The sequence below is a fragment of the Eleutherodactylus coqui genome, chromosome 6, assembly GCF_035609145.1.
Source record: "Eleutherodactylus coqui strain aEleCoq1 chromosome 6, aEleCoq1.hap1, whole genome shotgun sequence".
Taxonomy (NCBI): Eukaryota; Metazoa; Chordata; class Amphibia; order Anura; family Eleutherodactylidae; genus Eleutherodactylus; species Eleutherodactylus coqui.
The window spans coordinates 188,046,317-188,190,495 of record NC_089842.1 but is presented as its reverse complement, the minus strand read 5'-3'; the positions used below and the strand labels follow the sequence as shown (position 1 = coordinate 188,190,495).

Genomic DNA, 144,179 nt, shown 5'->3' with positions numbered 1-144,179 from the left:
AGATTGCAAGCCTTGATGGGGAATTACATGACAATCTCAGGAAGAGGTCCATTACTTGTGAAGTCTTAATAATCAAGATCTTGCGGCTTCCAGTAATCTCATATGTGGTAATAAAGAAGGGTGTCTACATAGAAACTAATACATTAGTCATTTCTTCTTTCCCAAAGCTGAAACAATGAAGTGAAGTGTAAATGATACATTCGTAATCCAAGATATTATGTTTATTTTACTTACAGGGACTTTCTTTTGTGTGACAATAACGGCACAATCCTTGCCCCGGACTGCCACCGATGTGAGGCCTCCTTGGTTGATGGCTTTAAATGCATATTCTAGGAGAAAAGAAAAGTGTCAAAAGTACTGTGGTCATGAGTGAGCTGGGCCAAAGTATAGGAGGGTCTCAACCCCCTTTCCCGGACGGTCCCCCAGGAACGGTTTCAGGCCATTTTAACTTATGTCTGAGAGTTGCACAGATGTGTGCCTTTGACCTTGCTTTGCCACTCTGTCCTGGCCGCTTGCACTGGTAACTGAACGCTACAGGAGCGGCAAAAGCAGGGCAAGCACAGTCTAGAAAGCGTCTTCCTAGAAGCTAACCGTGTTGGACAAATGGAATGGGGCTATAAGTCATTCCTACACACATGCACCCGCCCCTAGACATACTTGTCCTGCTTTTGATGCTCTTGCAGCGTTCACAGTTACCACTGCAAGCGGCTGTCCGGGACTTGAGAGCTGCTGGACAGAGCGACTGTGCTACATGCACTTAGGCAGATGAGACAGCACTGTGTGACCCGGCATACACCAGGATACAGAGGGCGAATGCGTTGCAAACTCTGCATCAAGACCCATAACATCGGTGACTGTTCCGTCGTGGGAGTAGCAAAAAGGAGAGAAAACCTTTCAGTTTTCCTGCCCATAGAAATTGAAGACCTTTAGTTTCAATCAGTTTCTCAGTTTTCTGTCTCCATTCTGCTTTTTACACTGGAACAAAAGAACAAACTGCCGCACTCGTTTCCAGTTGAAAAATTATTTTTTTCTTTTCTTTTTTTTAAAATGTTTACAGTGTAGTCAATGGGAGACTGAAAAAATCCCCAGAAAGGTTTCACTTTCGCTTTGTACAGTTTTAAAAAAAAATATAAAACAGGATCAGCTGAAAAATCACCGTTTTACACGTTAAACCCTAAGGGTCCTTCTACACGGGTCATTTGTCGGCGCTTAAGCGCCCAACAGTCCAGCGATGCTAGCCCCTGTGAATGGAGGTGGAGTGGTCGGGAGATAGGAGGCCGGTGACAAAAGCTTTCACAGTAAACCGGCACTCATTCACAGATGAACAACAGGCCGATCTTCGCCTGATTTTTATGCGTGCTAAAACTGACCGACGAATGAATTATTCATTTGCTGCCAGTATTTACACTGAACGGTTATCGTTCAGCTTCCTGCAATCCGGCAGGAATCTGAAAGAATTGTTCCATGTAAAGGGGCCCTAATTAGACCTCCACACAGCATATATTTTTGCTCTGGAAAAAAATTTGCCCTAGGGTGACTACCCACTACAGTTTTTTTTCACAGCGAAATTCGCAGCGTTTTTTTTTCTGCAGGGGTCTATGGGACTAAGCGCAAAATTGTGATTTTGTGTGATCGTGATTTTAACATTACAAGTCCCATAGACCCCTGCAGAACAAAAAACTCTGCGAATTTCGCAGTGAAAAAAAACTGTAGTGGGTAGTCACCCATAGAGTGGTTTTCCAGGCAGTGCCAGTTATACCTCAGTTGGAGTGGAAGTCGTTGTTCCGTCCCCTGTGTAGTGGCTGGTGCATGTAATTGCAGGCGCAGCTCTGATTGAAATCAATGGGATCCGTGCCTGCAATCACAAGCGCAGTTCCCATTGATTTCCATAAGATCTGTGCCTGCAATTACTAGCATTGGCCACTACACAGGAGGCGCAGCAGCATTTTCTGCTCTGACCCGATACCGCCTGGAGAACCCCTTTAAATCCACATATATTAGTTGGACATTTTGCTGTCGAGGTCATCCCACTCATTGAAAGAGTGAAATCTGCAGTGATAATCAGAGCTGTGAGTGAGTGGAAGAAGCTGCAATAAGACATCACACTGTTAGTTATTATCTAGTGAGGTGCCAACCACCACACATGAATGCCCCTCTTGCATGGGCCGAGTAGGTCACAATTCTTGTTTGCCTGAGTGAATGGACCAGTGACGTCATCACCAGCTCATCCGCGCTCAGGCTGCCTGTTTAGACGGGACGATCCTCTGTGAAAACGTCAAATGGCAATCATCCCGTGTACAAGGGGATGTGTGTTATTAGATCAGGTAGATTGCGTCTGTCTATAATTGTGGCTTCCATAACAATCAGATCCCATTTCATTAGTGATCGGCGCAGAAGTTCAGGGAATTTCAAAGCATTCAATTTTTTAAGCTTTTGGCAATCATGGCCGGCCTTGTATGTTCTAAGGCACACAGGTCAAACCAAAGGCCCGCCGCCTCCTTTTATATGGCCCGCTGGCCGTGCAGAAAAAAATAACAGGACCCAGCCTGCAGACACCGGTGGAGAGAGGTCAGCAGACAGAGTTAAGGCCCATTTACACCAGCCGACAATCGCCTTTTAAAAAAAAAAAATAAAAAAAAAACTAAACGGCGATCGTTTTAGCAATCATCGTTGGGTCTAAACGCGCGCCCATCGTCCACTTTTCAGGCACTGCTAGCGGATCGTTAAATTCAGTCCAACCTAAAAATCGTCCTTCAGCCTTATCAGCAGCTCTCCATGGGGAGTGCTGATAGCATTGTTTCATTGTGGAGAGCAAAGGATCTGAGTGCAGATAAGCTCAAATAACTGCTTTCAGCTAAGGCTTCATTTGCACATCTAATTGTTACTTATGTAGCTGAGTAGCTACTTAATAGTTTATGCAAAATGATCGCTTAAAATTGTCATTTAAGTGATCTTCGGCTGGTGTAAATGGGCCTTTAGCAGTGGCTTCCGCCGCCGCCGCTGGGCCTGAGCTGCAGTCGGGATGAATGTAAAGCCTATAGGCATGATCCCCGGCCAGAGGCCAATAGTAGAGGTTCTATTGGCCTCTGGCCGGGCAGCATCCCTTGGTCTACTATGGGGGGGGTCAGTGTCTCTACTGGGCCAGTACAGGAGTCACTGTCACTTCTGGGGCCATTCCATCACAACGGCGTAAGCGAATTTTGGTCATTTATATTTGAACGACCAAAATTTGCTTACATCTGTGTTTTTTTGGCCGCAACACTGTGTATTTGCACACACACAAAGGAACGCAGACAGGCTCACTGAAATGGTGCTCAAATACACGGTGAATACACCCATTCACTTCAATGGCCTATTGTGCTGCAGAATACGCACCAAAATAGGTCATGGCGTATATACTTTTTCATGAGATTGTACATCACGTGAAAAAATATGCTCATGTGAACAAACCCACTGAGACCGATGGGTTCTATTCACTGGGTATTACGCTGCGCAAATACGCTCATATAAACAAGCCCTTACTACTCAGATATCATTAGAATCCGCCCTTTTAAGGCAGCCATAAGGCGGATGCGGTCCTCGATGAAAACAAGTTTGACACCCCTGGTCTAAGGATACAAGATTTGGATGCGCTCAGTAGATTTTTGCCCCATCTTTACATTTTTTTCTCCCCAAGAGAAATGCCACTATGTAAATAAGTTTGAAAGTGTAAATCAAGACTATCTTAAACGCCTTAACACCAAAAGGCGCACATTTACATCCTGGGTGTGCAGGGTCTATATGTAGCGGGGTCATCAGCTGATCCTGGTCCATACTAGGCTGTCTGTGACAGCTTACACCAGCCAGCATCAGCCGCGGTAAGCACTAACGCCGATCATGGCTATTGACTATCTAAGTGCCCAGAGCGGCTCCCCACGATGCGATCATATTGTGCTGTTTGGTTTCCATAGCGGCCGGGGGCCTGTGGTATGCCTTCATATACTGCCGTGGTATCACATTATACTGTATGAGTGATCACACATTGCTGGTTCAAGTCCCCTATAGGACTACATTATGTGGTACATTAAATGGTACTATTGTAAAGTACAACTAGTCCCCCCAAAAAAATAATCCATCATGCAGCTATGGAAACTGAAAAATATAAAAAGTTAATGATTTTTTTAAAAGTGAGGAGGAAAAAAATGAAAATGAAAGAGGTGAAAAATATATAAAAATAAGCCTTGCAAAAGTCATGAAAAATGAAAGTGAAGGCTGAGAAGAGTTAATCGAGACACTTTGCCAACGTTATTTCTCAACAGATGCAAATGGGAAAGTAGTAAGAGGAGGAAGTAAGAAACAGCATAGTTTTAGAGATATTTTCCAAGTCTCTTCCCTATACAGTTATGACATGCCCTAACTATATAGGATGGGCATATACTGCTACCAGGATCATCTCCTCAGAGAATGCTCTGGCGGACTTGGGCACATGCAGAGAGACATCCTCTAATTCTGGGGGCATGCAGGGTCAGCTTTGACAATGGGGGGAACGCCAAGGAGGCCAGATACAATACTCAGATCCCCAGATTCAGTGCTTCCGTCTTTGCATTCCATAGGTTTGGTTTATGGGGCTCACAGGAGCTGGCAGATGCTTGATGCCAAGCATGTTAGTCTAGGTAATAGTGGACCTTTGTGCGTAAAACTCCTTCATTAGACCCCTTAGCTAGCTACAAGGGAACATGCTTAAAGGGAATCTGTTGCCATTTTTTTGCAGCCCTCTGAAAACAGCATAACACAGTGATACATCTGCGGTGTGTATCTGTGCAGTAGTTTGGGAGAAACATGTATTTTATAAGAAGCAGCCCAACACAAAGGGCTACAGGAAGTAGTCCTTGATATGCATGAGCTGCAGTTAATCAGTGGTTAGAGGGTGCAATGAGTGAAGCTAGTTGCAGCTCATGTATATCAAAGACTACTTCCTGTAGTCCTCGATGTATCTGCTGCTGCTAAAAAAAAAACGCAGGCCTCTCCCAAACTACTGCACAGATCCACACAGCAGACACATCACTGTAATCAGTGTGACTGTCACTACCTTGTGCTGCCCTCAGGGAGGGCTGTGGATAGATGGTGACAGATTCTCTTTTAAGGGAACCCATAACAATGCATATATAAATGTCCCCCAATATTTTTCCGTCAGTGTTCAGCAGTCTTACTAATCTCCGTGTCAGTACATACTGATGGTCAAGGTTTTATTTATGTTTTTTTCTTTAATTGTAACTCTTTTGTAACATGAAGTTCCAGGAAAAACCGCCTGGACAAGTGACAGCAGCTGCTCTCGGGGCAAGGGCACTTCCCCAGGCACCTGCTAGGCGATGACACGGGCACCGCGGCCCACATGCAATGTTAACTGCATATGGGCTGCAGGTTGTACGGCCTCTATTGACTTCTATGGAGGACGTTCATGCGGAGTCCACAGCAAAATAGAGCATGTTGCGATTTTTCCTCAGTTCGCAGAATACGCCATTTGTTTCTGCGAGTATGAAGGAAAAAGTGAAAGTACGTACCTTTCAATGTGTGCGATTTGCTGCGGATCTTCCATGCGGACGCCGATCGCGAGTTCCACAATAGGAATCCAGTCGCGTGAAGCCGGCCTACTTGTGGGTTATCAGTCACCAAATTTTTTATTACATTTCACAAAAGTTTCACCAATACATACGCGTAAAAAAAACCCATTTATTTCCTAAACTCTTTATTTCTCCAAAACATGCCGGCACTCTTGACAGCGGGTTCCTACAGCATAGCACGCATCAGCCAATCAGCACCTGTGGGCACATCACCAGGCCCTCCCCAGTATCTCAACCCACCTAACCCATGTCTTCACCCATACATCTGGTGGAGACAAGATGCACCAGTACCCTAAAATTGATGGCAGTGCAGAGAGCGAAAAAATAATAATCCCTCCCTGCTTGCCACACTACTCCACCCGCAGCCAATAGGCTAAAGGCCCATTTAGACACAACAATTATCGCTCAAAAGCCATCTTTTGAGAGATAATCGTTGTGTCTAAATGGGTTGCCATCATGTACTGTTCATGCACTATTTGTTCATCGGTGAGCTAGAAATCCCCGATGATTGTTATCAGCGCCGCATGCTGATTTTCTCAGCGTCTGGCGCTGATAGCATTCTTTCAGCTGGTATCCCGCTGGCAGTTCTCAGCAGGGCACCAGCTGACAGCTCCGAGAACCAAGCAGATGTTTGCATATACAAAGCAGCTGCTGTTTTCGGAGTTGTCAGCAGTGTCCCGCTCCACCTGCATTTAACTCTTTAAGTAGCTAATTAGTTACTTAAGAGTTATGCAAAGATGATCACTCAGAACGGTCACTCAAACTGCCGTTTAAGCGATCATTTTACAGTCTAAATGCACCCTAATAGTTATGTCCCCTAAATCTGCGGGGAGCTTCTACATTAGTAGCCCACGTGACAGGTTTAATGTACGTCACCTGTAAGGTGCCCTGCTGCCGAACTGGCGGTCTGATGCAACGTTGATTATATTGTTTTGTGCGGGGAGGGGGCCCAAAACTATATATTTTTAAAAAATGGAATTGTGTTTAATTTAAGCCCAATATTGTTAATCAAAAAGGCGTTTCCGGGGGTCCAAAATATTTTTATGGCCATGGAATGTTGACAAAATGAGGCTGCTTTCACATTTGTACAGGGTTCCGCTTTTCTGCTCCATTTGGGGAACAGAGCAGAAAAACCTCCGTCTTTAGATCTAAACCATGCAGGACGGCCCCCATTGACTATAATGGGGTCTGTTCGGGGTCTGCTCAGCTGTCTGGCCTTTTACTGGAAGAAATAGCGCTGCACGCAACATTATTTCTTCCGGTATTTTGTACCAGATCTGAGATGGAACCTCCGACCGAAGGGAAGTGCAAATGTGAGCCCATCCTAAGGAAAACTCCATCTCCATGCTTGTCTTCTTCAGTGCTTCCCGTCCAGCAGGTGGGGCCAGTCCCGGCCATACGGAGCCCAGAAGAAGCTGGCTGCGGTTACATACCGTTTACTATACACGTGGCCGCAGCGTGCTTCTTCTGGGTTTGGCGCGGTAGGATTGTGGCTCCAGTGCTGGTAGGAGGAACCGCTGAAGGCAAGTATGGCGAGTTGGTTTTTTTTCACATTCCCAGTGCTGAAAAACTTTTTAGGCGCCCCTGAAAACTTCTTTAACAGAAATTAAAAAAAATAAAAAATAAAAATAAGGCAAATATATAAAAAGAAAAAATAAATAAATATAACAAAAGACCTGCGGCTTTACTATGGGGGCCGGAGATGTGGGCTCCCCAGCTTGCTGTGCTGCGGCTCACATATATAATCCCTGGACAGGGACTGCTGGTTGGAGCCGTGGATTACGGTCTACTAATAGCCAGACTATATATACACACACATATATACCAGCTCCAGGCGGCTGCACATCCAGACATGGTCCATAGGCCCAGCGTGACACAGCAGGATGCCGGAGCATTAATGGCAGGAGGGAAGCAGCAGCCGCCGGTTACTCACCGACTTGATAGAGTCTCCCTTCAGGAGAGAAGATGGTGATGTGCCGGTCAAACCCCGCGCTCGACCCCCGAGACATGACTAGACAAAGATGCGGCTACTTCCCAATCCCTCAATGGAACGTGCGGCGCTGCCAATTCAGAGTATACCAAACGATATAATTCTGCGCCGAATATTCACCAATCACAAGCTAGAGCCTCAAGCACGTGACCTAAGAAATGTCATGCCGCCGCCATTTTTGAGTAGGGAATAAGTGCCCGACATATTCAAATCGAAAGTGATTATGTTATACTATAAGAACATACAGGGAGATTTATGAAAAGTGTCTAGAAGAAAAACATAACATAACAACCAATCGGAGCACATTTTGTCCTATTCTGCCCTTAAAAAAATGTCAGCTGAGCATTGACTGGTTGCTTTACTTATAGACAGTTTTCTGGCCCATTATATTTAAAGTTATATAATTAATAGCCATGTGAAATACTTGTAGGAAGAACATGGTTCATAGTACTTATGGGGTAACTATATGTGGTATTTGTAGTGACCTTGTAGGTAAATGATGATGGTTGGCACTTATGAAGCCTGTGGATGAATAGGCTGGCACCTATATAGCTGGGGCACTGTGGCTGATGTAATTTGGACAGTTCACTTTATTCAGGACATAGTGGTTGGTTTTATTATGGGAATCTTGTAAGCACCCTTTTGTGGGGACACTTTTAAAGAGGCACAACAACAGGTGAAGTGTGAGGGAGGTAAATACTGTGTTCCCCCGAAAATAAGATCCTGTCTTATATTAATTTTTGCCCCAGGAAGCGAGGGCTCTGATTGGTTCAGCGAGCGCTGCTCTCAGACAATCAATGCAGCACTTACTGAACCAATGCAACAGCTGTGATTGGTGTCCTTGTCTTGTTGGAAGATCCCAACTCCCCCAGGGAAGCGAAACACCAATATGGGTGTATGTGATCTATAAGGATGGATTCATAACCAAATGGGGTCAGAGTGCCTTCCACATGGATGTGTGAGCCCAGAGAATGCCACAAAGAATCTCCCTAGACCATAACACTACTGCCACCAGCTTTTTTTCTTCCAGCAATGGTTGCAGGGTGTTTGTTCTCCCATTTTCTTTCCTGATACGCCAACCGTTCGATGAAGCAGAAAGCGTGACTCATCAGAGAAGGCAAATGTTTGCCAATCAACAGTGGTCAAATTTCGACACTACTATGCAAACTGAAGCCCTTTCTTTCCATGTACCTTTGTTAGCATAGATGTAGTGACAATCCGTCTGCTTCGGAGCCCCATACGCAGTAGGAGTCATTGAACTGCTGTTTAACCCCTTGAGTGGCGGGTTTCCTACCACCCTGTCGTGCCCACCAGGGCAGGTTTTTTAAATGGTTTAATCATTGAATTTCAACTAATTTTGCAGTTGCGTTCCAAGAGCCATAACTTTTTCATTTTTCCATTGACCAGGCCATATGAGGGCTTGTTTTTTGCAGGACAAGTTGTACTTTTTGATGGCATTTTTGGGTATATATAATGTATTGCATAACTTTTGTAAAAACATTTGTAGGGAGATTAGGGGGGAAAAAAGAAATTCTGCCATTTGTTTTTTGGATTTCATTTTTACGGCATTCAACATGCAGAATAAATAATGTGATAACATTTGGCCTCCTTCCCACGAGCGTGACGGGCTCCGCCGCGTAATATTCCGCAGTGAAGCCCGTCACGGCGCCCCCCAGAGACCCCATACTTACCAGCGGAAGATAGTGTGAAGACGCTTCCCCGCCCACCGCCGTCGCGTCATGTGACACGCCCACCGCGTCACATGACGCGGCCGGCCGTGTCACGTGACGCGCCGGCCGCGTCATATGACGCGCGGCGGTAGGCGGGGAAGCGTTTTTTCACGCTATCTTCCGCTGGTTACAGCGGGAGATAGCGTGAACGGACGGCTTCCATTGACTGCAATGGAAGCCGTCAGCGCGTACACCCGCGGCAAATAGAACATGCTGCGGGTGAGAACGGGAGATTTCACGGTGCGAAATTCCGCGGTGGAATTACGCATCGTGAGCATTGTGCTATTAGGTTCAATAGAACCTAATAGCAGGGGGCAACGCAGCGGATTTTTGCCACGGATTTACGCGGCGTAAATCCGTTCGTGGGAAGGAGGCCTTATTCTCTGAGTCACACGATTCCGGCGATACCAAGTTTATAGAGTTTTTATGTTTCGGGGAGGAAAAAAAAAATGGGGAAAAAACGAAAAAAGGGGCCATGTCATTAAGGGGTTAAATAATGTACCAACTTCCTTCTCTGGGTCATTACGACGCACGGATACCACATGTGTGATTTTATTTTACATTTTTTACAAAGTAAAGGGAGACAAGTGTTTTTATTTTTATTTTTTTAATAATTTTTTAACTTTTGTTTTGTTTTTTTACTTTTTTTAAATTTTTGTCCCTTTAGGGGACTTCCACAGGGACCCATCAGGACCCCCTGATCACTTTCTGGGGGTCTGATGGTGACAGCCCTTTACATGCTGCAGTCACATAGACTGCAGCATGTAAAGGGTTAACACAGCAGAGATCAGAGGTTTTCTCTGATCTCTGCTGTAAGAGCTGGTGCTCGGCTGTCCTCTGTCAGCCAAGCACCAGCTCTCCCTGCCACAGAGACCGTGGGCTTGCTTCTGACAAGCCGATGGTCTCTATGGCAACCTATAAACAAAGCAGGAGACTTAGAAGCAGGAGATTGCCGGCAGATCGGCAATATCTTCTGCTTCTGTTGTTCAAAGCCCTTGCTTTGTTCTCTGTGGGTCTGTGCAGGCAGAGCACAATGCCACAGCTTGTGGCATTGTGCCCTGCAGCTCCCATAGTGATACATAGCCCGGAAATCTTCCGGGCTATATCACTATCGGCAGTGGAGCTCGTCCCGGAAAATTTCCGGGCATGCCACTCAAGGGGTTAAGACACGCATCTGATAGCCCCCTGGTTCATTTCCATGGCGAGCTATTCATCTTTAATGTATAGGTTGGCGCCCTTGCACCTTCGCACCTGAAGTTCACTTCTCCCATCAATGGCATGTGGTGCTCCACAGTTTCCACATCAGTTATTGCCAATGGTGTGATTTATCCACTCACAATACACTTTCACCACAGCAGCAGATGAACAATTCACAAACTGTGCTGTTTAAGGAATACCCCCAACCTTGACCCAAAAGCCCATAATCATTCCTTGTAACTCTGATAAATCGCCTCTTTTACCCAAGGCGAGTGAAACGTGAGTAGACAGCCTATCACATACCTTATATACCCATCAAGCAAAAGCCTATCGCACACTTTATATACCCACCAAGCAACAGCCTATCGCACACCCTATATACCCACCAAGCCAGCCCACAACAAGTTACTTCCTTTATGGGCTACGCGCTGCCAACATAAAAAGTAGAAGGTAATTATAATAATGCAACTCGTCTGTGTAGGTCTACAGCCAAGCCAAGAGTGGCAAGGCAGAGGATGTGTGCCAAGAGTGACCCCTGCAATATACATTAGATAAAGGTCGGCTGATGGGGGCAGCCAATGTCAGATGTTGGGTAGGACGTAAAATCAGGCATGTTTAACTTCAAAATACCCAATCCTTTTGAGATAAGCACTACCAAAAGTATCTTGCAGTGATTATGCCTATTGCTACATGGCCATATGCAACATCACATTCAATGATTGTCAAGGATATTTGCTTTGTGATCTAACACAAATGCAACATAGCAGCCACAGAAAAATCCAACTCAATTGGATTTTGGTTGCAGCTCGCATGCAACTTTTTCCATCAAAGACATTAATGTACAGCACATGCAACTGCGACTTTCTTGTGATTCAGCTGCTTTTTAAGGGACAAATCACAGCTCTGAAACACTCATGCAACTTTCATGTGTCACATGTTCCCATTTAGCCCTAGCCTTATTCCTCTCTCCCCACTGAAATAAATATTCACATCTGGTTGATTCAAGTATGCATAGGGAAGTGAAGGCAGCTATGACTATGTCCGGCCTCGCTCACTGACAGCGGGCCAGGTGAGCAGCTCATTGATGGGGATCCCGAGTGGCAGGTCCCGGTACTTAACTATCTTGAGGATAGGTCATCAATGTTTTTTGCCCGGAAAATCCCCTTTCAGATCAGTGACAGATGAGTGTATTTCAGCCATATTTATGCATTCGGAATACAAACAAGTATCCTGACCTGAACTATGAGCATCATAGATTCCGATGATGCTCATAGTTTGGATGAGGATACCCACATAGTCAAGCCGGGAAACCCGTTCTACACTCGTCTGTCACCGGGCTAAAGGGAACTAGTCAGTAGGGTCATGCTGCTCCAACCGAGCAGCATGATTTAATGACAGGTTTCCCTATTAAACTATTATTACACAAGTTTAACTGTGGCTTGAAGCCAGTGTTATGTGTTGGCTGGACTCATTAGGATTGACAGGTCTCCCCCCATTTGTGTATTGGGAGAGATATGTCAATCACATTGAGCTTGTTGGCGGAAAGCTACAGAAGAACCTGCCCAGCAGACAATTCTCACCAAGCCCGGCACCTAACAAGGCCAACAGCCAGCGCTTTACTGTAAAACATGGTTAATAGGAAAAGGGCACCTGGCACTAAATCAAGCTACTTATGGTTATGACAACATGACCTTAGTGACAGGTGCCCTTTAATGGATGTTTATTATGGGACTTTATTTTGCTTGTTTCATAACAACTAGAGCAGGCGTTGTTTTTCTGTTTGATTTGTGCTGATCAAGTTCACTTTGTGCCTTTGAATAATAAACCTGAATATTATTCTATTACCCTCTATTTCCCTTTTATAAAAATTGGCAGGAATGTCTGAGGATCACAATGTTCTTTAGCTCACAGGATGAATGGGAAGGCCAAGTACCATTTACAGGAAAAAACGAAATATTAGCAATGACTACGGTGTGGTATGGTAAGTGATAAGTTATTCCCTCACTAGTTGGGCAAGATTATTTTATATTTTAGAGTGATTTTATTCATTTACTTTAAACACAACTAAAGACAGAAGCCTAATAAGAAGAGAGCTAAAATGTAATCAACGCATTGGAGAATGGTAGGTTTTCTCTTTGATACAGTACAAAGGAAATGATGGTCAATAATACCTATGTATAAACCAGAAGGTGTTGCATAAAAAACAAACAAAAAAACCCCTACAAGACATCTTCCCTCCTTTTTAGGCAATAATATTTTAAGAAAATGTAGGAATATGAGAAAATCAGCACTTGCTATGGTGTTACTCCAAGAATTACCATGCAGTATTAGTAGCTCTATCATAGAAACGGAGGATTTGTTTGCACGCATGTGCGTAATATAGGGTGGGCTACTGAAAGGTATCCAGCTGCTGCGACAGGAAGATCAGCCACATGGATTGTTTATTCCAAAGCGTTATTGATTTAGCCATATTACAATAGATGCTGGAAGTAGTCCCCGTTCACATTCATGTGCCACTGGGCATGTTGCAACGTGCTGGCTGATACTGCCTGCAGCTCTTCAACGGTGATACTGTGGATCGTGTTTGCGATGTTTCCCTTGAGATCATCCATTGGCATAGATAAAAATGGCATGTGGAGAAGTCTGGGCAACGTGGTGGCCATAACCCCTTGCTGACAGTTTACTCTTCTAAAAACAGTCATGAATCTGTGCCAGTGATCTAGTTTAAAAAAGGAGTACGTTATTTCTTCTGGTGTTAGTTGGTCATAATACTGTTCAAACGTGCGGTATTCACAGTTCTTTTGAAGAAAATTTGTCCCACTCTTTGTGTTCTGACAGTGCTTAAAACAACAATTTTCTGGTCATAGAGTGGTGTTTTGTGAGTCAGGTGGGGATTTCTGTGAATTCACTTGACCTGATAAATGAAACCATGCTTCGTCCATCGTAAAATTCAGCAATGGGTCCATAGGTTCTCTAGCAATCGTAGTTAGCAACCATGTACAGTAATTTACGCGTTTGGCTTTGTCAAGCTCTTTTGGTTCTTGCATATGGTATTTGGTATGGTTTCAGGTTCAGAGATTTCAGCACTTGCCGACATGTCATTTGTGATTCACCAACCTGCTAGGACAGTCTCTGTGTTGATCTTTGACGGCTATTTGCAATCCGCTGCTGAATGTAATGGTCGACTTCGGCCGTCTGGACTGATGGGAGCCATGGTTACTTCAGGTATGTGATGGACCCGAATTGGTACCATTTCTGTCTCTAAATATAATATTTAGCAGGTGGTTTTGCACCTGGATACTTGTCAGCGAAGGCCTGACCCCCTTCAAAAAAAAAAAAAAAAAAGGACAATATTTCTTTGTGGGATACCTCAGCATTGAAAAATATGTATACTATTGTCCCCCACAGCCGGTATGACATATCATAGCGACATGTTAGAAGTTCTGATTAGTAGGGTCTGGGTAAGAAGACGCCTGATTGTTCCAGCAGAGTTCTTTAACGCCATACCGCCACTGATCAAAACCTTTGACACCTCATTGATATCACCACAACACACAAGTCCAGTGTGTCAAACACTGCGGCAAAATGACGATCCACTGCATAAATGAAATCACAACATTCTGCAAAACACCACGTACAACTTCAAAGGAAGACTCAATGAAACTGTTGGCTACATGCATACACAGTGGAAAATCTGCACCACAGTCCGCATCACGATCTGCATGTAACACGCAGGTTTGGAGCAGATTTTGATGCAGTTTTCACCACCCTCATTTGAAGAAAAGAAATCTGCAGTAAAACTCCACAGCACAAATTGACATTCAGTGGATTGAAAATCTGCATTACATTTCAATTTTGCTTGGATGTTTTCGGACCATGTGAATGATATTTTAAGAAATCTCATTCAAATGGCTTGTGCTGCAAATTCTTTGGACCTTCCAATGAGAAATCCAATCCTGTGCCACCTCCATCTGGAGCTGCACACGTGGGCATAGCAATGGGGAACCTATGTGCCACACACTATTCATTCTGTTAAGGTGTCTGCATGCCCCAGTCAGACCGCGTTTTTTTATAAATAGTCACAGGCAGGTACAACTCCGCAATGGGAATTCCGTGTGCACCCACAGCATGGGTGGCTCCCTGGAACCCACCGGCTGTACATAAATGTATCCCATTGCAGTGCCCTGGACAGCAGAGCTAACGTCAGATTAAATGCAGGTGGGCTTCGGCCCACACTGCATGCCCCAGTCAGACTGGGGTTCTTTAGAAGTGGACACATGTAGTTACAACTCCCTGTGGACCCACAGCATGAGTGGCTCCCTGGAACCCACCGGCGGTACATAAATATATCCCATTGCATTGCCCATCACAGCTGAGGTAATAATGTCATGTTTAATGCAGGTGGGCTTCGGCCCACACTGCATGCCCCAGTCAGACTGGGGTTCTTTAGAAGTGGACACATGTAGTTACAACTCCGTGTGGACCGACAGCATGGGTGGCTCCCTGGAACCCACCGGCGGTACATAAATATATCCCATTGCAGTGCCCAACACAGCTGATGTAATGTCGTGCATAATGCAGGTGGGCTTCGGCCCACACTGCATGCCCCAGTCAGACCGGGGTTCTTTAGAAGTGGACAGATGCAGTTACAACTCCCTGTGGACCCACAGCATGGGTGGCTCCCTGGAACCCACCGGCGGTACATAAATATATCCCATTGCATTGCCCATCACAGCTGAGGTAATAATGTCATGTTTAATGCAGGTGGGCTTCGGCCCACACTGCATGCCGCAGTCAGACCGGGGTTCTTTAGAAGTGGACAGATGCATTTACAACTCCCTGTGGACCCACAGCATGGGTGGGTGCCAGGAAGCCACCGGCGGTACATTAATATATCCCATTGCATTGCCCATCACAGCTGAGGTAATAATGTCATGTTTAATGCAAGTGGGCTTCGGCCCACACTGCATGCCCCAGTCAGACTGGGGTTCTTTAGAAGTGGACAGATGCATTTACAACTCCCTGTGGACCCACAGCATGGGTGGCTCCCTGGAACCCACCGGCGGTACATAAATATATCCCATTGCAGTGCCCAACACAGCTGATGTTACGTCAGCTGTAATGCAGGTGGGCAAAAAATTAATTGGATTACACTGTAGGCGAGGGCCCAAAAAATTGGTGTACCAACAGTACTAATGTACCTGAGAAAAATTGCCCATGCCCAACCAAGAGGGCAGCTGAAACCCATTAATCGCTTTGGTTAATGTGGCTTAATTGGTAACTAGGCCTGGAGGCAGCCCAGTAAAAATAAAAATTGGTTGAGGTGAAAGTTTCAACGCTTTAATAAGCATAGAAACGTATAAAAATTGTTTAGAAAAATTATATGACTGAGCCTTGTGGGCCTAAGAAAAATTGCCCGTTCGGCGTGATTATGTGAGGTTTCAGGAGGAGGAGCAAGAGGAGGAATATTGTACACAGATTGATGAAGCAAAAAGGTCCCCGTTTTGGATGGTGATAGAGAACGATGCTTCCATCCACGGGTGCAGCCTACGTATTGTTTAGGTATCGCTGCTGTCCGCTGGTGGAGAAGAGAAGTCTGGGGAAATCCAGGCTTTGTTCATCTTGATGAGTGTAAGCCTGTCGGCACTGTCGGTTGACAGGTGGGTACGCTTATCCGTGATGATTCCCCCAGCCACACTAAACACACTCTCTGACAAGACGCTAGCCGCAGGACAAGCAAGCACCTCCAGGGCATACAGCGCGAGTTCAGGCCACGTGTCCAGCTTCGACACCCAGTAGTTGTAGGGGGCAGAGGCGTCACCGAGGACGGTCGTGCGATCGGCTACGTACTCCCTCACCATCCTTTTACAGTGCTCCCGCCAACTCAGCCTTGACTGGGGACCGGTGACACAGTCTTGCTGGGGAGCCATAAAGCTGGCAAAGGCCTTGGATAATGTTCCCCTGCCTGCGCTGTACATGCTGCCTGATCTCTGCGCCTCCCCTGCTACCTGGGCAGCGGAGATGCGCCTTCGGCCACTAGCGCTGTCGGATGTGAAGTTTACCATCAGTTTGTCCACCAGCGCCCTGTGGTATAGCATCATTCTCGAACCCCTTTCCTCTTTGGGAATGAGAGTGGAAAGGCTCTCCTTATACCGTGGGTCGAGCAGTGTGTACACCCAGTAATCCGTAGTGGCCAGAATGCGTGTAACGCGAGGGTCACGAGAAAGGCATCCTAACATGAAGTCAGCCATGTGTGCCAGGGTACCTGTACGCAACACATGGCTGTCCTCACTCGGAAGATCACTTTCAGGATCCTCCTCCTCCTCCTCTGGCCATACACGCTGAAAGGATGACAGGCAAGCAGCATCTGTCCCCTCAGCAGTGGGCGAAGCTGTCTCTTCCCCCTCCTCCTCATGCTCCTCCCCCTCCTCCTCAACGCGCTGAGATATAGACATGAGGTTGCTCTGACTATCCAGCGACATACTGTCTTCCCCCGCCTCCGTTTCCGATTCCAAAGCGTCTGCCTTTATGCTTTGCAGGGAACTTCTCAAGAGGCATAGCAGAGGAATGGTGACGCTAATGATTGCAGCATCCCCGCTCAGCATCTGGGTAGACTCCTCAAAGTTTCCAAGGACCTGGCAGATGGCTGCCAACCAAGCCCACTCTTCTGTAAATAATTGAGGAGGCTGACTCCCACTACACCGCCCATGTTGGAGTTGGTATTCCACAATAGCTCTACGCTGCTCATAGAGCCTGGCCAACATGTGGAGCGTAGAGTTCCACTGTGTGGGCACGTCGCACAGCAATCGGTGCACTGGCAGATTAAACCAATGTTGCAGGGTCCGCAGGGTGGCAGCGTGCGTGTGGGACTTGCGGAAATGTGCGCAGAGCTGGCGCACCTTTCCGAGCAGGTATGACAAGTGTGGGTAGCTTTTCAGAAAGCGCTGAACCACCAAATTAAAGACATGGGCCAGGCATGGCACGTGCGTGAGGCTGTCGAGCTGCAGAGCCGCCACCAGGTTACGGCCGTTGTCACACAAGACCATGCCCGGTTGGAGGCTCAGCGGCGCAAGCCAGCGGTCGGTCTGCTCTGTCAGACGCTGCAGCAGTTCATGGGCCGTGTGCCTCTTCTCTCCTAAGCTGAGTAGTTTCAGCACGGCCTGCTGATGCTTGCCCACCGCTGTGCTGCCATGCCGCGTGACATCGACTGCTGGCGACGTGCTGCTGCTGACACATCTTGATTGCGAGACAGAGGTTGCGGAGGAGGAGGGTGATTTAGTGGAGGAAGCATACACCCGCCGCAGATACCACCACCGAGCTGGGGCACGCAATTCGGGGGGTGGGTAGGACGTGAGCGGTCCCAGGCTCTGACTCTGTCCCAGCCTCCACTAAATTCACCCAATGTGCCGTCAGGGAGATATAATGGCCCTGCCCGCCTGTGCTTGTCCACGTGTCTGTTGTTAAGTGGACCTTGGCAGTAACCGCGTTGGTGAGGGCGCGTACAATGTTGCGGGAGACGTGGTCGTGCAGGCCTGGGACGGCACATCGGGAAAAGTAGTGCCGACTGGGAACCGAGTAGCGTGGGGCCGCCGCCGTCATCATGCTTTTGAAAGCCTCAGTTTCCACAAGCCTATACGGCAGCATCTCCAGGCAGATCAATTTGGCAATGTGCACGTTTAACGCTTGAGCGCGCGGGTGCGTGGCGGCGTACTTGCGCTCGCGCTCAAACAGTGGCGCTAGCGATGTCTGGACGCTGCGCTGAGAGACATTGCTGGATGGGGCCGAGGACAGCGGAGGTGAGGGTGTGGGTGCAGGCCAGGAGACGGTAGTGCCTGTGTCCTCAGAGGGGGGTTGGATCTCAGTGGCAGGTTGGGGCACAGGGGGAGAGGCAGTGGTGCAAACCGGAGGCGGTGAACGGGCATCGTCCCACCTTGTGGGGTGCTTGGCCATCATATGCCTGCGCATGCTGGTGGTGGTGCCTCCCCAGCTGATCTTGGCGCGAGAAAGGTTGCACACCACTGTTCGTCGGTCGTCAGGCGTCTCTGTGAAAAACTGCCACACCGTAGAGCACCTTGACCTCTGCAGGGTGGCATGGCGCGAGGGGGCGCTTTGGGAAACAGTTGGTGGATTATTCGGTCTGGCCCTGCCTCTACCCCTGGCCAATGCACTGGCTCGGCCTGTGCCCACACCCTGACTTGGGCCTCGGCGTCCTCTAGGCCTACCCCTACCCCTCAGCATGCTGTATTACCAGTAGTGCAGAAACAGAACGCTGTAATTAAATGTGCCGCTTATTGGCCTGTGGTTGGAGGCTGACTTCGTTTACGGAACGCCAGGAAATAATTTGGCGCAAGCCTGCTGTAACACTTAGCTGGCTGCGTATGATTTTGTAGAACTACTACACCCAGCAGAGACCCAGAACACTGAGCACAGTGACAGGCAGGCCAAATAGATTTTTTGCCCAATATTTTTTAGAAAAGGCACACTGCCTATATTCAATCAATAATATGTCTTCTGTCCCTGCCTCCACACTTCTGTCCCTAGGGTATGTCACAGAACTGCAGAGTATTGCACTGTCAACTGCAACACTGCGGTGATTTCAGAGCCCAGACAGAGCCAGGAAATAATTTGGCGCAAGCCTGCTGTAACACTTAGCTGGCTGCGTATGATTTTGTAGAACTACTACACCCAGCACACACAGACCCAGAACACTGAGCACAGTGACAGGCAGGCCAAATAGATTTTTTGCCCAAATTTTTTTAGCAAAGGCCCACTGCCTATATTCAATTAATAATATTAATATGTCTTCTGTCCCTGCCTAACCACCACTTCTGTCCCTGGAGTATTACTGCAGGGCGCAATGCTCTGCACGGCCAATATACCAAAAAAAAAAAATGTGCAACACTGCAAAAAGCAGCCTCCACAGTACTGCACACGGTTAGATGTGGCCCTAAGAAGGACCGTTGGGGTTCTTGAAGCCTAAAATACTTCTAACGCTCTCCCTGCCTAAGCACTTCTGTCCCTGGAGTATTACTGCAGGGCGCAATGCTCTGCACGGCCGATATACCAAAAAAAAAAAAAAATGTGCACCACTGCAAAAAGCAGCCTCCACAGTACTGCACACGGTTAGATGTGGCCCTAAGAAGGACCGTTGGGGTTCTTGAAGCCTAAAATACTCCTAACACTCTCCCTATAGCAGCTCCAACACGATAGCACTTTCCCTCAGCTATGTCAGAACGCATCTGTGGCGAGCCGCGGGAGGGGCCGATTTTTATACTCGGGTGACATCTGATCTCGCCAGCCACTCACTGCAGGGGGGTGGTATAGGGCTTGAACGTCGCAGGGGGAAGTTGTAATGCCTTCCCTGTCTTTCAATTGGCCAGAAAAGCGCGCTAACGTCTCAGAGATGAAAGTGAAAGTAACCCGAACATCGCGTGGTACTCGTTACGAGTAACGAGCATCTCGAACACGCTAATACTCGAACGAGTATCAAGCTCGGACGAGTACGTTCGCTCATCTCTAGTCCCTGCCAATCAGTCAAATCCCAGTGCTGCTGTCGCTATGTCAGTGTAGCAAGTAGGAAGTGCTGACTTTTTAGCTTCATTTGCATATAAATGAGCCTCCATTAGCTGTATGCAGATAACAGCAGGTGGTCTGTTATCTGCATTCAGCTCCTTTGTTCTCCCAAGGGACTGCAGCTGAATACAGTGTTATCAGTGCTCCAGTGGAAAATTGCAGCGTGTGGTCCCTGCTATCAGCTCTCTGGCTAAGCAATGGATTTTAAGCTCAATTAAAAATCATCGTTCGGCCGAAAAGCAAACGATGGTAGCATTTACACACAACGATTATCGCTCAAAAGACATCGTTTGAGCGAATTTTCAGCGATAAGGATTGCGTGTTAAGTATCTCAAAAAGGTCAGGACAGTGTGTTGATCATTACTTTATGAGAGTGCAGCATAAAAGTGGTCACAGATTTCCTTCAAGTTGGGCCTTAACTCTGCAACAGCAATGTGTGGCTGAAACCATGGCCATATGCAGAGGCGGATGGGCACACAATTTTGTGGGTAAAAAGGCAGTATTTACTGGCAAAATTGTGAAGCCATTGTTCACCACTTGTGGTTTTTATGGTTTCAGCCACATGCGTTTGCCACAGCATGGAAATGTGGTTGTAAGAATGCTACGGGCACAAAGGATGGAAGATGGTGGATTTCAATGTATATCTTCTATCAAGGGTCGGTTTTGAGTCCCTTGTAAATAGATTTTATTTTCTCTAATGTGTAATTCCTGCTTCTTGCCCATTATTTTAGCAAAATTAACCCATTAAGGACCAAGCACAGTAAATTTATGGCGCTTGGTCCTGGGCTTTAATCCCAGCTGAAAGTAAAAATACGGTGGGGGATTAAAGACTCTGCTTCTGAAATCAATCAGAAGCAGGACGGGTTGTCAGCTGTTAGTCGAAGCTGATAACCCGGAGAAGGAGGGAGAAGTGGCTTTTAACCCCTTCTACCTTCTCCTTCCCCTAGTACACAGCGCTCAATGAGTGCTATGTATTAAGAGTGAAAGTTGAAGTGTTTCTTCCACTACACGATTCAGCGGTCATGTGACCACTGGGATTCCCTGACACAGCAGAGCTACAGGATCCAACCAGACCCTGATCAGCAATGCCACTAACTATTGTCACTACAGAAATGTTTTCCCTGTAACTTGGGCTCCTAATGATGCCCCAGCTACAGTGGAAAAATGTAAAAAAAAACAAAAAACCATGTGATTGTCCCCCAGAGGTCTTATATGATGTCACGGGGGACATAGATAGTAAAAAACAGAATTACATCAATAGGGAAAACAAAATTACAGAATAAAACAATAATATATACATAAGAAAGACAATAACCCAAAGCGACACCAACCAAAACTGTCGCCGTATGCGCCCTGTAATCCAAAACCATACATATATTACTGCAGGGCGCAGTAATATATGCTGCGGAATAAGTTGGCGCTATACAAATAAAGATTATTATTATTATATATATCAAAATGTCCGAAACAAAATGAGGAACCCATTCCCATAATTTATTTTAATGTACATGTACTAATTAAAAAAAAAGTTTTTTTAAAGCTGAAAACCCCAAATAAAACTGAAAAAAGAAGTCAGTAAAAAAAGTATTAAAGTATTAAAAAATAGCCATATATGCTACGGAAAAAAAACTCAGCAAAAATAATTTTGGTAGCTGAAGGAAAAAAAATAGGGCAGTTAAACCACCACATGGGTAAAATCCCTAAAAAGTGTCTGGTCCTTAAGGTAAAACAGCCTAGTCCTTAAGGGGTTAAATCATAAAGAATCTTGCGAAAATAGGGCCTGACTAGATCCTGTCCAGCATGCTTGAACAGAATAACAATCATGAAGAATATTCCAAATATTTCAATTTGATTTGTTACCATTATTGTTTTTGGTAGGCTTTTACGAATCAAAAAAGCCTAAGATCTCGGCATTGTTACCCATAATGTGTTTTACGCACATTTTTTTTTTTTACAAATCTAAGATTAGGATCCTAAAGTGGGGAGATGTTGAAAGAATAAACACCTGATACAAGGAGTAGTACAGGTCCAAATTTCAGTTTCAACATGACCCTTTTACTTCTCTGAACTGTTCCACAGCTACTACGCAGAGAAGTGGAAGCACCTCTTCCAGTAAATAGGTGCCACTATATAAGTGAAACTGTACAGAATATGGGGTTAGCTCTTTCAACTTGAGTCACATTAGATAAATTTTATGATCCTTTGTGTCACCAGAAGATAAGGGATGACAAAATATGACAGAGCCTTATTTCGCTAACCCTATTGAAAAAACATGTATCTTCTGCTAATTCAGGTAGTCAGGTAACATAGCTCTTTAAATATTTCGCTAACATTTGCTGTTGGGCTTCCCCACAGATTCCAGCTGATCCCTGAGGTTGTTAACAAAAAGACGCTATGATCAGCTTATTGTCGAGCACTCTTCCACAAATAGACATTGTCCAAAGACAAGGTAATAAGAAAAGATTCAATAAGTTTTATTTCATCCATACAAAGAGGGTGGAAACATGGAACAGTCAGGACATCTTCTTGAGACACAGCCAAGTATTGGGCACCTCATAGGTGGTTCTCTTTACCCCCATTTCATCATATGGAATGTGCCAGGATGCTTCTGTATTCTGCACGATGGTATCATATGATAGGATTGGCTGTAGGAACAAGAAAAAGATTTACTGTGGCTGTGCAGACGGTACAACTGAACACTATAGCACTTCATTCCATACTCTACAAGAGGTAAACTTACATCATGTTATAGGAGTCAGTAATCTCTACCGCAGTTACAGTACTTTGGCCTGCAAACTACCTGGCTACGAAACTACATGCAAAAATAGTTTACCCTCTCACCAATGACTGCACCCCTGGAGAGGACCTCCAGTCGCTGGATAAGAAAGTGGTGAAGATAAAAGTGGAACATCCCTGTCCCTATCCCAGTTCAGGCTTCATGTCCAGCACCATAGGGCTGGTCATGGATGACAAGAAACATAACTCCGACTGCAGGGCTCTTCTTGCGAGGCATATTCTTGGGGTACCTGGGAGGCATAAGTCTTCTTTAAGAAACTGTCTCTAAGCCTGTTGTCTGGGATTCAGGTGTGTCATGGGGTCTCCCTTACTGGTAGGAGCTCCTAGCCAAGCTAGGACTTCTTTGAGGTGCGCAACCAGCCCTTCCCTACTCATGTCTGCATAGCCGTTGAGCAGGACGTCTACCCCGCCCTTCCCTTCTCATGTCTGCATAGCCGCTTGATTGTCAAAAAGGCCTTCTACCTCCAGTATGCTGGAAGGAGGTTAAGGATCTAGACGCAAAGATAAAAATTGATCCAGATCTACCAGTCCGGTGTAAATCAGTGGTTTGGGTGATAAATCACTTTGGGAAATTATTATACTGTCTATGTCCCCATTTATTTATTGCCCTAGGGTCCCCCTTACTGGTAGGAGCTCCTAACCAAGCTTTATAGACATCAGCCTTTTCTGGCTCTAACTTTACAAAAAGTTCAAAGTGCCAACTGAAGGGCTACTCCCTCCAGCCTAACCACATAAAATGAGTCGAGCTATGAATCTCTTACACACAAAGCAAGTAATTAGCATTCACAGGCTTGGATCTATGTCTCCAGGGCAGAGAGAGAGGGCACATTTCCTATGCCCTTTTACATCCACCCACCCACTGGACCAACTCACTAATTATCTAGCAGGTGAGCTTGTTACTTGCTACCTGACAGAATGATAGACGTCTGGAAGAAATATACCTCCCATCTACTACCATATTATCCTACATAGTAACATAGTCTGTTAGGCTGAATGAAGACAATGTCCATCTAGCTCAGCCTGTTTCAATGCCCTTGTTGATCCAAAGGAAGGCAAAAAAAAACAAGAGGCAGAAGCCAATTAGCCCATTTGGAGGAAAAATTCCTTCCCAACTTCATAATGGCAATCAGAATAATCCCTGGATCAACCTTTGATAGTTCCTACCAAAATGTAAGACCCGGAACAACAACCCGCTGGTCACCTAATGTCTTTGTCCTGTAATACTCTTGCGCTCTAGAAAGACGTCTAGTCCCCTCTTAAACGCCTGTCACATATAAAAAGGGCATCTAGTGCCAAAATGTTAACTCTGTGCGGTTCCCTGTTTAGGTGAACACTTGTTTGGTCCTCATTTAGATGAGATTCTAGATAAATGTAAAGGACTTCTTTTATCAAAGGCTCTAAGTTCCTTTAGGCAAAAATAAAATGCAATGTGTTTCGACACACTAACGTGTCCTTATCCAGCATAAAACACAAATAAAAACACTTACATAAATATACTTATTTTCTCTTATTTAACTTCTTTTCTATTGGAAATGCGTTCAGGTAACTATCTTTATTTATGTAAGTGTTTTCATTAGGGCAGCTTAAAAGATACCAAAATAAAAACTCTGAGTTTACAGGAATTGGAAAGGTTGTCAAAATGCAAAAATGGATAGCAAGCAAGGAAAACTGAATATTAGGACATTTCATGATTGTCAACCAGTTGTCTTTACCTGCAAATGAACATTCCTTGGGGAGTAGAAAGGAAGCACTAACTGGTGACCCCGCTGCCACTTGAAGAAGAGCCGTTGGGTTTCTGCATTGGGCAAACACGCTTTGTGGTCCCTTAGAAGATCACGGGTAATAAAGCAACAGTGATTACCAGAGCTTAGACAGGCATAAAGTAGGAAAGGGTCATCTAGTGATCTGCATGAAGAGAACATACACCACGATTAAAGAATATGTGAAAACAAGTCAAAACCTAATCTTTTTCTTAGATAAATAAAATAATAACATTAATGTCAAAGTAACAATCATATGTCATGTTATAATCAGCAAATTACACGCTGCTGTTTATGGCACCCTGTAGCTCATCCCTGGACTGTCAAAGCACAAGCTGTCTTGATTTGAGACTTATTGCCGACCTTTATGTGTAGCATTAGAATATCGTCAGACCAAAAGGTCAGTAGTAGCTCTAATAACAATTACTAGGGAATGTCCCTTTAAAGGCTTTTTGGCCAAAAAAAAGAGTTTGCTTATTGTCTATTATCATAGAGACACACAAGCCTGCAAAGCAAAGGAGCTGCAGGAACTAAGTGATATGATAATTGCTCTTTAAAGGGACCCTCCAGTCATGGACAAGCGAAGATAGCTGCATGGCTTCCCTGACTTCCTGATGCACACTGATTTAGTCATTTAATGAATGGAGGTGGAATAGGCCGGAGATACCTCAGCCAATTTAAATCCCCGCCTGCTGAAAGAGTTTCAGAGCAATGCAGGGAGAACAAGAGGCTAGATGCGCCTGAGCCCCGGCAGCAGCGGACAGGTGAGTGTATATTTTTTTTATTTTTTACTACAGCTAGGGATGATTTTCAGGGAAGGGCTTATATTTAAAGCCTTCCCCCGAAAATCACTGCAGCGGTTGCCGGCAGACCATTGCTTTCAATAGGGGCACCAGCAGCAGCGGAGGCCACATTGAGAGCAATGCTGCATGGAGCTTCATTCACGCGTGTTTTGGCACGTGTGTAGACGTGTGGATTTGTGTGCACCTACGCACATGCAAATGCACGTCTGTATGAAGGCATAATAATGCTAAAAAGTGATCTTTACAAAACAGGAAGTATTAGACTGCTATTATTAGGCTTAGTGGTCAGTGTGGAAACTGCAAGATTTCAGGATTATTTTTGTAAATATGCATAGTCACACGAAAACTATAAAAAAGTCAGCAAAATTAAAAAAAAAAAAAAAATAAAGTAACGAAAAAACATGACTTAAGCAATAGGTCTTTTTCTGATGACACATTCACGTTAATGCGGCTAGTGTGCACATTATCACTTCCTCAACTGGCTGTTGAGGTATAATATACAAAACTGTACTCACATGTTGTCAAGGAAAAAACAGTCTACACATTCCTGCAAGCGACGAATGTCCTGTTTTGCCCATTTACTGGAGTTGAAAAGCATGTGCTTCCTACCGAGTACCAGGATCCTCTTGCCCCTTGCTGCCAGGTAAGACACTACAGACAAGAGCTAGAAGATATATCAAAATAAAGAAAAGAATAAACAGACAATTAAAGAGGCTATGTTAACATTCTGTACAGGTCTAATTCAGTAAATTCATGTATTTTCCCAAAGATAATGATTTTGGAACACCTTTTGTTAGAACTCTTTGTTGGACCCCATACCTCTGTTATTCCTCCTGGACATGTATGAATAAATTGACAACTGGATGCTGTTTTGCCCTTCGTTAAGAGGTTGTGTCCCTACATATTCTAACACTTTAGGCCAGTTTCAGATGAGCACAGTATGGGCGCATTTATGCTCTGAATTAGGGTTAGTAGACCTGTGGTTAGGCTGGGACATTCCTCCGCCCTACAACGCAACGGTTCTCATAGATTTGGGAAAATTACTGAGGTTTGCCATGGGTCTTCAGAGTCATGCAATGATTAGACTACAGAGTTGTCTGAAAAGAGACAACCTCTTTAATAGAATGACAGAGTTGGAAGGGACCTCCAGGGTCATCGTGTCCAACCCCCTACTCAGTGCAGGATTTACTAAATCATCCCTGATAGATATTTGTCCAGCCTTTGTTTGAACACTTCCATTGAAGGAGAACTCACCACCTCCCATCCATGGCAACCTGTTCCACTCATTGATCATCCTCACTGTCAGAAAGTTTTTTTCTCTTTAAACAAAGATTATACAACCAAGCTAACCCTCATAGTATTATGCACAGAAGCTGTAAAATATTCCATCAGGTGACTGCCCTAACTTGAGTGCAGAGATCTACAAGGGAACATGGGGCTGTATGCTTCCAGAAAAGAGCTATAAGCCATTTAACTGCTATCATGATGTGGAGGAGCAGCCTGTACTTGCTTTGCAGAAATCTTTAGGCTTGACATTTAAGATACAAGAAAGGAGGTCAAGAGGGACATATGTAGTGAAGATTCTCGATAGGAAAGACCATAATGATTAGCATAAAGGTTTGAATAAGGTGGAAATCCCAGAACAAATGTGGCAGAGTGCCCCTGTGAGATAGTGCAAACAGCAATTAGGAATTGAGGGGTTACATTTGTGTAGAAGATAGGGAGTCTGGTACCACTCCATAAGAATCTTATATTGGCTTTCCTTATAGAAGGTGCAGAATTTTTGGCTGTTGCAGACCAGATCCTCGCTCAAAGTCCAAATCTCACATTTGAGCACGAGTGCTTATCCTATTTTTGTCTTTCACCGTTTGAGTCTAAGAAAGGGAACTTCCACAGGATTTCCTCTGCTAAGAAATGTCAGTGGTCTCATTGCATAGTAATGAGTACACTAGACGGAATGATGGTTGGCCGCAACCTTACTTATCTTGGTTTTTGTTTTAAAGAGTATTTCCTAAAATTATATTGAATACATTCCGGAAACTCTGAAATAGGTGTAGAAATTCACAACATTTTGCAAACTCCTTACTTGGAAAGGATTTCCACTCCAAATGCGAAAATTAAATTAGAAGTTAAAGGAGATGTCCCGAGGCAGCAAGTGGGTCTATACACTTCTGCATGGCCATAATAATGCACTTTGTAATGTACATTGTGCATTAATTATGAGCCATACAGAAGTTATAAAAAGTTTTATACTTACCTGCTCCGTTGCTGGCGTCCTCGTCTCCATGGTGCCGACTAATTTTCGCCCTCCGATGGCCAAATTAGCCGCGCTTGCGCAGTCCGGGTCTTCTCCTCTTCTCTATGGGGCTCCGTGTAGCTCCGTGTAGCTCCGCCCCGTCACGTGCCGATTCCAGCCAATCAGGAGGCTGGAATCGGCAATGGACCGCACAGAAGCCCTGCGGTCCATGAAGACAGAGGATCCCGGCGGCCATCTTCAGCAGGTGAGTATGAAGACGCCGGACCGCCGGGATTCAGGTAAGCGCTGTGCGGGTGGTTTTTTTAACCCCTGCATCGGGGTTGTCTCGCGCCGAACGGGGGGGGGGGTTTAAAAAAAAAAAAACCCGTTTCGGCGCGGGACATCTCCTTTAAAGCAAAGTTTGGGAACATGTAGCTGCAGATATACAGAGGATGCACCTTATGCTATACATATAGGAGTTTGCACATTGTTTAGAGGAGGGGTGGCACTACCTGCAGCCCAGAGACAACATGTGGTCTATAATGCCATTCTGTGCAGCCCCCAACCAACTGGTCACAAACCTTCTTATCGGTCTCTGGTGGCTCTTTATGTATTCTCCATATTAAAAAAGGATTAGCGGGGGGAACAAGAACAAGTATTAATGGTACACTGTATGGTCATTTATGGGACCAACATACAGTTAGGGCCAGAAATATTTGGACAGTGACACAAGTTTTGTTATTTTAGCTGTTTACAAAAACATGTTCAGAAATACAATTATATATATAATATGGGCTGAAAGTGCACACTCCCAGCTGCAATATGAGAGTTTCCACATCCAAATCGGAGAAAGGGTTTAGGAATCATAGCTCTGTAATGCATAGCCTCCTCTTTTTCAAGGGACCAAAAGTAATTGGACAATGGACTCTAAGGGCTGCAATTAACTCAGAAGGCGTCTCCCTCGTTAACCTGTAATCAATTAAGTTGTTAAAAGATCTGGGGTTGATTCCAGGTGTGTGGTTTTGGATTTGGAAGCTGTTGCTGTGACCAGACAACATGCGGTCAAAGGAACTCTCAATTGAGGTGAAGCAGAACATCCTGAGGCTGAAAAAAAAGAAAAAATCCATCAGAGAGATAGCAGACATGCTTGGAGTAGCAAAATCAACAGTCGGGTACATTCTGAGAAAAAAGGAATTCACTGGTGAGCTTGGGAACTCAAAAAGGCCTGGGCGTCCACGGAAGACAACGGTGGTGGATGATCGCCGCATACTTTCTTTGGTGAAGAAGAACCCGTTCACAACATCAACTGAAATCCAGAACACTCTCAGGGAAGTAGGTGTATCTGTCTCTAAGTCAACAGTAAAGAGAAGACTCCTTGAAAGTAAATACAAAGGGTTCACATCTAGATGCAAACCATTCATCAATTGCAAAAATAGACAGGCCAGAGTTAAATTTGCCGAAAAACACCTCAAAAAGCCAGCCCAGTTCTGGAAAAGTATTCTATGGACAGATGAGACAAAGATCAACCTGTACCAGAATGATGGGAAGAAAAAAGTTTGGAGAAGAAAGGGAACGGCACATGATCCAAGGCACACCACATCCTCTGTAAAACATGGTGGAGGCAACGTGATGGCATGGGCATGCATGGCTTTCAATGGCACTGGGTCACTTGTGTTTATTGATGACATAACAGCAGACAAGAGTAGCCGGATGAATTCTGAAGTGTACCGGGATATACTTTCAGCCCAGATTCAGCCAAATGCTGCAAAGTTGATCGGACGGCGCTTCACAGTACAGATGGACAATGACCCCAAGCATACAGCCAAAGCTACCCAGGAGTTCATGAGTGCAAAAAAGTGGAACATTCTGCAATGGCCAAGTCAATCACCAGATCTTAACCCAATTGAGCATGCATTTCACTTGCTCAAATCCAGACTTCAGACGGAAAGACCCACAAACAAGCAAGACCTGAAGGCTGCGGCTGTAAAGGCCTGGCAAAGCATTAAGAAGGAGGAAACCCAGCGTTTGGTGATGTCCATGGGTTCCAGACTTAAGGCAGTGATTGCCTCCAAAGGATTCGCAACAAAATATTGAAAAAAAAATATTTTGTTTGGGTTATGTTTTTTTGTCCAATTACTTTTGAGCTCCTAAAATGTGGAGTGTTTGTAAAGAAATGTGTACAATTCCTACATTTTCTATCAGATATTTTTGTTCAACCCTTTAAATTAAACGTTACAATCTGCACTTGAATTCTGTTGTAGAGGCTTCATTTCAAATCCAATGCGGTGGCATGCAGAGCCCAACTCGCGAAAATTGTGTTACTGTCCAAATATTTCTGGCCCTAACTGTATATTGGCAGAATAAGGGGTCTTCTGACGGCTGCGTGGCACACCAGAAAGGAGTCTATGAAGGTGGCTCTTACTGAGTGTTATGGCTTCTGGTCATGGCTGACAGTCGCTTATGTCCTTCTGCCATCAGGGATGGCCAACGCCGTGTCCCTTAACTTGTCTTTGGCAGATGTCACATTACCTATCAGTTTCCTGATCCCCATCGGGTGCTTGCCCCCGGGCCGGCCTCTTGAAGGGGCAAAGTGTGCACTCAGCTTTCCAGTTGCCAACTAATCCTGACAGGTCCTGTGCTTCTTGGCGCTGTTTCACCCACCAGCAGATGGCTGAGCAATCAGTCTATAATGTGTGAAGGTGGAAGTCTGACCTCTTGGTATTTTATCTGTGTTTGAAGCACCCAGGTTTCCAGACTTCTCCGATCCTGACCATATCTTATTTGACTACATGTTCCTTGTCTTATGCCTGTACTGACTCTTGGCTAGATTGAAACCAAGGATTGTTTTTGTACTCACCCTGTACATTGTGAAACTATTATGTGTGACCTAACTCCACCAGTGTTCTAAAACTACATCACTGTCAACACCTCTGGTACTACATTAATGAAAACCAGTCCAAGTGCGTCAGCTGCCTCTTAACTGAGACTATTTCTAGGATAAAGATCTGGGGGTCTCTGCAGCAAAGACCAGATTCAGACTGGTGGGGTAAAAGAATGAAAAATGGGGAACCCAGGTGGGTATTATTGTATCTTGTCACTACCAGCAGAATGGGTGGAGAGCTAGTGATGAGTTGTATCCACCCACTGTATGCCCACATGCTGCCAATTGGCTGTGTGCAGCATGGTCTTAAAAGGTCCTAGCAGCGTGGGGATTTACTTAATGCTAGGATGGAGGGTTAGGGGTCATTTCTGGGTTAGGCTTAGAAATTTAGATTTCAATCCTTCCATGTCAGAGCCGGCTGGCATTAACATGGAAGCATTTACAGCTAATAATGTAACCCTAACACTAAAACGAAACCTCACCCTAACCCTCCATGCCAGCCATAAGTCATTCATGCAGTTGACAATGCTAACCTCAACTCCCCTACAACCTTCCCCCCCCTGCCGCACCCTCCCTCACTGTCAACCAGTGTTGTTCTTGCACTCTCCCTGCTCCCCTCCAGCCTTCCCCCTTCCTCACTCTCACCCAGTGCTATCCTGTACAGTCTTACTGCAGTGTCCTCGCTCCCCTCCAGTCTTCACCACAACTTCCCCGTCCCCCTTCCTAACTCTCACCCAGCGCTGTGCTGTCAAGTCCCTGATATCGCGCCGCCGCTTGCTCGGTGTCCGCCGCTGCTCTCTGGTCCCACATGCTGCCAGTGCAGGGAGGCCATCAGGGAAGCAGCTATCGCCGCCGGAGAAGCTGCTCTTAGTCAGTGCCAGGACCTGAGAGGCCGAGCAGGGGGAGGCAGCCCTGCAGCCAATAAAAAACTGTGGGCGTGCCTAGGCTGTCAAGCAGCCTGTATCTTGTCTCCACCCACACTTCCGGTGGTGACAAGATACAATAATACCCCCAAGGTGTTGCCCCTGGATCTAGCCCCAAATCACGAATTTAGTTCTGAGGTAAAGCAAATCCATACCCATTGCCAAAAAATTTAGTATGGCTATCTTCTTTGTTGTTTATGAGAACAGTGAAACGCTCGGCTGTTTCAGCATCTTATGCAAACCACAATGGAGATGTGGTTATAAAGATAGTCTGATGCATCGTCTCTTCCTTTTTGGAGTGTGAATAGAGAAAAAGAAGACTCCTATTTTCCTGAATGGTGGGAACCCCAGAAGTGTAACAGGCACCTATTGGGCATTTATGGCATATACTTTTGATATGTCATAAATGTCTTGGATGAGGCCCAAGCTAGGCAAACAGTTCCAACTTTGAGAATGGACCAAAGCTGTGCTCCTCACTCACTAACTTTCCATTTCCAGTAGACTTCAGGAGTCAAATTTCAACCACATCTGTACTACATTTATACAAAATTTCTCAAAGAGGGCTTTTATGTTCATGATCCCACTCTCCACAGGCACCCCTAAAAATGGCTTTTTACGTAATTTCATCCTGGCTCTGTGACTGACCATACCAAGACTGTGGAGTTCCCCTACTCCCCCTTCTTGTTCCCAGTGGGTATGATCCCTTTATGAGATTTGAAGACCTCCTGGTGACCAAACATGACACAAGCTCTGGTTTAGAGCCTTAGCTGGCTTCTCAACCTGGTTTGGAGGCAAGGAAATCTATCATACAGAAAACACAAAATTCTTTTAGATTTCCCCCTCTTCCATTACCATTTTCACTATACTTTCTTTTGAGTCCCTCCCTTTTATTGCTTACATTTATTGTGGATGAGGTGTATATTTAACACATACAGGTCTCCTTTTGTAATTTTCAAGGCCGTGTTATTTGACATATACCTGACCTTGTGTTTTGGGAATTTTCTCTTGAAAAAAGAATCTTATTCTATAAGTCTATTAAAACTAGGCGGACAGATGAGAAGTTTTTGCAATATTGGAATATTTTGCTTTACAGACACATATACCTACAAATTGGGACGGCCCCTGTATGGGACTGTTTAACTGTACTACTGTCTGGGCCAAGATGTAAAACTGTAGAGCGTGGGAAACCACCTAACAATCTTTGGGTGAAAGTGTGCAAGGTGGCAAAAGCGAGATATAAAAATAGGTCATGTATGCTGGGTGGCAGGAAGCAGACAGCTCGTATCAGTCAGATGACTGTCTATCATTGCTGCACTCCATCATGAAGCATTTAAAAACTTTTTAGCAGAAATTACATTTCATGTTATTTGTGTCTCATTAATACTGTGGAAACAGCAAAAACACTTATTGATGCTCTAATTCATTCTGGTCCGGACAACTGTAACTCATCACTGATCGGTCTTCCCCCCTAAATCTCCCATCCCCAATCTATCCTGAATGCAGAAGTCAGTTTCATTTTTTTGTCCAACTGCTACACTGATGCCTCTACCCCGTGCCCGCCACTACACAGATGCCTCCACCCCGTGCCCGCCACTACACCGATATCTCCACCCCGTGCCCGCCACTACACCGATGCCTCCACCCCGTGCCCGCCACTACACCGATGCCTCCACCCCGTGCCCGCCACTACACCGATGCCTCCACCCCGTGCCCGCCACTACACCGATGCCTCCACCCCGTGCCCGCCACTACACCGATGCCTCCATCCCGTGCCCGCCACTACACCGATGCCTCCACCCCGTGCCCGCCACTACACCGATGCCTCCATCCCGTGCCCGACACTACACCGATGCCTCCACCCCGTGCCCGTCACTACACCGATGCCTCCACCCCTTGACTGTCACTACACTGATGCCTCCACCCTGTGACCGCCACTACACCGATGCCTCCACCCTGTACCAGCCACTACACTGGTTGCCCCATCCACTGTTGAATATATTTTAAACTCATCTCTCTCATCCACAAAGCTATTTACAGTTCCGCACCTCCTTATATCTCTTCCCTCATCTGTCTACCACCCTACTTCTGCTCTTCAATTCTGCATTGTGCCAAAGATATGATTAACATCCTCCATAATCTGAACTTCCCACTCCCATCGCCAAGACATTCCTTAAGCTGCACTAGTTCTCTGAATGTGCTAACCAAGATGACCTGGTGAATTCTGAACATCCACTGTTTTAGGCATGCCCCAGAAAACCCATTTTTTCAGGAAAGGCCTATTACATTCACTTACATTTTCTTCTCAGGGTCCCCCTTCTCCATTATTCCTCAAAACCTGGTTTCATCCTTCATCAGTATCACCCACTCTCCATGCACCCTAATGCACTTTATATCTGTACTGGCTGATGCATTTTAATGTGATCTAAATTGATTCTATAAAGATGGTTGGACCATTGTACAAAGCAAGCACTTTTAACTTTCTCATCACTCTTATTTGCTCAAAGATTGGAAACTCTTGCGAGCGAGACGTTTACTCCTATAGTTTGAATGATTAATTTATTATGACTCCTGTACACAGGCCACTCACTGATTACAAATGAAGGTTCATCTGAATGCTTGCTCCTTCAATCACTACACCGTGTAAAGAGGGTGGTGATTAGCCGATTAGATATATTGTACTGCTGCACAAATCACTGTTGTCGGCAGCACATCCTTCCATGTAAACAGGAAGAGGGGTGCTGCCAACGATGATGAAAAAGAATGGGAAACAAACGCTGAACAATTATTTGTCGCACATACAGCCTGTGTACAGGCCATTTAAACGAGTGCTGATTTGTCAATCCACACTCATCTGGTTTAGATCGAGCCCTCCAAAAAGACCTTTACTTTTAATGTTCACGGTTATTCGGAAACGTACCCTCTGATTTTTAAAGTCCTGCAGAATATCTTGGCCCTATATGAAGAATATCACCAATAATAGAAATAATAGCGTGTTGATCACTTTTCTTGGATGGACTAAACACCATATTTTTGAGCCCCAGTGTCACTTTTTACTACATGTTCTAATGTGCTGTAATAAGATGTAGCATTTCAGTTACACTTTATTGAACTTAAAGGGGTTGTCCCGCGAAAGCAAGTGGGTCTATACACTTCTGTAATGCCCTTTGTAATGTACATTGTGCATTAATTATGAGCCATACAGAAGTTATCAGAAGTTATTCACTTACCTGTTCCGTTGCTGGCGTCCCCGTCTCCATGGTGCCGTCTAATTTTCAGCGTCTAATCGCCAGATTAGACGCGCTTGCGCAGTCCGGTCTTCTTCTTTTCTGAATGGGGCCGCTCGTGCCGGAGAGCGGCTCCTTGTAGCTCCGCCCCGTGCCGATTCCAGCCAATCAGGAGGCTGGAATCGGCAATGGACCGCACAGAAGAGCTGCGGTCCACCGAGGGAGAAGATCCCGGCGGCCATCTTCAACTGGTAAGTAAGAAAGTAAGAAGTCACCGGAGCGCGGGGATTCAGGTAAGCACTGTGCGGTTTTCTTGTTTAACCCCTGCATCGGGGTTGTCTCGCGCCGAACGGGGGGGGGGGTTGAAAAAAAAAAAAAAACCTGTTTCGGCGCGGGACAACCCCTTTAATCATTAGCTTGTTTCTGATATATTTCCAATTAGAAAAGCAGAAATAAAGGCACGTGTTACTAAGTCTTCCATACATCTGTATATAAGCTGTAAAATGGTGTTCACGGGCGCACATGTCCACCGTTAAGTTAACTTACTTATTGAGTGCAAAAAGTAGCGCAAATCCCTAATATCAAGTTTTTAGCTATTTGCTACTGCAGCACTTCAAATATGTAGCAGGTCTATTAATGGAATTCAGATTGAAGCTGCTATATGTATTTTTCAAAAAAAAGGGGTTTTCCAAACCAATATAGTGATGGCATATTGCTAGGATATATCCATAGCTGTATGGTTTGTGGAGTCCAACCGATCCCAAAAATAAAGAGGATGCATAGTTGATTTTGCACTACTTCCCTACTTGCATGGCGATGTCTGGTTACCCAGCTATTGCAGGAAACTGCAGACTCATTCACTTCTAACCTTTTATGGTAGTCTATTGTCTGTCTATGCAGTGCAGATTGATGTAGACCTGTATATACGTCTTTTTAGAGCGCTATGATATTACAGGATATAGACATTAAATAACCAGTGGGGTTGTTGATTCGGGTCTTGGAGTCAGGTAGGAACTTTCAAAATTTTGATCCAGGGATTTATCTGACTGCCATTGTGGCGTCAGGAAGGAATTTTTCCCACAAATGGGCTAAATTGGCTTCTGCCTCATTGTTTTTCTTTGCCTTCCTCTGGATCAACAAGGGAGAGAGGGGGTGGGGTGTAAACAGGCTGAACTAGATGGACATTGTCTCCCTTTAGCTTAACATACTATGTTACCATGTATATAGTCTACTGACTTTTTACTGACTTACCTGCTGTATTTTCTGACACAAGTATCAAGAACAACATGCATGGATGACACAGATGAAACAAAGTTGAAGCATACAACACTATATAGTTTGAAGGCTTTTCTATTGGCCAAAAGTAGTACTGCAGCTGTAAGATTTCTATTTTACTTCTTTTTTTGTAATCTATTTATTTTTTCTAGTTTTTGTTTCTTTGCATACAGGCCATTATCTAATATTTCCCAGCCCTGTAGAAGATTGGGGAATCATCTGACAAATATGGCACAGCTGCTAATCAATGTAAGGAAACGTGTGCAGAAGTTAACATCCCCGGGGATGTCGCCAGTTACCAGAAGCTGCACCCACAATGATCAGCTGCTTTACAGGGCATCTTCATTTTGTAGCGCGACAACATTTTAATAGGATTTTTCTTATACTATCATATTGAGAGCTTATATTCAAGATAGGATTTCAACATCTGATCTGTGGGAGTCTGACTAAAAGCACCACCACAGACCAGCTTAGTCGATTTTTTTCTTTTTTAATTATGTTTAAATAAATATTATATTTAAGTAAATCCACTGATAAAAACTGAATTATGAGACTGAAAAGTTTTCCCATACTGCTTTCAGTGGCACCTTTAATCTTGTTCTATTTACAGCATGCATTTCTTCTAGTGTTTTTCCAAATCCTATAGAAAAGCATATAAGGAAAAATACCAGGAAAAAACACCATGCCCGTATTCCGTTTAGAAGAAAACTAAAACATGTCAGACACCCCAAAAACCAAAACGTTGTGTATGCAAAATTTTAACCCCTTAAGGACCAGGCCGTTTTGTAACTTAAGGCCTCCATCACATGAGCATTTTTCCCACGCCTGAACAGGCGTGCGAAGAGATCGCTTCTAAAAGAACCAATGGGTTCCTATAGAAGTGTTTACAAGAACGATTTTTAAAAGCGCAAAATACCCGCAACTGCCAAAGATAGGATATGCGAGTGCAACTCGCATCTAAGGTCCGTGGTGTGCGCAAAATTAGGACCTGTCCTATCTTTGGAGCATGCTTTCCACAGACACCTATGGGAGCTGGAAAACACGCACCCAGCACCTCTGATTGTGTGAATGGGCTACTTCAAATAGCTGGAATTCACCTGTTCACGCGCTCTTTTCCGAACGCAAGGGGCGATCTTTTTGCACGCCTATTCATGCACAGAAAAAACACTCATATGGCCAAGGCCTAATTACCAGACAACTTGTTTTTAAGGATTTTACCCACGTGGTGGTTTTACTGCCCCATTTTCTTTTCTTATTGTAGGTAAAAAAATGTTTGTTTTTTTTGTACATTTATAGTTGTTTTTTTTATGTGTAAATTTATGCTAAAATAAAGTATGGGAATGGGTTTCTCATTTAGTTTCGGCCATTTTGGTATATAATATGTATGGTTTTAAAATACAGGGCGCATACGGCGACGGTTTTGGTTGGTGTCGGCTTTGGGTCATTTTCTTTTTTATGTATATATTTTTATTTTATTCTATAAAATTTTATAAACTTATTTTTGTAACTTTTTTTACCATCTATGTCCCCCATGGCGTCATATAAGACATCTAGGGCTCATTCACATTGTCTTTTTTTTTAAAATTATTTAACACTTTTCCACTGTAGGTGGGGCATCCATAGGAGCCCCAGTTACAGGAAAAAGATCTCTCTGTAGTGACAATAGTCACTGGCAGAGCTGATCAGGGTCTGCAACCGGTGGTCACGTGATTGCCAGGTCACATAGTGGAAGTAATACTTCCATTTTCATTCTTGAGTACACAGCACTCATTGAGTGCTATGTAGCCGGGAGAGGAGAAGGCGGAAGCAGTTAAAAACCGCTTCTCCTTCAGGTTTTTCAGATGTTACTAACCGCTGAGAACCCAACCTGCTCCTGCTTGATTGAAGGAGCAGCGGCTTTAATCCCACGCTGTACATCTTCTATCGGGCGGGATTAAGGCCCAGGACCAAGTGCTGAATATTTACGGCACTTGGTCCTTAAGGGGTTAAATAACAATGGTTCATATCATAGCATTTCTAATTTTTAAAAAATTTACAACCACCAATTAAAATGAAACCTGCAAAATGCAGTATATAATCTCAACCGAAATGTATGTCATTTGTAACCCAGATAAGTAGGTTGTTTTTGCAGTGGTGAATACTGTTGCAAGGCTCTGTATATAGCACTGCATATGCCAAACTGAGTAATTTACATTGTATATGCTGCAAAGTAGTTGAAAAGTCAGCAAATGTAACTACATATGACAAAGCTAGAAAATACTCAATGACTGTTCACCGTCAGGACAATGTTGAAAAGTGGTTTCTGTGGGCACATGTTTTGCTGATCAGATTCTGTGTCAGTAGGGGGAATTTCATTGTGGCAAACCTAAGCCAATCTGATATGCTGCTGTTATTCAAGGGGCTTTCTGACCTCAGCAGTAGAATTTAATACCACTATTATAAGAATCCCTGGTTTGAAACAAATCATATGAGCTTCTTTGGTTTTGCATATATTTAACCGAGATCTCCCGATTAACAGCAATAGAGATATTAATTCCTTCATTCTTGTTGTGAAGACCCTACACTGTTAGGGAAAATTCTGAACACGTTATAAAAGTTTGTCTTTGGGCATTTGAGAAAAGTGTATTTTCTATTTTTTGTATGAAAAAGGAATGTTTTTCCCCTTTTATGTGGCATTTTGAAAGCACTGAGAAAACCCATATATGATCTCATGGTGTTAGTGTATCTTGACGCCACTGAAAGCTAGGGGTTTGACAGGAGGAACGCCCCTCTCACACCCCAAGCTCCCGATAAGGTCAAGCCGTATATGGCCCTAGCAGGACAGTGTGGATAGATTTGTCCCACCGCTGCTGCTGTAGCCTTAGGCTGAGGGTTACTATTAGAGATGAGCGAGCGTACTCGGTAGGGACAGATACTCGGGCGAGTGGAGTGAGCAGAAGGGAGCGGGAGGTGGGGGGTAGAGGAGAGAGAGATCTCCCTCCCGTTCTCTCTCCCCTCTCACCGCCCCCTGCCGGCACACGAATCTTTGCAGGCAAGCAGGCAGGTACTCGGTAAGGAAGAGGTAACTCGCTCGCTCTGCAAGAGCACTAACAATCTTAGTTGTGACGTCAGCGCTTGTGCGGACGTTTAGACGACCGTTGTCCCGTGTAAAAAGAGCATTAATCCTTAATTAGCCCACAGATAACAGCGTGAGAGTATTATGGTCTCTAAATTGATATAGGTTCAGGGGCCTGGTGCAGCCACTATTCCAGAACCATCTCTCTGAAAGACCTATGCATGGTGTATCAAACGTTCCTATAAATTTGTAATCCCAAAGAGAAAGGAGAATATGGGAATACAAATTCATAAGAAAGTCTTGGTGTATGCAGACCTGATACGGGTGGAGTCCTGGAGTCGCCATTAATCCTTTCCCTCTTGAAAAATAAAAATTAATACAAACTTTGGGAAGAACAGGCGTGATCTAAGGCAATGATAGACTTACTCAAGGGAAGTTTTACCCAACTTCTGTGTTTATTGTATGACCAGTATATATACATGTTTCGAGGCTATTAAGCCTCTTCCTCAGTATTTGCTGGGGGCACGCTTTATTAGATGATCTAATAGATCTATTAGCTCATGTGTTCTGCTCTCAGCTATGAAAAACGGGCATTTATTTCCACCATCACAAAAAGAGACACAGGTTTTCGGAGAAGGTGGATTTTTTTACTCTACTGGTGCTTTGTTTCCTTGAGCTAAGCAAACTTCAGAGCTGTTTAGCATTGGCTTACCCCCTATTATAAAATTAACATAATTCAAAAATATCCTCCGCATCTACAGACACTTGTATCAGGGTTCTTGCCCATCATCAGTGCAGAGTAGGGTACTGGATAGGTAAGTGAAGTGGGTCTGGGGGGGATGCGGGTGTCACTGTTTCTTCTTGTGGAGAGCGTCATAAGGGTATGGAGAGTCTTATAGGTGTGCAAAGCCAGTGAAAAATTCATGGTATTTTAAGAGGTCAGATAATGGGAAGAGATGTGTCGAGGTCATGTTTGTAAGTTGTCATAGTGATGTTTAATAGTAACATATCAATGGTTTCCCGTTACTGTTCTCTTATTTACTGTAGATAGTGAACAGAGGTCGTGTTGCAAATTTAACAAAAGCTTAATCTCATACAGTTTCCTAATCCTGGACTTTTTCATTATGAGTCATCCGTATACACCAGTTTCTAAAACTATCCTTGCAGATACAGTATACACATGTAGATTTAGGAAGAATACAAAACTTTTGGCTCCTGCTTGTTTATAAATAGGATTTGATTTCTTATATAGTCTTGGCAGATTGCTATAACTCTAATCTAAACCTGTGTTCACACAGTGCGGATTTGCTGCGGTTCTGCCGCGGTTTGCCGTTGCATATCCGCACTACGGCAAAACCGCTGCGTTTGCAGTGCATTGCAGTACAAATGTGTTTGGACAAAAAGCTGTTCTCACAGGATGGATTTTTTCCGCACAGCCGCAGTATGGAAATGCAGCTGCGGTGCGGTTTTTCAAGACGCAGCATGTCAATTAATTGTCTTTTCCGCAGCGCTTTTTTGTCCATAGACCTCTATGGACGCAGCAAAATCCACTGCAAAAGTAAAAAAGCGCTGCGGAAAAAAACGCTTGCGGATTTTCCGCGCGGAAAATCCGCAAGAAAGAAATAACCTTTGCAGCGGTTTTGCCGCAGAAGCAGTTCTTCTGCGGCAAAATCGCAACGGAAAAAACGCAGCAAAACCACAACAAATCCGCCCTATGTGAACCCAGCCTAATGCTGCTAGTGCTACAAAACACTCAAATCAAACTCTGACACATAGGAAAATGATTTAATAACACAAAGGGAAAGCAAATAGTTTCATTCAGACTTGTAGTTACATAATGGTGAAACTCGTGAGTTAAGAAGTGCGTTAAGGGATTCCCACTCCTGACACTTACGTCAAGAGTTTATGGGATAGTCTCCTTTGCACAAACTCCTTTTGCCTATGACGCATGTCGGTCATTACGCATGAAGGAGAGACGGGATTACATGCCAACCTCTGGAATGTCACTCAACGGCTGTCTGTTACTAGAGCAACCTAACATTAAATCCCTGATCCAGGACAGAAGTGAATGTTTGCACGCTCAGCAATAGTGCACACCTGTCTGAGCAGTGCATATATCTCCCGGCACACGAAAATAACCACATTTATTATTCTGTATATTAAATAATGAAGGTTAATGTGCTCTTCAGATCCCTCCCGACCTAATTTGTGGTCATAAATGGGTAAATGTTTCATGTACGGTAAAACATCTGCCCATCCTTGGACTCTCAAGATGTGCAATTCACTAAAGAAAAGGGAACAAGCCAGTGCGAAACTTTCCAAAATGTTAACAAAATTTTGTGCTCTAAGGCTGGGGTCACACGGTACCGAAATCTTGTGGAATGACCGCATGGAAATTCCGCAAGATTTCTGCCAGATTTCGCTGCGGATTTTGGAGCGGCTTCGCCGTCGGCATTTTGCTGAGGCTATCTCTGCCCACAGAGAGGAGAGAGGCCGCCGCAAAAGCGGGGAAAGAATTGACATGCCTTGGCTTTGAATTCCGCGCCGCATGTCAATTTCAGCGCGGTTTGGCCACAACAGATTATCTGCAGCGCGTGGATGAGATTTTTGCAAATCTCGTACACTTTGCTGGCTAATCCCGGGATTAAAAACGCAGGCAGAATTTCCGTGCAGAAAGTCCACATTGACATTCTGTGGCAAATCCACCTTGTGTGAACCCAGCCTTGCAGCTCAGTCCTCAGCCTAAGCATGGTAATGGAGTAAATATAGCATACTTCATTCAAGGAACTACTGAGGAAACTAGCAGGGTGCCAATGGCAAACTGACAGCTGCTTTTATTATTGTACCTTCCCCTTCGGAGATGCCAGCTGGGTTCAGATGGAAAGTTATTGATCTCAAGTTGCTATAAAACATTACACTATTTCCTATCTCTTTTCATATATTTTTGCACTGGTTAGTAAAAGAAATTTTCTGGCACTTTACTATTGATTAATAGTTGATTGGCGGGATTTTCCGCCTTGAGATCCCCGCTGCTTGCTAGACAGAAGCAGACAACTCTGTCCGTATTGCAGTGGCATGGGCTGGTACTGCAGGCGCAGTTCCCATTGAATTCAATGCAGTGGAGGGAGTGGGGATGAATATGAGGAATCCGTGTCTGCTCTCATTGCAGCTGCTAAGAAATGATTTTTTGAAAGCTACAGCATTCTCACATGTAATTGACGCTAGGCTGAAATCAAAGTTTCTGTCACCACTTAAACAGGAATGTATAAACCTTGAGACCGATTCCCTTTAACCCATTAGTGACTGCGCATACACCTTTTTACAGCACCACTAATGCATGCTTTTAAAGGCGTTGCAATCCCAAGCACTGTATAGCAAGAGCTCAGCTCTCACAAATTAGCTGTGCTCCTGCACTCACTGCCAAGATTATAGTTAGATCCAATGCTGGACTCTTAACCCTTTAGGTACCCCTGTCCGTGTGACCATGCCATATAAGAGGCTGACAAAGGTAATGGCCTCCCCCTGGACCTTGTGATGTAATTACGGGCTTCTAATGTCATGCTATGGCACGGAGTCAGTCCTCTGCATTGGTCTCTTAGACCCTACCAGAGGCAGGGTTTAATAGGCTTGTAGAACACATTGCAATATTGAAGTATCGCCATTTATTCTGCTAATGATCAAACTGAGGGAAGCTAAAGACCCATTACAAAAGTATTACATAACTTAGTATTTTATAAGAGGGTGAAAGGAGAGGTAAATATATATATATATATATATTCACACACACATATACACACACTCCCTTCACTTTGAATGTATATATTTAATATTAAATCAAACTCCTCCCCTTTCACCCTCTTATAAAGACAAACAAACAAAAAAAAAAACACCAATACCATTAAAAACTACAGTCAGAAGCAAAATAAATTCCAGCGTTCCACGGATCGAGCAACAGGATCAGAGTGGAAGTCAGTTTTACAAATAATGTGTATAGAAGGAACTTATGGGGGGGTCCCAATGAGAATGCTCCCCTAAATCCAACTAGGTCGAAGTATGATCTCTAAGTGTTCGTGCAACGTGCGTATGAAGTACTTGGAACGTAGTTGCGTTTTATGGAGCAATGTACAGAGCTCTCTGCTCTCCGCAGCAATTAAACTAGAAGTAGGACTATCCCTCTTAGGGGTTAAGTACAATATGCCAGTAAATTATGTCATACTCACAGTTGCTGAAAGTGGATACGTTTTAGAGAGATAGGCAATATTCAGTCCATCTACCACAATATCATAGGGTGGCTGAGAATCTACATATTGTAGAAATGATTGCAGCTCCTGCAAAGACAGAACACAAGGTAAGAATTACATGCAGTAGTAGTTTTCTGTATTCATTTGTGGCAAGAAATTTCACTTTGCTGAACCGAATGCATAAAAACGGAAGAAAAATTATATTTTTTCATTCCTTAGCATTAAGGCTATGTTCACACGGACGAAGCATTGATGGCGGGGCGCAGGGCCTTCCAGACATTCGGTCACGTGGTAACACTTTATTATGTGCCTGATATGGAGTTTGGTTGTTCCTATTGTAGGTTGAGAGGAGTATGATTTTCTTTGGGAAATTCTTATATCTGTGACCTGAGGTGATGTATTTCTCTATTTACTGATGCTGCATTTCCTTCATGTTCGTTTAAAAAAAAATGTTTTTATTATACATGTAATTTTCAATAAACAATTTTTTTATGATAATTTCTGCAGTCCTGTCTTGGACATTGATTTTGGGGTTGTTCTATAAATATGTAGGACTGACATTTTTGGTGGGATTATAGCTGTCATCATATAGCATTCATATGCTTACACGGGGCGGATTTGCTGCGGAATGTCCGAAACGGACATTCCGCAGCCAATCCACAACTGAAAATTTGTATCAAAACTATGGATTTTGATGCATTTTTTAACACAGATTTTGGTATGGAATTCACCCCATCATTGAGAAGAGGTGGATTCAGCAGTGTAAACGGCAATAACATTCTGTACCACATATTAGATTCTACACAGATTTTGTGCAGATCTTTTTCTGCAGCTTGGGGTCAAGATCTTCAAGATCTCATCCACTTTGCTGCTACTGTAAATCCGCGGAAAATCTGCCCAGCATGAACATGGAGTTAAAGTTTCAACAACTGCTCCTTAGCAGCAATCAACGGTGTCAATCCCTCAGTGTACACCACTTTACTGATTTGCATGACTTTTTCAGAAAATCTAGATAACGTACAATGAACGCTAAAGCAGTGGCAGTATGTTCCTGTATTGAAATGACGCCATTTTTGTTGACGCTTTACATAGCACATAATAAACGTCAGTGCACTTGGAAAAACGTTGTCATTTAGGGAACGCTGCACGCAAAGCAAATCGATCTATACGTGTCTACAACTATAAAATAAATAAGAGATGATGTCGTGTTGTAAACAGTCACGAACGCATTTGGCTCTGGATTTCAGTGGTTTTACTGTAGAGATGTACCTCCTGTCAGCTTTTGCCTAGATTAAATATACCCCCAGAGTTTTACTTACATGCTCAGCTGAAACCTGTACAGAAGGACTGTATGCAGATGCTTGCATAGTGAATGATTCATTGCAAAAAATAGTCATGTACCTTTGGACCCCAACAGCAGATTTCGGGGTTGCAGTACTTTTGTTTCAATCAATTTTTATTAAACCTTTTTCAATAAACTTTATAAAAGTATTGCATCATATTGATCCGCACTTATTGTTCAGTCTTAATATATCAGCTTTGCAGAATACAGTCTCATCTTAAAAGAAAAAAAAAAAAATTAAATAGGGAAAGAAAAAAAAAATACAACAACATAACGTAGTAGAAACCAAAGACGTGTTACTTACTAAGAAGGGATGGGGGGTAGGCTAGGGATGGGAGGGGTGATCTCATTTACAGGGCTTCATGTGCCCCTAATGGTCCAGGGTACCTGTGCTTAACCAGGTCTCAAAGGGCTTCGATGATCTCATGGCAATCCATGGGCTCCAGAGATTGTAGGACTTTAAGCGGTCCTTCTCTTCTTCCGCTCCCTCTACTTCATACCTCATAAGTGTGTTTAATTTCTCTGTCCACAGGATCCTTGTGGGGGGGACCGTGGAGCGCCACAGGCCAGGGACAGACATCCTAACTGCCAGGATAACCAGTCTCAGTAGCTCTGACTTGATCCTTGCCATGGGCCCTGGAAGCATTAGTAGGAGGGCCATTCTCGCTGTGATGGACACCGTCGATCTGGTCATATTGTTGTAGAGAAGTTCTACATCTTTCCAAATTTCAGCTACCGGGGGACATTCCCACCAGATGTGAAGCATTGTTCCTATGTTACCCTGGCACCTCCAGCATGTAGGGGGTACCTGGGCGTCCATTTGATGCAGTCTCGACGGTGTCCTATACCAGCGTGATAGGATTTTGAAATTTTGTTCTTGTAATCTACCAAATTTGGTGCTCTTGTGGCACATAAGGAAGGCCCTTTTCCAATCAGCACTGGTGAATGTTGTTCCCATTTCCCGTTCCCATTGAGCTGTGTAATTGGGCGGGCCATCCTCTGTCTCGCGGGTCACCAACATTCTATATATCAGCGAGATCCCGTGTTCCACGGGAGATGCTGTCATGCAGGCAGTTTCAAACTGGGTTAGTGATAAAGTACCACAACCACTGGGCGTCAGGGACTCCACATACCCCCTTACTTGGAAATATTTCAGCCAAGCCCCTGGTGGTGGTCTGTTTTCCCCATAGAGGTCTTTTAGAGGTCTCACTCCTGTATGTGTTACTATGTCTTTTACCCGTGGTATTGGGGTACTAGGCAGGGATAGTACCTGGTCTCTCTTCCCAGAGGCCTGGAACTGTGGGTTAGCTGTCAATGGGGTCATTGGTCCCGGTACGGATATCAGGCCCATTTTTGAGGCAAATATGCCCCATGCTCTGAGTACTTCTATCAGAAATGGTGAGATATAGGGTACTTCCCTTATGTGCTGTCTCGGGATCCAGGGGGCCCCTTGAACTGCAGTTGATGCTAGGTTGTGTTCCATCTCCACCCAAAGCTTTGTGCTCTTATCTCGTATGAGGGATAACACATAATTAGCGAGGCTTGCCCTATAATATAGGGTGAAGTCAGGAAGTCCCAGCCCTCCCTGTTCCTTGGGTCGTCCGAGGAGTTTGAAACTGAGTCGCGGTCTGCGGCCCTTCCATATGAAGTTGATTATTAATGAGCGAATACTAAGCAGGTACCGCCGGTCTAAATGAATGGGTAGGGTCTGGCATAAATATAGGAATTTCGGCAAGATGTCCATTTTTACTGCATTAATTCTGCCCGTCCAGGACACATAGAGTGGGCTCCATTTTTCTAAGTCTTCTTTGAGTTTAGAGAGAAAGGGCTGGAAGTTTAGTTCGAAGACCTGGGCTGGGTTTGCTGGGAGTTGAACCCCTAGGTATTTAATCGATGAGGTTCTCCACTTAAAGGGGAAGGCCTCTGCAATATCCAGGGCTTCTCTCTGGGGGATTGTTATGTTTAGTATCTCTGACTTTTGCAGGTTTACTTTAAAATTGCTTACCCGCCCATATCTTGCAAACTCTCTCATTACTACTGGCAGTCCGACCCTGGGGTTTGACAGGAACAGGAGGAGGTCGTCCGCGAACAACGCCATTTTATGTTCGGAGGTTCCATCTAATATGCCTCTGATTGAGGCGTTGCTCCGGATGGCGTTGGCTAGGGACTCCATTGACAGTATGTACAGTAGGGGCGATAGAGGGCAGCCTTGTCTAGTACCGTTGCGTATTAATACGGTTTCTGAAAGGGCTCCATTTATTTTAATCTTGGCTGACGGGCAACTGTACAGTGCCATGATCCGTTCCCTTGTCTTCTGTCTAAGGCCTAACCGCCGTAGGGTCCCCTCTAAGAACCTCCACCCGACCCTGTCATACGCCTTTTCTGCGTCCACTGTGAGCAGGCACAGTGGTTCGTTTCGCATTCTGGCCAGGCTGTTTAGGGAAATAGATTTGATGGTGTTGTCCCTGGCTTCTCTTTCAGGGACAAAACCTACCTGTTCCCCATGGATCAATTCCGGAATTTGCCTGCTGAGCCTGTTAGCAATTAGCTTGGCAAACATTTTGACATCAATATTTATCAGGGATATTGGTCTATAGTTGGAACAGTATGATGGGTCTTTCCCTGGTTTTGGAACCACTGCTATGTGCGCCTGAAGAGCTTGGGGAGGAAAGGGGTTTTCCAGAGATATCGCGTTGAAGGTTTGTGCTAGGAGGGGGGACAGCTCATCTTTAAACAGTTTATAGAAGCGTGCTGTGTACCCGTCCGGGCCAGGGCTTTTGCCAAGTTTTAATTCCCCAATGCACTCTATAATTTCTTCATGTAAGAAGTCTAGGTCTAGGTTATCTGCTATCTCCTGTGCTACTGGACCCGGCCCGAATTCGTTTAGGTACTCCTCCTCTTCCTTAGAGTTAGTTTCATTTGGCCTGTGTTCTTTTTCTATATTGTAAAGTACCTAATAGTACCTATTAAGACTGGGTTCACACTGTGCTTTAATCCTCTAGTAAGTGAGCCATCAGGGGGCTACATCTGAATATCTGAAAACAATATTCAAAAGTAGCCTACAACACATCCATTCACTTTAATGAGGCAAAGGAGTCCAAAAATCCTATTTTTGAACTTAGTTTGACTTGGTTTTCATTTGCTTACATCTTCTTGGAGGGCGCCACAATGTACTCAACCACATTTTTGTGACCTTCAAAAAGACAGACAGACACAAATGGAAACCAGGTTATACAGAGTCCAATAGGACCATGGACTCAGTTTGCCTCTTTAAAGTGAATGGATCTACTGTAGGCCATTTTCAGGTATTCATAAGTGACCCCCTGACGGAATGCTTAGCAGAGCAGTCTACTACTCTAATCTAGCGGCTCCTGGTGCGTGATCAAAAAAAATGTTAAAATTTAAAAAAAGTGATTAAAACTATCTGCTGTAGTGAAATAACACTAAAGTCAAAGTCTAAAGGTGCCCATAAACATTAAAGTCAATAAAAACAGGTGAAATTAACTAAAATGATCATTTATCAGGTAAAACCTAACAATGAATAGTTCTTTCAGTTGGCCAACATATCGTCATTGTCTGGAAAGAAGTTGTTCACCTTGAAAATTTTCATTTGATAGTCGGATTAAATATCTTTTGTTCTTACAAAAAGGGCTTTCGCCCAGGGAAAATATTTCAAAGGAAGTAAAACTTTCTTTTAAGGAACGTTCCCAAGAAGAGCTTTCATCCATCGCCAACATATATGGCCAGTTGGATCTACTTTAACGGTCAATATGGATTAAAAAGTATACCGCTGCGTCTGTGAAGCGATCGTTGACAAGATGCTTGCTCCTTCAACCAAGAACCTACTTTTATGTAACATGTATGGCCACTTCAGCCTACTCGGTGAGGTCCGTTGTCTGCAGCCCCAGACAGGCCACCAGTTTCAGGTGGTCTGACATTGTATTCTATCACACAATTTAGGTTGTGGTTAATTTGCATAACCCAACCTTGAGTGATTATACATTCCGTTTTTTTTTTCTAGTTCCAAATGGAAAAATTAAAGATAGAAGACGGGAACACAAACAAGCCTACTCATAACTACATCACTTATCTCAATTACCATTTATTGATTTTTTCTTTCTAAACAACATTACAGCAATTTTTGGTTGGTTTTCTGGATATTTTACATATGAACGCAGTCCATACCCAAAATAAAGGACAATGTAATCCAAAAATCTTAAATCATAAGCGGACCAAATGTAAAGAGTCTACAAACGACGACTGTCGGGCAGTCGTTCCATAGGCTATCATTCCTAAGGTTTCATACACTCGAGATCTCTTGTAGTCCAGACTCCAACAGGGGAGTGGTTTCTCGCTCAGTGCCGTGTTGGTGGCCACATGTACAAGGAACGACTATTGCCAAAGTAGCTGTTTCCAGCACATATTCAGATGGTAATCATCCCGTCTAATGGTACTTTTAGGCAACCTCCCAAACACAGGGACAACTGATATAAACATCGCTTTCTTCCATTTTTGGACCAGAAAATTAAATTTTCCAGTTTTTTTCCGCTATTGCTTTCAATAGGTTTTGAGAATGCCATCAGTTTGTTTTCTGTTATGTTTCTAGTTCTTTTAACGGAACAAATAGCGCAGTCCGCTGTGCCATTTATTCCATTAAAAGACAGCAACATAATGGAACAAAGGTAAACTGAAAACATGCTGTTTTTTTTTTTTTAACCCACTGAGATCAATAAGGAAGCAAGGGGGGGGGATACTTTTAATTCTGTTTTCTGCTCCTAAAACAGAATAGAGAATGAAAGCCCAGATGCAAATGTGAATGAGCCCTAAATTATACACCTTAAATCTGTGTTCGGGCTCATTCAATATGTGTATTGTGACCACATATTAAGCACGCATATTTCCTGTGTGCAACACGCGGTGAATAGAGGTAATGAATGGATTTCATTCTTCCATTCACACGTGCGTTGGAACTGCAAGGGAACATCCGTATAAAATGCAGCATGCTCTATTTCTCCACTATGCCTTTGCAATGCCTGTGAATGCACAGTGTTTAACACGTAGCCCCGCTCTGCACAGAGCATGGGATTTAAAAAAAAAAGTCACACTGCGCATGTCCGTGACGCCATAATCCCGGGCATGCGCAGTGCCCATTGCAGCCCATACGCAATCTCTGCCAGCTCTTCTGCTGACACAGCGTAGGGGCTGCGATGAGTACAACGCTTCAAGACTGGCAGCGTTGTACTCATACAGCCATGTGAATGAGCCCTTAAAACCCTGATCACCATTGTCTAAAACAATGCATTTTGTTGTGCTGCAACAACCGGATCTGAATTGCGGATTCTGCGAGCGTTTGACCCGCAGTAATATGCAGTTCATTGTCGAATTGTGTAATCCGCTCATGCAAAAATCGAACGCAGCTCTATTTTTCCGCGGATATCCACGACATAGAGCCCATTGTCTATGGAATGTAGGTATCTGCATCATTGCTACAAGGTCAAGCGCAGTACAATTCGCCGCCATGCGCAGGGTCACGGCTGGGCTTACAACTGAAATCCACTACAGGCCTCCACAAGCAGATTCCGCTTATGGTCGTGTGAACCTGGCCCTAGGGTTCATTCACACGGGCGTATGAGTATTTGGCCTGCGAATATAGGCGTATGTATGGGCTATAATACGCCGATACCTTGTGCGTTTCTACTATTGGCACTTTTTCTTTTTTACACACGTAAATACACAGTTTATTTGCGCACGTAAAAAAAAACGCACAAAATCTCATTGATGTTGTGCATAAATATGTAGCAAATAAGTAGGTATCCTGCGCATTTACGCACACCCATTGATTTGAATGGGCTATTATGGCGTGTAATACACACCAAGATAGGACATCCTGTTTTTTTTCTTCCCACGACTGAAAGCTGCGTGAAAAATATGCGTCTGTGAATGAACCTATTGAAATCAATGGGTTCTATTCACTGCATATTACATGTGTAAAAAAATGCGTAATACACAGCTTATTCACGCTCGTGTAAATGAGCCCAAAATCTGATCTTTTCTTAGAGAAGCATTTGAAAAATACAAAAAAATGTAAGACTGTCATGTTATACAAAGAAGCGAGGGTAAAACTAAGGAGATCTCCCTGTGGCTAGACCGCATAGGTACGATCAGAGTAACCCTGCAAGTTCCCCATATTAACAAGGAAGCATATGGGGTTTCCCAGTACCTGGCTTCAGGTCTGGTAGGGAGTGGCTGTAGAAGGAACACGTCCTGTACTTCAATTCCCGGTAATCCCCCAGATGCTCAGCAACCAGAATAATAAATGGCAATAAGAAAACAATTCCATACAGATAAAGGAGTAATGACACATGCAGCATACAGAGCGCCTGCACGCACTTCAGCATGTGACACTAGACTCATCGCAGCACTTGGGCCCCATTCACATCTGTGTTTAGGCTCCTTTAGGGCTTTCCGATTCTCTGCCCCATTTTTTGGAACAGAGAAACTTAAGTTAAACTGAATCAAAAATGATCATTTTTTTTCCCATTGAAATCAATGATAGAAAATTCAACGGAAATGTTTCCGTTTGACTTCCTTTTTTTTTTCTTTTTACAGGGCCAATAGCGCAGCAGACTTCAATTTTTGGTCATGTTAAAAAAATAAATAAATAAAAAAGATTTTTGTAAGAACTTACCATAAAATCTCTTTCTCGTACTGTAGACTGGGGGACACAGTAAGACCTTGGGTATAGTTTCTGCCACTAGAAGGCGACACTTAGCATTAAAGTGTTAACTCCTCCCACTAGCTATACCCCCTGCAGGCATAAGCTAGCTCAGTTTGTATACAAGCAGTAGGAGCAGCCATTAGGATATGACAACAATAGTTAAATAACAATGCTCAAAAACTGTAACTCATTCTACCACCATGTGCGACTGCACTGAGAACAGTCCCACCAGGAAGAGTCTATGTTACAGTCTTAAGTACAGACGGGGTGGGTGCTGTGTCCCCAAATGAACAGGACGAGAAAGAGATTTTACGATAAGTTCTTACCAAAATCTTGTTTTCTCGTCTGTATCATTGGGGGACACAGTATGATCTTGAGACGCACCAGTGCAGTACCCAAGGGGGCGGGAAAATATAAGAAGCCACAGGTGTGAAGAAGTGTAATCAGCTCTTTAACCGCGACTAGCGTTAATGGACGCCTAGGCATCCAGAATGCTCAGAGACTGAGCATAAAGGAAAAAACTCCCGACTGGGAGCTTCCAACGAGGCACCCGTGTCCGAGTAGTATGTGCCGTAACAAGGTCTGAAAATATAATATCCTTGGCATGGTAACCCTGTACTGCCGCGAAGTGGAGCCAGTGCAAGGAGCCCACCTCGGAAACCCAAGGATGCGACTTGTGCTGTCAGAGGCAATTTTGAAAATTTAGACCAAGCCCACTTGTGAACGTCTCGTCCCGTGGGACTAGCCGCTATTGTCATGTTAATGTCAACCTTGAGTGTGTCTAGCCAGCGTGTTCTTTGGCGCCCTTTTCTTCTGGACACACTGACTGTGCCGAGCATTAATGTCATTTCCAAAGAATTGGCTCGTATGACGTGACCAAAGAAGGAAAGCCGTTGCTGGGTGATTTTACTTTTTAGTGATACTTTTGGTCTGACACGGTCTAGGATCACCTTATTTGTGACTAACTCTGCCACCGCCAGCACCACAGCTCAAAGGCCTCGATCCCATGATGCATCAGCACAGCATCAGCTAGAGGCTATACCATTTCTGTCTGCTGGGTGTACAGTTTAATTATCATTATCTTTTATATTCTTTTAAATACGCTACACGCCATAAGTATACAGTCAGGAAGATGAGCTGTGATCTCCTCTATTATAACTGTGTGATAGGAGCCGTGTGATAATCAACAGTAAATGCAACAGGAGTATCGGTGTCCCACTCTAGGCAATTTCTGTGGTAGGATCCATGTAAAAGCATCAAACAGACTAAGAAACTGCCCAGAATCTGAAGACATAAACTCAAATAGCTTGTCTTGAGGATACATAACTAGACAAGGTAATACTAGCTCACTTATATATACAGGGGGACAACTATATCATAAAAAAAAAACACTGGCGTGGCCCCTTAAAGGGTGTTGTCCAAACCACAATAACAAAGTATCCAGTGATTATAAAATATTATGCAATGCATTCCTACAGGCTGGTATACTATTGATCACTAAACCATATGATCAACTGGTTTATACGAGTGCAATTCTCAGTTTCTATTCTTACAAAGTATATCCCGAAGATCAGTGGTCGAGTCGCTTAACTGTTACGAAACTAATACACCTAACATGCCCTAACAAGTGGAGGACTACCTGAAGCCCTCTGATCTATGGAGCACATGAAATATTCAGATTCTGGCAACTTCTATATTAAATACTATATAATGACACTATGAAAGCAGTGCTGTTCAAATAGGAGTCAGACTTTTGGCACAAGAGAACTCTTGGCATAGGATTAGAGTACCTGAGTATTCAATGTCTAATAAGAAGAGAAGGCAAGAACATACTGTTCAGATCGGATTATGTAGTATTTAAATAAAAGCTCCGACCGCTCTCCTTCTGGCCCCATCCTGCAACTTCTACCAAACTAGAGCTTCATTCAGTGTTTTCAACCCAATTCGGGTGTTTTGTCTCAGCGCTCCAGTTGGATGGCCGAAAATGGCGTTGAGATGGAAAAATCCCATAGACTGCTAGTAGGGAAGCAGTGACCAAAGATGCAAGCTGACTACTCTATTTTGTCAGGTAAAAAATGCTGCAATCAAAAGGAAAACCTGCTAAAGCGGAGACCAAAGCTTGCAGATTTGGCCTCCGTTTTACTAATAGCAGCTTATGGAGCCGCCCAGGGTGCTGCTTACATGACATTTCCAGCCATCTAGATGGAACTCTTGGTCAGAACCCCCAAGCTATGTTCCAAAGGTAATCAGAATGTAGCCTAATCTGTAAAAAAATACAGTAGAAATACATGAAATACCATTGGTCACCTTTCCAGGTGAATTGTGGAACGCATCTGCCAGTGGTCATACAATGTGCCAATAGCACTTCTACAGGATACTGGGCAATGCTCTCTTCACTACAGGCTCAGTACAACTTGTGCAGTCACTTACTGGTTGTAGGTCCCTTACTAGAAACTGTCCAAGCTTATATAGGTATTACAGACACACAGGGCACAAAGCATGTTTATTATGGCAGAACTCAATGAAACCCTGTGGCCAAGCAATCATGGTGACTAACAAATTGGTCTTAACCCCTTAGTGATCAAGCCTGTTTGCGCCCTAATGACCAAGCCAAATGTTGAAAATCTGACGTGCCACTTTCCCATAGAATAACTCTGTAAAGGCTTTGCATATCCAAGTGATTCTGACATTGTTTTTTTGCCACATGTTGTACTTCATTTGGGTGGTAAAAATAGACCCATAGAATTTGTGTATATTTATTAAAAGAGCCACAATTGGAAAAAATTTTGAAACAAATATGTGCAAACATGCTGTACAAATTTTTGATAAGATATAGATTTCCATCGGTTTACTTCCTTTTTCTTTAACCATTTAGGAGACGTACAAATTTAGCATTAACATTTTGAGGAACATTTTGTTTTCCTACACCAAGCCAAGACTGCAAAGGCTCACAGGTGTCAGAATGATAGATACCCCAACAAATGACCCCATTTTAAAAATTACACCCCTTAATGTATTCACTGAGGGGGGTCAGGAGTATTTTAACCCAACAGTTTTTTTTCCAGGAGTTAAAGGGGTTGTCCCGCAGAAGCAAGTGCAGTTATGCACTTCTGTATGGCCATATTAATGCACTTTGTAATATACACAGTGCATCAAATATTGGCCATACAGAAGTTATACACTTACCCCCTCCCGGTGCTGGCGTCCCCATTTCCATGGCGACGACCAAACTTCTCCTCTGGTCGCCGCAACAGTAGCGCTTGCGCAGAGAGGAATCCTCTTCTGGATGGTCCGGGCTCACGAGCTGTGTCCTGGCTCCTCCCCCTTCTCAGCGTCATTGCGTAGCTCCGCCCCGTCACATGGTGCCGATCAGCCAATGAGGTGGCTGGAATCGGCAGTGGAGCGCAGACAGCAGAAGAACATCCACAGTGCACCATGGGAGAAGACCCGCAGTGCACCGTGGGAGAAGACCAGCGGCAGCCATCTTGGAAAGAAGATTTTTTAAAGTTGCTGAACGGGGATTCAGGTAAGGGAATTTTTTTTTTAATAATACCTGGCAGCAGTATTCCTTTACAGGTACTGGGGGACTGGGCAAAATTTTTTTTTTCTCTTCAGGCGCGGGACAACCCCTTTAATGCAATTTAGAGGAGAGAAAATACAATTTCATATTTTTGCAAATATGTCATTTTAAAGGCAATTTTTTCCCTATAGTGCACATGAAAATAAGGATTTACATGGCAAAATGGATACCCCTGTTTGTCCTGTGTTCAGAAATATACCCATTGTGGCCCTAATCTTCTGTCTGTATGCACAACGGGGCCCGAACTGAAAAGGAGCAGCCCGTGGCTTTCGTTTTTTTTGTACAGAAAAACATACACATGAATGAAGACTTTCACCCCAAAATGGATACCCCTGTTTGTCCTGTGTTTAGAAACATACCCATTGTGGCCCCAATCTACTTATAGGACACATGGCTAGGCCTATAATGGAAGGAGCACCCGTTGGATTTCAGGGTACAACGGAATAAATTCCAGGCCCCATTGCTCACTTGGGCAGGAAAAAAAATGGACTCCCTTAAAATAATTCTCCCCCCAACCCTCCTTTTTGTCATTCCCTAAATCTTCGATAAAAGTAATAATGTAAACTGCGTGGTATATCAGAAGCCAGAGGTAATTTCGGGGGCCTGGTTGGGATGGGCACATGGTGCAATAAAACCGGGTATCCCTCCTCCTTCGATGCTTTTTTTTTGAGGGGGCAGGAGAGGGTGGGTATTTCTTGACCTCAGTGGCAGGGATGGGGTGTAAAAATTGACGCTCTGTGAGTCTTCGTGATCTTGCTGAGGTGCGGCGTTCTCACACAGAAGGAGCTCAACAAGCTGCACCTGGAACTGCAGAAAGGCATGCGTTCCCGGGGATTCTTGTAAATTACATATTACAGGTAGTGATCTGAATAACGCTGGGCTCACACGACCGTAAATGTAATCTGCATGTGGAGGCCCGCAGGGGATCCTAGCTGTGAGCCCGGCCATGGCGCTGCGTACAGCCGTGTACTGCGCATAACTGCGTACTCACACAGGCGGTCATGCGCACTACAACTTTTTTTGTTTGTATTTCCCGCGCCTTCGCTCAGCGATTGTTACGTGTGCTGCTGAGACAGGTTGTACTATTGTGATTCCAGCAGCACAGCACTCTCAGGGTTAAAGGAGATGTCCCGCGCCGAAACGGGTTTTTTTTTTTTTAAACCCCCCCCCCGTTCGGCGCGAGACAACCCCGATGCAGGGGTTAAAAAAACCACCCGCACAGCGCTTACCTGAATCCCGGCGGTCCGGTGACTTCAATACTTACCGCTGAAGATGGCCGCCGGGATCCTCCGTCTTCGTGGACCGCAGCTCTTCTGTGCGGTCCACTGCCGATTCCAGCCTCCTGATTGGCTGGAATCGGCACGTGACGGGGCGGAGCTACACGGAGCCGCTCTCTGGCACGAGCGGCTCCATAGAAGACTGCTGAAGACCCGGACTGCGCAAGCGCGGCTAATTTGGCCATCGGAGGCCAAAAATTAGTCGGCTCCATGGGAACGAGGACGCTAGCAACGGAGCAGGTAAGTAAAAAACTTTTTATAACTTCTGTATGGCTCATAATTAATGCACAATGTACATTACAAAGTGCATTATTATGGCCATACAGAAGTGTATAGACCCACTTGCTGCCTCGGGACAACCCCTTTAATGATTGAGCTGGCTGGGTGTGGTACTGTCTGCTAGCCAATCCCCTGGATCTGTGCTCACATATAAACCCAGCCCCTGGTCAGTCACTGCATGGCCCCTCAGGTGAGTAGTCATGAATGCTTGTCTGGTGAGGTTTGCAGTGTGACTTGGTTCATGCCCGTTTGTATGTTTAAATTCTGTCAGTTTTGTGTTAGTTTGCTGTGTGTCCTGCAATCTGTGTCTTGTCCTGTTGCAGCGTGTGGTGAACTGTGTCTGGTTCTGCTGGACTCCTGGTTAGTGTAGGGACTGGCAGTATAACCAGGAGCCGTGAAGTGGCCTGCTAGCTTCCACATATTGTACAACATGTCAACCAATACCTGGTATTTATATGCAGCTTCCAATCTGTTACTAGTGGTTGCTTGTTGTATGCAGTGTATTCTGGGTTTGTCATGTGGCATGTGAATGCATCCTGTTCTGGTGCGTGGCTCCTAGTATCAGCTAGGGCCCAGATCCGAAGACCGCTGGGCTGCCCTTATTGGGGCAATGTCCCCGCTTAGGTAGGGCACTGTCATCCCTCCTTCAGTTGCCTAAAACCGTGTGTGTCCCCTTTGGTCACGATCGTGTGGGTCCCGTGCTTTGCCTGCCCACACGATCGTAACAGCGATGATGCGGGTACCCGCAGCCCGTACACCATGTAGTTGCGTATGGGCTGCGGGTATATCTGTAGTTGCGTATGGGCTGCGGGTATATCTGTAGTTGCGTATGGGCTGCGGGTATATCTGTAGTTGCGTATGGGCTGCGGGTATATCTGTAGTTGCGTATGGGCTGCGGGTATATCTGCAACCATGGAGCACAATGTGCTCTATGTGGCAGATATCCTCGGTAAAATAGAACTTGCTGCGTTCTGTTTTGTGCGAGTGGATTACGTAATTCCGATCCACTAATGTGAGTAGAATTCTATAATCCAATGCATTTGATTAAACCGTGTATTATCACGGATCAATCGCTTGCGGAGTCCAGAATTTCTACCTGCTCCTGTGAGACAGACCTAAATAGGCTACCTATCATGTGACCGGGGACCACTCAACAAGGCCACCGGTCACTACTGCAGGCTCTCGTCTATCTTTGGTAGCCGGGAGCAAGGAGATTTTAAATTTCCCGGGCCCTCCCTGGCTCCTGCACATGTGTCCGGCATTTTGCCGGCGGACGCATGAGCAGAGGCCGGGGAAGATCCGTGAAGGAGGATCGGGTCTGGGTTCAAATGCAGAGGCCTCCGGTAAAAAGTTTAATCGCCTGATCAGGGAAGATGAAACTTCAACTCTCTTTTAACTTTTACGTGATCGCCATTATCCATTAGAGATGGCGATCACGTGACCAGGGACTACTCTCCTCGCCCCCCGGTGACATCTACAGGCTCTCGGCTCCTTTTGGTAGCAAGGAGATTTAAAATTTCCTGGGCAATCCTCGCCTTTACCCTTGCGTCCAACATTTTGCTGACAGGCGCATGCGCAGAAGCAGGGGTTGGGTCCGTGAATAAACATCCCATCCGAGGACCTTAGGTATGTAATTTTGTTTTCTCTCACAGATACGATCCGCAAGGAGAGATGAAACTTTAACTTTTTAAACTTCTCTTAAACTTTATATGATCGCTATTATCCGATGGATAACATTGATCATGTGACCGTGAACCACATACAGCGGTCCCCGGTCACATCATCCTGCAATAGGCTAGTGCCAAGGGGAAAACCACTTTTAGGCCCTCAGGTGACAAGACTGTTCATCTAATCACGCCACAACTCTAATCATTTACATATCAGCCTGAGATGTTCCATGTGTGGTCTGACCAGTGACATGTAAGGAGGAAGAACAATGTTCTCATCAGGTGTGCCTAGACCTACCATGATCCTATTTGCCTTGGCAGCAGCTGCCTGACACTGGTTTTTCCAGTTAAGTATACAGCAAAAGAGTACCTGCACTTCTTTTTTAAATGTACAGACTAGGCGATTCTAAGCATTTTTATCATATGTTTAGTCAGCCTATTTTGTACATTTTTCCTTAAAAACTCCTCTACTGCTATGCAGCTACGTGAAGACGGGGCTGAGAAATCCTTCTTCACCTAGCTGTGTAAGAGGCATAACAGTAGAGGGCGCTGCATGCAGATAGCTCAGCGCTTGTTCTCTATAGAACAGATAAAGACACAAGTGTTCTGTTGTATATAAGAGTATATGAAGAAGACTCTATTAGATATACTTTATTGTTTCCAATGCTGTACTTCCACTCTGTCCAATCACCCCTGTATGCTTTACTGTCTTACTTGCTTATATACCGCTGCCATCCCCGGGTACTGTGAAGAGAAGCCCAGATGGCTTCTTCCCTTCACAGCTCACTCGCTGGACCCGATACACTAACAGGGGGTCTCAGTGTATCGCATTGTAACATATAGTAGCATACACCCAGGGATGGCAGCAGCATATGAGGGGGAAAGATAGTAAAGCAAATGGGGATGGTAGGACACAGGGGGGCACAGTGTTTGAGAAAGTAAAGTATATCTAATAGAGTCTTCTTCATACACTGTTATACACAACAGAACGCTTGTTCTATAGAGGACCGCTGCAGACACATCAACACGCAGCTAGGTGAAGACGGATTTCTCAATCCACCCTCACAAGCTAACAGGCTCATAGTTTTGTTTTCTTTACATACCCCTCAGCAGCATAACTCCTGCAATGAAACCTTCGTTTGGAAAAAATTCATCTTGGAGTAAAAATTTCTGTACTTCAGGGATTGTTCAGAAACAAATGGTATGACTTTCAATGGCCCCAATTGGTCACTGACCTTTGAGACGACACGTGTTATTATGATAGCCAATGTGATAGCTATCAAAAGTGCAAATAACTTTATTGCTCTAAAATGACATTTTTGTGCTGAAAAAAAAAATTACTCCAAAAATCACTATTGAAGTGTATAGAGAGCAGAGGGTAGGGAGAAAATAACTCATACAGAGCTGTTGTTAGAGAAAACTGGGAATTAGAGATACTGCCTACACAGAGAAAAAAAATGCAGAATACAAGTCAGATACTGTCCATACATGTACATGCATACAGGCCATACCAGGCATTCAATCAATCACTTGACCACAGAGAGGCTCAATGCACACGGGCGTATTTGCATTGCAGAACCCGGAGCGGGCGTCCGCCTCTAGATTCTACAGCAAGTACTGCCCATAAACATGCAATAGAAACTCGCTTTTCCATGTCCACCAGCAAAAATGAAGTGCAATTTTCTGCTCGTGGTGGGAAAATCACAGCATGTTCTATTTCAGCGTGGATTCTGCATCATTGCCTAGCGATAGTGCGACATTATCTGTACTGTGCAGATAAGAGGAAATCCGGACAGGTTCACTGGGGTCACCGGCCAGGCATTGGGTTAGATTCAGCTGTGGAATCCAGCATGCGGATTCCGACCTGGCTGTGTGCATTCGGCCTTACCCATCTCGAGTCAAATTGACAGTTACTCAATCCGGGGTAGCTGTAATGCAAAATGCTCTACATTCAAATCAAGATATAAAGAACAAGGGATCTACTGACAAGTACCCATAATCACTTGACTGCAGCAAAATTAAAAACCTTATGACTTTAAAGGGGTTGTCCCGCGCCGAAACGGGGGTTTTTTTTTTTTAACCCCCCCCCCCCGTTCGGCGCGAGACAACCCCGATGCAGGGGTTAAAAAAACAAACCGCTCAGCGCTTACCTGAATCCCGGCGGTCCGGCGTCTTCATACTTACCTGCTGAAGATGGCCGCCGGGGTCTGCTCCCTCCGTGGACCGCAGCTCTTCTGTGCGGTCCATTGCCGATTCCAGCCTCCTGATTGGCTGGAATCGGCACGTGACGGGGCGGAGCTACACGGAGCCGGCATTCTGCACGAGCGGCTCCATTGAAGAGAGCAGAAGACCCGGACTGCGCAAGCGCGGCTAATTTGGCCATCGGAGGGCGAAAATTAGTCGGCTCCATGGGAACGAGGACGCTAGCAACGGAGCAGGTAAGTAAAAAACTTTTTATAACTTCTGTATGGCTCATAATTAATGCACAATGTACATTACAAAGTGCATTAATATGGCCATACAGAAGTGTATAGACCCACTTGCTGCCGCGGGACAACCCCTTTAAGAATGTCCTTATGTAAAGATCTGCTTCTTCTTAGTATGTCAGGTTTACAGAGCTGGGAAATACCCAGTTCTTTAAGAGGCATATTCAAAATACCTGTGAAACTGGAAGGTCAGAAAGGAATGTATACACAACATTAGTACATTCTATTATGTTGACTATTGGGAACACCCAGAGATTAGGTTCCTGGATGAACAAACAAGTCTCAGGAGACAGGGAGAGACGTTTGGGATCCACTTTTTCTTTTGTATAACTATATAGTGTTGCACATAGAAGTGCAATTCTTTAGATTTTAGCTACAGTTTGCAATAAGTGTATCAAAGAACTAGTCATTAGAGATTATGTGTAATATCTTTTCATTTACTAGCAGAAAACTTGTCAATCAGCCTGCAAACCTGTAAGTGTGCAGAAAACGGAAAATCCCTTGCCTCTACCCTCCAGGCGCCATCAAGAGAATACAGCCTGTATTGTGTAAATAGATGGCTCTGCAGCTGCTGCACTCCGATTCCAGTCTGCTGTACCTGTACTTTGTTGACCGTGAAGGAGACTTAGAAGGCAAAATATGCCAGAATTCTTTCAAAAATTCCACTATAAAATTTATTATGGATTTTTGAGTCTACCGTGACAATTTTTTTAAAGTGTCGAAAAAAAAAAGGAAGTGTTGGGGAGAGTTGGAAAATGTACCAAATTTATTAAAGAGGTGTGAGATTCTTTTTTGCAGTGCTAATTAAGGTAACTTTACAGAGAACGACTTTCACACAGAAGCGACAGTCTTTTAGAGAATGGAGGTGGAACGAACGGAGATCCCTGGTGGCTGCCTGCCTCTATTCACTGCAAACAGGCAGTCGTTCACAGATGACCGACTGCCTGTTTATGTGGGTCAAGAGTCACTTGATTTTTAGCTAAGCTCTGAAAAGTAAGCCAGAAATTGCATAGTGCCCTGTTGGTGGCTTTACACACAGCAATTTGGATGCTGGTAGTCATCTGTAAGACTATTATCCCAATTCACTGTTTCCCCGTGTAAAGGTACCTTGACACTGTCAAAGCTGGTACTGGCATGGATATCACACAACTGAAAGAAGCAGTGCAAAACCGAAAGACATGGAGGGAGCTCGTCTGTAGAGTCACCGAGGGTCGTGAAGACTAAACGGCTAACAACAACAAGAGATACCTTTACTAGGGGTACAAGTATGTTGGTTGACGCCGCCTGCAGATGGGCGGGTCGGATCCTGCTGAGAGAATGCACGCAGCGGGATGCAGACCCGTGCCCCTGCAGAGAACTGTCTCCTCTTCTCTGTGATGTGCCAGCTGCCACCCAGCCGGCACATGCGCAGAGCGGAGCCGGCGGGTCTCTACTGACATTTCTGTGCGGGCCTCTGCGAGACCTGCACAGAAATAGAACATGCCGCAATTTGTCTTCCGTGCGGGTTTTCGCGCGGACAAATCGTGGCTGTGTGCATAGGGTTGCGTGCTTCCACACCTATGGCAGAGGGCACGGGCGGAAATTCTGCAGGAAATCCCGCTATGGAATTTATGCCCATGTGCAGGGGGCCTAAGAGATAATGGGGAAAAAAAAAATCAAACACGCCTAGCAAACTGCACAACTTATTATGAGACACGCACCATTGTTATGTTTTCTCAGGTTGTTTAGTGTTATTTTAAGTCTTGAGTGCAAGACAGTCTCAAATTTCTGTGTGTGAACCTTTATTTAGATCAAGAGGGGTGTTCTCCTGCATTTGTGTTGTAACAGTGCCCCATTCAAACCAGTTTCAATATCCAGATGAGGGGTCAATAAGAGAACCACCTAAAAGCTTGCTGTAACATCATGTATTTTTGTTAGCCATTAAAAGGTATCTTATCTACAAGATTACTTGTTTTCTGTCATTGAGAAAAATCACACTTTGCTCTACTGGCTAACACAGTACCAAACCTTTTTTTATTGTTATGACTACTACATTCATACTGCCTGAAGCAGTTGTCAGGCATAAACACATTAAAAAAGAAAGGAAAAAAATGGCCCCTCCTCCTGCAAGTCTCCACTGCAAGGATGGCAACAAGTGGACCTCTTCTGCCGACCTGACCTCCCTCCGCCCCTCCTCCTGCTATCCTGACCTCCTTCCGCCCCTCCTCTTGCCATCCTGACCGCATATTTGCACTTTCTGCTTAGGTTAAGCAGCGCTGCTGATTAGAGCCACCTAATTGGCTCTTCGGCACCACGTGACTACACAGCGTGCACGCGCATTGCCTTCAGCAGCCGTGCACTACACACTACAGTTAAGCAGACGTGCACTACACTTAAGCAGCACGGGGTTAGGTTTAGGGTTACCTAAACCTAACCCCAACCCTAAACCTAACCCTAAACCCTAAAACTAACCCTAACCCCGTGCTGCTTAACTGTGGTGTGTAGTGCACGGCTGCTGAAGGCAATGCGCGTGCACGCTGTGTAGTCACGTGGTGCCGAAGAGCCAATCAGGTGGCTCTACTCAGCAGCGCTGCTTAACCTAAGCAGAAAGTGCTAATATGCATCCTGACCTCCTTCCGCTCCTCCTCCTGCCATCCTGACCTCCTTCCGCCCCTCATCCTGCCATCCTGACCTCCTCCCGCCCCTCCTCCAGCCATTCTGACCTCTTCCCTCCCCTCCTCCTACTGTCCTGACCTTCAATGCCAGAAGGGTACCACATCGACCCTTCAGATGCAAATAGGCAAATGAGTGGCCACTCCTCTGCCTGGAGGGGATCAAGTGGCCACTATCACTGCTAAGAGGAGACAGAGTGGCCACCTCCTTTTGCAGGCTGTAATTCTAAGGAGGGAACTGTGTTGACCCCTTTGCTGCCAGGAGAGGACCAAGTGGCTCCCTCCTCCTGCTGACCTGACCTGCAATGCCAGGAGGGAAAAAAAATTGCCCTCTCCTCCTGCAGGCCTACCCTCTACTGCAGGAGAAGACCAAGTTGACCCCACCACTGCCAGTACCCCCCTCCCGCCCCTCTTTCTTCAGGCCTAACTTCTGCTGCCAAGAAGGTACTGAGTGAACCCTTCTGCTGCTAGGCAACGAGTCTGCAGTAGCCATATTGACAAAGCCTCCATGTTACTACCTTCCACAACATGCATGAGTGCATGCACCCAGTGCGACTCATTTATCAAAAATTTTTCTAACTAGGACCCGGACACCAGCAAATTCAACAACAGGCGCTTATCAATGCATGATAATGGTCATACTAAAAGCCCTCTTAGATGAGCTGATTCTTGTTTGAACGAGCCAGTGATGTCACCGCTAACTTGTTCACACTCGTGCAATCTGCTTAGACAGCCAAATGCACCATTGTCTCGTTAAAACAAGAATCATTCAGCTGCTGTATTGCGGTTTCAACTGATCTATAAGTGAACGAGCCAATGATGGTTTTTATGCCTGCATAAAGTGAATTACAGACAAAAAGTGAACATTTCTCATTCGTTGTTGGCTTGCGTTTAGACTGAACGATTATCATTTACTTTCGCTCATTTGAGCGATTTTTTTTTTTTTTTTTTTTTTAACGTAATCGTTACGTCTAAAAGCACCCTTATCCTTAACTGCACTGCAATGCTGCATTTAGGAACCCGGCCCAAGGGAAAAAAACAGTTTGGAAACAGCAATAGGGCAAAAGTAAATCCTACTAACTGCATACAGTGCAAAACCATTATTCCTTTATTATTTAGTTAATCCGCCATCCGTGGACACATGTCAGCCTGCAGAATGAAGGTGAACTGCACTCTAGTGGTGGTCTGGAGACCATACTGCGCCCCTGGACTACTGCACTCAGATTTCATATGTGAAAGTTGCATATTGCACATTGCATTGATACGTGATGAAGTTGTCATATATATTACATTCTCTGGTTTTTCCAGAATGTCTTTAGTTATTTTCTTACACGGTCTGGAACTAAGAGGAAAAGAAAATCATGAGTCAGAAGCAACTGCTGACTATCTCAAGTCACCTTCTGCAGAAAATGTTTTGTAACTTTCCTTGCTCTTTTTTTTTATCAATGGTTACCGAAAATCTACACTTAAAAATAAATTGTCCTGTAAATCGAGTCATGATCTATTTGCAAGGCAACTGGTTAAAAAAACTGATGCACTTTTTTCAAACTTCTGTTTTTAAGCTCTAGTGATGACAATTTTTGATGCCACAAGGACGTCCCGTTAAACTGCTTTGGGGCTTCTATATTAGAAGCCCAGGCGACAGGTTTCTCGGACACCATCAGGCCTTCATGGCTGAGTGACATCACCTGTCAGATGCCGAAATGACAGTCTGATGCCACAGTGAGTACATTGATTCAATATAGTTTTAGGCACTGTAATAAGCGATAAGGCATTGCAGGAGAGAAGTCCTGCAATGCCTTATCACAGCAACCAACAGTGCTATGCCGTGAGTCCCCCAGGGACACAGAAATAGAACATGCTGCAAAAAAAGATCAAAATAATGTACAAAAAAAAAAAATGTAAAAAACAACCTTTATGCTTTTTCTCGTATTAGCATAAAAAAATCCCACATATTTGGTATCGTTGTGTCCGTAAAGACACGTACAATAAAGTGAACATGCTTTTTATCCTGCACTGCAAAAAGCGTTAAAAAAAACGCTAAAAAGCTGAGGCAAAATGCTAATTTTTAGCATTCTGCCTCCCAAAAAACGCAATAAGTGTTAAAAAAAAGGGGACTCCCCGCGAGGAGTAAAGAATCCGCTAGAATTCTATGAATGGACCGAGTGCTGCCTGTGATTGGCTGAGCGCTCAGCCAATCAGATGCAGCCCTTTCAGCATGCGGGGATTTTAAATCTCCGCCTGCTGAAAAAACATTATTACAGTGCCGGGACCCGAGCGGCTAGACGCGCCTGAGCGCCGGCAGCGGCGGAGAGGTAAGTATGTATTTTTTTTCACATCAGATAGAAATGATTTTCACGGAAGGGCTTCTATTTCAAGCCCTTCCCCGAAAATCACTGTGGACAGCGGCAGCTCCGTTGAAATAAATAGGAGGGCTTTGCGGTCCCCTCCCACAGCTGTCACCGCTGTGACAGCTGTGGGAGGGGATTCTTTACTCCCCGCAGGGAGTCCTCTTTACTGCCCATACAGTAAAAACCCCGGAAAATTCCAATCACAGCTCAGTGCTCTGCACATTTCAGCACTAGAGCTGTCCTGTCCACGGAAACCTTCCGGGGTTTAACTGCATGGTCAGTGCAGCAAGCCCCAGAAATTTTCCGAGCGTGCCACTCAAGGGGTTAAAACTGAAAAAATGGACCTCTAATTGAATTTAAAGAAGATAAAAGTTATAACAACTGCAAAAAATGGCCAAATTCAAATCAAATTTGACAATGAGGCCATAGAATGCGTGTGAGATTCATCTTCCTTGGCTCAAAAATTGACCAGGCTGGAGAATCTATGCCAGAGATTAAACATAGGATAGAATTGGGGTGAAGCACAATGCTAAACATGGACAAAATCCGGAAAAGTAGGGATATCAGTATAGCAACTAAACACAGGAAAGTGCAAACCATTGTATTCCCCATAGCCATGTATGAATGTGAAAGCTGGACTGCGAAAAAAGCTGATAGAAGGAGGATTGCTGCGTTTGAGCTGTGGTGCTGGCGAAAGCTGCTGCGTATACCCTGGACGGCGAGAGTTACAAACAGAGAAGTCCGGAATCGTATAAGACCCGATATATCCCTGGAGGGCAAGATGGCCGGACTCAGACTCACGTATTTTGGCCATATAATGTGAGCTGAGGCGCTAGAAAAATCTATAATGCTTGGACAGCTCAGTGGCAAAAGACGACCTGGTCGCCAAAGAAGACGATGGCTGATAGTGCCATGGATATCACACAACTGAAAGAAGCAGCGCAAAACCGAAAAACATGAAGGGAGCTCGTTTTTAGGGTCGCCGAGGGTCGGGAACGACTAAACGGCTAACAACAACAACAAAATGTGAGCAGTCTTATTGTGTACCTTCATACCTAGCACATCAGAGTACCTGGAATTTGCAGCGATGCGACTGCCGCAGATTACTCTGTTCTCTCATATTCAGCACTAGTATTTCATGCTGATATAAGAATCTATCAGCAAGTGGATTTGGCTCCATTCACACAAGCTTTGTAGATTGCATTCATAGTACGGTAGAAGCCATGGGAGTAGGAAAAAGGAATCCCCAGACCAAACAGACCCGTCTTTTCATGGAACTGAATGGACCCCATTGACTGTAACCAAGTCCATTCAATTTGGATGTCTAGCATTTTACCAGATGAAATGATGCAACATGCTGCACTATTTTATCTAGACTTTTCATGGAAATCAGCAACACTGACTCCGAGCTGAACCTCTGACGCCGATGTGAACGGAGCCCAATCCCTTTAACTCTATGACATAAAGCAGGAGATTCAACGCTATGTCTAAAAATAAAGGGACATATCGACACCCCCTCCCCACATTCAGATATTTGGTGCAATTTTTAGATGGAGGAGGAGGAATTCTGTGAGCCCTCAAGCAGCATGCAAATGCCTGAATGGTCAGTGGGTGAAAGATGTATAAAATATGGAAAAGCAACAACTTACTAGGCTGTATGCCACTAGTGCTAAACATAAAACCAACACTGATACATAATATGCATGCAGACTTTGAGAAAATGTGGTTCATTTCATATGGCACACAGATACATAGTAGTCTACTCACTTTACAGTGCAGTGTTTCCTATACAAAGCGCCTATTATAGTAGCAAAAGCTCCACCTGCAGACTGAAAGGAGGTATTACACCTAAGGTAGGAAAATGAATTGCAGCCAGATGAAACATAACTTTTTACATAGAAAGCTATAACATATCTTGTATCCACAATTGTACGAGCCTCCAAATATTAAAAATAAAAATGGGATTGTGGGGGCAACTCAATTGCCAGTCATTTCCCACTTATGAGAAATGCAAATATGCACACTTGCCTATATCCCATCATCCAGACATGCACAAATTTCATGCATTCACTATATTTTGGCTCATAAACTGTATCACAGCCTATATGGTAGTGCAGTTATGTATATAATATAATGAGCACCGCATCCATGATGCATCTGGATGCTATGGGGCAGCAGATTTATTCGTTACTAGTGGGAGCCAAATTTAAAGACCATTTATTAATTTATTTTAGGGTGGTTGGGATTCTGTTTTCCTGCTCCATTCGGGGAATAGGAAAGGGGAATCCCTGCAGCCGAACAGTTCCGCTTCTGGTTGGAACTATACAGTGCTTGACGGGCCCCACTAATTATAATGGGGTCCGCCCACTTTCCAGTTTTGAGACGGAAGAAAAAGGGCTGCATGCTGCCAGTATTTGCAGCCAGATCTGCAGATGTGAAAACGCCACTACTCATTTTATAGAGCACATACATATTTGGCAGTGCTCTACATAGAATATCATTACCTACATTGAGCCTTGTTCTCAAGGAGGCTCCAAATCTACATTCGCCGATTAGCAGGTATAGAGAGTGTGGGAGAAAAATGGAGTATCCAAAGGGAATCCACACAAACATGGGGAGAACATACAAACTTCATGCAGATTTTCTCCATGGCTGGATTTGAAGCCAGGTCCCCAGTGCTGCAAGGCAACAGAGCTAACCACTGCGCCAGAAAGCGGTCGCATGGGGTGGTGCACATCACAAGGTGAACCTGTCACTGAACCGCATCCAGCATGAACCTGGGACAGATATGCCCAGTTAGCAGTGAAAAAAATGGGTGTAGATGCAACCTTTTTGTGTCGAAGAGAGACAAAACATCAAAATAGTAAGCTTAAGGCTGGGTTCACACAGGGCGGATTTGCCGCGGAAATTCCGCGTGGAATTTCGCCGCGGCACGTCCGCCTGCGGCCGCTAATCTCGGGATTAGCCAGCCATGTGGACGAGATTTCTCAGAAATGTCGTCCACACGGGACGGCCAATCCGCTGCGGTACGTCAGGCTGGGACCGCGGCTGCGGTTTCAAAATATGCAGCATGTCTATTTTTTTTAAATTTCCGCCGCAGCCACGCTCTCCTCTATGGGAGCGCCGGCCGCAGCGGAAGAGTGAGTGGCCGGGCCGTTTCAAAGCCGCCGCGGTTTTTTTTAAACCAGCATGAATACACGCGTTTCAGAGCTTTGGAGCCCCTTCCTCAGTATTGCTGGAATACATTTTTCCAGCGGTTGGTAGTTATTCTCCCGAAATCCATATTCGCATTCAGGCACCTGCGAGTACACCTTACAATTATAATTTCTGTATAGTTTCAGGAAGATATTGGTGGTGTCACCCCTTTGCTTTTGAATTTCTCAGGCCAGGTCACTCTTGATGCTGCGGGTGGGAAGAGCCCAACATGGTCTGCCCCTTCGACTCCAGAGCTAAGTTGTTAGTCACATTTCTAAGGGTCGGTTGACACTAGCATTTAATCTCCATTCTGACTTTCCATCATTGGAGCAGAGAGAAGGAATTAAAATAGAATTGCATGTCTCTACTCCAAAAATGAAATACAGAGACGGAAGGTCAAAAATGAAACACTAGTGTGAATCTACCTAAGGGCAGTCTCACAGGAGTGTATGGTCATAGAGTATTAGGTGTGCGGGTATGCTGTACCAATATCCCATGTTGCAGCTTGCATGAATAGCACAAAACACGTGCGCAAGGAAAATCGCAGCACATTCTATCTTGGAGCGTGTTATGAAACTTTTCATTGAAGTCATGTGACCCCAGCAACTTGTGCAAACTTTATTTTAAATCCATGTTGTTCCGACAGTGCAGAGGATCCTGATTTAGATCAACTCTTGAAAACGCATTAAGCTCTGCTTATCCAACTCAATGCTTATATTTAAAGTGCCGTGATCACTGTTCTGCTCTAAACACTCTAGAAAACAGAGGATACATCTGCCGCTCGTCAAATCAGTACTTTAATATTGTGGCGATTCAGTTCCACGTTTGCAAAAGAAAGAGTAAAAAAAGATTTTATTGTGTTTTGGAAATTCCCCATTTTATCGAGATAAAGGCAAGCGGAAATAGCAGCACTCCCACTGCCATGATCTGTCTCCCCCTAATGCCATCTATTCTAAGCCGCTAGAATACACCACTATAATCAGAGACTGGCACTTGTGTCTACTCTTTTGGAAAAAGTGAAGTGTTAAGTCCAGCTCCAAAAAGTACCTATTTACACAGATAAAAATATGCCAGAGGGATTTTCTGGTGGGAATTTTGAGGTTAACCAACGGTCATAAACTATTTTAATGCTGCAGTTCAGTAAATTAAGTCTGTCTACCGAATGCACTTCCTCCAAGGACAAAATATACATTTATTTCACTCCCCATGTGAGAAGTGCCATTCTATACCAACTAATATAGACTGCCATTATAATGGTCTCTGGTGCTCCTAGTCAGTGACCCGGTCACAAAATGAATTTCGGTGTGCAAACAGGAATGGTACAATACCTCTGCAGCACCATCTATTAGAAGGTAGCATTCCATGACCGTCGGACATTAACTTGTAGTAATGCTACTTTATAATAGGTGACAGAGACATTGAACCATCGTCCATTTGCATATTAAATTTCCCAGAGGAGCATTGTATGGCCTTTGAAGTATCCTCATGCCTATTAGGCGGTCTCCACAAGAAGAAACAGTATCCATCCCAAAAACGAATTTCTACATACATTCTAGATGCATTTATAGTCTTCTCACCCCTCTCTTCTTTCTGCCTGTCTATCTATCAGTGGACTACAGTGGCCCTAAAACTCTTCACCTGCCGAATGGTTGTAAATCACTTCATTAACTGACTACCAGTAAAGTATTCTTACTTCAAGTGTGACTCATGAACTCTCAAGTATTTCGCATCCGGAGTGTTGTGGAACAGAAGTGGAAAACTAGATGGCTGACAGGTGGCAAAAGCATCTGCATAATGTGACAGCTGTATGGTCGCACAAGACCCATCGGACCATGACTACGGGCAAGACTGGAGGAGATAAGCCTCCACCACCCGGGTAAATGAGTGGCTTTCTTTCTTTTTTTTTTTTTAAACCCAACATTTTACAAGTAAACTGCAAAACTAAAAATGAGCGATAACGTTTATAAGTTATATATGTTTGTAACTCAGAAACAATAATATACAGTATACTTTAATAATGGAGGTCATGAGACTGTGCTGGATCTACAGATAGACGTGAGAAGACTCCAACTAACTTATAATGGGGTTCATCAGCATCTGCCAAATTGTCTACTGTTGTGATGGACAAAATAGTGTTGCGACAGAGGCAGTGCCTCAACACAGATGTGAGCATACCTTTAGCAGTATTTACTGTGAACTATAAAACCATGACAGTAACAATCCCAGATATTAACTTTTTTTTATGGACACTGGCCAAAAATACCTTTTCCCCCCAATGTCCTGCAGCAAAAAAGTTAATAAAAGTTTTTCAACTTATATTATATGTACCAGAAATTGGTTCCCATAAAAATTAGAACTAGTCCCACAAAATACAAGTTGTCATACAGCTGCATTGACTGATAAATTAAAGGGGTTGTCCCGCGAAAGCAAGTGGAGTTAAGCACTTCTGTATGGCCATATTAATGCACTTTGTAATATACATCGTGCATTAAATATTTGCCATACAGAAGTTATACACTTACCCCTCCGGTGCTGGCGTCCCTGTCTCCATGGCGCCGACCGAAGCCTTCTTCTGCCTGGATTAGACGCGCTTGCGCTGTCTGCTTCTTCTGTCCTGCTGAAGGGGCCGCTCCGGCGTGCTCGCACCGCACAGGTCGCATGCGCAGAAGACCTCTGCGGCACGAGCACGCCGGAGCGGGTCAGAAGAGGGCAGACAGCGCAAGCGCGTCTAATCCAGGCAGGAGAAGGCTTCGGTCAGCGCCATGGAGACGGGGATGCCAACACCGGAGGGGGTAAGTGTATAACTTCTGTATGGCCAATATTTAATGCACGATGTATATTACAAAGCATTCGGCTGACGCAAAAAAAGCGAATTTGGTAGAATTTAGAGAAAATGTGTAGGCACGACCAGGAGCCCCTCTCCCCTACACCCTTGGAAGGCAGAGGCACCATTGCCAACCGCCCATGAGGCTCACACTGCCCTGGCAGAGTGTGTTGTCACTCGAAAATGGTGGTGTCTTACCCATAGCCCGGGAGGCCTCAACCAGCACCGAGTAAATCCAGCGTGAGATGACAACTTGGACACTCCGATATCACGAATAGAGAATCAGGAGCGTCGGAATGACAAAGTTTGTTCCATATAGATCTTCAGAGCTCGCACTAGGTCCAAAGAGTGCAGAGCCTGTCGCCTTGGGTGGACTGCCACCAGACAGAGCAACGGCAGTACATGCTTATTGATATGGAAAGACAACACCACATTGGAGAGGAAAGAAGGAACCAGACACAATACAACCTCATCCTGGTGGAACCCTGTAAAGGGTGGCTTCGCCGTGACCTCAGAGACCCATCGTTGGTAAGCAACCGCCACCAGTAAGGCTACCTTCCAGGATAATAACCGCCATGGTACCCTTGCTAATGGTTCGAACGGATGATCCTGTAGGGGGTCCAAGACTAGACTTAAATCCCAAGGTGGTACCGCGGAGTGAAACGGAGTTGCGGTGTGAGCGACTCCCAGCAGGAAAGTGCGCACAGCCAACCTGGATGCCATGGGGCACTGAAAAAGAACAGACAAGGGGGCAATCTGTCTCTTGAGGCAACTGAGGCTGAGCCCCATGTCCAGCCCATCCGGGCACCAAAGTACGAGCTCTCTCCACACACGATGATATACCCTTGATGAGGACGGCTTCTTAGCCTTAAACATCGTTTGGATGACCGGGTCCGAAAAAACTAGATTTTGTAAGGTACTTACATAAAATCTCTTTCTCGCCCATATCATTGGGGGGCCACGGCTGCGACCTTGAGACGTTCAAGAGCAGTACCCAAGGGGTAGGAATACAAAAGCAGCCGCATGTAAAGAAGCGAAATCAGCTCTTTAACCCCAAATAGGTGTCTAGGCATCCTGCATGCTAAGAGAGAGCAAAAAAGGGTGTCCAAGAACCAGCCCACCACCGAGAAAAAAGGGGAGCTCCCAATGAGGAGCTTCCACGAGGCACCCGTTCTAGTAATTTGTGCTGTAAAACAGCCTGAACATATGGTGTCCCTGCACTGCCGCGAAGCGGCACCAGTGCGAGGAAACTTCCACCGAAAGACCAATAGTCTGCCAGTGTTGTCAGAATGAGGCACCCGTCTAGAAATATTGGCTCCACCAATGTTGTCAGGAGCAATAGCGGAGAGCCAGGGTGACAGAAGAACCTCCGCCCAATAGTGCATCCCGCTTAGTAGAGAGACGAGTACACCGGGCGAGCTGAACGTAACATCCGTACCATAAGAAAGAGGGAAACCAAAGAGCTGGGGACCCTTGACAGGCGACCTAGTTGCCGGATGTGAGCCTCGCTGGTCCTTTCGCAAAATCCTCTGGAGTTGGGAAGGGGAGTGCTAAGAATTGAAAACAGTATTAGTGTATACCATCTCATAGTCTCCTGCTAGCAATCCTGCAGGAGGAAATAGCGCAAGAGAATCGCAGTGCACTAACTCCATCTGATTAAATACTTGGTCTCACCAACGGTGCTCTTACCTGCGTAGAAAGGCCACGTGGAGAAATGCTGTAGGAGTGAAGTCGCAGACCGCTCTGACTACAGAATACTCTTAACGGCAGCAGCCCTGACATGCATAATAGGGGAGAATACGAGGCCTGTTCAACCTGAGTGACCCACGTCCGCATTAACACGGCTGACTGGCCTCCAAGAAAGCCACGGATGCTGGTTTGGTTCTGGGGCTGCCAGAAGAAGGACTGGACCACCGGGAAGAATACGGGGAGGACTCTAGCTGGCGGGCCACATGCAGGAACCATGGATGTGCCTCCTTTTCTTCTGAGGGGGCCAAGCAGACAACAGCCGGAACAACTCCTAAACTGTTCGCCCTTCTTAGTTGGGTTAATGGGGAGAGACCTGCCTCCCCGTTAGCCCTGGCCCATCCAAGGGAAACATTCAGCCCTTACGGGCGAGACCGTCCTCCTAGGGCACTAAGCTAAAAACTGAGTAGCCCGGTGTCGACAGGGAGGGATATAGCCAGCGGGCGGAGCTAACACTTTTGTGCTTAGTGTCGCCTCCTAGTGGCAGTAGCTATATCCCAAGGTCTTTGCTGTGTCCCCCAATAACACGAGCGAGAAATATCAATTATACAAAATGTCTATAATACGCCCCATTATACGCACATTACTCATATTAGTAAAGTGGCTAGCGGCAGTGAAAAGCTGTGGGTTCTTTCAGTATATGAAGATTATTCATATCGTGAATAAAACCTGATAGATAACAAAATAAGTGCCTTGCACTCCACCTACGTACAGTATGCACTACACTACATAGGGAAACTACATACTTAAAGGGGTTGTCTCGCGAAAGCAAGTGGGGTTATACACTTCTGTATGGCCATATTAATGCACTTTGTAATATACATCGTGCATTAAATATGAGCCATACAGAAGTTATTCACTTACCTGCTCCGTTGCTAGCATCCCCGTCGCCATGGCTCCGTCTAATTTCGGTGTCTTCTTGCTTTTTTAGACGCGCTTGCGCAGATGGGTCTTCTCCCTTCGGCTCGGAAGCAGCGGCGATTTGGCTCCGCCCCCTTGTACGCATCATCGCGTAGCTCCGCCCCTGTCACATGTGCCGATTCCAGCCTCCTGATTGACAATTTTCCAATATACTTCATTATTTCCTCGTGTTTTGCAAGATCTCTGATTGCAGTCATTCAAATGGAACATTTATTTTTTACACATGGAAAATAAATCTGTCCTGATGCTGTGTGCACTCCAAGACTTCCGTCTGTTTGTCATATATTCCCTTTTTAAACCACTCCAATACCTCCTGATAAGACCAGGCGGTGAGATGCATGGCACAGTATTTGGCACAGTGTGGCATACAGCAGGCTGTAAGGGGTTCCATAAAAGTCAATGAGTTTTATAGCCATGTTACTTTGGTTGAAGTCATGGCTCCATTGACATATGGTATGCAGTAATATGTGGTGTGTGTATGTATGTGTGTGTATGTGTGTATATATGTATATACACACACACACATATACAAATATATATGATTCATCTGATCAGGCTACCTTTTTCCATTCCTTCCTGGTCCACCTCTGATGCGCACATGCCCATTGTAGATGCTTTTAGTAGTGTTCAGCATGGGCCCTCTTGACTAGTCTGCAGCTACACCACCCCATATGCAGCAAGCTATGATGCTCTGTGTGTTCTGTCAACTTCCTATCATAGCTGGCAGTAACTTTTCAGACAATTGGCCCTACAATACCTTTTTTGTGGAATTGAACAATTCCTCAAATAGTAACATAGTATGTTCGGCTGAATGAAGACAATGTCCATCCAGTTCAGCCTGTTTCAACCCCCCCCCCTTGTTGATCCAGAGGAGGGCAAAAAAAACCCTGCAAGCAGCCATTTTGCTCATTTGGAAGAAAAATTCCTTCCTGACTCCATATGGCAGCCAAAGTAATCCCTAGATCAACATTTGAGATAAACAACCCACTGGTCACCTAATGTCTATATCCTGTAATATCCTTCCGCTCTAGAAAGACATCTAGTCCCCTCTTAAACTCCTCTATGGATTTTGCCATCACCACGTCCTCAGGAAGAGAGTTCCACAGTCTGATTGCTCTTACAGTAAAGAACCCCCTTCTATGTTGGTGATGAAACCCACTTTCTTCTAGAAGTAGCGGATGCCCTCTCGTTACCATTGCAATCCTGGGTATAAACAGATCATGGGAGAGATCCTTGTATTGTCCCCTCATGTATTTATACATAGTTATTTGGTCACCCCTTAGCCGTCTTTTTTCCTGGGTGAATAATCCCCATTTTGATAGCCTCTCTAGGTATTCCAGTCCCCCCATTCCGTTTATTAGTTTAGTTGCCATTCTTTGAACCCCCTCAAGCACTGTGACATCTTTCCTGAGCACTGGGGACCAGAACTGTACGCAGTATTCCATGTGGGGCCTGACAAGTGCCTTATATAGTGGGAGGATAATGTTCTCATCCTTCGCCCCTATACCTCTTTTAATGCACCCCAAGACTTTATTAGCTTTTGCAGCAGCTGACTGGCATTGGTTACTCCAGTAAAAAGTACAATCCACTAGTACCCCCAGGTCTTTTTCCATCTCGCTTTTCCCTACCGGTAGTAGTACCCGATTTAGTGTATATATATTTTTTTAATTCGTTTTATTTATTGGCAAATGATTTGTGAAATACAGAATAAAGAGAAATTTTGTTCGATACATAGTAATATAGATAAAGTTATAACAGGTTAACACAAAGATCGTTGCTGTATTTCTTAAGCTGCTTGGTTATTCATTTATAGCAATAAACTTTTAAACTTTTTTGACAAAAACAATCGAATACTGTCCTTCCTTATTCTAAATCCTGATGAGAGAAAGTTACAAGTTTTCAAGCGCGTGTCAATAGGAGAGGGGGGGGGGAATGCAAGGGGGTGAAGAGAGAGAGGGGGGGGGGGGGGGGTTGGTGTAGATAAGGCCTAGGGTTCAGTCGATAAGCAGAGTAGAGTGGGAGTCCATCCAAGCTCCCCATACTTTTTGGAATTTAGTCGGGCAGCCTCTATTTTGGTATATGATTTTTTCATATGAGGCTACAGTGTTTACAGTTTGGATCCAGTGTGGGACTGAGGGGGGCTCTATCGCCATCCATTTCATGGCTATCTCCTTACGGGCTAGAAATAGCGTCCTTTCAAGAAAGACGCGAGTGTAATATGGCCACACCTCCTCCTCCAGCAGGCCAAACAGCGCCACTTTAGGGTCCAAGTCGATGGATAGTGGGGGGCGTAAGAGTGAGTTCATAAGGTCCGTCACTTTTGACCAGAACTCATTAACAAGAGGGCATTCCCAAATTAAGTGCCAGAAATCCGCCTTCAATTGGCGGCATCTCTGGCAGGAATCTGAGGTGGTATTACGCATTTTATGTAGACGGTTGGGAGTAAGATAGGCTTGATATATAATGTATAGTTGAATTAATTTATTGTTTACGGCCGGTGACACTGACAAATGGGATTCAGAGATGTCTTGCCACTCTTCAGGTGTGAGAGATGGGATGGCAAGTTTCCATTTGTCATATGTTGGGAGTGGATTGAGATCTATTTTAGCTGAAAGGAGGTGTGTGTACAGGGCCGATATTAGGCCTTTGGGCCCTTGGGATTTGAGGATGCAGATTGTGGGAAATTTGGATATACGGGACGAAGTAGGTGGGAATTGAGAGTTCAGTGCGTGTCTCAGTTGGAAAAATCTAAATAGTTGAAGGTGCGGGGCCTGCAGCTTGTCGCGCAGTTGCATGAATGTAGGGAGTGTTTCATCTATGTATATGTCTTTTAATGTGTGTACCCCTTTAGCAGTCCAGTACTGTGGATCTGGAACTGACTGTAGTGCAGTAAGACCAGGGTTATTCCAAAGGGGGAGTTCTAGCACCACATCCTGGTATCTCTGCAATGTCTTTACTTCCTTCCACACGCTGAGAGCTAATCTGTGAAGCGGGACTAGTTCAGTTGACCCGGTACATTCCGAGAATTCCAAAAAACTCAAAAGGCTGTTCCCCGCCACTTGTTTTGCAAGTTGTTTATCTGCTATAGGGAGTTCTTTATCTAAGACCCAGGCTCTAATATTTCTCAGTTGTCCTGCCAGGTAATAGAGCCGGAGGTCCGGGAGGGCCATTCCGGCTTGTTCCTTGGGTCTTTGTAAAGTTGATAGGCTCAATTTGGAACGGGAGGAGTTCCAAACGAATGTTATAATTAGCGAATTTAAAGATTTAAAGGGGTTGTCTCGCGAAAGCAAGTGGGGGTATACACTTCTGTATGGCCATATTAATGCACTTTGTAATATACATCGTGCATTAAATATGAGCCATACAGAAGTTATTCACTTACCTTCCCTGCGCTGGCGTCCCCGTCTCCATGGCTCCGTCTAACTTCAGCGTCTAATCGCCCGATTAGACGCGCTTGCGCAGAAGGGTCTTCTGCGTTCGGCTTGGCAGCAGCGGCGTTCTGGCTCCGCCCCCTTCTACGCGTCATTGCGTACCCCCGCCCCGGCACGTGTGTCGATTCCAGCCAATCAGGAGGCTGGAATCGGCACACGTCATGGGGCGGAGCTACGAGCCGAACGCAGAAGACCCTTCTGCGCAAGCGCGTCTAATCGGGCGATTAGACGCTGAAGTTAGACGGAGCCATGGAGACGGGGACGCCAGCGCAGGGAAGGTAAGTGAATAACTTCTGCATGGCTCATATTTAATGCACGATGTATATTACAAAGTGCATTAATATGGCCATACAGAAGTGTATACCCCCACTTGCTTTCGCGAGACAACCCCTTTAAAGAAGTGTTTGGGGACACTCACTGGAATGTGTTGCAATATGTACAAGCATTTGGGTTGAATGACCATTTTGATGAGGTTTATACGCCCAGCCACAGAGAGCGGCAGCTTAGCCCATCGCTGCAGTTCATGTTTTATGTTCTCTAGTAGTGGGTTTATGTTGTCTGCTATAGCATTGTTGTAGTCATATGATATAAACATCCCTAGGTATTTAAATATTGTAACCGGTTTTAGTCCATATCTTGTGACACATGGATCGTTTTGGGGGCTAATTTCTGTGTAAAGGATTGTTGATTTGGACCAGTTAACATATAACCCGGAAAAATGGGAGAATCTATCTATGTGTGTCATAGCTTGGGCAAAGGAGTTTGATGGGTTCGATAAAAATCGGATTGTGTCATCTGCATATAGTCCCAATTTGCTTTCAAGGTCTGCCCATTTAATACCGGTCACGTTGGGGGCACTTCTCAGGCGAATCGCCAGTGCCTCAATGGCTATGGCAAATAAGGCCGGAGATAGAGGGCAACCCTGTCGGGTGCCTCTTGCCAATTGAAATTCTGTTGATGGGATACCATTTATGATTATGTTTGCACTCGGGGACTTGTATATCGTTTTGACCCATTGTAGAAAATTAGGTCCAAATCCAAAACGGATCAGACAGGCTTCCAGAAAGGCCCATTCCAAGGAATCGAAGGCTTTTGCCATGTCAAGTGAAACCAGAGCCCAGGGCATGTTATATTGTTTACCTAGTTGGATAGCTGTCTGGACTCTACGGATATTTATGGTCGTGGATTTCCCTGGCATGAAGCCCGTGCCTCAATGGCTATGGCAAATAAGGCCGGAGATAGAGGGCAACCCTGTCGGGTGCCTCTTGCCAATTGAAATTCCGTTGATGGGATGCCATTTACGATTACGTTTGCACTCGGGGACTTGTATATCGTTTTGACCCATTGTAGAAAATTAGGTCCAAATCCAAAACGGATCAGACAGGCTTCCAGAAAGGCCCATTCCAAGGAATCGAAGGCTTTTGCCATGTCAAGTGAAACCAGAGTCCAGGGCATGTTATATTGTTTACCTAGTTGGATAGCTGTCTGGACTCTACGGATATTTATGGTTGTGGATTTCCCTGGCATGAAGCCCGTCTGGTCGGGATGTATAATGGAGAGGATCACCTGATTTAGCTTGGTTAGGATCTTATAGTCTGTGTTTACCAGTGATATAGGCCGACAAGAACTGCAATCTGTAGGGTCCTTCCCAGGTTTCAAAATCACTACTATGGAGGCTTTGTAGAATGAAGGTGGGAGTTTTTTGTCTATTTGGGCTTGGCTTAATGCCTCAAGGAGTTGTGGGCCTAGTTGTTCGTAGTATTTACGGTATGTCTCGATTGGGAGACCATCGGGACCTGGTGATTTGTTAAGAGCCATATCCTGTATTATTAGTTGGATCTCCTCCACAGTGATGGGACCTTCTAGGAGGTCAACCTGCTCTTCAGAGAGGGTTGGGAAATTTAAGTCGTTTAAGTAGTCTAGAATGTCCGCCACCGTGTTTTGAGAGGAAGAACTATATAAGTTGGCGTAGAATTCTTTAAAGCAGTTTGTAATAGACGGAGCATCGGTGAACTCTGTTCCCCTTTGATTCTTAATCTTAAGGATCGTATTAGCTTGATTTTCACGCTTAATAAGGTTGCCGAGTAAGTGGCTAGACTGGTTTCCTAACTCAAAATAGTGTTGCTTGGCAAAGAATAGTTTGCGTTTGACTTTGGCATGTATTTGGTGTCTATAAAGACGAGATAGACTGAGCCAGGCTTTTTTATTGGAGTCTGTGGGGGCAGATATGTATTGTTTCTCAGCTTCTAGGGTCTGGTTCTCTATCTCTTTATCGGCCTGGGATGTCGATTTTTTAATGTGCGAAATGGCAGATTTAAGGCACCCTCTGATATAGGCCTTAAGAGTGTCCCACTTCAAGGCGGGATGGGTGTTGTCATTATGGGCATCTAAGAATAGGGAAATGTGGAAGGGCCTTTGGTCTTCTGATCCAATGAGCTTGAGCCAGAATGGGTGTAGTTTCCAAGTGGGCCTTATATTATGTTGGGGGAATTTTAGGGTTAGCAGTATAGGGCTGTGGTCAGATATGCCTCTCGGGCAATGTGTTATGTCTGAGAGATATACTGCCAGTTCTATGGAACTGAATATGTAATCAATTCTTGTCAATGCGCTGTAACCTGGTGAATGGCATGTGTACTCCCGCGTTTCAGGGTGATGGAGTCGCCAAAGATCGACCCATCCGACGCTTTCGATCAGCTGTCTCAAAGGGGAGTTTAAGGTGGGGGTGGCGTTAAGGGGTACACGGAATTTGTCTTTAGTGGGGTCCATTACCATATTGAAGTCGCCTAGGCAGATCACTCCTGCCAATGGGTATTGGTGTGCGAACGCTATGGCAGTCTGCAGAAGATGAAGATTGCTGTGAGGTGGGTTGTAGATGGATAGAATGACATAGGGTTTGGAGTCTATTTCTCCGTATACAAATATAAATCTTCCTTCGGGGTCCCTACGGGTGTTGATAGGGTTCCATCTCAGCGATTTGTGAATAAGCACGGAGACGCCTCTGGAGGAGGAGGTGTGGAAGGAGTGGGCAGTCCACTGGACCCATGGCTTTAAAAGGGCGTCTGCCTTGTCCTTGATAAGATGGGTCTCTTGCAAACTAATAATGTGTGGGTTTATTTGCTTAATGTATGAAAATACTGTCCTTCGTTTGAGAGCTGTGCCAAGTCCCCGAACATTCCAGCTAAGACACTGCAGAGACATTGTTACCTATGTGGGTATGGGATTTAGCTGTTATATCCGTATCAACGGGGTGGGGGAAAGGGAAGGGCGTTGGCGGGTGTAAGGGGAGAGGTTGTGTCAGCGCATACTTGTAAAAAACATTAATGGAGAACAGAGTACAACAATTTGAACCATTAGTCTCCGGCATCTCGCTTAAGTGGCGGCGCGGTGCCAAAGAACAACAAAGTAGAGAAAGATAGAGAAAAGGAAAAGGGAAAAAAAGACAGAGGAAAAAAGGGGGGGAGAAAAGAAAAGAAACCAAGAACAATTTAGCTACAATCTAGCTAGAAGTAGCAGATGTTGCGTTGTTGGGGGGAGTCTCTTGATGGCCTTTAGAGGTTGAAAGTTGACCGCCGGGTCCCAGTAATGACTTAAAGGTGTCTCGGCCATATTTCACGTCGTCTATAAGTCAAGGGGGTGCTGGGAACTTGGGTCATAACCACGCTTAAAGTTCTGCTTTGGTGTTTCGGGATGCATGTCCAGCCACTCCAGGGCCTCCGTGGGAGATTGGAGGAAGACTACTTTTCCTTGGGCTACTATTCGTAGGCGGGCTGGGTATGCCATTGAGTAGGGAATCTGTCTTTCTTTAAATTTTCGTTTCACTTCTATAAAGGTGGCTCTTTGTTTTTGAAGTTCGGCAGAGAAGTTGGGAAATATGGAGATCGTTGTATTATTGTACTTTAATGGGCCTTTTAATCTGGCTTGACGTAGTGCGGCGTCTCGGTCCCTGCAATTTAGGATCCTCACTAGGAATGGGCGCGGGGGGGCTCCCGGTTGTGGTGGTTTTGCAGGGACTCGATGGGCTCTTTCTACTGCAAAGTGGGTAGAAAAGGTGTCATCTCCCAATAACGATTTCAGCCAGGTCTCAGCGAATGTTTCCGGGTGGGAGCCCTCTAATTTTTCGGGTAGGCCTACTATGCGTAGGTTATTACGGCGCGAACGATTTTCCAAATCGTCTGTTTTGGACTGGCAAAAGTCTATTGCCCTTGTTGCTTTTTTAACCGCCGTAGTAAGTGGGCGCAGGGAGTCTTCTGCGTTAGAAACGCAGTCCTCCATTTCCCGCATTCTGCCACGCATGTTAGGCAAGTCTTGTCTTAACAAGGAGATGTCAAATTTTATCTCCTCTATTTTGTTGGTGAGAGAGGATTTGCAAGTATTAATTGCATCTAGAAGTTGACGCATGGTGGGTTCTGAGGTTTGCCCCGTTTCATGTTCAGGCTCTCTCATCTGAGTAGTTCACGTTGCGCGCGGGGTGTGATCAGAGGTTTCAATGCGGGAGAATTCTTTTAGCTTTTCGGCAGCGGAGCCGCTTTTAGCACGTGTACTCATGATAGAATTCGTTAGGTTAGCGTAGCGGATTATGCAAGTTGTCGACGTGGTATAGACGGTGTCAGTATTTTGTAAGGGTCAGAAGTCAGTATATTTGTGTCGTTATAAGCTGTTAAGAGGCGATTGTTCGGTAATCCGGACCATGGTAGCGCCTGGTTATCTTTGGCTTTGGTCCGACCGCGGCACAGGGGGCGAGGGCCCGCACCAATCAAACGTAGCAGCCCGCCGGCTGTAGGGCTCGACCGTCCGTCTTTGCAGGTATAATTTAAGGTCAGAGGTAGGTCGGTGTCCACCGCGGGGCCCCTAACTTATTGGCCCAGTTTTTAGCCCAGTCCGTCCACAGGAGTATGTTGGGGTAGTCAGCCCCTCGGCTGTCTCAGGGGATAAGGTGGCTTTGTTATCGGCTACCTGGCCAGAGTTTATGACTGTAGGGGGTCTGTGTGATCAGTCCAGGATATTGTCCCCCAGCCCCTGATGGATCACTTACAGTTTGTTGCCGGCTCCGCAGGGCCGGATCGGAGAGGGAGGCCCCCTCTGGTACAGAGTCCTGGGAGGTATCAGGTGCCACGGTCCGGTGGTAGCAGGATGATCCGGAGGTGAGCCGCCGGAGATGGTTGGGCCAGCCGCAGCCCGCGTCGGAGGTGAGAAGGAAGGGTGCCTGCAGGGTCGGGATCAGGTCGGCGCACAGTCACACGGTCAGCGCACTGTGAAGTGCTGGGTGTCGCAGCTAGATGGCGGCAGGGGGTGCAGAGCGGCGGGGGTAGCAGGTCGTGACCCCCGTCGGGTCCCGCGGCAGCAGCGCCGGCACGGAGATGGTCCGCGTCTCCCTCCCGAGGAGACAGGTGCTCGGCAGCGGGCGCAGTAGCTTCAAGGCGAGGCAGGGGGAGCGCTCGGACCCGCCGCAGGTTCAGCTGGGAGCGGGCACTTCCCGGAGAGCGGCAGCGATCCTCGGCCCGCAAGACCAGGTCCGGACCGGCACGGGTATCAGGAGACCGCAGGTAAGCAGCAGCGGGCCGGCCGGAGCCGGCAGATGAATCGCGGCTCCCACCGGAGCTCCTCGGCGATAGTCCGGTCCCAGAAGTGGGAGAAGCGGGGTATTTCTCCCTTCAGGAGTAGAGTTGGAGGCTTCAGTAGAGGGTCGCCTCTACCCGAGTCCCGATCAGGCACGGGCCCCCGCGGCTCGGAGGCAGCGTGGGGGGCCCGATGTAAGTGGAGTGTCGCAGCCGGCCCCGGGTCCCGGAGGGGTCCTTCGCCAGATGGTAAATAGGAGAAAATAGCCCACGAGAGTCCCGATGCAGCCGGCCAGCAGGATGGAATAGCAAGGCAGGCAGCCAGCGAAGCGCGGGAAGATGGCAGGGCATTGGCGCCGTCTCTCTCCCGCCCCAGCTCGCGGCTCTATTATAGGTGTCAGGAGGCTGCAATCGTCCTCAGCCGAGGTCCGGCTTGTCCATTAGGGATTAGGAACCCGTTGGTATAGTTTGGAGTTTCCAGGTTTTGTTAAAGCCAGGATTTTGTACGGATTTTGATATCCCCCCTGGGGAGCTCTTCTCACTTGCGACTCTCCATGTCGGTCGCTGGCCACGCCGATTTAGTGTATATTGGTGACATCCGTTTCTCCTGCCCATGTGCATAACCTTACATTTATCAACATTGAACTTCATTTGCCATTTTTCTGCCCAAGCCCCCAGCTTATCTAGGTCCGTTTGTAGCCGCACCTTGTCCTCTGTTGCATTAATTATCTTGTATAATTTTGTGTCATCTGCAAATATTGATATTTTACTGTGCAGCCCCTCTATCAGGCCATTGATAAATATATTGAACAGAATGGGGCCCAATACTGAACCCTGTGGCACCCCGCTAACGACTGTGGTCCAATCAGAGTATGAACCATTTATTACCACCCTCTGCTTCCTATCTCTGAGCCAGTTCTTTACCCAGATACACACGTTTTCGCCTAGGAACCCTTGACACGATTGAGCCTAGGACCCCTTAACCCTGTCATTGGTCACCGGTTGTTCTTCCTTATACCACTTTTGGTAGGTACTAACCGCCACGCAAGACCTGTTGTTTTGGAGATGCTGTGACCCAGTGGTCTATATATCACAATTAGGGACTTCTGAAAGTCACTCAAATCCTCACCTTGCACAGCAAATTAATATATTAAAAAAGTATAGAACGATATAAGACTCTTGACCCAACGGCATGTTGTGGCTGGTGGTGAGCCACTTGTTAAGGCAAATTAACTGTGACACTGTGGTTACCGGAACAGTCTCACTCACCTCTGGCGTGGTTTTACGAAATACATCTTCCCCCTTGAGGATACTGTCAATGACGTCTTTTTTCAGGGTATTGTATTCCTTTGGTGTCAGGTGAATGGACTCCAATTGTTCTTTACAAGCCAGGCAGTGACCACTTTAGGAAGTACAGAAACATTATTTGTTACCTGAACATATATACACAGTATATGGATAAGATAATGGATATGGGGCAGCAGTTGTATATTATGCAGATCCCCCGGGTAACAGCTATATAACTAAGACCAATGATACACAAGAGTATCCTGGCTGAATTTATGTGTCCATGACATGTACGAAGGTGCCACTTGTGTGTCACTGGACTTACAGTGGGAGACCAGAGGCGGTCAAAAGCCTGTGAATATACATGTCCACACACAAATTCAAAGGATTTTTTCCAGGATAGGTCATCAATAGTTGATCGGCTGGGATTTGTCACTCAGGATCCTGACAGCTCCGCAAATACACAGAGCGGAAGTCTGCTCCGACCTCTCTGTAGTGGCCAGCGCTTGTAACTGCAGGCAAAGCTTGTGTTGATTTCAATGAGACCTGCGCCTGCAGTTACAAGCGCCTGCCACTACAGAGAGGTCAGAGCAGAGACTTCCGCTGTATGTATTTGCAGCGCTGACAGCATGCGCCCACTCAGTTGATCATTTGGGGTCCCCAGCGACGGACCCCAGCCGATCAGTTATTGCTGACCTGTCCTGAGGATAGGTCATCAGTAATATTCTCCCTGAAAACCCCCTTTAAGGGACCCCCAAATGAGCATGCATTTTTATTGAAAGGAAAGAGAAGATGAGCCTTAGTCTGCCGCCTGACTTATCTCCCAACTGAACAAAGGAGGTCAACATCCTTAATACATTACATTGCTATTTAATTCCAAAGCCACCTGGATCACTCTGCCTATTGCTTGTTTTTGATACCAGATATTAAATAATGTCATTGCAAATCTGAGGAATATTACAAATGCTGCATCTGCATGGAAATATGTCTAAAACAGCCCAAGAAGGTGCTGCCAGCAGAAGTACTTACTAGAAAAGTGTTAGGATTTTGTTCTTTATTACTCGGCAATTGGCTTGCAAGATTTAAAAAAAAAAAAAAAAAAGGTGGGCACCTCAGACATACAGAAAGCATAATGATGACAAAAGCTTCCCCTACTGGACAATCATTTGTAAAACCAATTAAAAATGCTGAAAAGTCATTTTTTGAGAAAACCAAATCTATGTGATTTTTTTTATTCACCTTTTAACAATATAAGTGGAAAACTTACTTGTCGGTGACCTTGGTAAGCTGCCCTTTCCATGTCTCATTGGGAATTCTGTAAGATAAAGCACCATAATGAAAATGATTATTTCATTTTTTATTATTATTTTTTTTTTTAAGTATGGCACTATTCCGTCTAAATTGCAAGACAAAGAAAAACAGCTCTCTATGGCGTATATAGTGATAATCAAGGAAAAGGACTCAGGAGATGGAATAACGTTGCCTGGTGTGCTTGTGCATTGGCACTGTAGTGTACTTGGCACCCATCTGTCAAGCAGCGGCCTCCCTAAACGGATCAGTAAGTCGCCACCATGTCAAGTGTGTAGTAAAAATAAATATTCTATATATCTGTATGTATAAGCACATACCGCACAAAAAAAAATGTCTAAGTTATTTTTTAAGTACATGATGAGTCACCTATATAATGAGACTAGCTGATATACCCGGCTTCGCCCGAATTAATTTGGTACTGGTGTTTATCTGGTGTTCACATGGAAATCTTATGAAGTTGTGGTTACTTTATAGATACCGGAAAAACATATGTTCACCATTTTGCATAGTTCTCTGTGTTACCCAGAAAACACCACGGGAGGTAACCATGCGACGTTTCCTTTATATAAAATGACATCAGGAAGTGAGAGAATTAGATTCCATACGCAAAATGTGGACGCTAATTCTTTTGCGCTTAGAATTGAACAATAGAGGTGGGACCCATTAGCTTTTCCTATTTATGACATAATCAATGCTCGTGCCAAATTTCCCGTTTCTATGACACCGGAAAGTGAGAAAATTACATTCCGTACGTAAAATTTGGACGCTAATTTTTTTGCGCATAGAATTGAATAATGGAGTTGGGACCCATAAGCTTTTCCTATTTATGACATAATCAATGCTCGTGCCAAATTTCACGTTTCTATGACACTGGAAAGTGAGAAAAATACATTCCGTACGTAAAATTTTGACGCTAATTCTTTTGCGCATAGAATTGAATAATCGAGTTGGGACCCATAAGCTTTTCCTATTTATGACATAATCAATGTTCGTGCCAAATTTCACGTTTCTATGACACTGGAAAGTGAAAGAATTAGATTCCGTACGTAAAATTTGGACGCTAATTCTTTTGCGCATAGAATTGAATAATCAAGTTGGGACCTATTAACATTTCTTATTTATGACATATCCAATGCCCGTGCCAAGTTTTAAGTTTCTATGACATTGGGAAGTGAGAGATTTAGATTATGTACGTTAAATTTTGACGCCAATTCTTTTGCGCTAGAATTGAATAATCGAGTTGGGACCCAATTACTTTTCCTATTTTGGAGATAATCTATGCTTGCGCCAAATTTCATGTTTCTACGACATCAGGAAGTTGGAGAACTTTTGTTGAGTCAGTCAGTCAGTGAGCGAGTCAGTGAGGGCTTTCAGCTTTATATATATAGACTAGCTGATATACCCGGCTTCGCCCGAGTTAATTTGGTACTGGTGTTTATCTGGTGTTCACACGGAAAATCTTATGAAGTCTGGTTACTTTAGAGATACTGAGGAAAAACATATGTTCACCATTTTGCATAGTTCTCTGCGTTACCCAGGAAACACCATGTGGAGGTAACCATGCGACGTTTCCTTCATATAAAATGACATCAGGAAGTGAGAGAATTAGATTACGTACATAAAATTTGGACACTAATTCTTTTGCGCTTAGAATTGAATAATCGAGTTGGGACCCATTAACTTTTCATATTTATGACACAATCAATGCTTGTGCCAAATTTCATGTTTCTATGACATTGGGAAGTGAGAGATTTAGATTATGTATGTAAAATTTGGACGCTAATTCTTTTGCGCATAGAATTGAATAATGGAGTTGGGACCCATTAGCTTTCCCTATTTATGACATAATCAATGCTCGTGCCAAATTTCCCGTTTCTATGACACCGGAAAGTGAGAGATTTAGATTATGTACGTAAAATTTGGACGCTAATTCTTTTGCGCATAGAATTGAATAATGGAGTTGGGACCCATTAGCTTTTCCTATTTATGACATAATCAATGCTTGTGCCAAACTTCCTGTTTCTATGACACCGGAAAGTGAAAAAATTACATTCCGTACGTAAAATTTCGACGCCAATTCTTTTGCGCTAGAATTGAATAATGGAGTTGGGACCTATTAACTTTTCCTATTTATGACATAATCAATGCTCGTGCCAAATTTCCCGTTTCTATGACACCGGAAAGTGAGAAAATTACAGTCCGAACGTAAAATTTGGACACTAATTCTTTTGCGCATAGAATTGAATAATCGAGTTGGGACCCATTAGCTTTTCCTACTTATGTCATAATCAATGCTCGTGCCAAATTTCCCGTTTCTATGACACCGGAAAGTGAAAAAATTACATTCCGTACGTAAAATTTCGACGCCAATTCTTTTGCGCTAGAATTTAATAATCGAGTTGGGACCTATTAGCTTTTCTTATTTATGACATAATCAATGCTCGTGCCAAATTTCCTGTTTCTATGACACCGGAAAGGGAAGAAATTACATTTCGTACGTAAAATTTGGACGCTAATTCTTTTGCGCATAGAATTGAATAATCGAGTTGGGACCCATTAGCTTTTCCTATTTATGTCATAATCAATGCCCGTGCCAAATTTTAAGTTTCTAAGGCATTGGGAAGTGAGAGATTTAGATTATGTACGTAAAATTTCGACGCCAATTCTTTTGCGCTAGAATTGAATAATCGAGTTGGGACCCATTAGCTTTTCCTATTTATGTCATAATCAATGCCCGTGCCAAATTTTAAGTTTCTAAGGCATTGGGAAGTGAGAGATTTAGATTATGTACGTAAAATTTCGACGCCAATTCTTTTGCGCTAGAATTGAATAATCGAGTTGAGACCCAATTACTTTTCCTATTTTGGAGATAGTCTATGCTTGTGCCAAAATTCATGTTTCTACGATATCGGGAAGTTGGAGAACTTTTGGCCAGTCAGTCAGTGAGTCAGTCAGTGAGTCAGTCAGTGAGGGCTTTCAGCTTTATATATATAGATGGGGAGAGACTGATCGTTTTAGTCACAAACTGTTAGAAAATTATCGGGACCTAAAGTACTGCTCCATGTCATATCAAACTATTGACAAAATGGAAATTTTAAAATAGTGCTACAATTTAGTATCACCCTTAGGCCTCCTTCACACGGGCGACATGGCACCGCCGCGAGAAATTCCTGTGATACCGCATCGCGGGTCCGTGCGATTACACTGCGTCTTCCCACGGCAGTACTGCGATTTTGTAGCGCCACAAAGTCGCATGTGGTGCTACAGTTGAGAAACTCTGTAGCATCACATGCAAGGATTTTTGGTGGTGGTGTGCTTGAAATATAAGCCCTACCCTGAAAATAAGCCCTAACTGCAGGAAAAAAAAGGATACTTCACCTAGAAGCACTGTCCAGGGCTCCGCTGCAGCTTCTTCCCGGTCCCCGGCACTGGTCGTCATCTCTTCTGGCCGTGAAGAATCCCCGCTTCCTGATGCTTAGCCAATCAGAGCCAGCGCTCTATGAATGGCTGTAATTGGTTCATAGAGTGCTGGCTGTGATTGGCAAAGCATTAGCCAATCAGAGGCAGTACTTCCAGGAGGCTGGGATTTTTCAATCCCTGGCCAGAAGACATGAAGGAGAAAAGTGGCGGGGACCCGAGGAGAAGATGCGGCCGGGCTGACAGTGCTTCTAAGGTGATGTATACTTTTTAAAAAATTTATTCCTGCAGCCAGGACTTAGGTTATGGCTTTGACAGCAGGATTTCCTACTGTCAAAGTTGCATTGCAGCGCACAAAAATCGTGTTTTCATGCGATGCAACAGAGAGGAAGGCTCTATAGGGAAACGTGGGCAACAAAACCTCACGAGTTGCGTGAATATCGCCGGACCCGCAAGGTTTTTGTGTTGGGTTGTTGCATGCTACAAAACGTCGCATGTGTGAAGGAACCCATAGGAAAGCATAGGCTTCACATACATGCGATTTGTAGCATTGTAGCAACGCTACAAAATTGCACGACTTTGTCACCTATGTGAAGGAGGCCTTACACCAGGTTTGCACAGGGAACTTTGCTTCAGTTCTTTGGTACACCTGCAGCCCATTTACAAGCACTGCACTGTGCAAATGTCTGGTGTGGAATCCAGAACAATCACCCTGCAGTCTGCAGAGAACATAAAAGCAGAATGGTCTAAGAACACTTTCAATCTTATCACCTAGGATTAGTAACCACTTACGCCTCGATCATTTTTTTTTCCAAAAAAACACTTTTGTAGAAAGTGGAACAAATAAGAAGTGTCTGCAGCAACCTGAGAAATAAAACCATAGAAAGGGATGAAGGCTAGACTACAGAAGGACCGAACAATCATAAGAATTTCCAACTTTTCTTGTGCTGTATTGTATGCATCTGATTGTTACATATAGGCCATAGCAAACTTTAAAGAGCAAGACTGTGCTTTTTTCTTTTTTTTTAAACTTTTGACATGTCCAAAGTTTTGATCAGTGGGGTCCCACTGCTGAGACCCTCACTGAAATGAGCTGCCCCTTCAGTTGTCTTTGCTGCTTACCAGTATCTCTCGGCATCTGAAAATTGATGTGTAAAAGTCTATAGAACTCGACAGGCAATTAAGACAGTTATAGGGACAAGATTCTTGAGTGAGCGCTGCAGCCTCCTTGTCACAGTGATCAGTTCAGCAACGGGACTCTGACTGATCAACACTTTTGATATGTTGCTCTAACATGTCAAAAGTTTATAAAAAGTGTGGTTATTCTTTAAGCAGCATTCAGACATTAATGCCTCTAGGGTCCATTTATTTGCTGCGCAAATATGCAGATCTCCTGCGTATTTACACTGGCCAATTCACGTGAATGGATTATTGTGGTATGTATTATGCACTAAAATAGGGCATGCCATGTATTTTTTCATGCGAGCAAACAGTATGTGAAAAAATCTGCACATGTGAACGAACCCATTAAAATCAATGCGTTCTATTCACTGCGTATTGCGCCCATGATACATGGCGCAAATATGCCGTGGGAATGAGCTCTAAGGCTCTGTTCTAATTTGCTTTGAGGCTTCCCTAGCATTAACCAAAGGTATAACTTATAAGAGTCCACCAGGTTCTGCTGAAGGGTCAGTCGTTTGGATGAGAGAAACAGCGCTGGAGGAAGTACGATTTTTAACTATGGCGGAATCTGTAGATGCCAAAACAGATGTGAGCAAAGCCAAATACGGAATCTGATAGAACTTGCCTAATTTTTTTTATCTAAGATTCCCAATGGATTTGAAAGAAGATCTCAGTATTTTTCAGGGACATGTGGATCTACAGTAGAGCAGTAAGACCGTACACAACTAGTAATCTGTAATGCTGTACTTCAATGAGTACGATATCAGCACAGATGTGATTTAGGATGGTACACACTTCTTTTTAAAGTTGCTGACAGTATACAATATATTAACCCCTTAAATACCACAGTGTTTCGGTCCTAAATGACCAGACGCTGATCAGCGATTTTTAAGCAGGTGATGGTTTTATGGCCCTATTTTTGGGGGGCTGCCAAAACTACTTTTGCTGCGTTTCCCCCATAACATATAGGGCTATTGTTATATAATTTGTATAGTATATGGCAACGATTTAAGTTGGTGTGAATGACTTATTTTTTTAATATTTGTATTTTATTCTTTACATTTTTTTTCTCAATTTTGTAACTTTATTTTTTTAACCTCTATGTCTCCTATGATGTCATATCAGACCTCAGGGGGACATTTACCATGTTATTTGCCTTTCTTATTTCATAGTTTGCATGAGTCATACATAGGAGCAGCATCCCTAGGACCCCGAGTTATAAGGGAAAGCATTCCTCTACTGTGACAGTAGTCACTGGCAGATGTGATCTGGGTCTTCTAAGACCTAGCAGTTCAGCCATGTTGGGTATCACCGGCGATCACGATTGCCAGGTCCAATAGAGAAAACGACACTACTATGTCCTCTAGTCACTGCATTACTCAGTGTTATGTAGGCAGCTATAAAAGGCAGAAGCAGTTATAAATCGCTTCTGTCTTCTACTCCAGGTCCTTGGCTGTCTCTAACAGCTGAGCACCAGACCTGCTCCACTATATGAGCTTTAAACCTGCGCCATATTTTCACAATGGTGCAAGTTTAAAGAGTGTATATTTATGGAGGTTGGTTCTTATTGGGTTACATTTTTTGGTTTGCAGCAATCTACATTCCCCAAATTTAATTTACCTAAAGCTGCTAGAGGCTACGGATGTTTGTGGTTCTTGCCCTTGAGGACAGTCACAAGGACTAACCAGGGATGACAGGATTCAAGGCTTTCATGCTACAGCCCCACAAGCTATATTAGTAGGAGTCATACATACAGCACTGTAGATTTACCCAACTACTGTACCTCTCAAACCAGGACTTGATGGATTGCATCAGAGGTTGCCTGGGGTAGATTTGATTTTCTCTCAAATATGTCAGGACATTAATGAGTCTTTTCCTGAAGGCCTCATCCTGCAAGTCGTGATGAGCAGTAAATAGACTCCGAATGGTATCTTCATGTGGTGTCAAGTCTCTTTGTAGCATTTCATCATAGAGCGTCCAAGCCAACTGCTCATCACCATGCTTGATCGCTCCTTTTATACACTCTCCATAATTAGCGGCTGAAGGGTTCTGAAACTTCTTCAAAGTTTCTAAAGAAGTTATTGCATCTCTCCAGCGATCGGTGCCACTCAGCCCTTTGATAAGTAAGGTATAAACGCCCGTCTCCAATGCGCCAAATTTACTTTTCATGATATCATACATGTCGTAAACTTCTCCGGTGTTCTTCTGTTGGACACATAACACCAGATACTTTAAGAGTAAGTTGTAGGTAACGTCCCCGTCCCTAGCGGACACATAAGACAAGAAGGACTTGGCAATGTTAAGATCAGCATTCGTCTTAATCATCTGGGAGAACACGTGATCTTCAAAACTTCCGCCCCCCTTATATTCCGACTTAAGGCTGCTCCAGCCATCGGCACTCAGCGGCTCGGAAGGTAAAGTCATCTTACTTTTTGTATGTGCAAAGGAGAACTTGTCCGCCACCAATGTTTTACAGTCCTTCGACCTAATGTTGGCGGAACCGGCAGAAAACACGGAGCCTCTCGTGTATTCCTTCTTCTCAGATCGTCTTGGGTAGTTCTTGAAGGAATTGTCTCTGTCTACGGGAGAGTTTGCACTACATGTTATACTTATAGTCTGAACAGGGTTGTAAAGTGGGGCTCGGCTTACGCAGGGCATGAAGGTAGCAGGGCTGTGGTGTACAAAAACTTTGCTGGCATGTACGGTCCTATACCATGCATGGCAGCACAGACGGAAGGAGAACATGCCGCTAATCTCTTAGGCTGCTGTAGTGATATAGGCATAAGCTTGTATTAATTATCATAAGGTAAATCCACTACGTACATCAGGAAATTACTGCGAGCGTCATACATCACTCACTACTTCTCTCCTTGTGCCCACATGTCTGTGTCAAATTGCAATCACTTCCGGGTTCATTGCTAACCAATCAGAACTCGGCTAGAGTTCAAAAGGCGACAGAGCGCGCTGCGTGCAAGTATTGTCTTCACAAACGGGCGCCATTTTGGCACAGATCATGCGGAGCTTTATATGGAAGGGGTCTACAGAAACATGGCCGCCCGCCTGAAGTCCTCCTGCGGAACGAGAGACATTTATTACAATGCGGTTTTGGTTACATTGTAAGTATTGAGAGAAGTAAGGAAGCGACGCTGTGACTGGCCGGGACGGTGCTGTGCCATGGTAACCAGTACTTACCAGCAACAGGTGAAGGGGGAACCTTGCAGTGGGGACTTTGCTGTTCTGCACTTGGTTGCACTGGGTTTCATCGGCAGGCCATAAAGAGCTTTGCATGGATTTATTCTGCTCTCTGCATGATATAACCACTCATGCCTATGCTTCTCCAGCTATTGGGGAACTACAACTCCCAGCATGCCCTCAGGGCAGCAGGAGAGACCCGGCTTGAAAACTGCTGGAGAATACAGCAATGCTTCATAGGCAGGAGATCCGCCAGATCCATCATGGTGGCACGCGGCGTGTGATAGAGTGCGGTTTTAAATAGATTGCGTTTAGAAAAACGCTTGTCTGAGAAGCCCCATTGAAATCAATGGAGGCTCAGTACAGGGCTTTTAGCGGGCATTTCACCGCCTGTTGTGTGCGAGTGGCATAAAATATTTAACAAATGTGGTGCATTTTAAAGGGGATGTCCAGTAGGGAAAAAATGCTAAAAGTGTATTGCGAGTGAAGTGAATGCGCCTGCTGCTCTGGTTCCCACTGTCCTCCCTTTACATAGCTTGATCATGTGACTGCTGGTCTCAGTCTTGGTTCCTATGGAAACATGTGTCGCCCAATAGGTGTACGACTGAAATTATTCACATGGCGGATTTCGCAGTAGGTCGGACGTGGAATCCGTGCCAAATTCATGGCGTAATCTGCGTTAGAAATAGCTTTAATTGAAATCAGCGCTGCAGTTTATATGGAACAGGTTTTTTTCTGCACACGGATTTCAAATGTCGCATCTTGACGCGGAATTCACAACAGGAGTTCTGCACGCAGATTTGCACTACTGAAGTGGGTTACATCCACGTGCAGGTCTGCAGCTGCTACAAATGCAAATCCATGGCAGAAATGCACATTAAGGGCTCCTGTAGACGGTTGTTTGCGTTTTTTTCACGTGTCTAAGGGCAACATATTTGCGCTGTGAATGAGGCGCTTTTGTGCACGTATTAACGCATTTTACTGTTCTTTTTGTGTTCGCAGGGCATATTCACATGCGGGCGGGATGCACTACGTGGTTTAAAAGGCTATCTAGTCTAATGAGGTCCAGATGTGTTCTTTTTCCCTCGGTTTTGCGTTTTATTCTGTGTATCCCATTGTGTATTGTTTGCGCAACCCCCAAATGTGCACAAAATAGAGTATGTTGTATTTTTTTATTTTTGCACACACGGAAAGTGAGAATGAACCTATTGATATCACTGGGCTGCAGTCTCTGTGTATTGCGCACACGCAATGCTAGCATGCACAAATATGCCTGTGCGAAGGAGCCCATAATGCTCAGATTTCCACTGAAAATTTGATGTGGATCATGATTTGAACATAACTTTATGTATGTATACGTAATTTTGTCTTTTAGATAAAACCAAAAAATGGACTGGAAGAAGAGTCTCAAAGAAAAGTTGGAAAAAGATAATAAAGGTATCGTTATGTAAGAAGTATAAAAAATTCAGCTATTACTCAATTCTATGGTATGGAAAATGCCAAGTCTGCAAAAGTAGGAGCGGCTCTTTTCTGGATAATAACAGTATGATGACCATATACCTCAGGGGTCATATGTGAAGACGGGGGGCACGGTGGTTTGATCTGGAGAGGGTGCTGTGTCACCGGCTCCAGCTGGGCACGGATCCAGGGGGGTACTTGGGACGAGTTTTGGCAATGAGGGTTCCGAGGCAGTAGCCCATAATGCAATAAACCCAGGTTAGGACACTGGTGGGTAACCTCTACCCAGACCTCGCACCTGAGTGGGAGGTAGTATACCAGGATCACAAGTGTCCAGCTCTGCCAGGGAAAGTTTAACTTCAGACATGGACTTCGTATCAATGCTTAATAAGGCCCAACGTCCACGGGCGGATCTGATTTGCGGAATCTGTGCGGGTCACCTGTAAATCAAATCGCCCATAGGGAAGCATGGGCGTCCACACATGAAGTACAGCATGCAGATTTGTTTTGCGGACCTTTCGGTCCGGAGAACAAATCGCAGCATGCTCCATTTCAGTACAGATGGCTCCCGACGTGCGCCAGGATCCGAATCACTGTGAAAACATGGCACTGTTTCCACCCAGTCTTGTGCCAAAATCCTTGCAACTCCCTTTGATCACCCAATCCAGTCTGCGGAGATTCGCTTTAGTATGAAAATATTCGCATGAGTGTAACAAATATTTGCAAATACGTTGGCATTTGTGAGTTTCCTCCTTACATATGGACACAGATTGTCATATTGAGACATCCTCTATAAAGATCCTGTAGACTAGCAAGGCAAATACTTTTATTCAGTCCCTCTTTACAGTAATGTTCTTCCCTCTTAGGGCTCCTTTACAAGGACGTATTTGCACGCGCAATACGCAGAGAATAAATCTCATTGATATCAATGGGTTTGTACACCTTTCCTGTTGTTAGGCGTGCATTTCTCTCATGCACAAAAAAATAGGACCTGCTCTTTCTCGCGCCCTTGTGCAGCAAAGATCACCATAGAAGTCTATGGGAGGTGCGCAATTCTGTAAAAAAAAGAACACATCTGGACCTCATTAGGCTAAATAGCTTTTTAAATCAGTGCGGGGGGAGAGGGTGTTGTGTGCACATATAATTAGGTCTTGCATACCCAAAAAATTTGAGTGCAATGTGCAGATGCGTGCAAATCAACCTTGTTCATAGTGCAAATACACTATATACTAGAATTAATATTTATTTTTAATAAATTTGGTTTAATTTCAAAGTTATAAGAGATTATGCAATTAACAAGATATTATGGTTCATATGTTTAATAGGAATATAACAACCTCTGGTATTGGATAAATACACTCACATAAAATGAAAATGTAATATGAACGAACATATGCCTATAGTTATAAAAAGCTAAAATGTATTATGAACATATGCCTATATGCCTTGATATTCTTTATTCTATATATTATCAAATCAGTTTTATATTGATGAATTTTGCATTGAAATGAAGTATTTGGGTCTAACTTTAGAATACAGACAAAAAATCATGTTTTGGCCATTTAATTATTCGCTGGAATAACAGGTAATAATAATTCATTGCCGTTTATAACAAGTATGCTATTGAATAATATGGAATCCATCCACCATTGTTGTATAAAGACAAATGTTCTATACTAGTATAATCTTTTGATAGACATGTGTTTTGGGCTAGAACTCTTTTCTATCAGATTGTGCATTATGTGTATCCATAAAATTGTGAGTGATTTTTCAAACAAAATGACTTCCACCCTTAGGCCGCCTGCACACGAGCGTTCCGGATTCCGCTAGCGGATTTTCACGCGCGTATGGTATCTAAATGTGCTTGCGGATAGGTGCGGATGCGTGAAAAATCACGCGCAGATGTGTTGCGGAAAAAAACGCGCAGAAAAACCAGCAGACACCCCTTATTGTAAACCCAACCCCTAGAGAACTGCCCATTCCTTGGAAAACAGCATAAAAAAACCAACACCCAGACTCCGTTTTGTCCCTCTTGCTTGTGCGAGTACCGTTAAATTATTCTGGCAACATGCTTTCACCCGGTGAGCAGATGTCTTTGTGGGCATGGTTGATCCATGTAACTTTTTTTCGGGCGCTTCTCCAGCGTGACTTTATTTCAGTCACTGCAAAAAAATTCACAAGAGGAATTCATTACTACAGATTTTGCGTTCTTACATCCTGCATTGGCAAGAAATACTACCTATCTCCCTCTACACATTGCGGGTGTCTGCTGAACAAGGCTATTAACCCAATAAATGCCGCTTCAGTGGCACCAGTGGAAAATACAACTGTTCCCGCAAAAAACAAACAGGGAGGGCTTAGTAACTTGGGCGCATCCTGGCGGCTGATGCACCCGTCTTCCTGCACAAGACGGCCGCAATGCAGAATGGACGTCTTTCCACAGAGCTGGAGGAAAGAACACAAGTCCGGCAATGGAGCCGGTCATGTGCTCTTTTCTGCCAGCGTTGCGGAGAGTCGTCCGTTCTGCAGTGTGACCGTTTTGGTATCGCTGCATCCGTAAAAGTCTGATCTATCAAAGTAATGTATGATTTACCCTGCACGGTGAATGTGGTAAAAAAAAATAAAGAATATACGCCCGAAATGCACTTTTTCGGTCACCCTATTTCCGAGAAAAAATGTAATAAAAGGCGATCAAAAAGTCATCTGTATGCAAAAATGGTACCAACAGAAACGTCAGGACATACCGCACAAAATGAGCCCCCACACAACTATGTCGCCAAAGAAATAAAAAAGTTATTGCACGCAGAAAATGGACACAGAAAATAATTTAAAAAAATAAAATATCTTAAAAAAAAAATAAAAAAAATACAAGTACTACAGCAAAAAAAATACTATATAAGTTTGGTAACGTAGTAATTGTACTGACCCATAGAATAAAAATATCAGGTCGTTTTTGTTGCACTTTGCGCGCTGCAGAAACAGGACGCACCGAAAGATGGTGGAAAGTCTTTTTTTCTCTCTCCGATTACAATTTTTTTAAAGGTTTTTCAGTAAATTATATGGTACAATAAATAGTGCCATTGCAAAATACAACTCGTCCCGCAAAAAACAAGCCCTCATACAGCGACGTCGATGGATAAATAAAGGAACTACGATTTTTTAGGGAGTAGGGGGCAAAAAGCAAAAAAGCTCCGTCAGTAAGGGGTTAAAAGTGGGGATGGGAAAAAAGCACAATAAAAACAAAAGTAAAACTGCTTGGCCACTAAGGGGTTAAAATGAAAAAAAAAGGACATTTGACGCAATAGCGAATAATACTCACGCAAGTTCTTTTCCGCTTCTATTGCGTTCGTCCAGGCATCCCCATAAACCTGAGCGGAGAGTTGAAGCCAGGATTGTTCCTTTCGATTCTTGTCTAGGTACTCTGGGGAGTTACTGTCCCATATGCTAGGGAAGTCCTGCATCATTGCGACAAGTTTGCCCATGTCGATCATTATTCGTTGTGGCTGGTGGCTGGTGACTGATGGCTTGTGGCTGCAGGCTGGTGGCTGGTGGCTGCTGTCTGGTGGATGAGGTGACTGGAAGGGCAGTGCTGCTGCTGAAATTTGCCTGTGAAGCTCTGTGCTGTGTGTTGGGACGCCTCCTACCATGCCTACTTCCTGTAGTCATAGCAACCAGTGACTCCATCCGCAGATGCACTGCGGATGTACTGCGTGAAAAAACGCACCCATTCACTTGTATTGGAGGCTTCACGCGCAGAATCCGACCCAAATTAGAACAGGTCGCAGATTTTTTCAAGCGCGTGAAAAAACGCGATACAAATCCGTCCGTCTGGGGACAACTGCGGATCCTCATAGGAGTATATTGGCTGCGGTCTGGGGCGGACAATGTGCATAAAATAACGCGCTAGAAATTCCGTTCGTGTGCAGGCACCCTTAGGCCGCCTGCAGACGAGCGGGTCGGATCCGGCAGCGAGAATTCTCGCCGCGGGACCCGACCCGAGAGCCTGCAGGGACGAGCGCGTACTCACCCGCGCCTGGCGGCCCCGGCTCTTTCATGTGCCGGCTGCCGCGCAGCCGGCGCATGCGCAGACCGGAGCCGGCAGCCGGGTGAGTGCGTGCCCCGCACAAAAATAGGACATGCCGCGGTTTGTTTGCCGTGCGAGATTTCGTGCGGCCAAACCACGGCCGTCTGCATAGGAGTGCTTATTGTAATGCACTCCTATGCAAACTTTCAGTGGTGGAAATCCCGCGGGAAATACCGCCGCGGGATTTCCGCCCGTGTGCAGGCGGCCTTAGGGAACAGGGTGAGAGGTGTTTTGAAAGGAGAAACAAAGGGTTAATAATCAGGTGTTGTTTTTAATTAGTTTCACTATTTAAATAGGCTAGCAATGTTATTTGTAAGAGGTGATCAAGGCTCATGAGGAGCTGGATCTAGTCCTCTGGACCTGTGATTTTTATATGCACAGATTACAATAAAAGGAGTTTTTATTCACGGCACTTCAAGTTCCCACCTGTTTGATTCTGCTTTACGTATAAATACCACCGGATCGAGTGGTTAATGGAGTATGTGAGTATACTCCTACATGTGAAATATATGCTGCAAGCTGAAGTGGATAAGACGAGGTGAGACTTTTTTTTGCTGCTTTACAAATGTCAAATACACTAGGGCCTTAAGGGCTCATGCCCACGAACGTTGCAGGATATTCCCACAGATTTACGCCACAGGAGTACTGTGATTAAAAACAGAAGTGCCTGCAAGTGATCGCGGAATTCCGCGATCTCCATTAATGCTATAAAAAATCCATTCATGGGCACGGTAAGAGTATATCTCATTCTGTAGAATGGTTGGTTTGGCGGCAAGCACAGGGTTTTCTGCAAGCTCCATTCATATGAATGGACAGTCACATAAATTTCTGCTATAGTTTTGCCACGTGTGACTTCACCCTAATTATATTCTTTCTGTATATTTTATATGTTCGCTTTTTATATAAATATGTATTTATATTTCAGCCAGGAAAAGTGAGGAAGAGTTAAAAGATGAAGAAATGGCCATGTTCACCAAATACTATACAGAATGGAAAGGTGGACAGAAAGACTCGAATTCCCAAAGCATCCCCCGCTTCTACTACAGGGTGAGTGCTGCTCTCCGTCACGGCAACATTAAGTCATCAGAGGGAGCTACATGGAAATTGTGATTCAGCTAATAAGACGTTATAGAATTGCAGATAACTAAACTGCTTACTATAATAGCTTGTTTCTAAAAGTGTCTGGATCCATGTACATCCCAGGTCTATTTTCCATCAATAACATTAATTATAACAAGACTGGTGCAATATACAGTAATGTGCAAAAGTTTTAGATAGGTTTGGAAAAAAATGCTGCAAAGTAAGAATACTTCCAAAAATAGAAGTGTTTAAGTGTTTATTTTTGTTCATGAAGAATGCACCACAAATCTTCTGTGGATGTCGGCTTGCTCAAATCCTTCTGTCTCTACATGTAATCCCAGACAGACTGGATAATGCTGAGATCAGGGCTCTGTGGGGCCATATCATCACTTCCAGGATTCCCTGTTCTTCTTTACGCTGAAGATAGTTCTTAATGAGATTGACTGGATGATGATGAGATCAGGGCTCTGTGGGGCCATGTACTCACTTCCAGGACTCCCTGTTCTTCTTTTCACTGAAGATAGTTCTTAATGACATTGGCTGTAGGTTTGGGGTTGTTGTCCTGCTGCAGAATAAACTTTTAGCCAATCAAATGCCTTTTATTTTAAAAAAGAATCTTACTTGGCAGCATTTATTTCTACATTAGCCTAAAACTATTGCACAGGACTGTGTGTGTGTGTGTGTGTGTGTGTGTGTGTGTATAATATATATAATGACCCCTATTTTAGTATTGCTCTTAGGTGCCGTATAGGAAATGCACATCCCACATCATTAGATATAGTACAATTGTTACAGATAACTGAAAGTACTTTTCTAAAAGCCCTACATTTTTGTTCCACGCAGTTACCAGCAGAGGACGAGGTGTTACAGCAGAAGCTGAGAGAAGAGTCACGCGCTGTCTTTCTACAGAGGAAGAGCCGAGAATTACTTGACAATGAGGAACTGCAGGTGGGATGAGGCCTGATGCTGCAATGGTAGAGGTTCACTAAAGCTGCATGAGGCTAGTTTCATACACAGCACTTTGTTTAAAAAAAACAACAAAGTTTTTCTTGTTGTATTTCATATTCTGTGTCTGTGTTTTTTTTGTTTGTTTGCGCATAACACTTCAGAAGTTACGTCACGCTGGGTTCACACAGGGCGGAACTGCCACGGAATTTCCGTGCAAACCTTATGTACAGAAATTCCGCCTGCAAACTTAAGCTGAGACTAAGCAGCAAAGTGGATGTGATTTGCAGCATGTCGGTTGTATAGTCATTTCCGCTGCAGGCTCTCTCCTCTCTATATAGGTAGAGATGGCCGCAGCAGAATAAGCAGTTTTCCAAACCCACGCCACATGTCTTGGGACATCAGGTGCGGAATTTTTGCGGATATCCGTGTGCTCCCAGCCCCGAACCCAGCCTTAGAGTTTTTAGGGAAATATAAAATGCAAAGTTGTTTTTTTTTTTTGGCTTCTTTTTTCCCACTGACTTCTCTAAAAGACCTGAAAATCTCCAGAGAAGACGCATGTTACAAATGTAGCAAAATAAAATGAAACTGAAAATGCTTGAAATTCATGCAGTTTTAAATACACAGAAATAAGAGTGAGTGAAGGAGCCCTTAAAGGGGTTGTTTCACTACAGCTCTTATCTGAAAAGCAACCCTGGCAACGCTCCGAAGTTTCTAAAGTGTGGGGTATATAAATAAAAAGTAGCAAAAATCTAAAGTCAAAGTTAACAAAGTAAGGGTGCTTTTAGACGGAACAATTATCATTCAAAATATTGTTCAAACGAGTGAAAGTAAACGATAGCTGTTCGGTCAAAATGCGAGTCAACGACTGAACAACGACTGAGAATCGTTGCTAGTCATTCAAATTATGCAGGCATAAAAAAATTGTTGGCTCGTTTAGTTTAAACACTGATCATTTAGTGTTTCATATAGCGAATGTGAAACCCTGAACAATGTTGAATGATTCTCTTTGAACCAGTCAATTATGAATCTCCCTGTCTAAATAGGCTGCATGAGAGCAAACAAGCTACCGATGATGTCACTGGCTCATTTGCTCCTGCAAACGAGAGTCATCCAGTCTAAAAGTCCTATAAAGTTCCTGATTATTAGTGATGTCATTATTACAACGCCATACTCTTAAAGGGGTACTCCAGAGACCTAAAACTGCTTCACAATCATTCTGTCCTTCCTGATTGCTGCTGACCAGGACATATGACTATGGCAGCCAATCACTGGCTATAGAAGGTCACTACAGTAGCCAGTGATTGGCTGCAGCATTCACAGGTCCTGGAAAGTAGCAAGCAGGAAGGATAGTGTGGTTGTGAAGCAATTTTAAGTCTCCAGAATATCCTTTTAATTTTATTTCATGCTGTTTACTATTTTCAAATCTCTTTACTTTCTCCTATATAAGTTGCTTATGTTTTTTTTTGTTTTTTTTGTTTGCATGTTTTTAGAACTTGTGGTTCCTCCTGGACAAGCACCAGTCGCCTCCCATGATTGGTGAGGAAGCCATGATCAACTATACTAACTTCCAAATAGTTGGTGAAAAGGCTGGGCCAAAATGCAAGTGAGTCCTTTTCTACAAATCTATTAGACCTTTACATTTAATAAACCTGTATACCTATAAATCATTTACTACAATTTTTGTTTTTCTCTAGGCCATTTTTTACAGCTAAAGTTTTCAGCAAACTTATTCACAATGATCCATATGGCAGGATATCAATTATGCAGTTTTTCAACTATGTTATGAGAAAAGGTAAATTATTGGCCTGCACTCTACTAATTATGATACATTGCATGCTATTTTATGAATTTTAAGGAACATCTCTGCCCACATAATAAAACTCTTCATAGGATTCACTGTTCGTACAGTCTGCATAATATATTATTTGTTAGAGTAGTGGTCCACTGGATAAGTGATAAATGTATGATCACTAGAACAGGGGTCCCAAACCCCCATTTCAGAGGAGTTTGAAATGTGTGGTGGTCATGCATGTGCACTGCTGCTCAATTCACAGTTTATAAGACTGATAGAGACAGCTGGGTGAAGTAATCAGCTGTTGGCCATAGTACCATAGAGATTGAATGGAGCAGTAATACACGTGCATGACTACACTCCCAACCCAACTGCGTATATTTGTTGCAATTTCCACAAATTCTGTCCAACTTTCCCAGATCTTATCAATTCAAGCAATTTTTGCCAACTGTGATATTTAAAATTATTCCATAAGGATGATTCATTACATCCATCTGTTCCACTCCTGAAAAATTAAAGTGTAACTGTCGTTAAATTTATTTTAAAATGTACAGAATAGGCAACTTTAAGCATTTTTGTAGTAGGTTTTATTAGCTTATTCAGTACATTTTCCCTTCAATATTCCTCTTCTGCTATGCAGATAGGTGAAAACAGTACTAGGAAGTTGCCAGGAAAGCCTGTATTCAACTACAGCTACTAGTCGCCTCTTCTAAAAAATATATATACCTTCATTAATCCAAAATATTAAAAACATTTCTAGGATTTCCAAAACAAATATAAATAAGTGATCTTATATAAACCCCCTATATAGTAACATAGTAACAAAGCCTGCACAGGAAGACCAGTAGAGCCTAAGAATTATCTGACCGTATCTCCTTACTATACTCTCCCTTCTTAAAATACAGGGTGGTCAACCTATTGAGAGCGTCTTTGTCCACCGGTGCCTTGCCACAATATTACCCTATGCAACCCTATTAACAAAGTAATCTTTCAATAGGGATCACAGGGTTTTCCCCCTGCGTTCCTCCCCCTATAGTCCATATAGGGTTCATCAGGGGAATAACTGTCATATCATATAGAGCAGGATCACTAGATGAAAAGACCGCACATCCTGCAAGAAAGATGGGTGACAACCAAGATGAAGAGAACTTATTTACTATCAGGGTTTTCAGTTTAGCAGGTGTACAGTATTGTATGTCACAACCCGATTTACTGATAGCCTGACAGTGCATCGGATCCAGCAGGTAGAGGGCACTGTGAAGAGGAGAAGCAGTGTGCAGCATAGAACGGCTTCTCTATACACAGCGCACCACCGAGGGAAAGCGCTGTGGAGGCTGAAGAGAAATACTAAACATAACGTTGGGGACAAATGTGGGGCACAGAGAAAAGTATTATGTTTGTAAGAGCAATAAAATATACAGAGCTGGCTGCATTAAGAAAATGTTATAATGGGAAGAACTGTGTCTTCAGCTGCAATAGTGAGAACAGTGCAGGCACAGATAGAGCTCATTCTTCTGCTATGCTGTTAGGTGAATACAGACTTCTCTTCACCCAGCTGCATAGTTTTGAATAAGAAATGTACAGAATAGGCTAATAAACCTATTGCAAAAATATTCAATGTCATATACTGATTAACCTTGACTCCTAACTCAGTTCCCAGATATTTAAAATAGGCATTAAATACATTAGTCGAGAGAGAATAAGAGCCAAAATGGGAGAATTGTGGCTCTGCTGACGGGAGAAGAGGACAAGTGGACCAGGCATGTAAGAAAAATTCGGCAACGCATTTCTGTGTTGGACAGACACCTTTTTGGGTGATTACTCTGGTCTTGGCTCCTATTCTCTCTACAGTTGCAGAGGTGTTTGCTTCGATCCATCCCAGGGATGGCAGCAGTTGACATATATGCTCTTCAGTTTGTTGTGCCTACTTACACAACCCAGCTTGGTTAGCGCTATCCTTCTTCCTGCTATCCACCTGTTAATTCTCTTCCAGTGGTCCTCTGCACTATGCAGTGCCTCTTTTATTCCAGTGATTAAATATATTTATCACTTAACCATAAGATCCCCAGCAATCACAAGAATGGCAGTCCCCTAGTCCTCTGTGGGAATGGACATCTAGTGCACATGTGTGATCACCACTCCATTCACTTCTATAGAACAGATAGACAGAGCTAAATCCTGCACTGTCTCCAGACAGTGAATGGAGCAGTGATCACACATGCTCACTGTCCTTTTAGGTGGTACTAATGGCTGCATTCTTTTCTTCTAGTGTGGCTCCACCAAACAAGGATAGGTTTAAGCCTGTATGATGTGGCTGGACAAGGCTACCTGAGAGAGTCGGTATGTTGCTGGCTCTATACTTTAATATTTCTCTGCAGTATAAGGGTACAATTAAAGTCTGTATATTTAAACTTTGCAATAAATGATTGCACAATTTATGCTTATTCATCATGGGAGCCGTAAATTGAAGCTCCTGTGATGAAATAGTATGCAAGGCTAAAGAAGAGTTGTACCCATCCAGTTCAGCCTATTATCTTGCAATGTTGATCCAGAGGAAGGCAAAAAAAACCTATGAGGTAAAAGCCAATCTTCCTCATTTTAGGGAAAAAAATCCTTCCTGACTCCAAATCTGGCAATCAGAATAATCCCCGAATCCCCCCTGAAATAATCAGTGACTATAACATATAACATTGTAACGCTCAAGAAAGGCATACAGGCCCCTCTTGTACTCCTTTAGTGAGTTTGCCATCACCACGTCCTCAGGCAGAGAGTTCCATAGTCTCACTGCTCTTACAGTAAAGAACCCCCTTCTATGTTGGTGTAGAAACCTTCTTTCCTCTAAACATAGAGGGTGCCCCCTTGTTCTTCTCATGTGTCCCTAGACTTCTTTTCTTTTATTAGGTTTGAAAGGCACAAAAAAGTCTAATGGGATTGGCAGTAGATAAATATAGGATATTTATCTAGTAACTGATAACTTCATTATTCTTCTACAGGACTTGGAGAATTATATCCTTGAGCTTATTCCAACCCTGCCCCAGCTGGATGGTTTAGAGAAGTCCTTCTATTCTTTCTATGTCTGCACTGCTGTCCGGAAATTCTTCTTTTTCCTAGATCCTCTAAGGACAGGTAATATAAAGATTAGTCATGCAATTAAAGGTCTTTAAACTCTAGGTGTTTTTTTTCCTACTTGTCAGCTGGTTTTCCATTTTGTTGGGGTAATTGCAGTATTTCTCTGTGCTAAATAGTGTATGCACCAGAGAGGTTGCCTCTGTAGAAATGGGGCCTGTTGCAGGTTAGTCTTGTGCCCCCGTTAATGGGGTGAGAACTTGCAGAAGGATGCGTTCTTCAAAGCTGCAGCATGTTTGCAAGCAAGGAGGTGGAAATGGCAGCACCCCTTTTTCTGGATTAATAGAATATTTGACCTAATTTCTATCTTTTCTATCACCCCTTCCTTTATGTACACTAGTGCCCAATAGTTTATTAGCTCACTTTAAAAAAACTATTTCAGATGAAACACCAGCGCATAAACATGAAATGCAACATACAATTTGCAGAGAATTCAGAAAAGTTTCCATTACTGTGTTAAACCTAAACCTATCCGTAAGGAAATACTTAGCAATGTTCATCAAACTACTAACGACCACTTGTCTTAATGTTTGTGTGTGAGTGCTTCTTATGCTCCACCCCTGCTGATGTAATCGCTGCACCCCCTTGTGACACCATTAGAGGTCCTACAACTTATATAAAAACACAGAGTCTGACCGACAGAAGAACACCACACTTAGGGCTCTTCAAAGGGGAGAACAAAAATAACACACTGAGAATACAACCAAGCCGTTATTATCTCAGAAGACACAACTCAGCAGTCCTGGCAGAAGACAACAACCTACCACCACCACAGAGATCCAGTGGGCTAAAGGACCTGTGGTGATGTCACTGTTGTCGGAGAAGCCAAGCTGTGTGTGGGGTGTAATAGAGCTGTGTGTGTGTGTGCACATGTACCAGCACCAGCACCAGAAACACTGGTACTATAATTTCCTACACAACTCAGCAGTCCTGACTCACATTGACTCACCACCACCACAGAGATGCAATGTGATAACGGACCTGTGGTGATGTCACTGCTGTGGGAGGAGCCAAGCTGTGTTTGTCTTGTGTGGTAATTAAGCTGCTGTGAGTGTGATGTGCCATCAGAAAAACTGCTACTATAATGTCCTAATAATTACTAGAAATTGTATTAAAAAGGGACTGTCTCATCAGAAACACACACCCGTCTCAGAACACAACTGCTGATAATGATGTAGCTGGGGCAGCCATGGCCAGCCAGGCTTTCTCTCTGTTCTGGTTCAAAAAGGGATTCCAAGCAGTCGGACCCCATTCTATGGTGCCCATAGGTCCTAATAGAGCATACGGAAAGGGGTTGTCTTTATGAGGCAGTCCCTTTTTAGTTGTATGCATTTACAAAGCAACTTTACTATGTTGCTAATCACTTGCAATTTTTGTTTTCAGGGAAGATAAAAATACAGGATATTTTAGCTTGTAGCTTTTTGGACGATTTACTTGAGGTAAGTGGTTTCAGCATTTTTCCTGCATATAATTTCCAATTTCTACATTTGGCTGCATAGAGGTTATTTATTATACTCACAAAACCTAAAAATTGGCACAGTTGTTTGCAAAAACTGGTCAAAGCACCATTTTCAGTTAGGGCTCATTCATATGGGCTTTTTTTTCTGTATTAGGCCTGGTTCACAGGGGCTACAAAATCGCAGGATCTTGTAGCGATGCGACATTGCTACAAAATGCATGTATGTGAAGCCAATGGTTTCCAATGGGTTCTTTCAGGCTACAAAACATCTCATGCGAAAGAACCCATAGGAAACCAGGGGCTTCACATACATGTGATGTCACATCGCTACAAAATCATGCACTTTTGTAGCCCATGTGAAACATGGGCTGGATTTGCCCTTTTTTTTTTTTTTTTTTTTTTAAAGGGACCTAGGTATTGGGTACAGGCCCCTTCTAATTCATGCTGTCACTTTAAACCGCACCTGTCATCTTCATTGGATTTTGTTGTTGCAATGACAAACTGTCAGCCAGTAATTTCAGTTTTCTTTCACAGACTTTATGGTTTCGCTCTGGGCTCTTCATGCACCACAGTTAATAAGTGACTTACTCTGTTTTTACAGCTGCGAGATGAAGAACTTTCTAAAGAGAGCCAAGAATCTAACTGGTTTTCTGCCCCCTCCGCACTGAGGGTTTATGGTAAGTTCCATTTATTTTAATGGGAATTATAAAATCCCATGCAGATATGTACAAAATGCAAATCTATAGTAATATTAAAAACCTTCAGTCAACCAAATTGACTACCCCTACAGCTTCCACAACACCAGAAGAGTCGTCTTAGTTTTGTAGTGATAAAAGATCAGGTATGCATCACTTTTCAAGAGTTTGAGAAAGCTAGGTGGCAGATAAAACCAAGCAGGGTTCATACGCGTCATGGAAAACCTGGAATTTGATGAAAGTCATGGCATACTTGGAAATGTCATGGAATTTTCTGATTTTTGTCATGGATTTTTGTTTTCTGTCATTACATTTTTTCTGAGTCTTGCTAAGAGTGGAATCGGTGCTTTTTTTCACCCGTATCACTGAAATGACTATTGTATTTAAGTTAATTGACTACAGTTCATATGCTAAAGCTCAGAGGGTGGCTGGGGGATCGACAGAATCACAGAAGCTGGTTTGTCAAAATATTCACTCTAAATTTTCATTTTAGAGCTTTCTAAAGTTCTCAGTTGATGTTTTTGAAAGTTCATTTTGCAAAAAGAAATATATATTTGTATAATAATAATTTCTGAGATTCTTGTGTGTTTTAGTTATGTTTGTCTGAAATAATTTCTTTATTCCATTACAATCCAGTGTTGTGTTTAACACTACAGGTCAGTGATGGCAAACCTATGGCACCGCTCACCACTTGTGAATGCTGGCAGGGGCTGCAGCTCCCCTTCCAGCACGCGTATTAACTTTTTCCACACCACTTCTGCCCTATTCAGCAATTCCAGCAACCTGATTGGTTGTTTGGGTTTGCTGATTCACCCCCCAGTGAAGGGGAGCTGAATCGGCCAACTCAAACAACCAATAAGGTTGGTATGGAAAAAGTTAATATGCCCTCGATACTGGTGTATTATGTCGCCACCGGAAGTAAGGGGTGGCGACATAATACATCTGTCACCCAACTGATTTACGTCCCCAGCTTCTGATTGGCTGGGGACGGAGGACTGCAGAGAGGCTGAGAGCGGCAGCAAAGGTACCACAGAGCCTGCCCAGCGGCCCCGGCATACAGTACAGTGCCGACCTTGGGAGCTGCGGCGGCAGAGACTGAGAGGTGCAGGATGACATTGCAGAGCGCACCACAACTGTGAGTGGGGAGGGGGTAAGGGAAGGGGGGGGGCAGCGGTGGGATGCCGCCATTACAGCTGGGGGGCCGCGGTGGGATGCCGCCATTACAGCTGGGGGGCCGCGACGGGATGTCGCCGTTACAGCTTGGGGGCCGCGGCGGGATGTCGCCGTTGGGGGGCCGCGGCGGGATGTCGCCGTTGGGGGGCCGCGGCGGGATGTCGCTATTACCGCTGTCTATTTTGAAGCAGCCCTGTCCTTTTTAGAACAACGGGGGTAAAATCATACATAGTGATAAGCCCCGCCCCCTGACGTGTTGGTACATTGCGATAAATAAGTGGGTTTTGGGTTGGAGTTTGGGCACTCTGTCTCTAAAAGGTTCGCCATCACTGGCCTAGGCCAAAGGAATTAAGAAATTGTTTTGGATAAATATAACTAAAAACACACAATCGCAATACTTACAGTCTTAAAAATACAAAAATATTTCAGATTTTAAAGTGCATTGAAGTTTTGTTCTCAACCAGCCTCTCATGGTTGGGGATTTTTTATAAAAATTTATTTTTTAAATTCTTTAACTGGAAATAGCTTGACTTAGCAGGGTGTGCCTCTTATTATTTTTTATATAAAACAATTAAAAAAACGTGTATTTCGAGTTCCGTGGGTGTCATTGAAAATCAAGATTTTGTCATGGAAATTTTTTTAATAACCTGTATGAACTCATCCAAGAACTAACTTAATACCGTTTTTAAGAACCTGGGAGAAGCGACCTGTCTTTTTTTTTTTTTGTTTGTTTGTTTTTCTCTTTAAACATTTTTGCATTTCTTCACCTCATCAATATCTAGGTCAGTACCTGAATCTTGATAAGGACCACAATGGGATGTTAAGCAAAGAAGAGCTGTCCCGGTATGGAACTGGTACCTTGACCAGCGTCTTCTTAGATCGGGTGTTCCAGGAGTGCTTGACTTATGATGGCGAGATGGTAAGCACCTTTAAACATTAAAGGCCCATTTAGACGGGGCGAATGTCGGGCACACGATGCCCGACACTCATCCCTGCATACGCTCTCTATCATGCTGTTGCACAGGACCTAGTATCGCTGGCTCGCTCACAGAGCGGCCAGCAGGGGGGCGGGAAGGCTGGAGGAGATTTCACTCCTCTCTCCCTCCGCCCCTCTCCATTAACTTAACATAGCAGCTGTTTAGTATTGAACAGCCGCTATGTTGATTCAATGGAGAGGGGCGGGGGAGCGCAGGAAGAGAAATCTCCTCCAGCCGCCCTGCTGTGAGTCAGCGATACTAGCTTCCGTGTAGCAGTTTCGGGCATCATTTGCAAGACATTCGTCCCGTCTAAATGGGCCTTAAGGGTGATTTTCAACAGTTGAATTGTTGGTTTTACTGTGCAGATTCCACACTGAAAACCCACATCACTTTGCAGTGGATTTTGCTGTGGTTTTCAAAGACACTCTCTTCATCTACCCACAATGTAAAAAAAACTTGTTTTTAATCTGCAAGCATAACATGATATTAAAGTGCTAAGATATTTAAAATGTTTTGTAAATGCAGCTAAAGTGATTAAAAAGAAGGTATACTCACCAATTCAATGTGCGCCATTCCCATCCTCCCTGCCAGGCAGTAGTGATGTGCCTGTATACCCACTTAACCACTGTAGCCTATCGCTGGCTTCAGCAATCTCCAATATACCACTGAGACCATTGACTGGCTGCAGCGTTCATGTGGAAATATGGGCACATAACAGCTGCAGTCATATAAACAAAGTCCAGCAGGGAGGACCGTTGCTGCGGCAGAAGATCAAATGAGGGAGTATAGCTTCTTTTGTTATTTTATTACATTTTTTACACTTAAAAATGTATCAGTATCTTTGACAACCAGTTTAACCTCCAGCACTGCAGGGAAATAGTTTCTACTTCTGGAAACTTAACATTGCTATTCACATTGAAAAGGACTAGTGGTACATTTCCATATGCCTTGTTTGCACTTATGGGCCCAGCTGTTAGGGAGAGAAAGGCCGCCTGTAGACGGCCGGGTCGGATCCCCTTGCGAGAATTCTCGCAGCGGGACCCGACCCTCTCCCCTGCAGGGACCAGTGCGGGTATCGCAGCTCTGGCTCTCTGATGTGCCGGCTGCTGGCCAGCCGGCGTCGGGAGTGACATTTCTGTGCGGGCCTCTGCGAGACCTGCACAGAAATAGAACATGCCGTGACTTATTTTCCACATCAGATTTCACACGGTCAAATCGTGGCCATCTGCCTAGGATTGTGTTTTTTAATGCAATCCTATGGCGGCTTCCACGGGCGGAAATTCTGCGGGAAATCCCGCCGCAGAATTTCCGCCTGTGTGCAGGGGGCCAAAGATTGGGCCATTAGTGAGGGAAGGTGATTTGGGATTGATGGCTCCAATGCTGGGGCTTTCACTAAGCCAATAGACAGCATACTGCAGTGCTGAAAGTAGACTTGGCCTAAAGAATGGCAATAGTACAGGCCCTTGTAAAAATCTGTTTAATGTTACATTTTCAGTCACTTACTGCTATTTCTGTTTTCACCTCCTTTCAGGACTATAAGACCTATTTGGACTTTGTTTTGGCACTGGAGAACAGGAAAGAGCCAGCTGCTCTGCAGTATATATTCAAGCTTCTGGACATCGAGAACAAAGGCAACCTGAATGTGTTTTCACTGAATTACTTCTTCAGGGTAGGTTGTCAGTAGCAGTTGGAATTTGACTACAGGTCATTTATACTACCAGATATCGGGCATGAACATTCCATCGGACGTTGGTTCTCGCCTGACAGTCAGGCTGTGTGAAAGGACTAACGATCAGCTGATGAATGAGCTTGCTGATCGTCTCTTAATTTTCCATCTTAATAGGCTATTCAGGAACAAATGAAAATTCATGGACAAGATCCTGTCTCTTTTCAAGATGTAAAGGTATATATGTATTAATGTAGCTCCACTCACAAAAGACCAGCTCCTGTCCATTAACTGCTGAACTACATGGGACGGTTTGCTTTTGCAAATATATGAATGTAGACCTACATGTGGATGACTCTAAAAGGATTATACTTTAGAACAGTGTCCCCCAACTCCAGTCCTCAGGGACCCCAACAGGTCATGTTTTCAGGATTTCCTCAGTGTTGCACAGGTGATGTCATTTTTGTCAGTGCCACATACATTGCAACAGGAGTTCTTACTATAGGATATCCTGAAAACATGACCTGTTGGTGGTCCTTCAGGACTGGAATTGGGGACCCCTGCTTTATACCGTGTTTCCCCGATAGTAAGACACCCCCGATTGTAAGATGTATCGGGGGTTTCAGGGGGGTCGGCCAATGTAAGCTGTACCCCGAAAGTAAGACATATGTCTTACTTTCGGGGAAACACGGGGGTATTGCCGCCTCCCTCTGATCTTAAAGGGGTTGTCCCGCGCCGAAACTGGTTTTTTTTCAACCCCCCCCCCCCCCCCGTTCGGCGCGAGACAACCCCGATGCAGGGGTTAAAAAAGAACACCGGAGAGTGCTTACCTGAATCCCCGCGCTCCGGTGACTTCTTACTTACCTTGTGAAGATGGCCGCCGGGATCTTCACCCTCGGTGGACCGTAGGGCTTCTGTGCGATCCATTGCCGATTCCAGCCTCCTGATTGGCTGGAATCGGCACGTGACGGGGCGGAGCTACACGGAGCCGGCATCCTGCACGAGCGATCCCATTCATAAAAGTCGGCTCCATGGAAACGAGGACGCTAGCAACGGAGCAGGTAAGTGAAAAACTTCTTATAACTTCTGTATGGCTCATAATTAATGCACAATGTACATTACAAAGTGCATTAATATGGCCATACAGAAGTGTATTTTTTCCAATATAAGACATACCCCGAAAGTAAGACATAGTGGGGCTTTTGGGGATAAAAAGAAAGTAAGACACTGTCTTACTTTCGGGGAAACACGGTAGTACAGAATAAGCAACACCGACTTATGTTTTAGTACACTATAAAGGCAACCAGGTAATACTAGTCCTACTAAATATAACTTTTTTTTTTTTTTATTTCTAGGATGAAATCTTCGACATGGTAAAACCTAAAGATCCCCTTCGAATTACACTCCAAGATCTTATCCAAAGCAGCCAAGGGGACACTGTGTGCAGTATTCTTATAGATCTTAATGGGTTCTGGACTTATGAAAATCGAGAAGTCCTGGTAGCCACAGATGGAGAAAGCCCGGCTGACATTGAAGATACATAGATACCCACTCATTGTCCAAACTTAGCCCTAAATGTTCTCCGTGTTATGGGATTTTTTTCAGAATTTTACATTGGAAATGTGTATGAACTTATACCACATATAACAAGTATGCACCACGTGACACTAACTGCACACAGTTGTACAATGCACTTATGGTCCCATGGCAAATACAGTTGAAGCACATAAAGCCATTTGTGTTGTGCTGTAAAAGCCATTTTCAAAGTAAACTTATCTTTTAAAGTTTTTTGGCATTGGGGGCTGAACGGCAGATTTTAGAATGCAAAGTTCTTTTCCTATTTATTTTTATTTTTTTTTTAATATATGGTAATTTCAAATATTGTTCCAACTGTGTGAGTTGTAGTGTCTTCTAAAACAATTCTACCAGGTGTTTCAATTATTGGTTTAAAATTTTGGGTTATATCCAAAAGCAGTACAAATGTGCGGCATATAATGACAAGTACAATGTTAGCATATGGTGTGCTAAGAGCAGTTTAACATCTGCTTTACCCTTTTCCCTACTTTTCTCAGAAACTTTTTACAAGTCTCCTTCTGCGTTTGTCAATGCTAGATCTGCCTTTCTCTTCTAGACCTTAGCCAGAGTTCTGCTCTAGCATGGCATTATTAATGTGCACCTGTCTTTTCTGCACAGTTATAAATTAACAGAACTTCCCTTTAAGCCTCAATCACATCAGCACTGGTTTAGCTATGGGAGCTGGATAACACTCTCCACAGATCGTGTGAACGGGTAATGTCACAGCTAATTACAATAGCTCGAAAATCACCCGTTCACGTGATCTTTAGTGCAATATATCTGCAATCTTTTCGTCTGAACGAGGCCTTAAGCTACATATAAGTCTGCAGTGCAACTTAGATTTCATTCAGTGCTCCCATCCTGATATAGTGAACTCATTATGTTACCCATGCCTGTTGGGTAACTCATAATGTTCTATGAGTGCAGATAATACGTATTTTTACAATGGTTTTGCAGGCATATTCTCCTACTTGGTCTGACAATAATAGAGAGAGATGCAACTACATGCCAGACGGAACAGTTGCTAAACCAAACTGCCTGGCACACTTCAAGCAGCAAGTATAGTCTTAATTAGATTATGAACCTTTAATTATTTCAGTTCATCTGGCAAATTTTGATATAAGATCGCAAAAATGCTGCTTTGAAATCATTCTATTTACTGAAGATAAAGATTTGTTCAAAACCTATCGTGTGTGAAGAAGTAATCATGTCTGGCTGTGGCTAGCGAATATGAACCCAACGGTCATTTGAATTTGGTTCAGACCAGGAGCACACTACTGTATTTCAGTCATAATACAGAATGGTGTCTGCCGGCCTGACTGCAGGTTTCCTGACCATTACTCCGAGCATCATACATTCCTGTGATGCTTGATTGTCAAGGCAAGATACCCGTGGTCTAGTTGGCATGCACTTTTGTATTATGGACACAAAACGGTTGAAATACAATAGCGTCCTCCCAGCCTAAAGGCAGTCTGTTAGTGAAATACAAAAAAAAAAAAGCTTAAGATCAAAGACCATACTATTTTCTCGGCACAGCCACAAAATCGCTGTTTTCACATGGCAAGCAGGGTGTGCAAATAAGCTGCAACTAGTTCAGAGAACTGGTTTAGGCTCTCTTCCCCCTTCATCCTCACAAATCCCACAACTTGGTTACTGGGAGACAACTCTAGCACCCTTGAGCTAGAAATAGTGTGTTCTAGCTGCGCTTCTGGAACTGGTGCATGTTCGGTGACATTCCCTGCAGTGGCCATCAGGCTGAGGTCACTGCGCATGTGCTGTATAAGGGATATCTCTCCCCCCCCCCCCCTTACCTGGAGGAAGTTGAACTGACATCAGATCAGAAGTATTCCATAGCAACAGTCAAGGGTCTTATCTCGAAGACTGAACATGCATGAGGCTGTAAGCTCTAGTGGCCATTTCTAGCTCCATTAAATAAGGTTCAAAACTCAAAGATCTTTGCAAACTTGCATCTTAACTTTTGTTCTTGTAACCAAAGCTCTATGGTAGAATCTGAACCGGTTAAGATAAATGTAGTCCAGTCATGAAAGCAATGAACGCAATCAGCAGGTTTTAGAATGCCACAGCATCCACTTTATTAGCGATGCAATAAATAAATACATATAAAACAGACTGTTCCCTGTGTCAAACTGCATTGTTCACAGCAGGCAACAAAGTGAAACCCAACTGCATCATATCTGGTATAAACGTTCATTGTAAAAGGTTTGCCATTTGTTTTTATAGGAAACACGTTAGAAGGGCTCTTCTTTCATCCACCACTTCCGCCTACATAGCAGAAGGTAACATAGCTTGAGTTGTGCGGGTTGAAGCATCTGTAGATGGAGAACCCATTTACTGTGGTATATCAGATGTTGCTGAACTACACATCTCACTATATTCAGCCCGTCCCTGAGCTACATGCTAGTTATACACTGCAGTTCAGTACTTCAGCATATATAAAAGATGACTCATCAGAACACAGTACTATTTTCAGTTTCCCAAAACGCAAACAAGCTTGTACTGATGTTCATGTGAACCGTAAATACCTGGTAACATACACTTTCATTGGAGAGGGGCAAAAATGACAAAGTCCATATTTTATAAAATAACTAATACTGTACATTAGTCTATATTACGTACATTATATTTCAAGAAGTCAGTAAGTTTTTTTTATAAACCTGTTTGCACACCCCGATTTTGGTATTATTTGTGGACAGTGCCAGATCTCATTAGCCAATGACGCTTAGGGCTCATGTCCACGGGCAAAATAAGAATTAAAATCCGCAGCGGATTTTAACTCTTCTCCTGCCCGCGGATCCGCACCCCATAGGGATGCATTGACCACCCGCGGGGTAGATAAATACCTGCGGATGGTCAATAAAAGGGATTTAAAAAAAAAAAGGAGCATGAAAAAATCTGGACCATGCTCCATTTTCATGCGGGTCTCCCGCGGGGACGGCTCCCGCGGGCTTCTATTGAAGCCTATGGAAGCCGTCCGGATCCGCGGGAGACAAAAATCGGGATTTACTCACACGCTCCGTTTCTTCTCTTCGCGCGGCACCATCTTCTCTCCGTCGCGGCCGGATCTTTTTTCTTCGGGACGGCGCATGCGCGTGGCACGTCACCGACGTCATCATGCGCATCCGCCGAGCCGAAGAAAGAAGATCCGGCCGCGACGCAGAGAAGATGACGCCGCGGCGAAGAGAAGAAACGGAGCGGATGGGAGGTGAGTTTATTCTCATTTATTCCTATTTTCAGCCTTCATGTCCGCAGGGCAGGAGGGACCCGCTGCAGATTCTCCATGGAGAATCCAGAGCTGGCCTGATTTTCCCCGTGGACATGAGGCCTTAGGAAAAAAAAGAGCGTATGGATTTTTTCCCCCAAACTTTCTTATCTAGCTAGAGATTAATGTAAAAGTGTCCAGCAGCCTTCCATATGTACATTTGACGAAGCTGTGCCAGCAACAATGTTTATAACATCTATAGTATACTTAAGCTTTCTGAACGAACATTAAGGAACCTTTCCCACAGGACTGAATAGAACGTCCCGCAAGCTTCTGTATATTCTGCATCAAAATCTGCAGGTCCAACTGCGGATTTTGATGTGGAATTGAAAATGGCTCGAAACCTGCCTGCAATTCCCATCAACTTCCACAGCTAGACCTGCAGATTTTGGAGTGGAATTCTGCAGCTTTGGCTGCTCATGCCGTTTAAGTAATTTTGACCATAGGATGCTAATCCAACTATAAAATGTTACGTTCAGTGCTTCAGCCACAGCTGAATTAAAGGAGTTTTCCAGGACTACACTATGGGTGACCTATCCTTATAACAGATCATTAATAGCTGATCCACAGGTTATGCTGCTTGAGATCTCCAACGATCAGCTGACAGAAGAGGCTGCAGCGTTCTGGTAAGTGCTGCAGACTCTTCTCAAGCCTGTGCTGTCACTTTCATTGGTTACCTTGTCTGAAAGCACCTCAGTCCCATTTAAGTGAATGGGATTGAGATGCTATACCAGGCACATCCACTATACAAAGCACGGCACTGTGCCTGGTATGAACTGAAGTGGCCGCGGTGCTCACCCATGTGCCACTGTCATTTCAATCAGCTGATCAGCGGGGATCTCAAACTAGGGCCGTCTGCCAATCAACTATGTATGACCTACCCTGAGAATAGGTTAATAGTTTACTGCTAGAAAACCAATTTAATTCTCAATTATTTTGTGTCTTTGTTGGGGGCAAAACAGGATTGAACTGCAACTGATAAAAACAAGAAGTCTTGACTGCCAATTTTTTTTGGTTGAACTGTATTTACATATTGTTTGTGGATAAAACTTTTTTTTTTTTTAATCAGCAGGCCTATATACTCGTATAACCAGTTTAGTAGACAGTATTAAATGTATTGAAAGCCTTAACAGCACTTGACAACAATAGAACGCAATGTTATGGAACAGTTTTTAAAGTGAAGATACACTTGTTAAAGGGGGTTGTCCAGCTTTTAATTAAAAGTTGACCTATCCTCAGGACCGGCCATAAATAGAGCAGCAGGGGTCCCGATCACCTGTTCACAAGGCTGGTGCACTAGTCCATGGAACTGATGTGTGCAAGAAGCACATAGTTCCATTCTCTCTGCAGTAACATGGCATTGCTTGTAAAGTTTCCTATTACATCAATGAGAACTTTGCCTGCAATACCATGCCGTGCCACTGCAGAGAGAATGCTTCTGGCACACAGCAGCTGTGGCCCAGCCTACAGATGATTGGTGAGGGTTCACTTAAGTCCCCTGTTCTACTACTGATGGACTAGCCATAAATACAAGCTGGACAACCCCTTTAAGAGACCATATTGTTTCGAGTTCAAAATTTTGTGCCGATTTATTATCATTTTTTTTAATACAATATATATCGTTCTAGTGGTTAGAGCTCCAGTTGCTCAGCCTCTGTACAGACATAAATATAAAGGATAATTGCCTACATTTATCACCAGCTGGAGTATACAGCATACAGCAGATTGAGTTTGATGTATAACAGTATGTATGCAGTGAGCTCCCTCTAGTGGCAACTGCAGGCACCCAGAATGTTAAATTTATCATCAGTCTATGCAGGGCATTTGAAACTGTTTCAGCTAAAGGGATTTCTAACTGCTATAAATGAAATTAATCTACACAGAATTTTGAACTCACTTAAAGGCAAAAAACAAAATGCTGTTCAAGGGTTATCATGAAGACATACATGCATGCATGTTTAGTTTGTATTGAATATAGTAACATGGTAATATTATGTACACTACATTTTTACAAATGGATGACAAGCCCCGAGCACTTGTGTGTCTCCTTCACACATTTCAAAACCAGCAGGCAAGTAGCAACAACCCTGTGAATAGAGACGGCTCCCTGCTGCTGGGTTTTAGGAATGTATGCTATTACCACATACTTGGGACTCAAGTAACAGAGAAAGGCACAGTTTTCGTTTTGGCAGGTGTTGCTTTTCCAAGTAAATCCAGACTCTTCTAAGTCGGGACAGTGGACAGTTCCTGCTTCTGGGCCAAGTTTACAGAGTCATCGCCTTCCATTACAAAACTGATGTTGACAAAGGAGCTGGTGGCTTCGGGCTGCTCCGACTGAATGCTGGGCTCGCTCTGCTGCTGGCCGTGCTGCTCTTGGTACTGTTTCTCCGCCTGCTCGGACAGTTCATTCTCTTCTTCCTCCTCTTCGACCTACAAATAAGAAGTGTGCAGAAAGAAATGTATTCTTATAAATATTACCTACCTCAAGACTAAGGGTCAATGCACATAGGCGGATTTGAATTACGGAATCCGGAGAAAGCGTCCGCTTCCGGATTCCGCAGTAAATACTGCCTATAGCATGCAATGCAAAAATGATTCTTCATGCACACGAGCGGAAACCAATTACGCATGCTCCATTTTCATTTTTCTTTGGATTCCGCATGAATAGCTTCCACTGAAGTCAATGGAAGCTGTCCGGGCTGCGGATTCCACGGGAAAAGCAGGAGTTAGAAAAAAATAAATAAATAAAAAAAATTGTACTGCGCATTTCCGACAGCGAGCCGTGCGATCATCCACAGTACAAAGAGAAGAAAATGAAAGCAGGTACACATGGACGGCGTTGCTGCCAGGGCTGGATTCCACATGTGAAATCCGAACCACCCATGTGAATGCAGTCTAAAAGCTGGACATATCCACTTACTGTTAAAGGAATATTACTGGTAATTTTTATTGATGATTTGTTCTCAAGATAGGTCATGACTAGCTGATCGGCTGAGGTCCACTGATTGGGACACTGGCCAATCAGTTGTTCGGGTGCCTGCAGTCACCAACAAAACACATGATACGGTTCTGGCACAGTTGTTATTAAAATTAGTGAGAGCTATGCCTAAATTACCAGCCGTGGCCACTACACCGGGGTCGGAACTATTGGCTTCCTATTCGTACACTGTTTTGTCACTGACAGTGGGCGGCCGAACATCTGATTGATCTTGGTCTTGAAAGACAGACCCAGCCGATCAACTGTTGCTGACTTATCCTAAGAATAGGTCATCAATAATAATAATAATAATTATTTAAAAAAAAAAAAAACGCCCCCAAAACTACTACTCCCCACAAAACTCTAACCAGAATAAATATAGGTCTGAGCAAATGCGATAGTACTTACCTCTTTCTGCATCCTGTAATATTCATCAATCGCATACTGGTACTTTGGGGTACTGACCCCCAGAACTGATGCTATTTTTTCTCCTAAGAAGTCGCAAACTAGAAAAATAGAAGTGATTACATATAATCATCACAGCAAAAACCCAGCATCTCAATTACAGCGCTAACCCCCCCCCCCCCCTTATGTAGAAAGCGTTATGCTTTTTTAATATATTATTAAACTATATCTGTATTGGGGCTGCGAACATTTTGAAGAATACTTTTAATATAGCAGATAATTATATAAAGGGGGGGGGGGGGGGGGGGGGGTTGGCAAGACTCAACTTTGAAACGTGCCGCCACTGCAGTGCTGCCGGTCAGGTCCTGGAAGCTCCTGCTGCTGTCACATGCATTTTGTCACTCGTGATTGCTGCAGCCAAACTTTAGACTTAGTGGTCACTTGTTCATAAACAGCATGTGATTATTGAGTATAATGGAGTATGAGGTCATCACTGCATGGGGGCCAAAGTGGCAGGACAAATAAGGGCCATTTACATGGGATGATTATTACGCGAAATTCGTTCAAACGAAAGAAAATGTGCGCTAATCATTACATCTAAATGCAAAAATGTTTACTATAGAATGTAAGGCGCTGAGCAAGATGACAGCAGTGATCTGCCTGTCTAAACACTCTACATGAGTGCCAATAGCCTAAGCGGGATGCCAGAGCTTGTGCAGTCATTTAGCCGACAGTCGGCCCATGTAAGCCCAGAATTAAAGCCCATTTACACGAAAAGATAATCTTTCAAAGGACTGAAAGATTTTGCGATCTATTTGCATAAAATGTGAAGGTCATTAACACTTTATCATATTCATTTGGATGTAAAAGGGCTTCCAGGAACTTTTGTAGAGCCCAGCGTGTGATTAATCACACGCCCAGCTGTGCACACAGCTGCATTGTTCTCTTCCTGGCTGCCTGCAGCTTACAATGTTATCTGCTGACTCCCTTGGAGATTAAATATCTCTCAACAGACCTTATGCGTTATCACTCAGTGTCTGAACAATGGATTTCAAGTTCACCTTAAAATAATCATTCAAGCGAAAACTGCACAACACCAGCATTTACATGTAAAAATTATTGCTAATTTTCGGTCGTTTAAATGAATTTTGAGCGATAATTGTTAAGTGTAAATGGGCCTTTAACCCCTTAAGGACCAGGCTGTCTTGTACCTTAAGGACCAGACACTTTTTAGGGATTTTACTAGAGATGAGCGAGCACCAAAATGCTCGGGTGCTCGTTACTCGAGACGAACTTTTCACGATGCTCGAGGGTTCGTTTCGAGTAACGAACCCCATTGAAGTCAATGGGCGACCCGAGCATTTTTGTATATTGCCGATGCTCGCTAAGGTTTTAGTTTGTGAAAATCTGGGCAATTCAAGAAAGTGATGGGAACGACACAGCAACAGATAGGGCAGGCGAGGGGCTACATGTTGGGCTGCATCTCAAGTTCCCAGGTCCCACTATTAAGCCACAATAGCGGCAAGAGTGGGCCCCCCCCCCCCTCCCAACAACTTTTACTTCTGAAAAGCCCTCATTAGCAATGCATACCTTAGCTAAGCACCACACTACCTCCAACAAAGCACAATCACTGCCTGAATGACACTCCGCTGCCACTTCTCCTGGGTTACATGCTGCCCAACCCCCCCCCCCCCACACGACCCAGTGTCCACAGCGCACACCAAACTGTCCCTGCCCAGCCTTCAGCTGCCCTCATGCCACGCCACCCTCATGTCTATTTATAAGTGCGTCTGCCAGAGGAAAAGCAGGCACACACTGCAGAGGGTTGGCACGGCTAGGCAGCGACCCTCTTTAAAAGGGGCAGGGCGATAGTCCACAATGCTGTACAGAAGCAATGAGAAATCCAATCCTGTGCCACCTCCATCTGGAGCTGCACACGTGGGCATAGCAATGGGGAACCTATGTGCCACACACTATTCATTCTGTTAAGGTGTCTGCATGCCCCAGTCAGACCGCGTTTTTTTATAAATAGTCACAGGCAGGTACAACTCCGCAATGGGAATTCCGTGTGCACCCACAGCATGGGTGGCTCCCTGGAACCCACCGGCTGTACATAAATGTATCCCATTGCAATGCCCTGGACAGCAGAGCTAACGTCAGATTAAATGCAGGTGGGCTTTGGCCCACACTGCATGCCCCAACCTGACCGGGGTTTTTAATTCATAGACACAGGCAGGTACAACTCCCTATTGTCCCTGTGGACCGACAGCATGGGTGGGTGCCAGGAAGCCACCGGCGGTACATAAATATATCCCATTGCATTGCCCATCACAGCTGAGGTAATGTCATGTTTAAAGCAGGTGGGCTTCGGCCCACACTGCATGCCCCAGTCAGACTGGGGTTCTTTAGAAGTGGACACATGCAGTTACAACTCCCTGTGGACCCACAGCATGGGTGGGTGCCAGGAAGCCACCGGCGGTACATAAATATATCCCATTGCAGTGCCCAACACAGCTGATGTAACGTCAGCTGTAATGCAGGTGGACAAAAAATTCATTTGATTACACTGTAGGCGAGGGCCCCCAAAAATTGGTGTACCAACAGTACTAATGTACCTGACAAAAATTGCCCATGCCCAACCAAGAGGGCAGGTGAAACCCATTAATCGCTTTGGTTAATGTGGCTTAATTGGTAACTAGGCCTGGAGGCAGCCCAGTAAAAATAAAAATTGGTTGAGGTGAAAGTTTCAACGCTTTAATGAGCATTGAAACGTATAAAAATTGTTTACAAAAATTATATGACTGAGCCTTGTGGGCCTAAGAAAAATTGCCCGTTCGGCGTGATTATGTGAGGTTTCAGGAGGAGGAGGAGCAGGAGGAGGAGGAGGAATATTATACACAGATTGATGAAGCAAAACGGTCCCCGTTTTGGATGGTGATAGAGAACGATGCTTCCATCCGCGGGTGCAGCCTACGTATTGTTTAGATATCGCTGCTGTCCGCTGGTGGAGAAGAAAAGTCTGGGGAAATCCAGGCTTTGTTCATCTTGATGACTGTAAGCCTGTCGGCACTGTCGGTTGACAGGTGGGTACGCTTATCCGTGATGATTCCCCCAGCCACACTAAACACCCTCTCTGACAAGACGGTAGCCGCAGGACAAGCAAGCACCTCCAGGGCATACAGCGCGAGTTCAGGCCACGTATCCAGCTTCGACACCCAGTAGTTGTAGGGGGCAGAGGCGTCACGGAGGACGGTCGTGCGATCGGCTACGTACTCCCTCACCATCCTTTTACAGTGCTCCCGCCGACTCAGCCTTGACTGGGGACTGGTGACACAGTCTTGCTGGGGAGCCAGAAAGCTGGCAAAGGCCTTGGATAATGGTCCCCTGCCTGCGCTGTACATGCTGCCTGATCTCTGCGCCTCCCCTGCTACCTGGGCCGCGGAAATGCGCCTTCGGCCACTAGCGCTGCCGGATGGGAAGTTTACCATCAGTTTGTCCACCAGCGCCCTGTGGTATAGCATCATTCTCGAACCCCTTTCCTCTTCGGGAATGAGAGTGGAAAGGCTCTCCTTATACCGTGGGTCGAGCAGTGTGTACACCCAGTAATCCATAGTGGCCAGAATGCGTGTAACGCGAGGGTCACGAGAAAGGCATCCTAACATGAAGTCAGCCATGTGTGCCAGGGTACCTGTACGCAACACATGGCTATCCTCACTCGGAAGATCACTTTCAGGATCCTCTTCCTCCTCTGGCCATACACGCTGAAAGGATGACAGGCAAGCAGCATGTGTACCCTCAGCAGTGGGCCAAGCTGTCTCTTCCCCCTCCTCCTCATGCTCCTCCCCCCCTCCTCCTCTGGCCATACACGCTGAAAGGATGACAGGCAAGCAGCATCTGTACCCTCAGCAGTGGGCCAAGGTGTCTCTTCCCCCTCCTCCTCATGCTCCTCCCCCTCCTCAACGCGCTGAGATATTGACATGAGGGTGCTCTGACTATCCAGCGACATACTGTCTTCCCCCGCCTCCGTTTCCGAGTGCAAAGCGTCTGCCTTTATGCTTTGCAGGGAACTTCTCAAGAGGCATAGCAGAGGAATGGTGACGCTAATGATTGCAGCATCCCCGCTCAGCATCTGGGTAGACTCCTCAAAGTTTCCAAGGACCTGGCAGATGGCTGCCAACCAGGCCCACTCTTCTGTAAAGAATTGAGGAGGCTGACTCCCACTACGCCGCCCATGTTGGAGTTGGTATTCCACTATAGCTCTACGCTGCTCATAGAGCCTGGCCAACATGTGGAGCGTAGAGTTCCACTGTGTGGGCACGTCACACAGCAATCGGTGCACTGGCAGATGAAACCGATGTTGCAGGGTCCGCAGGGTGGCAGCGTCCGTCTTGGAGTTGCGGAAATGTGCGCTGACCCGGCGCACCTTTCCGAGCAGGTATGACAAGTGTGGGTAGCTTTTCAGAAAGCGCTGAACCACCAAATTAAAGACATGGGCCAGGCATGGCACGTGCGTGAGGCTGCCGAGCTGCAGAGCCACCACCAGGTTACGGCCGTTGTCACACACGACCATGCCCGGTTGGAGGCTCAGCGGCGCAAGCCAGCGGTCGGTCTCTTCTGTCAGACCCTGCAGCAGTTCGTGGGCCATCTGACTCTTCTCTTCTAAGCTGAGTAGTTTCAGCACGGCCTGCTGACGCTTGCCCACCGCTGTGCTGCCATGCCGCGCGACACCGACTGCTGGCGACGTGCTGCTGCTGACACATCCTGATTGCGAGACAGAGGTTGCGTAGGAGGAGGAGGAGGGTGGTTTAGTGGAGGAAGCATACACCGACACAGATACCACCACCGAGCTGGGGCACGCAATTCGGGGGGTGGGTAGGACGTGAGTGGTCCCAGGCTCTGACTCTGTCCCAGCCTGCACTAAATTCACCCAATGTGCCGTCAGGGAGATATAGTGGCCCTGCCCGCCTGTGCTTGTCCACGTGTCTGTTGTTAAGTGGACCTTGGCAGTAACCGCGTTGGTGAGGGCGCGTACAATGTTGCGGGAGACGTGGTCGTGCAGGCCTGGGACGGCACATCGGGAAAAGTAGTGGCGACTGGGAACCGAGTAGCGCGGGGCCGCCGCCGCCATCATGCTTTTGAAAGCCTCCGTTTCCACAAGCCTATACGGCAGCATCTCCAGGCTGATCAATTTGGCAATGTGCACGTTTAACGCTTGAGTGTGCGGGTGCGTGGCGGCGTACTTGCGCTCGCGCTCAAACAGTGGCGCTAGCGACGTCTGGACGCTGCGCTGAGACACATTGCTGGATGGGGCCGAGGACAGCGGGGGTCAGGGTGTGGGTGCAGGCCAGGAGACGGTAGTGCCTGTGTCCTCAGAGGGGGGTTGGATCTCAGTGGCAGGTTGGGGCACAGGGGGAGAGGCAGTGGTGCAAACCGGAGGCAGTGAACGGCCTTCGTCCCACCTTGTGGGGTGCTTGGCCATCATATGCCTGCGCATGCTGGTGGTGGTGCCTCCCCAGCTGATCTTGGCGCGACAAAGGTTGCACACCACTGTTCGTCGGTCGTCAGGCGTCTCTGTGAAAAACTGCCACACCGTAGAGCACCTTGACCTCTGCAGGGTGGCATGGCGCGAGGGGGCGCTTTGGGAAACAGTTGGTGGATTATTCGGTCTGGCCCTGCCTCTACCCCTGGCCACCGCACTGGCTCGGCCTGTGCCCACACCCTGACTTGGGCCTCCGCGTCCTCGCCCGCGTCCATGTCCTCTAGGCCTACCCCTACCCCTCAGCATGCTGTATTACCAGTAGTGCAGAAACAGAACGCTGTAATTAAATGTGCCGCTTATTGGCCTGTGGTTGGAGGCTGACTTCGCTTACGGAACGCCAGGAAATAATTTTGCGCAAGCCTGCTGTAACACTTAGCTGACTGCGTATGAATTTGGAGAACTACTACACCCAGCAGAGACCCAGAACACTGAGGACAGTCACAGGCAGCCCAAATAGATTTTTTTCCCCACATTTTTTTGCAAAGGCCCACTGCCTATATTCAATCAATATGTCTTCTGTCCCTGCCTAAGCGCTTCTGGCCCTGGAGTATGTCAAAGAACTGCAGAGTGTTGCACTGTGAACTGCAATACAGCGGTGATTTCACAGCCCAGACAGAGCCAGGAAATAATTTTGCGCAAGCCTGCTGTAACACTTAGCTGGCTGCGTATGAATTTGGAGAACTACTACACCCAGCACAGACCCAGAACACTGAGGACAGTCATAGGCAGCCCAAATAGATTTTTCTCCCCAAATTTTTTTGCAAAGGCCCACTGCCTATATTCAATCAATATGTCTTCTGTCCCTGCTTAAGCGCTTCTGGCCCTGGAGTATTACTGCATGGCGCAATGCTCTGCACGGCCGATATACCCCAAAAAAAAAAAAGTACAACACTGCAAAAAGCAGCCTCCACAGTACTGCACACAGTTAGATGTGGCCCTAAGAAGGACCGTTGGGGTTCTTGAAGCCTAAAATACTCCTAACACTCTCCCTATAGCAGCTCCACCAAGATACCACTTTCCCTCCTCTATGTCAGAACGCATCTGTGGCGAGCCGCGGGAGGGGCCGATTTTTATACTCGGGTGACACCTGATCTCGCCAGCCACTCACTGCAGGGGGTGGTATAGGGCTTGAATGTCACAGGGGGAAGTTGTAATGCCTTCCCTGTCTTTCTATTGACCAGAAAAGCGCGCTAACGTCTCAGAGATGAAAGTGAAAGTAACCCGAACATCGCGTGGTACTCGTTACGAGTAACGAGCATCTCGAACACGCTAATACTCGAACGAGTATCAAGCTCGGACGAGTACGTTCGCTCATCTCTAGATTTTACCCATGTGGTAGTTTTACTGCCCCTTTTTTCCCCTTTTGCTATCAAAATTACCGTGACATATATTTTTAAAAATATTTTCACTGATTTTTTTTCCAGTTTTTTTTAGTTTTATTGGGGGTAAAAAGCTAAAAAACATTTTAACATTTCTAGTAGAGATGAGCCGGCCAACCCCCCCCCCCCCCCCCCCGGCCAAACCCCACACCCCGCATTTGCTCGGACGAGTAATCAGTTACTCGAGAAGACAGACTAATTTTTTAAATTAGTATATTTACACTAAAATGAAGTATGGGAACAGGTTCCTTATTTTGTTTTGGACGGTTTGGTATATAATATGTATGGTTTTGGATTACAGGGAGCTTATAGCGACATTTTTGGTTGGCGTCGGTTTTGGGTTATTTCTTTCTTATGTGTGTCTTGTTGTTTTATTCTGGAATTTTGTTTTACTTATGTATGTAATTATGTTTTTTTTACTATTTATGTCCCCCATATCATCATGTAACACCTCTGGAGGACATTCACATGTTTTTTATTTGACACTTTCCCACTGTAGCTGGGGCAGCCATAGGAGCCCCAGTTATAGGGGAAAGCAACGCCTGTAGTGACATGTAGGGTCAAGTATGACCCTCCAGCTCTGCTGTAGCAAGGAACCCCGGTGGTCACGTGACCCCCGGGCTCCCGTAGTGAAAGTTACATTGTACTTTCACTTTCTAGTACACAGCACTCATTGAGCACTGTGTACTTGGGGGAAGCAGAAGGCAGAAAGGGTAAATAACCTGGAGAAGAAGGCAGGAGGGTTATCAGCTGTCATTAACAACCGATAACCCGTTCCTGTCTCTGACTGATTGCAGAGTCAGGAGACTTAAAGCGCCGCTGTAATTTTACATATGGCGGTGCTTTAAGCCCAGGACCAGGCACCGTAAATTTACAGTGCCTGATCCTTAATCAGTTTAGGGCCAGTATATTCTTTTTTGCCTTTCTTTTATACAGTTATGTGCCATCGCGCAAACTTTAAAAAAAAAATCTTGGACAACTGCTTTAATAGGCATTATATAACTAAAAGTTAGGGCTATACAGTGATGCTGTGGCCTATAGTACAAGAGGCAGGATTGCTACTTCAGATGATCAAGACATATTAGAATACCCCATCTGTTCGGTTGTGTTATCCCAGTGCAACATCAATACAGACATATTACACAGCTAAATAAACAGCTATGTGCAACTACGATCAAACTGCGGTTCCATTCATATGATACTGCACTTGTAAACTCTAAACCCACAGCTGTTCTGCTCATTATATGATACTGTTCAGGAACCCCAGAGCTCATCGGCTTGTCACGCACACTGAGCAAGTACAAACTGCAGGAAATAATGAGGGGAGTAAACGGATGACTGCTGGCATTTCTCCGTAAGGTGTGTCTAGTATATTCTGCAAATGCACCTGTAACCATTAGCAGTAAAAGGAAGCTCTATAGGGTGCTTTCCAAGGGTAATGCCACACGAATGTATTTGCACGCTCAATATGCAGCGATTTCAATGGGTTGGTTCAAATGCATGTACTTTAACTCCGCATTTCGGTTGTGCAAAACAAAAAAGGGGGAGAAAGCTCTATTTTTCTCTGCCTGTGAGAACCAAAAATCTCCATAGAAGTCAATGGGTATGCGCAAATGCGCACAAAATACGCTAGTACATGTATGAAACACTGCGTAATTGTGCAGGAATAAACTAGAATTAACTAGACTCCACCAATTAAAATGGCTAATATTTTTTTTTGCCACGCATGATGCACATAAGCGGAAAAAGTACAGTAAAATACGCGGATGTGCGCACAAACAAACATCGTTCATTTGTTAAAAAGACCACACATGGAGGTTGTAAAAAATATTTCATACTAATAACAAGCAAATTTTCGATGTAAAACGCCAATATTCATGTGCAATATTGAGTGCAGAGAGTGGTAGAGGGACCTTGGTGCCCGAAGGTTAGTTTGTTGGCTTAGGTTTATGAATATTTCATGGCAGCATGGGACAATAACGGGAGTGACATGATATAAAACTACGTCCACCTACAAGTCTCTATAGTCTAATGCAATGTACTAGTCGGCTTGATACAATGATGGAGAAAGTGATTTTGATTGTCACATGCATTTCTTCGATATGCTGTGAAATGTCTATGTTCTTTGGTTATTGTAATTTGCACTTTGTATTATTTAAAAAACCTAATAGAGAGTTATTAAAAAAACAACAAAAAAACAAAAAACACACCACACTCATGCGTGTGCAAAGTTTACAATGGCCAATGATCAGAAACAAACGTTTGTTTATCTGCCTAATCATCAGCCCGTCTAAATATTCTGACCGCAGCCTATGAATGAGCAAACTCATTCATCGGATCTCTCACGCTAGCACAAAAACGATCCCTGGTCAGCAGCACATCCTCTATATAAACAGGAGGGTGTGCTGCCAAGTATGGGGACTAATATTTGTATGGTTGAACTTCTAACATAACATACTGATGACCGATTGGATACGAGTATGAATACTAAAATGAGCTGAATTTAACTACCGTGTCTTCCCGAAAATAAGCCCTACACTGATTTTTGGGAAGGCTTGAAATATAAGCCTTCACCCGAAAATAAGCTTTAACTAAACTACCTGAAACCCCCCCCCCCCCAAAAAAAACCCCAAATCAATACTCACCTGGCCCACGACATCTGAGTCCCTTGCGCTGGGGCAAGCTGCCGTGTCCTCTGCACTGACATATCACCCCCAGCAAAGTGAGTGCTGTTATTGGATCGAGCACCAGCCAATCAGAGCCAGCGCTCAATCCAATCACAGCACTCGCTTTGCTGGAGGCGGGGTATTCAAAGCCCCGTAACCAGAAAGAGTGATATGTCAGTGCAGGGGACACGGCAGCCTGCCGCAGCACCGGGGCCAAGCACGAGAGACCCAGATGCCTCAGACCAGGTAAGTATAACACCCTCCCCACCCCTCCCAAAAATCAGACACTGTGCCTCTTTTGGGGCAAAACTTAATATAAGACAGTGTCTTATTTTCTGGGAAACACGGTAGTAAATATCACCACCCCGAGGAACAGATTCGTTTTTTTCCTGCTGAATTACAGAAGAACATTCATCTTCAGTAGAGATGAACGAGCACCAAAATGCTCGGGTGCTCGTTACTCGGGACGAAAATTTCGCGATGCTCGAGGGTTCGTTTCGAGTAACGAACCCCATTAAAGTCAATGGGCGACTCAAGCATTTTTGTATATCGCCGATGCTCGCTAAGGTTTCCATTTGTGAAAATCTGGGCAATTCAAGAAAGTGATGGGAACGACACAGCAACGGATAGGGCAGACGAGGGGCTACATGTTGGGCTGCATCTCAAGTTCCCAGGTCCCACTATTAAGCCACAATAGCGGCAAGAGTGGGCCCCCCCCCCCCCCTTCCAACAACTTTTATTTCTGAAAAGCCCTCATTAGCAATGCATACCTTAGCTAAGTACCACACTACCTCCAACAAAGCACAATCACTGCCTGCATGACACTCCGCTGCCACTTCTCCTGGGTTACATGCTGCCCAACCCCCCCCCCACACGACCCAGTGTCCACAGCGCACACCAAACTGTCCCTGCGCAGCCTTCAGCTGCCCTCATGCCACACCACCCTCATGTCTATTTATAAGTGCGTCTGCCAGAGGAACCGCAGGCACACACTGCAGAGGGTTGGCACGGCTAGGCAGCGACCCTCTTCAAAAGGGGCGGGGCGATAGCCCACAATGCTGTACAGAAGCAATGAGAAATATAATCCTGTGCCACCGCCATCAGGAGCTGCACACGTGGGCATAGCAATGGGGAACCTATGTGCCACACACTATTCATTCTGTCAAGGTGTCTGCATGCCCCAGTCAGACCGCGTTTTTTAATAAATAGTCACAGGCAGGTACAACTCCGCAATGGGAATTCCGTGTGCACCCACAGCATGGGTGGCTCCCTGGAACCCACCGGCTGTACATAAATGTATCCCATTGCAGTGCCCATCACAGCTGAGGTAACATCCGATTAAATGCAGGTGGGCTTCAGCCCACACTGCATGCCTCAACCTGACCGGGGTTTTTAATTCATAGACACAGGCAGGTACAACTCCCTATTGTGAAGTCCCTGTGGACCGACAGCATGGGTGGGTGCCAGGAAGCCACCGGCGGTACATAAATATATCCCATTGCATTGCCCATCACAGCTGAGGTAATGTCATGTTTAATGCAGGTGGGCTTCGGCCCACACTGCATGCCCCAGTCAGACTGGGGTTCTTTAGAAGTGGACACATGCAGTTACAACTCCCTGTGGACTGACAGCATGGGTGGCTCCCTGGAACCCACCGGCTGTACATAAATGTATCCCATTGCAGTGCCCATCACAGCTGATGCAACGTCAGCTTTAATGCAGGTGGGCAAAAAATTACTAGGATTACACTGTAGGCGAGGGCCCCAAAAAATTGGTGTACCAACAGTACTAATGTACGTCAGAAAAATTGCCCATGCCCAACCAAGAGGGCAGGTGAAACCCATTAATCGCTTTGGTTAATGTGGCTTAATTTGTAACTAGGCCTGGAGGCAGCCCAGTTAAAATAAAAATTGGTTCAGGTGCAAGTTTCAACGCTTTAATCGAGGCTTTGTTCATCTTGATGAGTGTAAGCCTGTCGGCACTGTCGGTTGACAGGCGGGTACGCTTATCCGTGATGATTCCCCCAGCCACACTAAACACCCTCTCTGACAAGACGGTAGCCGCAGGACAAGCAATCACCTCCAGGGCATACAGCGCGAGTTCAGGCCACGTGTCCAGCTTCGATACCCAGTAGTTGTAGGGGGCAGAGGCGTCACGGAGGACGGTCGTGCGATCGGCTACGTACTCCCTCACCATCCTTTTACAGTGCTCCCGCCGACTCAGCCTTGACTGGGGACTGGTGACACAGTCTTGCTGGGGAGCCAGAAAGCTGTCAAAGGCCTTAGAGAGTGTTCCCCTGCCTGTGCTGTACATGCTGCCTGATCTCCGCGCCCCCCCTGCTACCTGGCCCTCGGAACTGCGCCTTCGGCCACTAGCGCTGTCGGATGGGAATTTTACCATCAGTTTGTCCACCAGGGTCCTGTGGTATAGCATCACTCTCGAACCCCTTTCCTCTTCGGGTATGAGAGTGGAAAGGTTCTCCTTATACCGTGGGTCGAGCAGTCTGTACACCCAGTAATCCATAGTGGCCAGAATGCGTGTAACACGAGGGTCACGAGAAAGGCATCCTAACATGAAGTCAGCCATGTGTGCCAGGGTACCTGTACGCAACACATGGCTGTCCTCACTAGGAAGATCACTTTCAGGATCCTCCTCCTCCTCCTCCTCAGGCCATACACACTGAAAGGATGACAGGCAAGCAGCATGGGTACCCTCAGCAGTGGGCCAAGCTGTCTCTTCCCCCTCCTCCTCATCCTCCTCCTCCTCAACGCGCTGAGATATAGACAGGAGGGTGCTCTGACTATCCAGCGACATACTGTCTTCCCCCGCCTCTGTTTCCGAGCGCAAAGCGTCTGCCTTTATGCTTTGCAGGGAACTTCTCAAGAGGCATAGCAGAGGAATGGTGACGCTAATGATTGCAGCATCTCCGCTCACCATCTGGGTAGACTCCTCAAAGTTTCCAAGGACCTGGCAGATGTCTGCCAACCAGGCCCACTCTTCTGTAAAGAATTGAGGAGGAGTTGGTATTCCACTATAGCTCTACGCTGCTGGGTAGGACGTGAGCGGTCCCAGGCTCTGACTCTGTCCCAGCCTCCACTAAATTCACCCAATGTGCCGTCAGGGAGATATAGTGGCCCTGCCCGCCTGTGCTTGTCCACGTGTCCGTTGTTAAGTGGACCGTGCCAGTAACCGCGTTGGTGAGGGCGCGTACAATGTTGCGGGAGACGTGGTCGTGCAGGGCTGGGACGGCACATCGGGAAAAGTAGTGGCGACTGGGAATTGAGTAGCGCGGGGCCGCCGCCGCCATCATACCTTTGAAAGCCTCCGTTTCCACAACCCTATACGGCAGCATCTCCAGGCTGATAAATTTGGCTATGTGCACGTTTAACGCTTGAGCGTGCGGGTGCGTGGCGGCGTACTTGCGCTTGCACTCCAACACTTGCGCTAGCGACGGCTGGACGGTGCGCTGAGAGACATTGGTGGATGGGGCCGAGCACAGCGGAGGTGAGGGTGTGGGTGCAGGCCAGGAGACGGTAGTGCCTGTGGCCTGAGAGGGGAGTTGGATCTCAATGGCAGGTTGGGGCACAGGGGGAGAGGCAGCAGTGCAAACCGGAGGCGGTGAACGGCTTTCGTCCCACCTTGTGGGGTGCTTGGCCATCATATGTCTGCGCATGCTGGTGGTGGTGAGGCTGGTGGTGGTGGCTCCCCGGCTGATCTTGGCGCGACAAAGGTTGCACACCACTGTTCGTCGGTCGTCTGCACTCTCAGTGAAAAACTGCCAGACCTTTGAGCACCTCGGCCTCTGCAGGGTGGCATGGCGCGAGGGGGCGCTTTGGGAAACAGTTGGTGGATTATTCGGCCTGGCCCTGCCTCTACCCCTGGCCACCGCACTGCCTCTTCCAACCTGCCCTGCTGCTGCACTTGCCTCCCCCTCTGAAGACCTGTCCTCAGTAGGCGTAGCAAACCAGGTGGGGTCAGTCACCTCATCGTCCTGCTGCTCTTCCTCCGAATCCTCTGTGCGCTCCTCCCACGGACTTACTCCAATTACTACTACCTGAGTGATAGACAACTGTGTCTCATCGTCATCGTCCTCCTCACCCACTGAAAGCTCTTGAGACAGTTGCCGGAAGTCCCCAGCCTCATCCCCCGGACCCCGGGAACTTTCCAAAGGTTGGGCATCGGTCACGACAAACTCCTCCGGTGGGAGAGGAACCACTGCTGTCCATTCTGGGCAGGGGCCCGGGAACAGTTCCTGGGAGTCTGTCTGCTCCTCAGAATGTGTCATTGTAATGGAGTGAGGAGGCTGGGAGGAAGGAGGAGCAGCAGCCAGAGGATTCAGAGTTGCAGCAGTGGACGGCGCAGAATTCTGGGTGGTCGATAGATTGCTGGATGCACTTTCTGCCATCCACGACAGGACCTGCTCACACTGCTCATTTTCTAATAAAGGTCTACCGCGTGGACCCATTAATTGTGAGATGAATGTGGGGACGCCAGAAACGTGCCTCTCTCCTAATCCCGCAGCAGTCGGCTGCGATACACCTGGATTAGGAGCTCGGCCTATGCCCACACCCTGACTTGGGCCTCCGCGTCCTCGCTCGCATCCACGTCCTCTAGGCCTACCCCTACCCCTCAGCATGCTGTATTACCAGTAGTGCAGAAACAGAACGCTGTAATTAAATGTGCTGCTTATTGGCCTGTGGTTGGAGGCTGACTTCCCTTACGGAACGCACAGCAGATCCAGGAAACAATTTTGCGCAGGGCTGCTGTAACGCTTAGCGGCGTATTAATTAGGACTACTACCCCCAGCAGATAGATACTGTAGGCAGCGTATAATATTATGTATACTGTTTCCCTCTGGCGGGATGACGGCGCTGATGTAACAGAGACAGCAGATCCAGGAAACAATTTTGCGCAAGCCTGCTGTAACGCTTAGCTGCGTATTAATTAGGACTACTACCCCCAGCAGATACTGTAGGCAGCGTATAATATTATGTATACTGTTTCCCTCTGGCAGGATGACGGTGGTGATGTAACAGAGACAGCAGATCCAGGAAACAATTTTGCGCAAGGCTGCTGTAACGCTTAGCTACGTATTAATTAGGACTACTACCTACCCCCAGCAGATAGATACTGTAGGCAGCGTATAATATTATGTATACTGTTTCCCTCTGGCGGGATGACGGCGCTGATGTAACAGAGACAGCAGATCCAGGAAACAATTTTGCGCAAGCCTGCTGTAACGCTTAGCTGCCTATTAATTAGGACTACTACCCCCAGCAGACACGCAGTAAACTGAAGACGGTCACAGGCAGCCCAAATATAGTATTTTTCCCCAATTTTTTGGAAAAAGCCCACTGCCTATATAGCCTGAATATCTCTTTCCATGCCTCACCAGTACTGGCCCTATACTGTGTACAATGACTGCAGACTGCGGACGCAATGCTCTGCACGGCCGATATACAAAAAAAAAAAATTGTGCAACACTGCTAAAAGCAGCCTCAACAGTACTGCACACGGTCAGATGTGGCCCTAAGAAGGACCGTTGGGTTCTTGAAGCCTAAAATCACTCCTATCGCTCTCCCTATAGCCGCTCCGGCACCAGCAGCACTTTCCCTGATCTCTGTCAGAATGCATCTGTGGTGAGTCGCGGGAGGGGCCGATTTATATACTCGGGTGACACCTGATCTCGCCAGCCACTCACTGCAGGGGGGTGGTATAGGGCTTGAACGTCGCAGGGGGAAGTTGTAATGCCTTCCCTGTCTTTCTATTGGCCAGAAAAGCGCGCTAACGTCTCAGAGATGAAAGTGAAAGTAACTCGAACATCGCGTGGTGCTCGCCTCTAGTAACGAGCATCTCGAACACGCTAATACTCGAACGAGTATCAAGCTCGGACGAGTACATTCGCTCATCTCTAATCTTCAGACATACCTGAAAGTGTGGATGTTGCAACTCTCAGCATGTAGAACCACAGATATGGGCCCCAAGTTAACTTTGCCTGCAAGAACAATACAAATAAAAATAAAAATGTTATTGATCAATTAGCGATAGTTAATATGTAATCAACTAGAATATGAAAGCATGGTAACTGAAGGCACACTGCAGATCCATCCCATTTCTAGTCTATCAATTTTCTTAGTAGATTAGGACTATTTTTAAAGTTCTTTCTTTTGTCACTTTAGATGAATTGCTGTAATAAAAAAGTTAATTAGTTGCAGGCTGGATTTTACTTTAAAGGGCTTTTTCAGCTTTGACCTACTGAGTAGCTATGCTTAGGATAGGTCCTCAATAATTATTTGGTATGGGTCCACCACCTGACACCTGTGCCGATTAGCTGTTCGCCAACCACAGATGGCTCTGTACACTTTGCAGTGGCCCGGGTTATAATTGCAGACTCTGCTGAATTCAAGGGGAACAGCCTGTGCAATACTAGCCTGAGCTGCTGCAAAATACAGTCATCTTCTTCCTGCTCCACACATTGTTACAGCGACCAGGAAACCACTAACCAGGGTCGTGGACCCCTGCTGATCAACTACTGATGACCTACCTGGAGGACAAGTCACCAATAGTTCAACAAAAGAACTATCGACATAGCTTTCCCAGGGCTAGGTTTTTTGCCGGACAAGTTAAATTTTTAAATGGTACTATTTAATGTTCTGAAAAACTTTAAAAAACTTTAAACTGGAGTGAAATGGAAAAAAACAAAACAAAAACTCAACTCTGCCATCTTTAGGGGGTGTCTTGTTTTTATGACGTACACAATTGAAGAATGACATGTTAACTTTATTCTATGGGTCAGTACGATTATGACAAAAGCAGAATTATATATTGTGTTTTGGTTCTCTTTGCTGTACTAATTTAAAAAATAAAATCGCTTTGCAAAAAAAAAAAATAATTTTCTGCCTCCCACTTCTGACAGCCATAAGTTTTTTGTTTTTTCCCCCCCATCGATATAGTTGTGTGAGGGCTCACTTTTTATGGGACATCTTGTAGTCTCCACTGGTAACATTTTGGAATTCATATGACTTTTGATTACATTTTTTCTTGAAGACAGGGAAACAAAAAATTCTGGCGTGATGTTTTTTTTCCCTTTTCCTTTCTGACGACATTTACCGTGCAGGATTAACAATGCGTTACTATAATAGGTCAGATTTTAAAAAAATAAATAAATATGGAAAAAGAGGGGTTTTAAAAACATCTATCACTTTTCTAATATATTTAGGCTACATTACCATAGGCGAACGTGGCATCAGGCCAAGAAACTCGGCCAGATATCGTGCTTGCTAACATGTGTTGTCATGGAGATACAAAACGTTTTTTTTAATTGAAAAAAAAAACAAATAAAAAAAAACACATTGCTTGCAATCCTCACGCAAGTGTTTCCCATGGATTTCAATGGGAAACACTGCATTGCACTGGCATGCACACACACGGCATGTGAGTGCTATGCAATGGCTTTTAAGATCCCATTGAAAACAATGGATGAGGCGTTCTTAGGAAGAACGGATTCAAAAGAATGGATTTCATATTCATGCAAGTTTTGTGCACATCGCAAGAATATCATTCTTGTGAAGCCCTCAATAAGACTTTTTTTTGTAAGTCATTTTTAAATTTATTTTATAGTCGTTTTAAGGCACTTGAACTTGCGATTCTTTGCCCTATTACTACATTATACTGCGTTCTGACAGAAAGTCTATTCCAAACTGCGCCCCCGCGATAAGATATGTTAAAATTGACAGAGGCATTTAAAGTGTTAACAACCGAAATCGTCAAAAACAGCCGGCACTCTCTGTGTATGGAGCAGGATCGGCTACTCATCCTGCTCCATACAAACCCTGCATGCACAAGATGTAAATGTATGCCCTGGGATGTTAAGGGGTTAAAGAGGTGTTGCCATGGGAGACATTTATGCTATCAATTATAATTATATATAGGCCTATAATAAACTATACAATCTGTGGGGTGCAAAGTCTCTGGCAGACAGGATGTAGCACATGGAAGATCGCCCTCTATTAGTGTCTATGAAAGATCAACCGTTTCTGTATGTCCTTAGACTATAACGGAGTGTGACCACACTCATGATTGGTGACAACTAGAGATGAGTGAATATACTCGTTTCGATCGAGCACCGCGATTTTCGAGTACTTCCGTACTCGGGTGAAAAGATTCGGGGGAGCCGGGGGGAGGCGTGGTGGAGCGGAGGGTAGCAGCGGGGAAGAGGGGGGAGCCCTCTCTCTCTCCCTCTCCCCCCCACAACCCCCCACTCACCCACGGCGCCCCCCCCGAATCTTTTCGCCCGAGTACGGAAGTACTCGAAAATCGCGGCGCTCGGGCAAAAAAGGGGCGTGCCCGAGTAGGTTCGCTCATCTCTAGTGACAATCGACGTAGTCAAACCCTTAACAATATACACATTTATATAGTAGCAATTTTAAAAAAATTAACCGTGAGTCAATCTGCATATCACATACATATTTATATTACTATATATGTATTATTACACTATGCAGGAGACAGGTCCGATGTCTGACTTTTCTCCTGCATAGCGTAATATACATATGCAGAAGAGAACCCCGATGTCTGTTCCCTCTTCTGTATAGTGTTAGAAACAGGTGTCGGAGCCATGTAAAAAAATCTGAATGTCGATGAGGTCTGTCACTGGATTGCAAAGGGTTAAAATATCAGGATGGTGCTGCTTCCAGGACTTAGAATTGGTTGTACCCAATCACGGAAAAAACCCCATAAAACATTGGGACCCTCTGCCCACTTCCCCCCTATCTGGTTTGATCATTGTGCACTGCCTTTGTCCCACTGGCTCTTCTGGACGCACAGCATTTGCAGGATCTGCCTATATGGTACAAACATCATTACATACCACTAACCGGCGGTGCAGCGAAGCAATGCTCCCAAAAAGAGGACTTACTACTAAACCATCATTGGGTAGCCGCAATGATCTGAGGTCACTGTCACTTACTGGGTCAACAGTCGGCAGAAGATCTCTTCGTTCCTGCAGCTCCTCTTCCTCGTCTGTACTATACTCCTCCATGGTTTCACCGCTGGCAAAGTGGATAATTCTTCGAGGAATTTTTTTCTTCCTCCGTACATCTCCGAGCTCCACGCTTTCAAACTCACGGTCGCCATTAATGACCACCTGTGCCAAGGGGAAGAGGCAAGAAGTCGCCTATTGAACACACATTACACCTCACTATAAGACTCGGACGCAGGCTCTACTCACACCGCATTAATAACGTCTGTTAATCGCATGGGCGGGGAAAGCTCCAGGTGTATACGGAAATAAATACATCAGCAGCATCTATTTGGCTTTCCTGCATTTTTTTTTCTTGCGCAAGCGAAAAAAGCAATATACATGAAAAATGCTTATACACACAGTGAAAACGCCGTGTGTTTAATGGACTAAAATTCCATATCCCCGTGAGGTTGAGGCATAATATTTCTGTTTTCCTGTTTGTGTCTGGAGACAGGAAATCTCTAACTCTAAACACACTGCCCCCTGCTGGTGTGATGGTCTGGGGGACATCACATACGATAGTCTGTCACCCCTAGTAGTGGTACAAGGGACAGTGACAGCTCAGCGATATGTTCAGGACATCCTGCAGCCATGTGTTCCTCTCATGGCGGCTTCCAAGTGGCAGCAGGATAATGCTCAGCCGCACACACAAGGGGGTCACAGGAATGCCTCTGCAACATTGTCACACATTGTCTGGCCTGGTGGCCAGATTGATCATCAATAGAACATGTATGGGACCATCTGGGACGCCAACTGCGACAGCCTATGAGTTTACACGATCTGGAGGTTGTTACAGCAAATGTGGACTGATATGCTGCAGAATACTATACAGAACCTGTATGCCTCCATGCCTGCCCGTATCACATCTTCTATACAAGCTACAGATGTACAACAGGGTTCTAGAGCCTCCATGTGTCCAGATCTCCACAATTAATTGTCCTTTTGCTCTGATATGTAATCCCTTATATTAACGTTACAATCACACAGAGAAACTTTCATTCCATTCCGACAACTCCTTCTGGGGAGGGATGTCACCGACAATGTGTATGTGTAATAGATCTATATTTATATACACACACATATATAGCTCTCTCTACATGTATATATTTCATACATCAGCTCCTCATATTATATACACACACACACCAACATATGTCAGCACTGTATATTATACACATCTAGCAGCGCTGTGTACACTAGTCCGGCAGCTATATAACAGCTGTACACTGTAGTTCCCAATCTGCCGAGTCACGGCCACTAATATAGGGTAACACAAGTAGTGGAGGCTCACTATACCGGCACCGACCTCTCCAGTAGCCATGGTACCGACACCGCTCGCCGCCTGCACACCCGGCAGCCGGGCAACACCACAACGATAGCTAATGGCTAATCCTACACTCTGGAAGGACCTCCTGACGTCAGCAGGTCACATGACATCCTCCAGTCACATGACTGTCTGACAAAGGCAGCCTTGGAGAGCTTCCTGCGCTCAGCAGCAGCTGCAGCCCGTAGAGGGCAGTGTGGAGGCGGAGGGAGCTTCTGGGTGCACAGGATGACGAGGATGGGATGTGAGGGTTAGTTAAGGGGCTCTTGAGGTCACCGGCCATACACAGAAGTAGTCTACTGCTACATTATATCCATTGGTCCTTACTCAAAGGGAAACCAGCGTCCCTTGAATAGCATTACAATTCTTTTACCTTCCCTCCATCTGTAATAGTCTTATTATCTCCATCAGCAGCTGCTCCGCCGACAGTGAATGTTAGTGTTCTTATATTCCAGGTCGCTATGTAGAATATTTCATTGAGCTATAGAGTTTTGACTTATTGACTTTGCTTAAGGCCGAGCTCACACGACCATATACATATCACCCTGCTTGAGTTGCGCAGGGTTTCGCCCCAGTGGAGCTGGCCTGTCGCTGCGTATGGTAGTTATATGGTACTGCGCATGATGGCGTATCTCACACAGCGTCGTGCAAAGTCTTCCTGGTTTTTTTTCTGAATTTCCCGCACTGTCACTTCGCAACTACACATATATTTTCCGCCCATACGCAATGGGCTCTCTCATGCACAACACATGGCAAAATGGAAAATGCTGCATTTTTTTTTGCGCTTGTGTATTACGCAATGCATATACGCAAATTTGAGTGAAAAAGTATAAGGCAATGTATTAGCCTGCAAATTATCATGTATCACGCACGCATACATCGCGCATCAAATACGTGGTAAACTTACACTTATGTGAGCCCAGCCTTTGGGTTTATTCCGACATGCCTATATCGGCTGGGTTTTCACGCCCGGCCAATATACAGTGTCCCTCTCTGCAGGGGGAGGAGGCGGGTCGGGAGCAGTGCACTGAGCTTCCACCCCTCGCCAATGTCTGCAATGGGAGGGGCATGACAGGGCGGAGCTAAGTCCCACCCCATCCCATTGCAAATAGTGGCGAGAGGGTGGAAGCTCAGAGCACTGCTCCCGGCCCGCCTCCTCCCCTTGCAGAGAGGGACACTGTATATCAGCCGGGCGTGAAAACCCAGCCGATATAGGCATGTCAGAATAAGCCCCTAGTATTATTATCACCTGCTGAATATCTATTGTTGTGGGATAGAACACATTATTGTAAGCCCATGCCTCTTCCTGTTCCTTTAGAATTAAAGACAACCCGGCCCGGTGATTTATTGCAGTATTTAAAAAAAACAAAAAAAAAAACACTTGGAAAATCCGCTGGGAACGAGGCTTCATATGACGGTGGTGGGACATTCCAGGCTTTTCCCCACCACATTGCATAGACTGACGGGTCTCTCCCTGTTTGTCTAGAGAGAAATCTTTCCGTCTGGGGAGGGATGGAGACCGGCATGCCCCGCTCCATGAATCTTTTGTACATTGCCGCACTTGTATGTCTGTTTCTTACCATGTGTTTTGTTTATTGGTTTTCTTTTTATATAAAATGTTGTATGTATAAAAATAAAAATCTGTATTTATTGAATTTATACACAACTTCTTTTTTTGGTGTGTCCCCTTTTGATCTCCTCAATCAATCGCTGAGCTCTGTTATTTCCTTCAGCAACTGTGATGTCCTGTAAACTGTGTGGGACTTCAGGCTCTACACAAAGCAGTGTAGGACTAAACAATAGCGTGGGACACAGCAGGAAAGGTGAGTATATGCTCGTTTATCATGTTAGTGCATGGGGAACAGAGTTTAGAGTAATAATACAAGTTGGATAACCCCTTTAACAAGACCAAATCAGTATGAAACTTCACAGTCCTACATGAAAAAGGCCCTTTTCAGGTGCCTAAAGTTAGTATTTCAATGTAAGTCAGCTAGAATCCCATCACTTAAAAAGAACTAATCCGTATGAAACCTTCTCCCTATGTAACACATGGAAAATGTTTTTTTGAGGTATGGAAAATAGTATTTTCTATGTGCGTTGTCTTGATCCTGTTACTGAAAAGGACCTAATCTGTATGAAACCACCTTGGTTTATAAGATGTGGGAAAGTTCCTTTTCAGGTACCAGAAATAGTCGTTTCTATATGAGTCAGCTAGGTCCTAACAATCAAAGTGACCTAATAATTATGAAACCTATATATCGCATATGGAATACGTCCTCCTGGCTTATTGGAAATAGTAATTGCTATGTGAATCAGCTAGATCCCATTATTCAATAGGACCTAATCAGTATGAAACCATCTTGGCATATAAAATATGAAAAAGGTCCATCTGGGGTATGAAAAATTGTTATTTCTATGTAAGACTGCCAAATCCCATAACTCTAAAGCACCTTTACATGAAACAGGTCCTTTAGGGGTATGTAAGTTGGTTAAATTCCGTCACTCAAAAGAACTTGATTGACAAGAAACGTTCTCCATATATCACACATGGAATAGGACCTTCTGCCTTATGGGAAATAGTAGTTTCTATATGAGTCGACTTGGTCTTGTCACTCAAAAGGACCTAATCAGTATGAAAACTTGGTATATTACAGGTATAGGAAATATTTATTTCTAGATCCTCATTCAGAAGAACCTAATCTGTATAAACCTTTCTTGGTATGCAAAAAAGAGAAAGGGTCCTTCTGTGGTAGAGGATATAGTCATTTCTATGTAAGGTGACTAGATCCCAACACTCAAAAGCACCTTCTTGGTTTATAACCTGTGGGAAAGGTCCTTTTCCGGTACGGGGTATAGTCATTTCTATGTTGGCTGGATCCCATCCCTCAAAATGTATGAAACCTCCGTAAACACATGGAAAAGGTCCTTCTGGGGTGCGGGGAAATAGTCATTTATATGTGCCCTAAGACAGGGTGAACCAAAACATAAACTTACATGTCAAAACCCCTGTGTTGATCAGTACTGGGGTTGCACCAGAACTTGATGAAAGGGCAACTTGGTAAATCACTGTGAAAAAATATTTAACCCTTTACTGCTGCAAATTAAAATACTACATACGATCTCTCTGGTGTTTGCGATCCTTTTGGATGAGCAGACAAGGAAGTTCGAATCTATCTGAATACGAAAGTGGGAGAAGGCCTTAGGGACACCTGTTCCCGGAGAGCTCTGGTCTAAATCTTATGCCCTCACGCACAAAATGAATGTATCACATTGACTTCAGGAACTCAACTTCAAAATAACCTCAGTGTTACAGAACCCCAGTCAGATTGCACAAGATGTACCCCTCAGTTTCTGGGCAGTCTTGGAGGTGTATGTCTGTCACGGGTTCCATGCTGCACATATGGTGGGACTGTCCTCTCATGTTTCCCGACTATATGTGTACCCTCGCTTCATTTCACGCCAGAGCTGGCGCTCCTATCTATCCCTCCTAGTCCAATATCTCACATCAAGCAAGGCCTGCTCCAACACTTTATTATGGCAACGAGACAGATTATTCCTACATATTGGAAACGCAGTGTCACAATCCCGAGAATAGTGTGGGTGGAGGCAATGGACTCCTTGAGATACATGGAGGGGCTTAAATGTAGTGATCTCGAAACTGAATACTCAAAATTTTATAATGCTTGGGCTGTATGGGTGCAGTTCCGGGATTCTTCTACTCTCACATCTTGGCTCAGGAGTGGAACAGTCTCATGAGGAATAAACCAAGTGGCTTTGTAAAGAAATTTGGAGCAATCCCTATAAATGAGTAAGGTCTATGATTCCAGGGAACTTTCCCCGTCTAAGATTCCCCCTTCT

The 144,179-nt window shown here is 44.9% G+C and overlaps 4 protein-coding genes across 10 annotated transcripts in view; 1 reads left to right on the top strand and 3 right to left on the bottom strand.

Moving 5' to 3' along the window:
* The window catches only part of PSMA6 (proteasome 20S subunit alpha 6), an 11,654-nt gene extending 3,966 nt beyond the window's left edge, over nucleotides 1-7,688 (bottom strand). For both annotated transcript variants that reach the window (XM_066608476.1, XM_066608477.1), the window contains exons 1-2: nucleotides 7,534-7,688; nucleotides 235-329 (exon numbers count right to left, since the gene is read on the bottom strand). In XM_066608476.1, coding sequence (XP_066464573.1) covers nucleotides 235-329; nucleotides 7,534-7,609 — 171 coding nt within the window. In that variant the 5' untranslated portion in view covers nucleotides 7,610-7,688. The remainder of the gene's footprint in view (nucleotides 1-234; nucleotides 330-7,533) is intronic.
* A 14,852-nt stretch (nucleotides 7,689-22,540) lies between these two features.
* On the bottom strand, nucleotides 22,541-93,393 carry PRORP (protein only RNase P catalytic subunit). Its single transcript, XM_066608475.1, has 7 exons — nucleotides 92,288-93,393; nucleotides 85,862-85,909; nucleotides 84,577-84,709; nucleotides 43,264-43,371; nucleotides 25,965-26,113; nucleotides 24,599-24,791; nucleotides 22,541-22,735 (listed from the first exon to the last, which is right to left on the bottom strand). The coding sequence occupies exons 1-7, from the start codon at nucleotides 93,247-93,249 to the stop codon at nucleotides 22,604-22,606; spliced, it is 1,725 nt and encodes a 574-aa protein (XP_066464572.1). The 5' UTR covers nucleotides 93,250-93,393; the 3' UTR covers nucleotides 22,541-22,603.
* A 219-nt stretch (nucleotides 93,394-93,612) lies between these two features.
* Nucleotides 93,613-113,885, top strand: PPP2R3C (protein phosphatase 2 regulatory subunit B''gamma). 3 transcript variants are annotated; one of them, XM_066608468.1, is made up of 14 exons: nucleotides 93,613-93,705; nucleotides 95,072-95,133; nucleotides 100,164-100,285; nucleotides 101,162-101,266; nucleotides 102,757-102,869; nucleotides 102,961-103,058; nucleotides 105,328-105,398; nucleotides 106,052-106,184; nucleotides 107,568-107,623; nucleotides 108,245-108,320; nucleotides 110,294-110,430; nucleotides 112,020-112,157; nucleotides 112,332-112,391; nucleotides 113,510-113,885. In XM_066608468.1, exons 2-14 carry the CDS (start codon nucleotides 95,085-95,087, stop codon nucleotides 113,696-113,698), a joined length of 1,347 nt encoding a protein of 448 aa, XP_066464565.1. In that variant the 5' UTR covers nucleotides 93,613-93,705; nucleotides 95,072-95,084; the 3' UTR covers nucleotides 113,699-113,885. The 3 variants fall into 3 exon arrangements, with proteins under 3 accessions (XP_066464565.1, XP_066464566.1, XP_066464568.1); XM_066608469.1 differs by having other exon boundaries at nucleotides 93,660-93,681; XM_066608471.1 differs by lacking the exon at nucleotides 93,613-93,705 and adding an exon at nucleotides 93,721-94,759.
* A 1,908-nt stretch (nucleotides 113,886-115,793) lies between these two features.
* Nucleotides 115,794-140,442, bottom strand: FAM177A1 (family with sequence similarity 177 member A1). Of its 4 annotated transcripts, XR_010793219.1 has the most exons (6): nucleotides 140,304-140,442; nucleotides 138,944-139,120; nucleotides 135,904-135,979; nucleotides 120,395-120,492; nucleotides 117,073-119,439; nucleotides 115,794-116,468 (listed from the first exon to the last, which is right to left on the bottom strand). XR_010793219.1 is itself a non-coding variant. In XM_066608472.1 (5 exons), the coding sequence occupies exons 1-5, from the start codon at nucleotides 140,316-140,318 to the stop codon at nucleotides 119,233-119,235; spliced, it is 573 nt and encodes a 190-aa protein (XP_066464569.1). In that variant the 5' UTR covers nucleotides 140,319-140,442; the 3' UTR covers nucleotides 115,794-119,232. The 4 variants fall into 4 exon arrangements, 3 of the variants coding, with proteins under 3 accessions (XP_066464569.1, XP_066464570.1, XP_066464571.1); XM_066608472.1 differs by having other exon boundaries at nucleotides 115,794-119,439; XM_066608473.1 differs by having other exon boundaries at nucleotides 115,794-119,439; nucleotides 135,904-135,970.
* Nucleotides 140,443-144,179: the final 3,737 nt, after the last annotated feature.

What these genes read in the sequence shown, in the direction of transcription:
- PRORP (XM_066608475.1), bottom strand. Translation starts at nt 93,249, where the DNA reads ATGTTCTCCTTCCGTCTGTGCTGCCATGCATGGTATAGGACCGTACAT. An exon ending in ATCAAGTCCTGGTTTGAGAG is followed by an intron (nt 85,910 to 92,287) that starts GTACAGTAGTTG and finishes TTTATCTTACAG; the next exon opens with AATTCCCAATGAGACATGGA. An exon ending in CTTACCAAGGTCACCGACAA is followed by an intron (nt 84,710 to 85,861) that starts GTAAGTTTTCCA and finishes TACTTCCTAAAG; the next exon opens with TGGTCACTGCCTGGCTTGTA.
- PPP2R3C (XM_066608468.1), top strand. Translation starts at nt 95,085, where the DNA reads ATGGACTGGAAGAAGAGTCTCAAAGAAAAGTTGGAAAAAGATAATAAA. An exon ending in GTTGGAAAAAGATAATAAAG is followed by an intron (nt 95,134 to 100,163) that starts GTATCGTTATGT and finishes TTTATATTTCAG; the next exon opens with CCAGGAAAAGTGAGGAAGAG. An exon ending in AAGGCTACCTGAGAGAGTCG is followed by an intron (nt 105,399 to 106,051) that starts GTATGTTGCTGG and finishes ATTCTTCTACAG; the next exon opens with GACTTGGAGAATTATATCCT.
- FAM177A1 (XM_066608472.1), bottom strand. An exon ending in TTCTGCCGACTGTTGACCCA is followed by an intron (nt 135,980 to 138,943) that starts GTAAGTGACAGT and finishes TTATTTGTATTG; the next exon opens with TTCTTGCAGGCAAAGTTAAC. An exon ending in TGCAACATCCACACTTTCAG is followed by an intron (nt 120,493 to 135,903) that starts GTATGTCTGAAG and finishes CTATTTTTCTAG; the next exon opens with TTTGCGACTTCTTAGGAGAA.